At 43.4% G+C, this 121896-nt stretch overlaps 1 protein-coding gene across 3 annotated transcripts; it reads left to right on the forward strand.

Annotated features, from left to right (window-relative positions):
• Window positions 1-34689: 34689 nt before the first annotated feature.
• Window positions 34690-109697, forward strand: A1CF (APOBEC1 complementation factor). Of its 3 annotated transcripts, none has more exons than XM_086679496.1 (12): window positions 34690-34797; window positions 60991-61134; window positions 76798-76932; window positions 78825-78955; window positions 84459-84697; window positions 89790-89954; window positions 96981-97078; window positions 100198-100471; window positions 102408-102613; window positions 105035-105171; window positions 106132-106274; window positions 109467-109697. In XM_086679496.1, the coding sequence occupies exons 2-12, from the start codon at window positions 61036-61038 to the stop codon at window positions 109616-109618; spliced, it is 1779 nt and encodes a 592-aa protein (XP_086535622.1). In that variant the 5' UTR covers window positions 34690-34797; window positions 60991-61035; the 3' UTR covers window positions 109619-109697. The 3 variants fall into 3 exon arrangements, with proteins under 3 accessions (XP_086535622.1, XP_086535623.1, XP_086535624.1); XM_086679497.1 differs by having other exon boundaries at window positions 102432-102613; XM_086679498.1 differs by lacking the exon at window positions 60991-61134 and having other exon boundaries at window positions 34704-34797.
• The last annotated feature ends 12199 nt before the right edge of the window (window positions 109698-121896 follow it).

Below are 121896 nucleotides of genomic sequence, written 5' to 3' on the forward strand. Positions count from 1 at the left end.
AATCTATTGATTTTTGAAGGAACAAAGGTGAGGGAAATACATTCTAGAAATGGTTCTGGGGCCTGTCTGATGCCAGTTCAACAGCTTCCATTACAACCAGCGACGGCCTGATCTGAATTAATTTGAAAGTGCTTTGTAAACCACGCAAGTGCTTAGCAACCCCGGCTGAGGCGTTGGGGCTAAAAGCCTACAGGCAGCAGGCTAGGAGAGAGGAACACGCTCTCTCTGCTATCTGAGCTGTCCTGCGTCCTGGCTGGCTGCCAGACTACCTGATGAAATCAGGACCTAAATTTGTCACTGACCTGTTTTCCCATCTCTGGTGTCGTCCACCAATGTGAGCCCAGGGCTCTGGAGTTATTTTGGGGTGAAACTCAGGTTTAACCTCTTCTGCTTTTCCTATCTGAATTTTGCACACAGCAGCCGGTACGGCTATGTATCATGAAAAGTGGGGAGGGACCCCCAAAGGTGGGGGGCACACGAAAAGCCCAGGAGAGATCCAAGCGAAGAAGACAAGCTGTCCCTCCATGAATGAGCTCATCCACGTGCTATTTCCAGATCCCTGCTGAGGACACAAAAGGCTAAGGAGAAATCAGGAAATCGCTGAGCTGACCCGATTCCATTCAACGTTTTTGGAAGCCATAGCTCTTCACTGATGGAGAGCAGATCTCACCGCAGCACTGTCCCAGCCCCCGTGATCGAGAGCTCTTTGGTGAGGTGTTCAATGCCGAGAATTCTAGAACAGGGCATGGAAAAACAAAATACACAGCTCCTGGCCCCCAAGAATGCACCAGCCAGCAGAGGAAAGACAAGTACACATTTAAGAGGGAGCGCGGAAAGTCCCATGATAGAGGGGGCGGAGAAGAAGGGCAGACAACCCGGAACGACGGCCACTGGCTCAAGAGCTGACAGGAAGCTCAGGGACAAGACCCTCAGAGGGAGTGAAGAGAGAAAAGAGGAGGAATCCTGAAGCCATAAGTGATGGTTGCCAGGCTCTAGTGAGCAAAAGAATCACCAGAGAGCGCTTGTCAAAATGCAGATCCCCAGGCCTGACCTCCTTCTGGAGTTTGTTGTTCACTGGTGCCTCAGTGGATCCCAGGAATCTGATTCCTCAGCGCATTCCTGAGTGATTCTCTCTCCCGTGGTCCTAGTCCCCGTTTTGAGTAACACTTTACCGAAGCCAACCCTGTAGGAGGATTCTCGCACAGCGAGACGGGACACCGAGGCTTTTCTGTCCAGGAGGCAACTTTATTCATCATGCCGGCCCCGGATTAGTGGGTTCGTACCCCAAAAACTAAGCCCCAAGCGCAGCGGGGGGATAGCCTTTGATGCAATTTGTACTTCTCTGTCTCCCCTTTGTGGTGACACACGGTCTGATGGGACACAGTCCCAGTTACAGAATCATGGAGACACGTTCCCCAGAAAGGACACCCTCGGCCTCCCGATGTGAGTGAGAGTCTTGAGTTACCACAACTGTGATGAATCGCTTTTCATCCCAACCTCCGAAGAACAAAAACCCCGGTCTTTAACGAAAACATTTGGGGCACCTGGGTGGGCACTGTTGGTTGAGCCTCTGACTCTTGATGTCGGCTCAGGTCATGATCTCTGGGCTGTGGGATCACTCAACCCCCATGTTGGGCTCCAGGCTGAGCATGGAGCCCGAGTTGCTCTCTCTCCCTCTAAAAAGTTAAAAGAATTTGAAACCTCCTCAGGAAGGCAGGATCACTTGCCAAGGGGTGAGGGAACTGTTCCTAGGGAGAAGATCCTGCCTTACAGGTGCCATTTATTCAACTTCTGGGAGGAGCTCCCCCAGAGCCCTGAGAGCGGCCTGCTCCCCACACCCCATTCTCACCTCCATTCCTACTTCCCTGGGGTGCACAATGAACTTCACCTCCGTGTGGCCCAATGAGCCCTATGCTTCCCTTCCTATTTCCAGGAGCTAAGGTGTGAGAACCTCTGATGAGGCCCCAGGTTTCTCACCAGAGCCAGAGCTCCTGAGAAGACTTTTCCTTCCCCCAGGGCATCGGGAGAAGAGGGAAGAAGTTGTGACGGGCTGATGGCGACAGGAGCTTCCCCACGTGGGTAAAGCTTTAGTAAGAGGACTCACGCATACCGCCAACCCTCTGACAAAAACCTCTCAGAACGCACCCCGGGGCACTACTCTTCTTTTCTATGTCAGCCTTATTTCCTCAGTCCCTTGGGGTCCTTTTCTGCATCATGCTTCCCTCCAGAGCTAACGTGCCCCCTGACTCCCAGAAGTCCCTCTTTCCGTCTCTTCCACTCTGCCTTTTCTGCCTGTCCTCTTTCTCACAAATCACTGCCGAGATGCTCGCCGTAGGCCTCCTGGGAGTCCACAGTGACCGCGGGCTCAGAACCGGCCTCCTGACTCCAATCCATCCCACCAGCGCTGCCAGAGGAGTATCTGCAAAACACAGTTACTTTCGGGGGGTGGGGGGCGGTGTCCTCCGTGATGTGGCCCCCAGCACCCCCGTGAAAGAGCTTCTTCAACAGTGGGACCCACCTTCACCCCCTACAAGGGCCAAACAGATCTTCATGCTGGTTCCTTTCAAGGCCTGACTAAAATGATGAGGTTTTGGGGGGGTGACAGTGGGGTCTGTGGGGTCCGGAGCCAAAGGCCAAGAAAAAATTCTCGAAGACGTCTTTGGTGCAAAAAGGTGATTTTACTGAAGCACGGGGACAGGACCCGTGGCCAGGAAGATCTGCCCGGGGACCATGAGGAGAGACTGGGGGAGGTAAAGTCCAGGGGAACTTTCCAGTGAGATTTTCATATGCTAAAGAAGATTCCCAGGACAGTGGAGGCCAGAAGCTAGGGTGGTTTTCTTTCCAGCAAAGCATTAGCATTGAGACAGCAGGGGGTTCCCGGAGAAACGTTTGCTCTGCCGGCCTCAAGCGTTAGTCAATGGGCTTCAGGGTATAAGGAAACTTAGCTCTATCTGCCATTTCCTCCTGCCCCTGTCCCCACATCACTACGGAGGGGTGATGGAGACTCAGGTCCTGCAGGACTGTGATCTCTATCAGTTAACCATCTGTTTTCCCCCTTTCCTTTGTTCTTGGGCAGCCAGGAGTGCCCGAGGAGTATCACACTTGTCCCCACCCAGTTGCGGGAGGGGGGCAGGGTGTTTGTGGCCTTTCGGCTTGCCTGATGCTCCCTCATCACAAATACTCTTTTCTCTTTTTAATGTTTATTTATCTTTGAGAGAGACAGAGCGCAAGTGGGGGAGGGGCAGAGAGAGGGGGACACAGAATCCAAAGCAGGTTCCAGGCTCCACGCTGTAGGCACAGAGCCTGAGGTGGGGCTCCAACTCCTGAACCATGAGATCACAACCGGAGCCAAAGTCGGACGCGTGACCGACTGAGCCACCAGGTACCCCAGACTCAAATGATCTTGTTTTAGTTGTTATAGCTGCTTTTAACTTTCATTTTCAAACATGTTACAAGTACCTGTGGTAAATGATGTGGAAAATGTTGGGGTTTGGAGCCACCGGCCAAGAGAGAGAATTTTTGAGACGTCTTCGGGGCAAAAAGCTGGTTTTATTAAAGCCCAGGGACAGGACCCATCCACAGAAAGAGCTGTCCAGGGGTTGTGAGGAGAGGTTGGTTATACACATGGGAGTTAGGGGAGGTGAAGTAAAGGGAGGTTTCTTTCCAAGAGGACTTTCGTGTGCTAGAGAGGACTCCCAGGATCCTGGAGGCCTGACCATTGTCCCACTAAGGTTGTTTCTCCTTCTGGCCAAGTGTTAACATTAAGACAGTGGGAAGTTCCTAGAGGAATGTTCTAGTCTGCCTGCATAGAGTATCGGTCAATGGGCTGCAGGTTGTAAGGAAATTCAATTTTATCTGCCATTTCCTTCTGCCTTTGTTTCCCACACGAGTAAACCTTCAAACGATGCAGAAGGATGTGAGGGAAAAGTACCTCTCCCTGTGCCATCAACTCCCCTCCATGCACCCCTTCCCAGAGGCAACAACACTGCCAGTTCTGGAGCTATTCACTGTGTGTAGATCTCTGCGTGTACATGTCCCCCCTTTTTAAAATAAATAACAGCAGATAGGGAGAGGGAAGATGGCGGTGTAGGAGGGCGCTGGCCTCGCCTCGTTCTGCCGATCGCTTAGATTCCACCCACACCTGCCTAAATCACCCAGAAAACCGCCAGAAGACTAGCAGAATGGACTCTCCAGGGCCAAGCATAGAGGCCACGGAAGAGGGTGGGAAGGGTGGAGAGATGGTGGGCGCTCCACGGACTGGCGGGAGGGAGCTGGGGTAGAGGGGCAGCCCGCCCGGAAAAGCAGAGCCCCCGAGTCTGGCTTGCAAAAGCAGAGGGGCTGGACGGAGTTCTGACAGCCAGCGGGACTTAACATCTGGAACGTTAAAAGTCAGCAGCTCTGCTTGGAGAGTGGGAGGGTGAGAGGACGCTGGGAGGGAGAGGTGTTGAGCCCCGGAAGACAGAGCTCAGCTTGGCGGGGAACAAAGGCACTGGCCAGCGCCGCCTCCCTCGCCCATGCCCCAGCTGGAACGCCAAAGGGAACCAGTCCCCATCACGGAACTTGCTTGCACCACGCACACACCCAACGCTGCGCTTCTGTGGATCCATCCCTCTGACGGGTCTGCCTCCCTCCTGGTCCCACAGGGCCCCTCCTTCAGGGGACCACCAAGGGCAAAGCAAGCTGAGCCTGCCCCTCCCTCCCCGTGCACCTTGCGGATCCACCCTGTCTAATACGCCAGATCCCACCGAAGCAGCACCACAAGCCTGGCAGTGTGCAAGCAGCCCAGACAGGGGCCACACCACTCCACAGTGAGTCCTGCCCCTGGGAGAGGGGAAGATAAGGTACACACCATCCTGACTGTGGCCCCAGCAGTGGGCTGGGGACAGACATCGGGTCTGAATGTGGCCCCGCCCACCAATACAAGTTACTCCGGGCATCACAGGGGAAGTGCCCCAAAGTTCTGCGCCACTCCAGGGACTAACCAAAATGACAAAACAGAAGAACTCTCCTCAAAAGAAACCCCAGGAAGTAGTGACAGCTAACGAATTGATCAAAAACGATTTAAGCAATATAACAGAACAAGAATTTAGAATAATAGTCATAAAATTAATCACTGGGCATAGAGGACAGCAGAGAATCTATTGCTACAGAGATCAATGGACTAAGAAATAGTCATGAGGAGCTAAAAAATGCTATAAATGAGCTGCAAAGTAAAATGGAGGTGACCACAGCTGGGATTGAAGAGGCAGAGGAGAGAATGGGTGAATTAGAAGATAAAATTATGGAAAAAGAGGAAGCTAAGGAAAAGAGAGATAAAAAAAATCCAGGAGTATGAGGGGAGAATTAGAGAACTAAGTGATGCAAACGAACAATATCTGTATCATAGGAATTCCAGAAGAGGAAGAGAGAGAGAAAGGGGTTGAAGGTACACTTGAACAAATCATAGCTGAGAACTTCCCTGATCTGGGGAAGGAAAAAGGCATTGAAATCCAAGAGGCACAGAGAACTCCCTTCAGATGTAACTTGAATTGGTCTTCTGCACAACATGTCATAGTAAAACTGGCAAAATACAGGTATAAAGAGAAAATTCTGAAAGCAGCTATGGATAAACAGGCTCCCTTACAAAGGGAGACCCATAAGACTAGTGGCAGACCTATCTACTGAAACTTGGCAGGCCAGAAAGGAATGGCAGGAAATCTTCAATGTGATGAACAGAAAAAATATGCAGCCGAGAATCCTTTACCCAGCAAGTCTGCCATTCAGAGTAGAAGGAGAGATAAAGGTTTTACCAAACAAACAAAAACTGAAGTAATTCATCATCACTAAACCAGCCCTACAAGAGATCCTAAGGGGGACTCTGTGAGTGAAGTGTTGCAAGGACCACAAAGGACCAGAGATGTCACTACAAGCATGAAACCTACAGACATCATAATGACTCTAAACCCATTTCTTTCAGTAATAACACTGAACGTAAAGGGACTAAATGCTTCAACCAAAAGACATAGGGTATCAGAATGGATTAAAAAAAACACAAAACAAAACAAGACCCATCTATTTTCTGTCTATAAGAGACCTATTTTAGATCTGAGGACACCTTCAGACTGAAAGTGAGGGGATGGAGAACTACCATTCTAATAGAAGTCAAAAGAAAGCTGGAGTAGCCATCTTATATCAGACAAACTAGACTTGAAATGAAAGACTGTAACAAGAGATGAAGAAGGGCATTATGTAATAATTACAGGGTCTATCCATCAGGAAGAGCTATCAATTATAAATGTCTATGCACCTAATACAGGAGCCCCCAAATATATAAAACAATTACTCACAAACATAAGCAACCTTATTGACAAGAATGTGGTAATTGCAGGGGACTTGAATACTCCACTTACAACAATGGATAGATCATCTAGACACAGGATCAACAAAGAAACAAGGGCCCCGAATGATACATTGGATCAGATGGACTTGACAGATCTATTTAGAACTCTGCATCCCAAAGCAACAGAATATACTTTCTTCTTGAGTGCACATGGAACATTCTCCAACATAGATCACATACTGGGTCACAAAACAGCCCTTCAGAAGTATACAAGAATTGAGATCATACCATGCATACTTTCAGAACACAATGCTATGAAGCTTGAAATCAACCACAGGAAAAACTCTGGAAAACCTCCAAAAGCATGGAGGTTAAAGAACACCCTATTAAATAATGAATGGGTCAACCAAGCAATTAGAGAAGAAATTTAAAAATATATGGAAACAAATGAAAATGAAAATACAACAATCCAAACACTTTAGGGTGTATTTCCTGAGAGGAAAATACACTGCAATCCAGGCCTATCTCAGGAAACAAGAAAAATCCCAAATACAAAATCTAACAGCACACCTAAAGGAAATAGAAGCAGAACAGAAAAGAAACCTCAAACCGAGGAGAAGAAGAGATATAATAAAGATCAGAGCAGAAATAAACAGTATAGAATCTAAAAAAATCTGTAGAGCAGATCAATGAAACCAAGAGTTGTTTTTTTGAAAAAATAAACAAAATTGGTAAACCTCTAGCCAGGTTTCTCAAAAAGAAAAGGGAGATGACCCAAATAGATAAAACGATGAATGAAAATGGAATTATTACAACCAATCCCTCAGAAATACAAGCAATTATCAGGGAATACTATGAAAAATTATATGCCAAAAAACTGGACAACCGAGAAGAAATGGACAAATTCCTAAGCACCCACATACTCCCAAAACTCAAACAGGAAGAAAAAGAAACCTTGAACAGACCCATAATCAGCAAAGAAGTTGAATCATTTATCAAAAATCTCCCAACAAATAAGAGTCCAGGACCAGATGGCTTCTCTGGGGAATTCTACCAGATATTTAAAGCAGAGATAATACCTATCCTTCTCAAGCTGTTCCAAAAAATAGAAAGGGAAGGAAAGCTTCCAGACTCATTCTATGAAGCCAGTGTTACTTTGATTCCTAAACCAGACAGAGACCCAGCAAAGAAAGAGAACTACAGGCCAATATCCCTGATGAATATGGATGCAAAAATTCTCACTAAGATACTAGCAAATTGAATTCAACAGCATATAAAAATAATTTTTCACCATGATCAAGTGGTATTCATTCCTGGGATGCAGAGCTGGTTCAACATTTGCAAATCAATCAACGTGATACATCACATTAATAAAAGAAAAGATAAGAACCATATGATCCTGTCAATCGATGCAGAAAAAGCATTTGACAAAATTCAGCATCCTTCCTTAATAAAAACCCTCGAGAAAGTTGGGATAGAAGGAAGATACTTAAACATCATAAAAGCCATTTATGAAAAGCCCACAGCTAATATCATCCTCAATGGGGAAAAACCGAGAGCTTTCTCCCTGAGATCAGGAACACGACAGAGATGTCCACGCTCACCGCTGTTGTTTAACATAGTGTGGGAAGTGCTAGCGTCAGCAATCAGACAACAAAAGGAAATCAAAGGCATTAAAATTGGCAATGATGAAGTCAAGCTTTCACTTTTTGCAGATGACATGATATTATACATGGAAAACTCAACAGACTCCACCAAAAGTCTGCTAGAACTGATCCAAGAATTCAGCAAAGTCGCAGGATACAAAATCAATGTACAGAAATGAATTGCATTCTTATACACCAATAATGAAGCAACAGAAAGACAAATAAAGAAACTGATCCCATTCACAATTGCACCAAGAATCATAAAATACCTAGAAATAAACCTAACCAAAGATGTAAGAGATCTGTATGCTGAAAACTATAGAAAGCTTACGAAGGAAATTGAAGAAGATACAAAGAAGGGGAAAAACATTCCATGCTCATGGGTTAGAAGAATAAATATTGTCAAAATGTCAATACTACCCCAAGCTATCTGCACATTCAATGCAATCCCAATCAAAATTGCACCAGCATTCTTGTCGAAGCTAGAACAAGGAATCCTAAAATTCATATGGAACCACAAAAGACCCCGAACTGCCAAAGTAATACTGAAGAAGACCAAAGTGGGAGGCATCACAATACCAGACTTTAGCCTCTACTACAAAGCTGTAATCATCAAGACAGCATGGTATTGGCACAAAAACAGACACATAGACCAATAGAATAGAATAGAGACTCCAGAATTGGACCCACAAATGTATGGCCAACTAATCTTTGACAAAGCAGGAAAGAATACCCAATGGAAAAAAGACAGTCTCTTTACCAAATGGTGCTGGGAGAACTGGACAGCAACATGCAGAAGGATGAAACTAGACCACTTTCTTACACCATTCACAAAAATAAACTCAAAATGGATAAGGCACCTGAATGTGAGACGGGAAACCATCAAAACCCTAGAGGGGAAAGCAGGAAAAAACCTCTCTGACCTCAGCTGCAACAATTTCTTACTTGACACATCCGCAATGGCAAGGGAATTAAAAGCAAAAAGGAACTATTGGGACTTCATGAAGATAAAAAGCTTCTGCACTGCAAAGGAAACAATCAACAAAACTAAAAGACAACCAACGGAATGGGAAAAGATATTTGCAAATGACATATCGGACAAGGGGCTAGTATCCAAAATCTATAAAGAACTCACCAAACTCCACACCCGAAAAACAAATAATCAGTGAAGAAATGGGCAGAAAACATGAATAGACACTTCTCTACAGAAGACATCCAGATGGCCAACAGGCACATGAACAGATGCCCAACATCCCTCCTCATCAGGGAAATACAAATCAAAACCTCACGCCAGTCAGAGTGGCCAAAATGAACAAATCAGGAGACTACATATTCTGGAGAGGATGTGGAGAAATGGGAACCCTCTTGCACTGTTGGTGGGAATGCAAACTGGTGTAGCTGCTCTGGAAAACAGTGTGGAGGTTCCTCAAAAAATTAAAAATACATCTACCCTATGACCCAGCAGTAGCACTGGTAGGAATTTACCCAAGGGATACAGGAGTGCTGAAGCATAGGGGCACTTGCACCCCAATGTCTATAGCAGTGCTTTCAACAGTAGCCAAATTATGGAAAGAGCCTAAATGCCCATCAACTGATGAATGGATAAAGAAATTGTGGTTTATATACACAATGGAGTACTACATGGCAATGAGAAAGAATGAAATATGGCCCTTTGTAGCAACGTGGATGGAACTGGAAAGTGTTATGCTAAGTGAAGTAAGTCAGTCAGAGAAAGTCAGATACCATATGTTTTCACTCTTATGTGGATCCTGAGAGACTTAACAGAAGACCAAGGGGGAGGGGAAGAGGGCGGAAAAAGTTACAGAGAGGGAAGGAGGCAAACCATAAGAGACTCTTAAATACTGAGAACAAACTGAGGGTGGATGGGGGGTGGGGGAGAAGGGAAAGTGGGTGATGGGCATTGAGGAGGGCACCTCTTGGGATGAGCACTGGGTGCTGTATGGAAACCAATTTGACAATAAATTTCATATTAAAAAATAAATAAATAACAGCACACTATACACACCATTCTGCACTTGGCTTTTGTCACCTAATAGTGTCTTAGAGATTGTGCTCTATCAATACATATAGACAGATCACCTTTGTCCTTTTCAGCAGCTGGAGAATATTGCATTATAAAATTTATCGTCATTTCTTTAGCCAGCACTCCAATAAACAATTTGATTAGTGCAGTCTTTTGCTATGAACAGTTGTGCTAATGAACACACCCAGCTCTAAGCAGAGGCATGTTTACAATGAAGCTAATGAAACTCCAGTGTCTGTGTCCTTCCCCTGCCTGGGTCCTTCTGGTGTGGTTTTTTTTTTTTTTCCCCCATAAAGAGGGAACCACAAAATTACACATGCTTCAAGACCCACAAGGCCCGGAGCAGCACCCGGGTAGTACACACCATCTAGGAGATGCGAGTCTAAGTGCATGTTTTACATTTTGCAGAGTGTTGCTGAATTCCACAATCAAGCCTGTAATTCATGTGCTCTCACCACCTCCCTACAAAGCCCCGGCTTCTGCTGACCCTTTGGGTCGGATACAACCCTTTGTACCTTTCATTAGGTGCCTGACTTTTCTTCTTCCTGGGGCTGCAAGCCCTTGAAGTCAACCCTTAAGTCTTATGTCTACTCTGCCCAGTGCCCAGCACCCACCAGAGTATCTTTACACGGCACTCAGGTATTTGTTCAATCTGCCAGAAGCCCTTTCAGATGTGATGGATATACAATCAGTCGATAAAGTTCTTATTAGGTGAATATTATTATTCCACAGAACCTTAAGTGCAATGTGGTTTTAGATTCTGTCCATGAGATACCAGCTCTGCTGACTTTAGAGATTTAATGACTGTGCTCTCCTCATCATTAAAGTTGTGTAAAAATAGTATGTAGCCATGGCCCACGGCCAAAGACCTACAAAATATTAATTACATGTTCCTTTCTCCTCTTCAATATTAATAGTAAGCCATCGATATTGCAGTCTAAATAGAGCCTTGCAAAGAAATTTAATTTGCAAATATGAAAAAGAAAAGCTCATTGAAGCTAAAGCACAAGCTGGTTATCTCATTCTCATCATCTTCAATAAGGGCCCTATGACTTCGCCACGGATGCAAATTCCATTTGTTAAACAGAGTCGGTCCTTCACAAAACAGTGCCAGGTGTTAGAACACTCTCCCACTTGTTTGCAGAATTTGCCAATAAGTTCAGAGGTGTTCGGATTAAGGTGGCCGGAAATATGCAGGCATTAAATTGGATGGGATAAATAGTTCCTCATTTTAAGCAATCCAAAGTTTAGCCAGGTTGGAATCTGCTGAAGACATCATTTTGTTCTCAGTCTAATAAGAACTTATATGAGAGGATCCCAGAATTCCAGTTAAGCATTATTGTACATTAATCTTGGCCTCTTTGACTTGAGTCCAACCCGGCTGGTCCCTGTGGACTTCCTAAAATCTCTATCTTTCCTCTTTCATTAATCCCAGCATATTCTATAACTTTGATATGGCTCATAAGCATCTGGGAGGCTTACTAAAAATACAGCCCCCTGATTCCATCCCTATAGTGTTTGACTGAATAATTTCTCTAGAGGTTGACATGCAGAGTCTAGTCCCTACAGCGTAGCCTTGACGTCACCAAGAAGTTTGTCAGAAATTCAGACTCTGAGGCCCCACCTCAGCCCCACTGAGTTAGCATCTGCCCTGTTGACAAGATTCCTACAACCCACACTTGTACGCATACTAAATTCACAAAAACAGTGAGATACACCCCTCTTCCTCCCAGTCTTTTCCATTTGTCTCCTTGAGTCCATCCCCTCTCGCCTATTCAGAACATTATACCTGGGCCGCCTGGGGGCTCAGTCAGGTAAGCGTCCAGCTTCTGGTGAAGTCATGATCTCACAGTTCACGAATTCGAGCCCCGCGTCGGGCTCTGTGCTGACAGCTCAGAGCCTGGAGCCTGCTTTGGATTCTGTGTCTCCCTCTCCGCCCCTCCCCCACTAAAGCTTGCTCTCTCTCTCTCTCCAAAATAAATAAAACATTTAAAGAAAAAAATTTTTTTTTAATTTTTTTTCAACGTTTATTTATTTTTTGGGACAGAGAGAGACAGAGCATGAACGGGGGAGGGGCAGAGAGAGAGGGAGACACAGAATCGGAAACAGGCTCCAGGCTCCGAGCCATCAGCCCAGAGCCCGACGCGGGGCTCGAACTCACGGACCGCGAGATCGTGACCTGGCTGAAGTCGGACGCTTAACCGACTGCGCCACCCAGGCGCCCCAAAAGAAAAATTTTAAAAAAGAAGTGAATTGAAACTCAAGTCTAACACCAGAGTCTACGGTCTTGAGGACTCTGTCAGTATGTCTTCCTGGAAAACCAGGTGGGATTCATTCACATCCCCTTTTGGGTCACCAGTGAGATTTTGCTCTTATTTTCCTGGCATTTCTGATACCTCTGCTCCCAACTCTACAGTGGGGAACAAAAACGTCTAACCCATCACCCAGACCCCAGAAGTTCCAACTGTCCCTCCCAGGAATGAATAAGGAAATTGACCATTTTGTCCACAAATTTAAGATTCTATCGTCTCGGGGGCGGAAAAAAACCCCTGCTTCTCTCTACCTACAAATCACCAACAGTGTCTCCTTGAATCATTTTCCAGAAGTAAAACAGATAATAAGTGAAAACACACACCTCAGGTATAGAAGAGATCCCATCTCTTTTCTCCAATACAGAAAATGGCAACTCTTCTCTCTCCCAGGTTAGAAAAACACTTGTCTGAGACCAGTCAACTTTAAGCAAACACCTTCCTAAAGAGCAGTGTTTCATTTTCCCAGGTACTGAGCTAAAATATCCTCGCCCAACTCTGATTCTCTGAAATGATGGTATCATTCGTGACACTATGGGAACATTCACATACTGGAATATTTTAAGAAACAAATCACAAATACCCTACGTGTTTGCTCCAAGAAAGCATTTTACAACTTTGCCGCTATTTAAACATGGTGACTACAAACAGACTTCATTGTGTACAGATACTTACCAGAACATTTGATGCTTGTTGAATCAGGTAATGGGAAGAGATTTTGGTTTCCACAATAGTATTTAACTTTAAAAGTGCACCTTGACAAAAGAAAAAAAAAAAGTGCGTCAGTGCTGTTGGTTTAACACAACTTGAAAGAAAAGCCTTGCGGTGGACGCCATAGCTGCCTTTGTACATTTTTCCACCTTTCCCCCATTGTGAGTGGTCCCATGTGGTTTTCAGATTGGACCCTGATTGCTCTTAATTGTGAGAATGTAATTCTCCTTTGCCAATAATTGGCTTATGAAGCCAGACTTAAGCCAAGCATGGCTTTTCCCTACAGACAATGGTTGACTGAAGAATAGACCTATGAAGATCTTTCTCTTCCTCTGGATTTTGCTCTGTAGGGATGTGAGGCCTGAGTCAACCTTACAATACTGAGGCTGACGTAATATACCGGGGGTGTGGGCTGAAAAATGGAGCCAGAAGTTCTAAAACAAACCAAAAGCCTATGCTACCTGAGGACATCCAGCTGCCATATTTTATCAAACCTAATACACCAGCCATTGTAAGATATACCACTATTTTATGCACTGTTAAGAAAAACCTCTATCCCCATGATATAATGCTTTCTTACATTTGGATTTAAGTTTCTTTACTTGAGAGAGAAAGAGAGAGAGAGAGAGAGCATAGGCAGGGGAGTGGCAGAGAAAGAGAGGGAGAGAATGAGAATTTCAAACAGGCTCCACACTGTCAGTGTAGAGCCCAATGCGGGGCTCAATCTGATAACCCCAATGGTGAGATCATGATCTGAACTGAGATCAAGAGTCAGATGCTTAACCGACTGAGCAACTCAGGGGCCTCACGTTTAGATTTTTTTGAAAGTATGTTATTGAAATAGGTCTTTTAGACTTATTTGGGCATAGATTTTTATTAGATATCTTTTTTATACATAATAAAAGGGTGCAGGGAAGACAATTCAAGGTCATCTCAAAACTTCACCCTTAGTCTGGCTTTCCTTGGATCTAGTTTTTTCCATATATTATCTTCTACTGTACCATTAAGGCCACTGGTGATGGTGTTTTGTTTTTTTTTTTTTTTAAAGGAATGGTCCACGACTACCTTCAGGACTTTCCTCCAGCCCCGTGACACCATTCTTCAAATACTGATACGCATATACAGGCAATGACCACATCACCCTTACTGCCTGGCCAACAATGATAGTTTAAGGCATGTTGAAGTATTAAAATGTAGAAAATAGGTGTCTTAGAATCGCTGCAATACAGTGTATGGGCCGACACATGTCCCTATTGTTACAGTGCACCGCCCCAGCATCAACGTGTGAACATGACCGTGGGGAGGCCACCCTCCCTCCTGCTGTCACAGAATCATGTCAAACAACTGGAGAGGTAGGGCCAAGAACAGGATTCTGTAAGGCAACTGTGATTTACTGCTTGGATGATGGATCGTTGGTGACACTTTACACGGTACCAGAAAGCAATTCTTGAAGGACACAGAAACTGGTGGCAACAGGCATTATAGTCACATTATAATTCCCTCTCCAACACACCCAACCTGACTGAAGAGCGCTTTCATTATCTGCCACCATACAAAGAGGAGTTTGATATCACTGGTTTAAAATACCATGTTCTTCTTCCCCCCGAAAAAACACTTATTTTCTTATATTTTTTTCCTTTCAAATTTTTATTTAAACTGTAGTTAGTTAACATACAGCACCATATTGGTTTCAGGAGTTCAGTGGTTCACCACTAACACACAACGCCCAATGCTCATCCCAACAGGTGTCCTCCTTAATACCGATCACCCATCTAGTCCATCCCCCATCACATCCTTCCATCAACCCTCCGTTTGCTCTCTGTCCCTTAGAAGGATTTTTATGGTTTACTTCCCTCTTTTTCCCCCCTTCCTTGTGTTCATCTGTTTTTTTTTTCCTTGAATTCCTTGCTGGTTCAGTTGGTAGAGCATAAGACTCTTGATCTCAGGGTTGTGAGTTCGAGCCCCCCCCCCTTGAGTATAGAATACAATGTTCTTAAGTAAGTGCAGTAAAGGATGGTCTATGTTCAGGGTCACTTAAAAAGGCATGGGACGTGTTTATCAGAGAGTGTGAGGGGTGCCAGTTGAACAGAGCCTAGAAGCAATCTTTATAATTCAGATTACAATTTGAGAATAAATATATTCAAGCTAACAATATGTTTTCAAGAAAAATAGAGGCTTATCTTGAAATTACACATCCTCCAAAATCAGTTGTGTGCAGGTAATGAGTCCTCAGCTTGTCTCTCTATATTCCCTACCAGTCCTCCATTAAAATAAAACACTTAAAAAAAACCACCCAAATATACTCTGATCTCCTGAGAAGAAAGGGAACAATAATAATGACAAAAAAAAACCCAAAAAATAACGATCATGTGCTGAGTTCCCTGTGACAGGCACTGTATTATGCCCTTAATACCCAATGCCCCACTTAATCTTCATTTATGAGGTGACTGCTTTAAATATCATTGGTTTATGAAGGGGAAAACTGAGGCTTGCAAGTGTTAGGGAACTTACGTGAGGTCTCTGGCGGGACAATGGCAGAGCCATGCGTCAAACCTGGTCTTTCCATCCCCTAAGCCTATTTACTTTTCATGATACCTCACTGCCCACTGTCACTAACTTACAAAGTGATAAAATAAAGCCCAGGGTCCCAACTGAGCCTTTCCGTGAAGGTCAGAAGGGTGCTTTATTCAACTCTCACCAGTATATCAGAGTCACTTGCATTGATTTACATATGTCGCTTAGTCAAAATTTGGAATTTCTCATGCAAACTGGGATATGTGAGAAATGGTTGGAGGATGCATCATTTACACACTGAAGCAAGGATTGAAAAAATTTAAATACTTTCTTGAGATTTATACCAATTCTTTGGGTTCCATTGACAACAACAGACAGTACCTGGTTGTATATAAATATAAAGGAAGAGAAAGAGACAAGGAAAGAAATAATGATAATGATAATGATTACAGACACATGAATATAACCTTGTAATTTGACTTTTTGGAGAGCCTTGACATTTTTCTCAGCAGTAATATTCAGGGCTGCCTATGTAAATAAAATGATGAAATCTTAGGTTCAAGCTCTTGCTTATGGGCTGTGCAACCTTGGGCATACTTATAACATAGGGAATAATGCCTACTCTTCAGAATTACTTTGAAGTTTAGGAATGGTGCATGTGATGTGCCTTGCACAGTGTCTGACACATTCTTTGACCCATTCATTGTTGTATCTCTCCACTCCATATCCATTGAGCACGTACTATATTTCAGGAACATAGTATTCCTCTAAGTCCTAGGTATACAGAGGTAAACAATCAAAATTAGACACATACCCTGCCCTCATCAAGTTTCTAGTTTTGTGTGGAAAACTACATTAGATTAAAGAATTAACTGTGAAAACTATACTTCAAAAGAGCAACTGACTCTTTGGAAAGGGTTTCCAACAGCCATACCTGGAACAATTATGAGCAAGAAAATAGTATCAGATGATAACCCAAAATTTAAATAAATATTCACGAGTCCATACAGATATAAATGAATGAATGAGTGAGTGAAGAGGGGAGCAGAGACAAATCTCCCATGCAGGATTCCAAACAAAGTAAGCCTGAAGGAGAGGGAACATAATTCCTGATCCTTGAGTGTGGACTGTGTGTGGAGACCCTTCCGGAGAGTGCAATTTACAAAGGAGAAAATAAAGAGTAATTTACAGGGACCCCTGGGGGGCTCAGTCGGTAAGCGTCTGAACTCTTGATTTCCACTCAGGTCATGATCTCCTGGTTCGTGAGTTTGAGCCCCTCATTAGGTTCTGAGCTGACCTCAGGAGCCTGCCTGGGATTCTCTCTCTCTCAATGCCCCTCGCCCTGCTTGTGCTGTCTGTCTGTCTGTCTCTCTCTTAAATTAAAACAAAAACAGTAACTTTACAGTACAGAAAACCTGTTGAACACACTTCAGCCAGGGGACCAACGTTAACACCCACAGTTGGAAATCATGCCGACAGCATGTATTCCTGAAACAATGCAATTCAAACAGCACGGTACCTCTGAGATCTTCCCCAAATCCATCACCCCAGTCTAATCGCGAGAAAAACTTGAGATAAATTTTAACGAAAGGACATTCTACAAAATTCTTTATCTGTATGCCTCAAGACTACCAAGGTCATCAAAAAACAAGGGAAGTCTGAGAAAACGTCCTAGCCAAGCACTGTAGGAGACATGATGAGTAAATGCAATATAGTATCCCCTGATGGGCTCCTGGGATGGACAGAACATTGGGTAAAATTTAAGGTCCGAATGAAGTACTGATTTTCATTAGAAACAACCTATTAATACTGGTTCACTAATTGTAATACATGTGCTAGATGAATAGAAGATGTTAATAATAAGAAAACTGGGTACCGGATATCTGGGAATATACTGTCTTTACAACCTTTCTGTACCTTTAAAACTGTTCTAAAAATAAAGTTTAAGGACACGTTTGTAAAAAAAAAAAATCTGGAATGCACCCATTCTAACCTTTAATAAGTGTTCTTTTAAAAGCATTTTATTTTCTTTTTTAAATTTTTTTTTAACGTTTATTTATTTTTGAGACACAGAGACAGAGCATGAACAGGGGAGGGGCAGAGAGAGAGGGAGACACAGAATCTGAAACAGGCTCCAGGCTCTGAGCTGTCAGCACAGAGCCTGATGCGGGGCTCAAACTCACGGACCGTGAGATCATGACCTGAGCCGAAGTCGGACGCTTAACCGACCGAGCCACCCAGGCACCCCTTAAAAGCGTTTTAAACAGGGCTCCTAAAGAGAGGTTGTATGGAAGTGGGTAGAGCAGGAAATTGCTCGATTTGACTTCTGACTTCTGTATTTGCACATGTATAAATGGTTCTCCTGAGGCAGCATTGGAAGAGCTGAATCTGGGCTCATTAAAGAGCAGCTAATGCTTTAATTCTAAGATGTACTTTTCTTTTTTTTTTTTTTTTAAAGGATCTCCTTCCTTAGTGAAAAATCTGTACCACTCATTACTGGAGTCACTCATCTGAGTCGGGCTTGCCAAGGGCCGTTGCCTGGGGGAGGGGATCATGTCCCACCCCGAGCATGACTGCTTCCTCCAAAATGCCACCCTTAGCCCATCAGCCTATGAAGGAAACTCACATGTATTAAATGCTAGTGTGTGCAGCGTGGCGGTAAGGTCCTCAGACAAAATCCTTACTCCTTATAGCACTTCTGAAGGTAAGTACGCAAACTCCCATTTTACATACGAAGAAACTAAGGTTCAGAGATTCTGTGGCACACCTGCCAGAGCTGGCTCCCTGCTTTTTCTATCTAACTCAGAATCATTGTTTATTTTCTATGACACAGGATATTTCCTAACGGGTTGGAATCATTTTTAAAGGCCTGTACTGACACCTGCCTAACTAACCCAGAAACCCACCAGAAACTAGCAGAATGGAGTCTCCGGAGCCAAGTGCAGACGAGAGACCCACGGAAGAGGGTAGGAAGGACAGAGAGGCGGTGCGTGCTCCACGGACTGGTGGGAGGGAGCCGGGGTTGAGGGGCAGCCTGCCGGCCAAGCAGAGCCCCCGAGTCTGGCTGGCAAAAGCGGAGGGGCCAGACGGAGTGTGTTCCGACAGCAAGCGGGACTTGACATCTAGAAGGTTATAAGCTAACAGCTCTGCTCGGAGAACAGGAGGGCTGGAGGACAACAGGAGGGAGAGTTGTTGAGCCCCGGACGACAGAGCGCAGCTTGGCGGGGAACACAGGCGCTCACCAGCGCCATCGCCCTCACCCAACCCCCAGCCAAAATCCCAAAGGGAACCGGTTCCTGCCAGGGAACTGGCTTGCACCGTGCAAACACCCAACGCTGTGCTTCTGCGGATCCACCCCTCCCGCAGGTGTGACTCCCTCCCGGTGCCACAGGGCCCCTCCTGAAGTGGATCACCTAAGGAGAAGTGAGCTAAGCCTGCCCCTCCTGCCCCCGTGCACCTTGCCGATCCACCCCAGCTCATACGCCAGATCCCCAGCACCACAAGCCTGGCAGTGTGCAAGTAGCCCAGATGGGCCACGCCACCCCAGAGGAATCCCGCCCCTAGGAGAGGGGAAGAGAAGGCACAGCCAGTCTGACTGCGGCCCCGCCCACCAACTCCAGTTATACACCACAGCACAGGGGAAGTGCCCTGCAGGTCCTCACCACTCCAGGGACTATCCAAAATGACCAAACGGAAGAATTCCCCTCAGAAGAATCTCCAGGAAATAACAACAGCTAATGAACTGATCAAAAACGATTTAAAGAATATAACAGAAAGTGAATTTAGAATGATAGTCATAAAATTAATCACTGGGCTTGAAAACAGTATAAAGGACAGCAGAGAATCTATTGCTACAGAGATCAAGGGACTAAGGAACAGCCAGGAGGAGCTAAAAAATACTATGAACGAGCTGCAAAATAAAATGGAGATGACCATAGCTCGGATTGAAGAGGCAGAGGAGAGAATAGGTGAACTAGAAGATAAAATTATGGAAAAAGAAGAAGCTGAGAAAAAGAGAGATAAAAAAATCCAGGAGTATGAGGGGGAAATTAGAGAACTAAGTGATGCACTAAAGAGAAATAATCTACACATAATTGGTATTCCAGAGGAGGCAGAGAGAGGGAAAGGTGCTGAAGGTGTACTTGAAGAACTAATAGCTGAGAACTTCCCTGATCTGGGGAAGGAAACAGGCATCGAAATCCAAGAGGCACAGAGAACTCCCTTCAGACGTAACTTGAATCGATTTTCTGCACAACATATCATAGTGAAACTGGCAAAATACAAGGATAAAGAGAAAATTCTGAAAGCAGCCAGGGATAAACGTGCTCTAACATATAAAGGGAGACCGATAAGACTCGTGATGGATCTCTCTACTGAAACTTGACAGGCCAGAAAGGAATGGCAGGAAATCTTCAATGTGATGAACAGAAAAAATATGCAGCCGAGAATCCTCTATCCAGTAAATCTGTCATTTAGAATAGAAGGAGAGATAAAAGTCTTCCCAAAAAAACAAAAACTGAAAGAATTCATCACCACTAAACCAGCTGTACAAGAGATTCTAAGGGGGATCCTGTGAGACAAAGTACCAGAGACATCGCTACAAGCCTGAAACCCACAGACATCACAATGACTCTAAACCCATATCTTTCGATAATAACACTGAATGTAAATGGACTAAATGCACCAACCAAAAGACATAGGGTATCAGAATGGATAAAAAAACAAGACCCATCTATTTGCTGTCTACAAGAGACTCATTTTAGACCTGAGGACACTTTCAGATGGAAAGTGAGGGGATGGAGAACTACCTATCATGCTACTGGAAGTCAAAAGAAAGCTGGAGTAGCCATACTTATATCAGACAAACTAGACTTTAAATTAAAGGCTGTAACAAGAGATAAAGAAGGGCATTATATAATAATTACAGGGTCTATCCATCAAGAAGAACTAACAATTATAAATGTCTATGCGCCGAATACGGGAGCCCCCAAATATATAAAACAATTCATTACAAACATAAGCAACCTTATTGATAAGAATGTGGTAATTGCAGGGGACTTGAATACTCCACTTACAACAATGGATAGATCATCTAGACACATGGTCAATAAAGAAACAAGGGCCCCGAATGATACATTGGATCAGATGGACTTGACAGATCTATTTAGAACTCTGCATCCCAAAGCAACAGAATATACTTTCTTCTCGAGTGCACATGGAACATTCTCCAACATAGATCACATACTGGGTCACAAAACAGCCCTTCAGAAGTATACAAGAATTGAGATCATACCATGCATACTTTCAGAACACAATGCTATGAAGCTTGAAATCAACCACAGGAAAAACTCTGGAAAACCTCCAAAAGCATGGAGGTTAAAGAACACCCTACTGAAGAATGAATGGGTCAACTAGGCAATTAGAGAAGAAATTAAAAAATATATGGAAACAAACGAAAATGAAAATACAATAATCCAAATGCTTTGGGATGCAGTGAAGGCACTCCTGAGAGGAAAATACACTGCAATCCAGGCCTATCTCAAGAAACCAGAAAAATCCCAAATACAAAATCTAACAGCACACCTAAAGGAAATAGAAGCAGAGCAGCAAAGACACCCCAAACCCAGCAGAAGAAGAGAAATAATAAAGATCAGAGTGGAAATAAACAATATAGAATCTAAAAAAACTGTAGAGCAGATCAATGAAACCAAGAGTTGGTTTTTGAAAAATAAACAAAACTGATAAACCTCTAGCCAGGCTTCTCAAAAAGAAGAGGGAGATGACCCAAATAGATAAAACCATGAATGAAAATGGAATTATTACAACCAATCCCTCAGAAATACAAGCAATTATCAGGGAATACTATGAAAAATTATATGCCAAAAAACTGGACAACCGGGAAGAAATGGACAAATTCCTAAGCACCCACACACTTCCAAAACTCAAACAGGAGGAAATAGAAAGCTTGAACAGACCCATAACCAGCGAAGAAATTGAATCACTTATCAAAAATCTCCCAACAAATAAGAGTCCAGGACCAGATGGCTTCCCTGGGGAATTCTACCAGACATTTGAAGCAGAGATAATACCTATCCTTCTCAAGCTATTCCAAAAAATAGAAAGGGAAGTAAAACTTCCAGACTCATTCTATGAAGCCAGCATTACTTTGATTCCTAAACCAGACAGAGACCCAGTAAAAAAAGAGAACTACAGGCCAATATCCCTGATGAATATGGATGCAAAAATTCTCAATAAGATACTAGCAAATTGAATTCAACAGCTTATAAAAAGAATTATTCACCATGATCAAGTGGGATTCATTCCTGGGATGCAGGGCTGGTTCAACATTCACAAATCAATCAATGTGATACATCACATTAATAAAAGAAAAGATAAGAACCATATGATCCTGTCAATCGATGCAGAAAAAGCATTTGACAAAATTCAGCATCCTTTCTTAATAAAAACCCTCGAGAAAGTTGCGACAGAAGGAAGATATGTAAGCATCATAAAAGCCATTTATGAAAAGCCCACAGCTAATATCATCCTCAATGGGGAAAAACTGAGAGCTTTCTCCCTGAGATCAGGAACACGACAGAGATGTCCACGCTCACCGCTGTTGTTTAACATAGTGTGGGAAGTGCTAGCGTCAGCAATCAGACAACAAAAGGAAATCAAAGGCATTAAAATTGGCAATGATGAAGTCAAGCTTTCACTTTTTGCAGATGACATGATATTATACATGGAAAACCCGACAGACTCCACCAAAAGTCTGCTAGAACTGATCCATGAATTCAGCAAAGTCGCAGGATACAAAATCAATGTACAGAAATGAATTACATTCTTATACACCAATAATGAAGCAACAGAAAGACAAATAAAGAAACTGATCCCATTCACAATTGCACCAAGAATCATAAAATACCTAGGAATAAACCTAACCAAAGATGTAAGAGACCTGTATGCTGAAAACTATAGAAAGCTTACGAAGGAAATTGAAGAAGATACAAAGAAACGGAAAAACATTCCATGCTCATGGGTTGGAAGAATAAATATTGTCAAAATGTCAATACTGCCCAAAGCTATCTGCACATTCAATGCAATCCCAATCAAAATTGCACCAGCATTCTTGTCGAAGCTAGAACAAGGAATCCTAAAATTCATATGGAACCACAAAAGACCCCGAACTGCCAAAGTAATACTGAAGAAGACCAAAGTGGGAGGCATCACAATACCAGACTTTAGCCTCTACTACAAAGCTGTAATCATCAAGACAGCATGGTATTGGCACAAAAACAGACACATAGACCAATAGAATAGAATAGAGACTCCAGAATTGGACCCACAAATGTATGGCCAACTAATCTTTGACAAAGCAGGAAAGAATACCCAATGGAAAAAAGACAGTCTCTTTACCAAATGGTGCTGGGAGAACTGGACAGCAACATGCAGAAGGATGAAACTAGACCACTTTCTTACACCATTCACAAAAATAAACTCAAAATGGATAAGGCACCTGAATGTGAGACGGGAAACCATCAAAACCCTAGAGGGGAAAGCAGGAAAAAACCTCTCTGACCTCAGCTGCAACAATTTCTTACTTGACACATCCGCAATGGCAAGGGAATTAAAAGCAAAAAGGAACTATTGGGACTTCATGAAGATAAAAAGCTTCTGCACTGCAAAGGAAACAATCAACAAAACTAAAAGACAACCAATGGAATGGGAAAAGATATTTGCAAATGACATATCGGACAAAGGGCTAGTATCCAAAATCTATAAAGAGCTCACCAAACTCCACACCCGAGAAACAAATAATCAGTGAAGAAATGGGCAGAAAACATGAATAGACACTTCTCTAAAGAAGACATCCAGATGGCCAACAGGCACATGAGAAGATGCTCAATGTCACTCCTCATCAGGGAAATTCAAATCAAAACCACACTGAGTTATCACCTCACACCAGTCAGAGTGGCCAAAATGAACAAATCAGAAGACTACAGATGCTGGCGAGGATGTGGAGAAACGGGAACCCTCTTGCACTGTTGGTGGGAATGCAAATTGGTGCAGCTACTCTGGAAAACAGTGTGGAGGTTCCTCAAAAAAATTAAAAATAGACCTACCCTATGACCCAGCAATAGCACTGCTAGGAATTTACCCAAGGGATACAGGAGTGCTGATACATAGGGGCACTTGTACCCCAATGTTTATAGCAGCACTCTCAACAATAGCCAAATTGTGGAAAAAGCCTAAATGCCCATCAACTGATGAATGGATAAAGAAATTGTGGTTTATATACACAATGGAGTACTACATGGCAATGAGAAAGAATGAAATATGGCCCTTTGTAGCAATGTGGATGGAACTGGAGAGTGTTATGCTAAGTGAAATAAGCCATACAGAGAAAGACAGATGCCATGTTTTCACTCTTATGTGGATCCTGAGAAACTTAACAGAAACCCCTGGGGGAGGGGAAGGAAAAAATAAAAGAGGTTAGAGTGGGAGAGAGAGCCAAAGCATAAGAGACTCTTAAAAACTGAGAACAAACTGAGGGTTGACAGGGCGTGGGAGGGAGGGGAGGGTAGGCGATGGGCACTGAAGAGGGCATCTTTTGGGATGAGCACTGGGTGTTGTATGGAAACTAATTTGACAATAAATTTCATATATTAAAAAAAATCTTAATAAAGGCCTGTACTAGCCAGTTATAGGAGAATGTAAAAAGTTCACAGGATGGAAAAAATGTCAGTCTACTTTCCTTCTAAAAATTAAGAAAGAAAGAAAAAAAGAAGGAAGGAAGGAGAAAGGAAGGAGAAAGAAAAGAAAGGAAAAGAAAGGAAAGGAAAGGATGAGAAATAAAAGAAAGAGAGAAAGAAAGGAGGGAAGTAGGGTGGGAAAGAAGGAAGGAAAGGAAAGGGAAGGAAAGGAAGAAAAAATTAAAACAACTCTCAGGCACAGTTAGCAGTCAGATGTTTGAACTCAAAGGAACTCAGCAAAGTAGGTCTTGCCAAATTAAATGTGCCTTTAACTGGTGTTTTGGTTGAATGTCTCTTTTGCAGCAAACAAATCCAAAGTAACTGCCATTAACATGGAGCTCGTTTTCCAACTGAGTGAACAGTATTGGGGGAGGTTGTAAAATTTGGTCGTTCTATTTTCAGTGGTGCGCCGATGTGTGAAGTTAATGGGTTAGAAGTAATTTGTGTGGACAGGCCAAAATTTTTCCAGCAACAAAATCCCAAAATATTCTCGCTGGCCAAAGCAAACACAACCTGTTCTGCATTTTATACCACAAGGCGCCTTCTCTCACGCCAGGGCTCAGGCATAATAGCACCTTCCTGAACACCAGGCACACTCTGTGTTTTGACACAAACTGTATACACCATGAGCCCTGACAGTGTCTCTTTTATATTTCTGTCAAACAACAGTATAAAGGAACCCTTCCCTTCCCGCTTCACTAGTAAACCTTTCTGGATGGTGAATTAAATCACTTGGAGCTCACGTTTTACTTCAATGATCTAAAGCTAACATCCACTGAATACTTCAGAGTATGCCCGACAACGGTTAAACACTTTATATAATTTTTCTCAAAATGCCCCATTTCAGAGAGAAGGAAATTAAGCATCAAGAACTTACGTAATTTCACCAAGATTTCACAGCTAGCGAGTGAGAGAGCTAGATTTTAGGGAGGCAGGACATCTGGCTCAGGAACTAGACCACCCTACCAGACATCAACAGTCCGCCATGTCATTCCCATGAGTCCCACCCAGACCCCCCAGCTGAAACCCAGAACCCGCTAGGTTCCGAAATAGGAATTCAAGTGTGGGAGTCGTTTTTCCTTCTACCAGCCTCCCCAGTCGCCTCTTTCTCAATTTCTTCAGTTGTCAAAGGAGAGGTTCAGATTAAAGACTCTCCAGATTTCATGGCCTCTTTCATCTTCCTGTGGATGATGGGGGCTTCTGACTCTGAGCTCCATCTGGAAGCCTACTCAGAGCTCCCCACTTGCCATGGCTTCAGCCCCACCTGCACACTTGGCCTTCAGAAACTCAGATTACAGAAGAATCACAGAGTTCTGCTGCTGGAAGGGAAGTTACCACTTTAATGGTATGATGACCACCCAGGTGGTAAAGGGGAATACCCTTCTTCCAGGCTCAGTAGAGAGACTGCCATTCCTGGGACCGGAACAAAATTTAAAGTAAGCACGACTGGGTGGTTCAGTCGGTCAAGTGTCTGACTCTTGATTTGGGCCCAGATCATGATCCCAGAGTCGTGGGATGGAGCCTTCCTCAGGCTCTGTACAGAGCGTGGTGCCTCCTTAGGATTCCCTCTCTCCCTCTCCCTCTGCCCCTCCCCTACTCATATTCTGTCTCTCTCACCCTCTTTCTCTCTCTTCCCTCCCCCCTGCTCTCTTTCTCTCTCTCTCTCAAAAATAAATACATAAAGTAAGCACTCCTGTCCTTCTCTTTTCTTGGCCCAATTCCATTCCAACCCAACAAGTTCACTTTTAGTATTTCTTCAGCAATCTATTTAGTGAACACTTTACCCATAGCAGTATGTAGATTTTGCTTTAAAACTAATTACTATTATAAGTAATGCCTAAATACATCCTTATTATCAGAATGCAAGCAGTACTGAAATATTTCTAGCTGCCCATCATTTCTTCTTTTCATGGTAACCTATTTTCTCTGGTGAATGCTAATTTCTATCAAGTACGTCTGAGGGTAATAATTCTTGGAAATTCTATATTCAAAATGTGGCTGCTTCAGCACGGAGTTGTCGTTTTTCAGATGCTTTTGGACCTCAGTTGTTTAATTTTTAACTTTATCGTCTCTGTTTTATTATGATCAGATTTCTAAGGTAAGTTTTATATTAGCCTGCCTCTGGTGTGTGTGTGTATGTGCATGAGTGTGGACATGTGAGCGTGTGGGTGTGCATGCACACTAGTGGGGGCGTTGTGTGAGGACGGGCTGGTGGTGCTTACCTAGCTTGTCCCCTGGATGCTGGGTTTCCTCACTCTCTAGTAATAAGGTGCCTGGCCCATTTCCCTACTTTTCCAGTGCCTGCTCACACTTGGTGAGACTTCAGAGAACAGTGTGCATAGCTTTAACACTTCACCTTCTCTACCTCCGTACAACAGGATCTAGACCTCCTCTCACCTTGTGTATTCCATGATCTATAAAACTGTATCAGTCATGGTTCTGTTTCAGAGCCAATAAGATGGTGTGTGTGTGTGTGTGTGTGTGTGTGTGTGTGTGTGTGTAAACATAATTAGAATTACATGTATATAACATACGTGTATACATGTATGTGTGTGTGCCCAAATATACATATACACAGAGAGAGAGATTTTAAGGAATTGGCTCATGTGATCTTGGAGCCATGGCAAGTCCATAGTCTGCAGGGGAAACCAGCAGGCAGGAGCCCCAGGGAGGAGCCCGAGGGAGGAGCCTGTGGGAGGAGCCCCAGTGGGAGCCCACAAGCAGGCTGCATTATGGAGAGTGATCTGCTTTCCTCAAAGTCTACTGATTCAAATGCTCCTCTCACCTAAAAATATCCTCACAGTGACATCTAGAATAACGTTTGACCAAATACCTGGGGACCATAGCCTAGCCAAGTTGACATACGAAATTAACCATCACAACAGTCCCTAGGCGGATGCAGAGAAGAAAACGGAGACTCAGAGACATGAAACGTCTCCCTAGAGATGAAGTTATTATGTGTATGACAATATATCCCTTGGGATTAAAGTCCCACGAGAGCGGAGACCATGCCCACCAGCCCCAATGACCCCAGTATCAAGTGTGATATAAGTATTCAATGAAAATCGTTCCTAGAGCCACAATCCTGTAGGCTAGACATCTTGAGAAACTTCTCATTATGGAAAAGACTGGTTGTCCACCTCGACTCTGTCCTTGTAAAAGAACCTTGTCTTACTTGGGGCAGCCTTGGAAGAAGAGTCCCCCCACATACAATCTGGGAGACCAGAAGACCAAATTTTGACCAGCGGGACGTGGCCAGAATTGTCGAGTGGGACTTTGAGGAGAGTCTCCCTTAAGAGAGGGACACGACCTCTAACCCCTTTCTTGACCCTACCCTCTGGATTTCATCTGTCCTGATGAGCTCAAGCAGGACCCCAGTGTATGAAAATGAGGGTCACATTGCAGCTGAGGACAGGAAGGAGTCCCTGATAAAATCCCATAGGCCCCCTGCTACCTCTCATTGACTCCTTTAACTTATTTTACATAATGGGGCACCTGGGTGGCTCAGTCTGTTAAGCTTCTGACTCTTGATTTCGGCCCAGGTCATCATCTCATGAGTTCGAGTCCAGCACTGGGGTCTGTGCTGATGGTGTAGAGCCTGCTTGAGATTCTCTGTCTCCCTCTCTCTCTGCCTCTCCCCCATTCTCTCTCTCTCTCTCAAAATAAACATTTTTTAAAAATACATGTATATAGGGGCACCTAGGTGGCTCAGTCGGTTAAGTGTCTGACTTTGGCTCAGGTCATGATCTCACAGCTCAGGAGTTCGAGCCCCTTGTCAGCTCTGTGCTGACAGCTCAGAGGCTGGAACCTGCTTCAGATTCTGTGTCTCCCTCTCTCTCTCTCTGCTCCTCCCCTACCTGCACTCTGTCTCTCCATCTCAAAAATAAACAAACATTTTAGAAAAGAAATAAACTTTTATCCTGTTTATATCACTGCTATTTGGGGCTTCCTATTATAAGAATCAAAACTTAATTCAAATTAATTAATATATTCAAATGAATATAATTTCCACTAAAAGATGTGGAGATGCGGATAGAAAATAGAATGTTCACGTAAATGCCTAGCTGAACTCACAGGAAGGAATGTAAATTTAAGGAGCGTTAAAAAAAAAAAAGTAAGGGAGCCAGGACTCTTAAATGAGCTGCACTACCCAAAATGAAATGCAAACTGGAAAATGTTTGCCCCCTGGCGAAGGGAAATGAAAATGGAATTTGTCTGTCTCAATCTTCCCTCTGAATGAGATCAAATTTCTCCTGTTTTTAACCACTGCCCTTTCCTTATGCCCATCTTAGGATAGCTGTAAGGTGTATCTACATCTTTTTATAAAATATATATACTTACACAGAAACACACACACACATCCACTTGTCTCATCTGTACCCTGCAGTCTCAGAAATCCCGAGGTAAGAAAGTCAAGACAGAAATGTGTCCCAGGGAAAGCCCACGTAGAGCCTCTCTGGAGCGACTCTCCCTCACCACCCAGCTGGCAAACTCAGATCCAGGATTCCCACATATAAAAAGCTTCGATCACACATAACCCCACCACCTAAAGTGGCAAACTATGTGGACATGTGGCATCTTCAGAGAGGGTCCACAGAAACAACAAAGAGAAGAATTCGACTGCTAATCGCTTCCTAGACTGTAATGATCACATACGGGCTATAAAAGAAATATGCTCATCATGTTTATGAAATAAAAGATGGAACTTAAGACGAAGAAAAGTAACAAAACGGAAACAAAACGGAACTTCTATGGAGCGTCTGGGTGGCTCAGTCAGTTGAGCATTCGACTTCGGCTCAGGTCATGATCTCACAGCTCGTGGGTTCGAGCCCCGCGTTGGGCTCTGTGCTGACAGCTCAGAGCCTGGAGCCTGCTTCAGATTCTGTGTCTCCCTCTCTCTCTCCCTCTCCCCTTCTCACTCGTGTGTGAGCCAATCACCAATGATTGGTGTTTTCTGATATTAATAAAGAAAATCAGCAGATTGGTGATCGAATTTTTTCTAAAATTGTTCTTTTACAATAATTAATATTTGCTTTTGCTTTGGGGATGAACTCAACATTGCTTTAAAAAAACACAATGAGACATTTGGAAACTCTAATTTCAAGATCATTCATGAAACCTAAGACTGACTATGAGAAGAAACAGGGACTGACATGAGGAGGATACTCATGTTTATTTATTTTTTTAATGTTTATTTATTTGGGGGGGAGGGGCAGAGAGAGAGAGAGAGAGAAACCCAAGCACTCTCTGCACTGTCAGCACAGAGCCCAACACAGGGCTCAAACCCACGAACCATGAGATCACGACCTGAACTGAAATCAAGAGCCATCGCTTACCCGACTGGGCTGCCCAGGCGCCCCTCCACTCACGTGGAAAAGACAGAGTATGGAGTATCCCACTTGCTTCCATGATTTTCAGAGGGAACCTAGACTTCAGATACTTTCTCGAGTCATCTCACCCTACAACTAGGGCACAGTGAAAATACCATTCAAAGGTGTCAGGAGAACCAAATGCAATTTCCTAGAGCCCAAAACAAAGGAGTATGAGTGTCTGTGTGTGTGTGTGTGTGTGTGTGTGTGTGTGTGTGTGCGCGCGCACCTGCATTCATGTGTGTGTATGTCCGCGAGCATGTGCATGTTTTAATCAATCAACACTAGATGGCTGTAGTTACAAAACCAATACGTTTCACAAGGTCTAAAATCCTGAGATGGGACGCTAGAGAACAGACGGATTCTAACCTTGTGAATTCAGTGCCGCCCTCTTCCCGTCTCGCAGGCAGTAAGAATAAGCAACCGGGCTTTTAGGTTCAAAGTGCCGCGCATCTCTGAAGGAGCAGGCTTACATTCTAGAAGTCCTTATTTCACAGATGACGACGTTCCCCTGACACAGCCTTGAGGATGCAGGTTTAACTTGCTCCGTAATGATCCCACTCTGCTCTGACGGCACCCTGTTACTTTCAAATCAGTTTCACGCATGCCAACTCATCTGACCCTCTCCATAATCCTGAGGGAGATGCTGTCCTCATCAAAGGCGAGGACACGGAGACCCGCACAAGGGGCAGAAGCTTGCTCAAGGTGACAGAGCTCCCGAGGGACAACGTTAGCACTGGTTTCCCCAAGTACCAGCTCCTTGCTCAGAGATCTTCCCACACATTGGATCAGGAAAGAGAATAAGACACTTGCCCTGTGTAGTGTGTCTGGCATGGCCCTTTCATTTTCTAGAACACTCCATTCCAGTTCATTAAATACCCCCTTCCAAAATGTACTTGGAGTTCGTAGGAAGTTGACGACAGTAAAGAAATCTTTCACTGAGGTAGGAGAGGGAGGGGTTGTGGCCAGAAGGGAAACTTCTAGGTCTTGGTAATCTTTGGCTTTGAAGTTTTTGACAATTTTATGTTTTACCTACGCCATCAATAAACAATCAGTGATTTTTACCTAAATATGCCAGCTCTGCTGGGTGGCCAAGACAGTTGGATATTACAGGCAAGATCAGTTAGAATCCACAAGCCAAGAAATTCACATGCATGGGGCGCCTGGGTGGCGCAGTCGGTTAAGCGTCCGACTTCAGCCAGGTCACGATCTCACGGTCCGTGAGTTCGAGCCCCGCGTCAGGCTCTGGGCTGATGGCTCAGAGCCTGGAGCCTGTTTCCGATTCTGTGTCTCCCTCTCTCTCTGCCCCTCCCCCATTCATGCTCTGTCTCTCTCTGTCCCAAAAAATAAATAAACGTTGAAAAAAAAAAAAAATTTAAAAAAAAAGAAATTCACATGCAAATGAGAACTACCGTTTAATGAGCACCTACTACGGACTGATCGCAGACAGCTATGCATGTCTCTTCCTTCATCTGTCCATTCTTGCTCTATTGTCGGCACCCTGATCAACCCCCATCACCTGCCACCTTCTCTCCAAATGGTCTGCCAGATGCTTCTCCTGCCTCGAATCCAAATCTCTCTTATTTGTATATATGAGTATTTATATTTATAATGTATATAATTTATACAAATATATATATATATATGTATGAATAATTCTAAGACAAACATTTTGACTTAAAAAAAGGAGAGAGGGGCGCCTGGGTGGCGCAGTCGGTTAAGCGTCCGACTTCAGCCAGGTCACGATCTCGCAGTCTGTGAGTTCGAGCCCCGCGTCAGGCTCTGGGCTGATGGCTCAGAGCATGGAGCCTGTTTCCGATTCTGTGTCTCCCTCTCTCTCTGCCCCTCCCCCGTTCATGCTCTGTCTCTCTCTGTCCCAAAAATAAATAAACGTTGAAAAAAAAAATTAATAAAAAAAAAAAAAAAAAGGAGAGAGGCACTGTTATCCCCCAACAATTTGCTCTCAACTCTACACCCCAAATACACAAATCTATCACATGGTTCACTTTCTTAAAACCCTTCTAGGGACTCCCCCTTGCCCGGGGGTAGCACTGAAGGTCCCCAGTGCCACTTACTGGGCTCCAGCCTCTTTCTCCCCCTCACACCTGGCCTCTATCAGTTATTTGTGCCAAAGTCATTCAAACTCATGGCATCCACTGTGTTGCTTCCACCTGCTCTAATGCCCACCTTCGTGCCCTCCCCCTTCTGGTCTCAGACATTCTGGAAGACTTTCCTCAGTCCCCCCTCCCCAGTTCCACCTGTGTCTAACGCTGTGTTTAGCATCCTGGACTCCTCCTTTGTAATTCTTATTCCAACTATCCTTTAGCGGAGTGTTGTGGGGAGTATTTGCTTAATGAGTATACTCTAGGGGCGCCCGGGTGGCTCAGTCGGTTGAGCGGCCGACTTCGGCTCAGGTCACGATCTCTCAGTCCGTGAGTTCGAGCCCCGCGTCGGGCTCTGGGCTGATGGCTCAGAGCCTGGAGCCTGTTTCAGATTCTGTGTCTCCCTCTCTCTGACCCTCCCCTGTTCATGCTCTGTCTCTCCCTGTCTCAAAAATAAATAAAACGTTAAAAAAAAATTTTAATGAGTATACTCTACATCTGGTCGGTCAACCACTGAACCCCTGAAAACTAACATATTATTTTGAAGCTTTGAAAATTGTGCCTTAGTGTAAATTTTTCATCATAAGCAATACACACACGCCCACAAACACACGCACCTGAAACCAAAGTTTCATGAACGTACCCCTTCTGCGTACAATTCACCTGACAGTTTCTCTTCTGCTTTAATGTTGGCCACAGCCCAGGTTAATGATCTGACAGCCTGCTAAGAGACTCAACCTGCATTTTAAATAACCACCCATGTAACACGATGCTTAGTAGGTCCTGGGTGACTGTAGAAGAGACAGATGACCAACTATTCACCAGTCACTACTGAAACCGATTTCCTTTTTGTTCACACCGTGTAACGGTTTATTTGCTTACGGCTTTGTCCCTCCTAGGAGAACGAGGGCCCAGAAGGGCTAACCCCTGCCATTCTGGGTACAGTTATTTCCCTTGGTTGGGCTGATGGGATCAGGGTCACAAGTGTGGCTTCCCTTGGTCCCAGGGCCACAGACTGTCCCCTTAAGTACCCTCCAGAAAGAGATTGTCTATGATTTCCCTCTTTGCTACAGACTGCTGTATCCCTATCGCAGCAAGGAGATAGGACTTAGGAAATAAAAAAGGAAAAACCTTCCAGCAACATCCTAATGCCACCCAATTCATTACTGCCTTTGGTCTTCTGGCTAATATGTCAATTGGCCAATCTAATTATCAGATTTTAGGGCTCTTTTAACTGATTTTTCAAACCCTTTGGTCTCACATGAGCACAGCCCTGTCCTGTTGAATGCCAGGACGCCTCACATGAGAAGCCAATTTTTTTTTATAACTAGTTCATCAATGCCATCTTTTTTACCTGCTGTGTTTTTCTGTTTCCACGAAATACCTGAAACCCCAGGGCTCTTCTCTCCACGTCTCCATTTTTCACCCACCTCAGGCACCTGCCACACAAAACAGCGAAGGAAACTGTCCCTGGACTGACATCTCCCCCACAGTTCTCTGCAAACGCATGGTAAGGATCCCCCACTCGCTCAGGAACCGTGCAAACCCGGACTGAGCTTTCCCCGGGAAACTCCAGGGACACAGCTCGGAGGGGGTCCACCCCTAGGGTTGCCCGGGGATGTGTCCCTCGTGCAGCTGTGTGGCTTCCTGGAGCATGAGTGCTTCCCCCAGAGCGCAGTCCCAGGGCACAACTCCAGGGCAAAACTTGTGCTGTCACCCCAGAAAATTAGACTCCTCTTACTTGAACTGGAGCCAAGAGAGGGTAGCCTCTAAATCTGGTTTGGAGGTCTGTGGCTTAGAAGCCAAATTTTACTCAAAATTCGGAGGGCTTTGGTTTTATGGTGTTTTTGCTTTTAATTTTTTTTAAGTTTATTTATTTTGAGAGAGATAAAAAGAGGGGGAGGAGCAGAGAGAGGGAGAGAGAGAGAGAGAGAGAGAATCCCAAGCAGGCTCTGTTCTGTCAGCGCAGAGTCTGATATGGGGCTCGAACTCCTGCACCGTGAGATCATGACCTGAGCCAAAATCAAGAGTTAGATGCTTGGGGCACCCGGGTGGCTCAGTTGATTAAGCATCTGACTTCGGCTTAGGTCACGATGCCACGGTTCATCGGTTCGAGCCCCGCATCCGCCTCCACGCTGGCAGCTGGGAGCCTGGAGCCTGCTTCGGATTCTGTGTCTCCCTCTCTCTCTCTCTCTCTCTCTCTGCCCCTCTCCGCTCATGTTTTGACCTTCTCTCAAAGAGAAAGAAACATTAAACAACTTTTTTTAATAAAAAAATTTCTTCAGAAAAGAAATGCAGTTACCACTGAGATTTCAAGCCATGAATAACAGCTTCAGATCCCAGAGGACCCAGTACACAGCTCATCGCTGTGCGTCCACAGTAACCGTGCCCTCTTAAGGTGGAGATGAGCAGCTATTGTAAAAAGAAGTGTGTTTCCCCAACCCATCGGACCCTACTTGCTTGGTTGTACAAACGCTTTGTGTAGATTCTCCTTGTAAGCCAACATGTATCTACATGCTTGACCCGAAACGCCACACTTTACTTCGTGTACCACAGTGGTATAAAAAATGTAAAAAAAAAAAAAAAAAAAAAAGTTTCTCCCAAATGTACCTTAGACTTAATGTCATTTTGATGCAACAGAAAACAAGGGAGCTAACGTAAATAAAAGCCCCATTATGCACACTGCAGAGATTTCCACTCTTTTCAATACGCAACTCACGAAAACGGCCTCAAAATCATATTCACGCCACTGGTGTTTCGCGCAAAACGTATCTTGATGCTGTGAACAAATGCTCACGGTCGTGTTGTCGACTCTGCTGGGCTGCGGTGACCCAATTATCCGGTCAAAGGGCTGCATGGATGCAAGGGACAGGGCGGGTTAAAGTTTAACTCCCAGCAATTGTAAACCAAACCTAAAGCCACTGAACCTTTGGAGTTTGATATGATGATTAGGGCATAACCAGAGTGACACGTTGAACTCGCCATAATCAAGGAAACCTTTTCCGGGTGGGGATCTCTGAAATCGCTCAGGTACGGTGCATGTGTTTTGCTTTTTCTGCTTCGGCTCTGGGAAACTGTGCAGGGTGGCTCCGTGGGAATGCAGTGAGAACAGCTTCTGCCCTCTTCGACCCTAGAGCCTAATTCAGGGTGCCTTCTGGCTGTTTTCATACAAATGGAGCAACCCGAAAACCAAAGAACAGATTGGGACCATCATATGATCTCAGAATGAAATGGCAGCCATCTTCCACTACTTGGTTTAATCAAATTCTGAAGCTGCAAAGTAGATTTACCGCTTTAGGTTCAAGTGCAGGGCTGATGTGTCGGAGAAGTATATTTAGCAGTAGCCAGACAGCTGGGAGAACTGTGGTTGGCTGTCCTGATCCTAGGAACCCCGGAAACATTAAAAAAAATGTAATTACAGGAGAAATAGCATTAATATCACCAGCAGATTCTGAGTTCTCTGTGTAGGTCACAATTCCTACTATACTTGAGATTTTGTATGTTCAAGTCTCTCCTTCCCTCTCTCTTAACCTTCACAACCACCGAAAACCAAAATCTAAAACGCGAAACCCCACAGAAAAGAAACCCACACAAAATCACCTTGGTCAATTCTCTCTGTGTCTTTTGCCAGGATCCTACCTCTCACCAACAGCCTAAGCTATTTGCTTTTCATTCTAGCAAAACAGAAAAAACAAAAAACAAAACAAAAACAGTCATGGAAAATGATTGGCTTTGAGTGTGTTAAACCTCAGCTTTGGGGATAGCCGATTATTAGAGCTTTTCCTTTGGGGATGGTTTGGGCAAGTGCCGCAGCAGATATATTTTCACATGATCATTCTGTTCACCCCAAAAAGATGATTCATAACCAAAGTATGATGCGATTTTCTCTAAAGAAAGATGGCAGTCAGAGCACTTACCAGGAATATCCATTCCTACCAGAAATCTCTCAAACTCTGATGGAATTACTCTTGTGCCATGATGGTTAAAATAAATGCGAAGGAGAAATGGGGCTCCAAGTTAAACAGGTGTATTTGCAGTAGGACTTGTCAGATGTGCATTGGGTATCTCCCAGGAGGCGAGGAACAGAACATTTTTGTGCATGGTGCCCGATTAGTGTTTCGCAAAACACACATTGACGGACTCAGCTTTCGTTATGATTTCGAAGCTCCAAAGATGTGTTGGTCTGGTCTGAAGCATCCTTGGTAATATGTGCTGAGGTATAAACAGTAGGAATGTAGATCTGGAGATAACGAGAGGGCTTACTTGTTGGGGGAGCTGAGGCCTTCCCCTGCCAAATAGGGGCTAATAGACATGAGTGACTAGATGACTTTTCAGGGCCATCTTTTCCAGAATCATGTTAATACTGCCCATTTGAGACCATTCTCACATTTTACTGATCCAACTTACTATTTATCAGGTGTAAGGGAAGGGGAAAGAGAATTGTCAAAAAGAAAGGAAAAGAAAGAAAAACAGTGGGCAAATATGAACTGACATGTTGGATAGGGAAACACTGAATAGTTGTTGTTGTTGTTGTTTGTTGTTATTATTATTGAATATTTAGTTACTATTTTTCAGTGGGCTAATCCCAAGTTGACTCTGTGTTGTCTCAAATACAACATGTCCTACGCTGTATTCAGTGGATGTTAATAAATGTGCCCCCCCCAGAAGTAACCCCAATGTCAAGTTGAGGAAAGGTGGTTAGGTTAAAGCAGGTGAATGTTATCACATGAATGTTTGCAGTAATAATAATCGCAGACGTTTGTTAAGCACCATATCGCCCAGTCCACTCCTGTTTATCTACATTATTTTCAGAACAGCCATGGAAGGTAAGACACTATTATAACATTTTACTAATGAGAAAATTGAGCACAGATTAGTTACCTACCAGGCTCGACATCACCCAGTTAGTAAACCATTGTAATTGTACTTGCCGGGGGGCTAGGCATTTACTGCGCGTGTCAACGTATCCGTTTCTGGTGAGCATCTAGGGGTGGGTGGTATTTGCTTCCTGAGCTTCATCTATAACAGAACATCACTCGGGAACATCTACTGACATGTCTCAGAAATGGCATTCTTGAGAACACAGATTGAGAAAGAACAAACATTTTTGCAGCCCCTAAACCCGGAACCAGCTGAAACCATCCGAGGGACCTGAGAGCCTAGCAATCTCCCAACAAACGAGACCATGCCTCTCTTCGAGACTTTCCAAATTAGTTACAGAAAGAACACCAGACTCTTCCTCTGACAGAGCTCGCTCGGAAGGCCTGTTCCCAAGCTCCCCTCGCTGTGTGGCCTCGGGCCCACTACTTAACTTCCCTGGGCTCAGAGTCCTCAAGTGTGCAAGGAGAGTAGGACCCACCCCGCAGAATTTCGCGAGGGTTTAACAAGACGACATAGCCAAACGGTTCAGGCGCCATCTGGGGCACACGGTAGGAATTCAGCAAAACGCGGTCCTCTTCCCATGTCTCTGTTTGTAACAACCTCCAGCAAAATTTCCTGAAACTCGCCCCACTTAGCTGCTCTTTGTTTAGACTGTACTGATACGCTTTCGATCGAAAACTGTACACAAACGATAAAGTTCTGATCAGCCACCAATGGTAACCATATTCTATCTATTCGGAAAAAAAGACAAAAACAAAAAACAAAAACCCCTCTGACTTTCTTTTATTCTACACAGACAGCAGCAACGGCAACAGAGCAGAGTATCCTTTTGTTTTAGGGAAGGTTGCTCAAGGAAGCGCTCAGCTAAAAGCCCAGGGCCCTTGGCAGAGAACCCACAGGGCATCCGGTCCCAAGCGGGTGTTCATTTCACCACACGGCCAGTCGATGTGACACGTCGGTTTCGGGAACCGGCTCTTAAAATACTGTCATCCCTCGGCGAGCGGGGTAGGACGCTGGGTACCATTGCACAATCGTTTTCATTACCTTATGTGTCTCTAAGTGACTCAATCCGTTCAAACAAGACGGTATTGATTGACGGAGGGTAAACACCATTTGATCTTACTCATGGAAACAGTAACCAGGCTCCTCTAAAGTGCAGTTCTAACAGTCCCCACCCCCCCGGAAAGCATCCGGAGAAGGAGAAGCGTCACTGTAGGGTCCAGGCGGCTGTAAAATGTCCTGCTGATGGGATCAGGAGAGCTCATTTAATCAGTTTAGCCCATCCACCCCAGTCCAACGAGGACCTCAGCTTTAAGAACTATGTAGAAGTGTTAATTTAACAAATTAAGGTTTTGTGTGGAGTATTTTTGATTCACCCAAACCGAAAATTTAGAGATCTCCCTTTATAAAAATGGTTGCCTTGACGAAAACATGCTGGTATCTTGAGTTTGCTAATTTGATTTTTTTTAAGTTTATCTATCTATTTTGGGGGAGGGGGGCAGGGCAGAGAGGGATTGAGAGAGAGAGAGAGAGAGAGAAAATCTCAACAAGCCTCCCCACCACCAGCGCAGAGCCCGACATGGGGCTTGAACTCACGAACCATGAGATCATGACCTGCGTTAAAATCAAGAGTCATGGGGCGCCTGGGTGGCGCAGTCGGTTGGGCGTCCGACTTCAGCCAGGTCACGATCTCGCGGTCCGTGGGTTCGAGCCCCGCGTCGGGCTCTGGGCTGATGGCTCAGAGCCTGAAGCCTGCTTCCGATTCTGTGTCTCCCTCTCTCTCTGCCCCTCCCCCGTTCATGCTCTGTCTCTCTCTGTCCCAAAAATAAATAAACGTTGAAAAAAAAAAAATTAAAAAAAAAAAAATCAAGAGTCGTATGATCAACCGACTGAGCCACCCTGGCACCCCTTTAATTTGATTTTTTTTAAGATATATAAACTTACCTTTTTTTTTCCTTACACAGATAGGTACCTGGAATTTTATATGTGTAGGTATTACCAATCATATGGAAAGTATTTTCCAGGTTTGTTTATTCCAGTAGGGTTCCATCCCTGGTAATATTAAGAGGAAGGCAAGAATAAGGACTAACTTAACTCCCTCCAGTTTGCAAGGTTAGGTATAGGGCTGCGCCCCCGGCAATAACATGGCTAAGAGAATTAGCACACGACAATTTGGCCGCATGGAACAACAGAGTAGCCAAACTGGTTTGCCATTCACTAACCCCCCCCCCCCCCCTTCAGTGATACAGTGATTCCTCCTCTTCTTCCAGCGGTTAAAAAATGATCATTGTTTTGGGATGCCCAAATGATTCAAAGAACACTTACATGGCAGAATTGCCTACTGTAATACCTTATTTCTATAGAATATTCTAGTTTACAAAACACTTTATTCAGAAGCATTTGGACTTTTTCTAGTGCCACATCTCTTCACTGTCAATTCAGCATGCCTGCTTTCTTCCAGGTCACCGAGTCATTGCTCATTTTTCCAGTTGTACAGAGTGAGGAGGCTGCAACCTGGCCACCAGAGTTTAGCAGCCGAGCTGGGCTCCCGCAGCAGAGGGCAGATTACGTATGGAGGCTTCACCTCCGTACTGGACGTAACTGACCCAGTGCTGAGTTAACTAAGAGCCTAGATGAAACTAGGCAGAAAAGAGAAGAATCCCCGTGGAAAGGTGGCACCTGGGTGGCTCAGTCAGTTAGGCGTCTGACTTCGACTCGGGTCCTATCTCATGGTTGTGGGTTCGAGCCCCACGTTGGGCTCTGTGCTGACAGCTCAGTTCTGGAGCCTGCTTCGGATTCTGTGTCTCCCTCTCTCTCTCTCTGCCCCTCCTCTGCTTGTGCTCTCCCTCTCTCTCAAAAACAAATAAATAGGGCGCCTGGGTGGCTCAGTCAGTTACGCATCTGACTTCGGCTTAGGTCACGATCTCACAGTTCGTGGGTTTGAAACCCGCATCGGGCTCGGTGCCGACAGCTCCATTCTGGAGCCTGTTGTGGATTCTGTGTCTCCCTCTCTCTCTGCCCCTCCCCCACTCGTGCTCTGGTCCTGTCTCAAAGATAAATAAACACAAAAAAAAGTAAAGAGAATCCCCGTGGAAGGTGAGAGGAATAACAGACACTGGCAGGGCACTGGCAGGACATCATGCGTCAAGGTGACCGGTTTTCATCCCCCTCAACTCATCTTCAGCACTCTTCCATCCAGCTTTGATGCTGGGACTGAATTGACTGCTCATCTTTCTAGCTGGGACCTTCTGCCTGAAGCAGATGGGCTTCTTGGATTTATTTAAACCTAATAGTTTTGATTACTTGCCGTGGAAGTCAGAGAACAGACTCTGATACCATGGAGGGGGGACGTCGGCCCATCCAAGTGACTGTGTCGGGAACCCTCTTTCCTGAAGATCCCCAGCAGTGCCTCCCAAGGCGGGCATTCATGGCCAACCAGTCAGGACCGGCACCCTATCATGATGGTAACAATGATATGAATAATAGCTCTTAGCTCCTGCCATGTGGGCTCCTGCCACATGCCGGGCACATACACTAACTCATTCGACCCTGTGGAATTCTGTGCAATAGGTGCTGTTGCTATGCGGTTCGTCCAATAAAGAAGCCAAGGCTTAGGAATGTGGAGAAACGTACCCAAGGCTGCACAAGGCTAAAAAGCAGTGGAGGGGCGCCTGGGGGGCTCAGTCGGTTGAGTGTCTGACTTCGGCTCAGGTCATGATCTCACGGTTCGTGGGTTCCAGCCCCAGGTCGGGCTCCACGCTGACAGCTCAGGGCCTGGAGCCTGCTTCGGATTCTGTGTCTCCTTCTCTCTCTGTCCCAACCCTGCTTGCCCTCTCTCTCTCTCTCTCTCTCTCTCTAAAACAAAATAAAAACATTAAAAAAATTAAGTAAAATAAAATAAAATAAAACAAAAAGCGGTGGAAACAGGAGTGAGCTCCAACGGGCCGGCACGGAGCGCTCTGAAAACAGAGCATGAAGGGAGCACCGAGAAGCGCTGAATCTCGGAACTACAACTAAATTTTGGAGGTCCGTTATTGGACAGAGAAAAGCTAAAGGAGTTTCCCAAGGGTAAAAGACGTTTTTCTGTTAGGGTAAGAACCCAAGTGCAGACCCCCAACCCTCAGGCAGGCCCTGCGCCTCATAGGAGCCCTCGCTGCACCGCCCCTGTATTCAGCCTGAGTCTCTCCACGAATCCCGGGAGGCAGACTAACAGGCCCCCGTGGTTGGGAGGAAAATGGCCTTCTGAGTCCCACCGTCCTCGACAGGCCCAGACTCCCAGACGGACGCAGCCAGAGACTCAGTTGAAGGAGACCCCTTTCGTGACCTAGTGAGAGGGCCAGGCCCAGACCGCAAAAGAGATGCGCAGGCACGGGCACCAGGAGCGCAGCGAGGGGTTTGCAGTACTGCAGGGTAATTGTCCTAATGACATGCCTGCCCGAGGCCCACATTCCGCTAGTGTCTCAAGACGGGCGCCTCCCAGCTGGGGGACACACTCTTCTCCCCAGGGACAGAATAACTGGGCTGCTAGGTCTGTAAATGCTAAGGGAGTCCCATATTTAAACTGACCTAGTTTGGAGCTTTAAATTGAGACCAAATGTTCCCAAATAGCAGGCCCAGCAGCCTCAATAGAATTATTCATTTAGGATAATAAGAGTATGTTTCCATAGTAGAATACAAATTACTCGGGATACAGGGTATGAATGATAGGGACACTTGGAGGTGTTCACATTCAGGAACACGTTAGCCTAAAATCACTTAGCAAATTAACTAGCCCGGTAAAGCCTTGCAGGAACGGCCTTTAGGACAAGTAGGTTGTGACGATAGGAAAGGAGACATGTAGGAGAGAAATGGCCAAGGATGGAAGTGTCCTAGGGAACCAGAGGAGAATGTAAGTATTTGTAGGGCAGCTATTTGATCTTTGAGGAAGCATTTGTTTATTAATGTTGAATTATTATTACAGACATTTGAGCATCACGCTTACCAGATACGAATTTCCCCCATGTCTCTCCCTCACTACAGAACAGATACATAATACAGGGGCATTGACTAGAATTGGAATCTTCCAAGAATTGCTATTATGTGGCCCTTTAGGGTATTTTAAGGTAGGAGAAAAACCTATCCTGTCTAGAAACTCTTATTTTCACTTGCCTTTCAAAACAAGCTGCAAAGCCAACTACTTCCTGTAATAATAATTTAGAACTTCAGTATTTCAAAAGATTCCCCGAAGCACGGTGGTCTAACGGACAGATTCGTGCACAGCATAGAGCAAAGAGAAGACAGTGGCACTGCTAAAGCCGGGGGCTGGAGACCCAGAGTGGCTGGGCTTGAATCCCGGCCCCACCATTTCCCAGCAATGTGACCTGCAGCAAATGATTTAACTTCCCTGTGCCTGTTTCCTCTCCTGTAAAATCACGGTTACCTTGGGGATGAGATCAGAAATTATACGCGAAGTGCTTAGTACGATAGCAAGCAGGTGCACACAAACCTGGGCTGTGGCATCTATAATAATCATCTCATTCCTGGGTTGATGATGCAGCACTTTCCTAGAACAAAATGACTAGAGAGAGAGAGAGAGAGAGATGGGCCCTGGGGTCAACCTGTAGAAAGTTATTTAGACCGGAGGTCAGGCGGCTCAGAAAACACTCTCCTCGCCACTGGCCTGTGGAGCAAATTAGGGACAATTTCTCCCCGACACTGTTGTTGCTTCTCCAAGGCAGAGATGTTCTCCATCACGGGCAGGGGCTCCTAATTAAGTCAGTATAAAATGATTTGAAGGAACCTGGCTCATTATCAAGGAAGCAGAATAGAAATGTGGACTTCACACCAGAGTGCGAACCTCTCAGCCTGTTTTATTTGCATCCTTACAACCAAGAACCCATCAGTGCTCAAAGCCACTCACGACGATGCAGATTGAAGAATAGCGTGGTTATTAATGTGACAAAAATGAAGGCCTGAAAGAAGACAACCTGTTGCCAAATCAGTCACCCCACCCCCCCAGCAAAGGCAGGGCAACAGAGAAAATTATGGGGGCAAGAGCCAAACAGAGCATCGGGACTGGTAAGGAGGGGGTTAGGGATCAGCATCTACTTTAAGAGGAATGGCGGGTTGGGGTGCATGGGTGGCTCAGTCAGTTGAGCGTCCGACTTCAGCTCGGGTCATGATCTCACAGTTCATGAGTTCGATCCCTGCGTCGGGCTCTGTGCTGACAGCACAGAGCCTGGAGCCCACTTTGAGTTCTGTGTCTCTCCCTCTCTCTCTGCCCCTCCCCTGCCCCTGCTCACACACACACACTCTTTCTCTCTCTCTCTCTCCCAAAAATAAATAAACATTAAAAAATTAAAAATAAGTAAAAAATAAAGAGGAATGGTGGGTAGAGGGTCAGGAAGAGGTAATCCCTTGGGATTACTGTGTTACTCTGTCCACTGGAGCTGACTGGTTAACCCCTTGCTTGAGCTCAGCATTCTTCTAGATGCTGTGCTGGACACAAAGAAGTACTATTGTCCCTATCACTTCAAGGAGCCCATGAAAGGTTTCCCTAGAGCTCCCATCCCAGGCCCCAGATTATTAATCTCTCCCTTCCCCAGTCTCTCACTTTGCTGGAAAAATGAATACTATTTACTAGGGGGTCCTGAAAGGCAAGAAAGTTATCCCATTTATTTTTCAGTTCGCAGACCAAACACATTGTATGCACATAACAGATTCATAATATTGTCTGTGGAATAAAAGAGGCACCTGACTGGGGAGAGCAAGACAGTAGAAGAGGTAAAGAAAAACATCATGGAGCGCCATGTACCAAAGTCTGTGCCGTGTACTTGTCCTGGCTTTTTGCCTCACTATAGCTACACGATGAGGTAGGCATCATGATCCCCAATTTCAAAATGAAGAAACTGGGATCTGGTTAAACAACTTGGCCAAAGTTTACAAAGCTCTTAAGGGTAGAGCTCCAACATTGGAAACTGAGTTGGTCCAAACCCATGATCCCTTGGTTTGCCAACTATGCCACCCTCCAACCTGGGAATCGATAATAAACAAGAAAGGGCAAAATACTGTGTATTTTGTCATCATGTGCTGAAACTAGAAAGTTAGGACAGAGAGAACAAAGTCTGGAGTAGTCGGAGAGGCTATAGGAAGTTTCCGTTCAGCTCAGCAGATACGTGTGATGAAGTGTCTACTAAGTGTCAGGCTCGGTGCTCGGGCCTGGAGCTGAAAGATCGCGTCTGTCCCTGGGAAGGCTCCGGTTCTCCATCTCTTCATCCTCACTGCCGGCCATAGCTGGACACTTCTTTTTTCCCCACAGGTCCCCAGACTACTCTTTCTGCCTCTAATACATTGTCCGCAACACTGGCGGAATCATCTTCCTAAAGTACACGGGGACCTGTTGGAATTCTTCCATGCCGAATTCATAAGAAGCCCAGAAAACTCCATCGTGCCAGTATTGGTTTCATTCTTGCCTGCCTCACTGGCCGTACCTGTTGTCACTACCAAACCTGATCCCCTCCACGCCACTTGCATTCAACTTTCCAACTACACTCAACTTTCAACGTTCCAACTACACTCAACTTTCAACATTCTAACTACACTCAACTTTCAACATCCCAGCTACACTCAACTTTCAACATTCCAACTATACTCAACTTCTCCACCATCTGTGCTGTTTTCATGTATACCTCTGTCCCCTAGAGTCTCCGTCTCCATTCTTCTCCTGACTCCTAGGCTTCTGGGCTGGTCTGAGTAGAGAGAAGCTATACACTGGAAATATAAAGTTGGGTGCATTTGACAGGTGATGACATAGGTTGATAGAGTTGTAGAATAGGGACCATGGAAAGTCTTTTAGTAGGAAAATGTCATAACAAAATGGTTGAGAACATTAACGAATGCTATGCAGAGGATGTTAGAGTTAGAAAAAAGGCCAGAGGTCAAGGTAAGACAAAATCTAGGTATGAAATGATGGTTGCATACTTGCTAATTAATGGCCATGGGAATTAATTAATCAATCAATTAATTAATTAAGAGACAGAAAAATGTCAGACTTCAGAGGCTGAATAGAAATAAGGACAAAGAACTTAGTACACACAATTTATACCATGGCATGTAAGTTGCACAAAATCAGAACTTCCATAATCTAATTTTTTGAAAGGAAACATAAGGCTATCTTTCATTACAAGCATCAGATTGCCTCAGGGTTACTGCCATATAGAGCTTTAGATAGTTGGATTTTTGTAAGCTTCACTCAAGGACCAAACATATTTTATTAATCAGTGCTTGGCAGTCATGGTGAGAATTAAGTGTTCGACCTAATTGTTCCAAATCGGTCCGAGGAAACCAGATGCAGCAATTAAGTTCAAAAGGACAATCTCAATTGGAAAGAAGAGACATCATAACACGAGTCCAAGAATGAATGAAATATAGTGTTCACAGCTCGCCAGGCCCCTATAATCTGCCGCACAAATAATTGGTCCCAGAGCTATTGAATAAACATCCGCTTTTAGGCTGAAAAACATCTACATCACATGCTGTGATTACCACTTTCCCAATGTGTACATCAACTTAGAAATTAAACATATGGGCAAAGAAATTCTGTTCTTCTAAGGCCACTCTAGAATTTCTAAAGTCTGCCCGTCGTCTTTCCCAGGGATCTTTAAGAGGGTCAGGAGGCATGGTGGGAAGAGTTGGGTATCATTACTGAGTGAAGAGGACACAATAGCCATCTGCAGCCTAATCTTACGGTTACTAGAAACGTGACAGCACTGAAACCATATGTGTATGTGCGTCAGCCAGTGTTCTCTGGAGAAACAGAGCTGGTATTCCAATTGGAATTTCAGTGCATATACAAAAGCAGTTTTGTTCTTGTCATTATTCTGGTACCTTAAGATACTAGTACTAGTTACTAGCACCTCTAAGATGTATCTATCTTCCACTTACTTGTAAGTGGTTGACTCGCATGATTATGGAGGCGGAGAAGCCCCAAGCCCTGAAGTTGGCAAGCTGGAGACCCAGGACAGATGATGTGTAGTTCCAGTCTGAAAGCCAGCAGGCATGAGACACAAGAGCCAGGGTTTCAGCTCAAGTCTGAGGTCCAGAAAAGATTGATGTCCCGGGAAGGTGGGGTTCCCTCCCACTTAAGCTTTCTGTTCAATTCTGGTCTTCAACTGATTGGATGAGACCCACCACCAAATGGGGAGGGGCTTTACTCAGTCTACCATTTAAACTTAATCTCAGCCAGAAAGACCTTTACAGACACACCTGGAATAATATTTGGCCAAATGTCAGGGCGCCCTATGGCCCCGTCCAGTTGGCGCGTAAAATCAGCCAATACAGTAGAAACTTAATGGCATCAAGAGTTCCTATGTTGTCTGATTGCAAAGCTCTCCATTTCTTCCCCCATCACCCCCTCCCTCCTCTTGCACATGCGATTCCCACCTACTATTCAAGTTTTCTCAGATCATTTTTGGATTGAAAGACTTGTTCATCTCTCAGTCTTCAGCATTACCAACCAGATTCATGTTGGAAGATCTCTCTCTCAGAGTTTCTGATATTCTCATTCAAGCTGAGCCAAGGCTGAAAGATTTGTAAAGAAGTGGTGGGCCCATGGGGCCCTGGGGGGCTCAGTTGGTTACGCATCTGCCTTCGGCTCAGGTCATGATCTCGCGGTCCGTGGGTTTGAGCCCGGCATCGGGCTCTGTGCTGACAGCTCAGAGCCTGGAGCCTGCTTCGGATTCTGTGTCTCCCTCTCTCTCTCTGCCCCTCCCTCACTCGTTCTCTCTCTCCCTCTCTGTCTCTCTCTCTAAAATAAATAAAAAACAATAAAACAAAATGATGGGGTCAGAGTCAGTTACAAAAGGAAAGGGGCGTACGGAGAAGTCTCCTGTGCGATGCCACACTACTGACACTGGCAGCCAGGAGTTGAGTCACACTTGTGTGTATGTACACACCCATGTCTACACACACACATTTGTGCATTCATACACGTATACCCATATAACGGCACGCACTCAGAGGGAGCTTGGGTTTGTCTCGGCCAGGAAGACTGTGAAAGGAAGTGGGGAACTAGGCGCAAGGCAAATGGCAAAGAGGAACAAAGAACCTAAGAAGCAACGGGCGTGTGTGGGAGAAGCACAGAATAGATACTCTGGACTTGCCCTGGAACACGACCAGGAAAGTAGACTTAGGGCCAGGTTACAGCAGGCACAGAAGTCAGCCTGGGGGAATGGATTCCTCCTCTGTAGTCTGCGACGAGGCCAATGAGTGCTTTTGAGCAGGAGAATATTGCAAGGGATCTTTCAAGAAGACTGAGGCAGCCAGAAAGAGGCGGGGCCTCGTGCATTGTACACCGTGAGCTCAGGTTGAGTCCAGTAGCGGAACAAAGGGTGGGAGATGAGGGGAGGAGTACAAGACGAGCAACAGGTGAGAATATACATGTACTCAAGGCAGGAAAAAAGCCAAGATCAGACTTCCTGTTCCAGAGAAAGAGGCTTTCAGGGTATCAGCAGGAGTGATTCTGGACCTGCAGAGGGGGTTCCCCTGTTACCCTGGCTCAGCGCCTCCCTCCTCTGGTCTCCTCCCAGCCTCTTTCCTCATTGCCCACTCTCCATCCGTTCGGTCTCACTTCTGCTTCCTCTCCACATGCGAGCCACAGTGGGAATATAAGTACCTCATTGGCCAGTCCTCATGGAAACAGTTGAAAGCAAACCACTTGAGCCAGAATCTAGTAAGAACATAGTTTGGGGGAGGGGGGCATTTCAAAGGTTTTATTTCTAAATACTAGCTTAGGAAAAGATTTATTCATCAGAAAGGATGCAAATGTCAATAATTATTAGAGAAAATTTGGAACCATCCCCCTTTTTTCTCCTATGATCTACTCTCTACCTTTCTTTTACAGGCTTTTTCTTCTCTTTAATACAATTGTCTTAATGTGGCGTCTATCCCGTCTATTTGCCAGGTGGGATAAATTCCATTGCTGCCCATGTTTTTGTTTTGACATTTAACATGGATGGACTAGAGCTTAATGCAACAGTTTCAAACTCAGCGGCCAATCAGTGTCACTTTGGAGGCTTACATCATCCCATTTCCGGGGCCCCGCTCCAGACCGGGTGAATCTGGTCCCTCCAGGGTGGGGAGGATGCATCCCAGGTACACGTGATTATAACGTCAAGCCAGAGGCAGGGAGTCCTGTCCCTCCCCCAGCATGCCTTCTCTGTTGTCAGCTCAACCCGGCTAGAGCAATTCTCAAATGACTTTCTCTGGGCCAGTTTGGAGTATGTTGTATCGTGGTACAATATTTTAAGTCTGGGGCCCTCCTTCTCAAGTCACGATGAAGGAATTCATTCAAACCAGACACTTCCTCTGAGAAGATTACAGAGAAGCTGTTTCTCAGAGCATGATAAAAAACTGAGGAGAGCGAGATTTAAGGGAGCAAATAGGACTTGCTAAAATTCAGGAAAGTTGCAGCTCAATCTCAAAGTCCTATTTTGACAAAACATGCATAGTTTAATGCTTCCTCACCTGCATTTCCTTGTGTAATTTACAGTTTCAGGCTAAATCCCAGGGATTTAATGGCTTCTTGTTGGTATTTGAAGGGCATCGTAAGCAAAGAAATGGGTAATGTGTTTTCAAGCAGTTCAAATGTACCTCTGTTATATCTCCTTAAGAATATGCTTTAAAAAAAAAAAAACAAAACAAAACAGGAGGTGTTTCCATTGGAGCACAAATTATGCAATTTCAAATGCACTTTTTAAGTGAAAATATATTGTCTATGTGAAATTACTTTTCCCTCAAACAAAACAAAAAAGAATATCTAGATGTCAGGACCGGTGTTGCAAGAATGATCATCTGTGGACCAGATGGACGCGCTTAACTTTCCCAAGAGTTTGGGGAACTTGTTCTTCTCAACTGAGATTGTGTCTGATTCCTGGTTTTGAATCAGTGCTTAAAAAAATAAAAAGAAGTGGGGCACCTGGGCGGCCCAGTCGGTTAAGCATCTGACTCTTGGTTTTGGCTCTGCTCATGGTCTCGCGGTTACTGAGTTTGAGACCTGCATCAGGTTCCATACGGACAGTGTGGAGCCTGCTTAGGATTCTCTCTCTTGCTCTCTCTCTGCCCCTCCCCTGTTCTCTCTCTCTCAAAAATAAAAAACTTTTAAAAAAAATTGAAATAAAACATACCTTCTCACCCCATGCATATTTATAATGCTGAAATTCAGTCCAGGTGTGTATGTGTATAGATACATATGTATATACATATCTGTATAGACAAGGAACACACATAAATCACAATATAATCATTTGACTATTGTACATCTCCTTATTGATTTTCTCTGATAATTTTAAATCACTCGTTCCAATTGAACTTTTTCTAGTATCGTTTCATTTTCCCCATAAATATTTTTATGACAGTACAATTTCCCCCGTATCTTAGGTTTTGCTGTTTTAAGTTACTCTATCTAGTATTTCAAATGACTCCAAATAAGATGGTGGATAGATTTAAACATCAACAAACAATCATCAAAGTATCAGCTGGCCCAAAGCATCTTTGCAAAAATAACCGTCTCTTGACAAAGTAGCCTCCACCAGCACTGCCTCTCTATAGCTGTTAACACCTTGTCTTAAAAGCAGGATGTACCTGGGGTGCCTGGGGGGCTCAGTCGGTTGAGCACCTGACTCTTGATTTCGGCTCAGGTCTTTATCTCACAGTTTGTGGGATCACAAACCCATGCCGGGTCTGTGCTGACAGTGTGAGCCTGCTTGGGATCCTCTCTCTCTGCCCCTGCCCTGCTTACTTTCTATCCCTTTCTCTCTCAAAATAAATAAATAAAAACATTTTTTTTAAAAAAAAAAGTAGGATGTACCTTCCAGGTGGAATCAGCAGTTTCTTTGGCCAGGGTTGTCACCAAAGAAGGAGAGAGAACAAAATAAAGGGATTAAAGAGAGAGTAAGGGATAGGAAAAGGAAAAGAAGATGCAGGTGGACATTTGAAGATGGAGACAGAGGGACAGAGAGGAGACCCTGCTCCCAAAATAGTTGTACTTGCGTCTGTTAACCATTGCCGGGCTACATCAGACAGTCAGACATGTGGCTCACAGCCGACTCCCTCTGGCGGTCTACAACCCAGAAGCGTAAAGGTCAATGGGAAGAAGGAACCCGCACTTTAAGAAGGGAAATTAACATGGAATTCAAGTCACATCCTGCCAAGTGATACATCACCTGGTCATCTATGAAGGCTCCACGTTCTGCCCAGAAGCGTGAGGGATGAGGTTTCGGGGCAGGTATGTGTGACCAAGTGCATAGCAGAGAGCTGGCAATGACCATGTATCCATTTTGGACCATATCCAAAGGAGATCGGATCCTGCATGTATCCAAGTGAATCATCACACAGTCTACCCACAGCACTACTTAGATGATAAAAGCTCCTTTTCTTTTCAGCAAACAGGCCAAGTTACCCTGGTGCTTTAGGTGACCAAAACCATCTGTCCCTGTGGAAGTGGAAGAAGACACAACCCCACAGTATCTGCCTCATCAGTTGCATTGTGGTGTCACCAGGTTTCTTACAAAGACTCTTAAGGAGAAGCTGGAGAGGTTTTATAATCTCCCTCCTCCTTCTGCACCATTCACCTATTTTTTTTTTTAAGGTGAATATAGTGATAAAGAGCTCAGACTCTGGGCTCAGAATATTCAAATGATGGGTCTGTCCCTTGTCACCTGGGTGACCTCAGATACATTAACCGATCTCTCTAACTTGGTTTATTACCCGTCATAGGAATGATACTACCTACCCCACTGAGTTTTTATGAGCAGTAAATGAATTCGGTTTAAAGTTTTTGAAACATAGAAATGCTCGATACATGTTAGCTCTATTCATTATTTAAAATCTTTTCAAATTTTGCAACATAATAGGCAAAAACAAGGTATCTTGTGTTTTTGTTTTATTTTAACTTTTTCGTTCTAAGGAGTATTTAAATAAGTTTACAAATGATTTTTCTTTTTTCTGTGAATTAACTGCTCCTGCCCTTTGCTCATTTGCCCACTGATGCGGGACTCTCTTTATTATTGAACTAAAAGCACTCTTTGTATATTAAAGATACTGATTCTCGGTCTATTGTGTAAAAATAGCAATCATTTTCTTCCTGTCTATGGCTTTTTAACTTTCTCATACCGTTACAGATATTTGTAATTTTTACATAGCCAAATCTGTTAGTCTTTTCATTTATGGCTGTTGATATGCCTGATTCAGAAGCCCTTCTGCATCACAAGAGTATAAAAATGTTCCATCTTGTTGTCTAGTAGTTATACAGTGCTTTTAAAGGTTTTTTCATTAATCCACTTAAAATTTGGCTATATGCTGTCAGTTGGTAAGCCAACTTTACTTTTTTCTCCAAGTGTCTACGATCTAGCCTTTGAAGTAACACCTAGTAGCAAATTCAAATATAAACAAAACCAAAGGTCTAGACTTTTTTTCTGCCACTCCATTCATCCATTTGTCTATTCATGTGCCGTTTTAATTTTAACCATTAATTAAGGCTGGTTCCCAGGAATACTATACATTTAGTACATGTTGTGGTACCTCCTGGATGGTTTTCCTGCCTGATCAACGCTAGACTCAATGTGGCATATTTAAAAATAATTTTATTGGGTCTTAAATTGGTATTGCACTACATTAATAATTTGGGGAGAATGGATATCTTTCGAGAATAACACTTTCGTGTGTCCAGGCGTTAGAGCCTTCAATGTAATTTTGTCATTTTCTTCATAACGATTGTGGATAGTCCACATTATATTTTTACAAATTTTGTTTATACGGTACAGATTCTCTCATTTCACTTGCCATCTCTGCTTCATTGAGGAACTTGTTTTTGTAACTGTTCTTGTAGTATGCCTTTGTTCTAACCGCCCTGCATAGTCAATTCACTTACTTTTGAGGAGGGTGAGTGATTGCGGTGTTTCGCTATTCTGTATGTTTCTCATGCTCTCCATCAACTTAAGTATGTTTTATTCTACCGCTAACTTGAAGAGTTGGGTCATTTTTCTAAACCAATAGTGGGTGTTGAATTTAAGGGAGTGCTAGTTTTACATTTACTGGGATGATCATGTTTTTTTCTTCATCACTGATGTGGATCAAACTAATAAGAATCCCTGAAGTTGAACAGTCTTTGTGTTTTTGTAAGAAATCCATTGTGTCTATGGTATATTAGTATTTTGATGCTCTGCTGTTTGTAGTCCGTGTTTAGATTTATACGTGATGTTGGGGTCTAGAGCTTTCTATTTTGTGATATCTCCGTCTGGCTTTGTATCAGAGATATGAAATTATTGATGGATTTAGTATCAGTTTTGCATTATTTTCTGTTTTATAAGGCTTTATATAGTCCAAGAATTACTTGTTTCTTAAATGAGTTCTAAAACTTGCCCAAGAAAACCACCTGGATCTTGTGTTATTTAGGAGGAAGACAGTGAATTTTTTCATTACAGCATGTGGTTATCAGCCTATTCAAATTTTTATTTTACCCTTGAGTTTACTAGGTAATTGGCTACTTTACCATATTTGTCAGTGTATTGATAAAAACATTTTCTTCTTTAAAATCTCTCTGCCTGTGATTCTATCCATTTTTCCCTCCTGTTTTTATTTTTTAAATTTTTTTTTCAACGTTTTTTATTTATTTTTGGGACAGAGAGAGACAGAGCATGAATGGGGGAGGGGCAGAGAGAGAGGGAGACACAGAATCGGAAACAGGCTCCAGGCTCCAAGCCATCAGCCCAGAGCCCGACGCGGGGCTCGAACTCATGGACCGCGAGATCGTGACCTGGCTGAAGTTGGACGCTTAACCGACTGCGCCACCCAGGCGCCCCTCCCTCCTGTTTTTAAAACATCTCCCTTTCACTTCATCAAGGTTGGCCAGAGGTGCTAATTTACCAACTTTTTCGATGAGCTGTTACATTTATCAAGTCTACAGATTTTTCTGTCTCACTGATTTCCTTTTACTTGGATTCCTTCTGATTTCATAAAGTCTACTTTGTTCTTTCTCTGGTCTCTTTAGTTGGACGCTTGTAGTAATTTCCAGTATTTTTTTTCTAAATAATGATCACCAGTTTCCTCAGAATAGAATCTTGACTGCATCTTTATTTTTGATGATTTGTTTCCATTGACCTTCATTTATTAGTGTCATTTATTTTTTAATTATTAGAGTAAGAGCTATATATTGTAGAAAGTTAAAAATAGTCAAATGAGAACGTTAAACCAATCTGTTAACCTACCACCCAAGCATAACCAGTTAGCCTTTTATAATTCCTTGTGAATATGAAAGTTAGCACAAATGAAATCAGACTACACCTGCTGTTTTGTAGACTACTCAATTCTATTTCACAAATATCTGTCTAAAGTAAATATTGTACTAGAATATCAGTTTTATTAGCTGCACTGCACTATTTATTCAAATATTTCTTAATCACTGATATTTAAGTTGTGTCAAATTTTCATTATAACACTAACAAGCTGTATGACCACACACACACACACACACACACACACACACACACACACTGAATACCTTAAGGATTTTTCCTACTGAGAAGTGACGATAAACACATGAAATAAGTAGATCAATTATTGGGACACCTGAGTGGCTCATCAGTTAAGCATCCGACTTCAGCTCAGGTCATGATCTTGTGGTCCATGAGTTCAAGCCCCATGTCGGGCTCCATGCTGACAGCTCAGAGCCTGGAGCTTGCTTCGGATTCTGTGTCTCCCTCTCTCTGTGCCCCTCCACAGCTTGTGCTCTCTCTCTCTCTCTCTCACTGTCTCAAGTAAACATTAAAAAAAAAAAAAGATCAACTACGAAAGCAACATGAAAGAGGTCAAGATAACACATTCAATACTGCATTCTCTTTACCTTGGACAATTTCTAGAGGGAGACTAGCCATGCAGAGGACCACAGATGATGCTGAGATAAGTCACCCAGAGCAGCAGAGAAGGAACGAGAAGGAAATATTCAGTGAGCATTTCCTGTATCCCCAGCACTCTACTAGGTGCTCCATATCTGATCTCTGAGATGTTTAAGCCTTTGCTAAAACACAACTTTTAACTTCAAGTTAGGTATCCGTGCTCCTGCTCTTAGAACAGGAACCAGGGCCTTAGAAAAGTTAAAATCATTGGTGGCAGGACAGTAATTGCCATGCAAGCTTGTCTTTCTCTGAAGACGTGTAACCTAATACATGAGGAGGACTTTTTTGATAATTCTAAGCTAATGTATCTATTATGAACAACTTTTCTTTTTCTCTACTTTAAGCCTTGCCTTGGCCCAAATTGTCCAGGCCCAAATTAATGCATGATTCATTACTAATGCCTTAATAACCTAGAAGGGGCTCTGGTTTAATTTTTCAGCTGGTTTTTATTTTTATTCATTCTTAAAAATAAGACGCCACATCTTGGGACTTGGCGGGATGTTTTTATGGCTACATTTTGGAATTTGACATATGCGCGTTCTCTATTAATTTTGCTCTGGTTTGGGATGCGTGGCCGACTAACGAGCTCTCACCTGAATCCACTTCCCAGTAAACCTAAGACCGATTGTAAGTATTTCCAAGGAGAATATGAGAACTAGTTTCTGTTTCGTTATCAAGTAATGCACGGTAACCTTAACGTAGCGTCATTAAACAAATACATCAACTTTGGTCATCCGTCTGGCACAAACCATTTCGATACAGTCTGGGACTCCTTCTGTGTAAAATTCCCAGGAGATACTGAATGGCTGAAACTCACGATAAAACCGCGTGTCCAACTTGCATGCTGCGTAAGGGTCACGTCCAGCCTATGTCATGCGACCCGGGTGCACAACCAAACGCTGGGGAGGCCTGGCGTGGGTCTGGAGAAGTCCCAGGGGAACCCACTGGCAGGAAATGCACACGGGGCACGTTGCTCGCCCAGATCCCAAAGAACACCTCTGACTCTGCTTACCAGGTCAGAAAGCGTCTGTCCTTCCACACAGTGTCCTTCTTCCTCCTCTTTGGAAAAAGTCCATGACATGCGTCCAGAAACTAGACCATTACCCAAACTACTCCGTTTCCTGAGTAAACCGTCTAGCGTAGGGCCTGGAGTGAGGTGGATATGACGTTCATGCCTGTTGCCCTTTTGGTTGAAATGGAGGATAATGACTTCATTTAGTTTGCAAACCAAGAAACCCACTCACTTTAACCCCTGTCTTTATCCTTGCTCTCCATTTTGTTCTTCTCGGCCTCTTACTACCCCTACCGCGGCTGCTTTTGCCTTTCCAAGCTACTCTTCCCGCGCGCTCAGTGCACTCTCCACCATGCACTTCTTACCTTTGTCTTGCCTAACTCACTATTTCAAAAAACAAATTTGTTTTCCCCCTTTCTCTGTTGCCATAGCTGCCAACTCATGTTCCAAGAGGGTGCTTACCTCCAACACTGCGGGACCTTTGGGCGAATCGGACAACTGTCACCTCAAATCCCTTCATGCTTTTTCCTTCCACAATTTGGTTCTCTATGTGAGTCTGATTGACATGTTCAATCTTTACAGAGGCTTTTCTTCTTGAGAGATGAGGGTTATATAGAAAGGGCAGCCTGCTGTGTATGCCCCTCACAGCTGTAGATGCAGAAAAGTCAGATTTTGCTTCCCAACCTGCTTCTCTCATGCCTCTTTCTCCTTATCTTTGTCTCCTTGCCACCTTCCCTGAGCCAGGACCCACTGGCACCTGAGGCCACCAGGGTCAAGAGCCAGGGACAGCAAGCTCTGACTTTGCCCAATGGTGCACTCTGGAAATTTCTATTGAAAAATCTCAACCAAGTGAGGAGGGGAGGTGTTCATTCCAATCAACCTGTGACTTTCAGGAAGGCAGAAATCTTGAACCCTCGATAACTTCTAGGCCCTTCTTGTCTGGATCATATCGTCACCAATATTGAAAATATAAAACCAGAAAGGCATTGAAAAGAAGAAAAGTGAATTGAAATGTCAACTCTGTTTTTCAATCCCTTTGTACTCTTCTTCGGTTTTACTCTTCTGGTCTCTCTCCCAAAGATGATAACATGTTCATAAATGCAGTGAAAACACTGACATCAATTTCTCACAAAAAGCAAATTTAGCCCAGGGTAGAACTTTCTGGAAGTGATGGGAACCAGAAGAATAATAAGTGGTAGGAGATTTGAGGCAGATTCATTTTACTTCAGATCAAGTGTAGGTTATTGTCATTTACAAAATGCTCACCCAAGGTCTTCCGTTGGTTCTACAAGTTATTTATGGAGCACTTAGCAAATTGCCAGGCTGAGCCTTCTGGGCACAGAAAGGTGAATACAGCACAGTCCTTACGCTCAGGGCACTCACAGTGTGGTGAGCAAGACAGCCATGTAAGCAGATAATTGCCAGATTATGTGCAACAGTACAGGGATATAGAGACTTTCTTGAGAGCATTAAGGGGGTGGTACTGAATGTTACCCAAGAGAGGGTATCAAAGGAAGGATCACATCAGACATTTCAATCCAGTCTGGAAGGATAACAGGGCCAATGCAGTGAAGCTTAGATGTGGGAAGGCAAGGGAAAGGAATGTCATTCCAAGCAGGGAGCCAACAAGTGTGAGAAAACATGGCAGCCCCCGTGGCAGGTACATTAGGATGCCAGAAGGGAATCTAGTCCTGGAGGGACCACTAATCATGCTGAAGACCCAGGACTATATCTTCCCAGAAAGCGATTTTGAAATGTTACCCCATAGAATTAGAGATTAATGATAATAACAATTAAAATAACACAATAGATAACTTACTGGGCGCTCTGCTGCTCTCCACCAGCAGGAGTCATGGGTGGTAACTGCAAGTCGTGTCGGAGCACTTGCCCCAGGCCAGGTGTAAACCAAGCCCTGGGCTGGCGTGTTCTCCCCTCGTGCTCCCTACCACACTGAGGCAGTGATGGGGACCCCCCCATTCTTGCCTGTAATGGTGATGGTGACCTCTCTCCATCTGACTTCCATCCATTGCCCCGTTCTTCTCTCAGCTGTTAACATCTAGGTAACAATGCTTTTCCAAGAAACTGTGGAATGTCTTACTGCAGATCCTGAGAAGTTGAAGTGCCTGGTGACTATGCCATCTCTCACTTTCTCATTTTTTAAAATCATAGATATCTGTGCCTGACGCTAATCTCATTCTCACTATGTGCCAGGAACTCTTCCAAAGCTCTTTCAACTTAATTACTCATGTAATACAACAACCCTGAGAGAAATACTATTGCTTTCTGAGTTGAGAACACATGGACACCAAGAGGTTAAAGAACTTTCCAGTTCTTTTCTTCCTCTCATAGTGAGAGGCAGAATGAGGATTTGACTCCAGATGTCTAGCTCCAGGGTCTACATCCCTATTTGGGCTTCACCCTACTTGACTTGGTAGGACGCAGACACCTCGTCACTCATCCGTTCTCAAATCCTTTCTTTTTTTGGCTTTCCATTTACCTCCTTCATCTGGTTCCCCTTCTGCCATTCTCTGTTCCAGGTCATTCTCCTTTGCAGGTTACACCTGGTCTTCCTGACTTCCAAAAGTTGGAGTCCTCTAGAGATCAGTCCTTGGACCTACTTTCTACACTTAGCTTGCACATGATCTCACTCAACTTCACAGCTTCAGTATCACCTCCAGGGAGACAGCTTCCCAGCTGACGTCTCCTGCCTGGAACTCTCCCAGAAAATTCCGGCTCATGTATCTATCTGACTGTCCACTTAGCCTCTCCATGGGGCTGTCTAACGGGCATCTCCAGATGGGCATGCCTATGATGGAGCTCCTGCCCTTCTGCAGATCTGTTCTTCCCCATCTGAGCTGAGAACAGTTTTATTCTTCCAGTTGCCCAAGCCAGAACACTGGATGGCATCCTTGACTCATCTTGTTTTTCTCCCATGATGCGTCCAATGTACCTGTAAAATATATCCAAGATCTGGCCCCTCCTCACCACTCTTGGCTGAAGCCACGACTCCCTCTTGCCCTGAAGGTACAATGGTTTCTGAATGGTCTCCCTCCTCCTCCCCATGAGCCTTCTGCTGACAAGCGCGAGGTGATTCAGGCACTACCTCACATGCAACATCAGAAAAACTCACGTGTCAGGCCAAGTCATGGTTTAATGCAAGATCTTTTAAAATCAGAATCCGTGCCAAAAGCATCACAATGAACAAAATCACAAACACGTTCATAAAAACAGGACTAACATGTTTGCATTACCCAGCTCAGTCCCAGCCCTGCCCAACTCCCTTCCATGTTGGAACGACCCTGTTAAACATCTTGTTGATCCTCTGGCTTCACATCTTAGAGCAAAAGCCAAAGTCCTCCCTGTGACCTACAAAATCCTTTGTGGCCTGGGCCACCATCGTCTCTCTCATAACTCCCATTTCTGCTCTCATTCACTCAGCCCCAGCCTCTCCTCTTCTCCGCCAACAAGCTCCCACCTCAGCGTCCTTACGCTCACAGGCCTTCCACCTAGAATGGTCTCCCCCAAACACATCCCTCACGTCACCAGGTCTCTCCCCAAATTCCCCCCGTCAGGATCACGCTAACATTTCACCTTCTCCACCAACACACACACACACTTTGTATCCCTTTTCCATTTATATTTTTTTTCTCCTCAGAAATTAGCACCAGCACACTGTGTGTGTTACTTGTTTATGACCTCTCTCACCCTCTAGAAAACTCCGTGAAGTTTTGAAGGGAGATGGGTTTGTTTTGTTCTCTGCTATTTTCCTAGTGTCTCAAAAAAATTCTTGCATGATAGTAGGTACTCAGTAAACATTTTAATAAATAAGCAATTCTTACTTATTGAGAAGTATATTCATATACTTAGTACTCATGAGTGCTCTCCTTTACTGCAATGTTCCTCATGCCTGCCATGTGTAGGTTTTAATCCTCTCGCATCCGTAAATTACTTGGGGAACTACTCTTTCAAAATTCAGTGGTCTCAGATCGGAACAGTTACAAGATGTTAATTAGAAAATGCACTGTGCCATCTTTCTTCCAAACTGACCAGATTTAACAGAAGTTTGACTTGCTTAAAGAAATATTTGTCTGGGCTCCAAGTTCAGCCTTCAGGTTAGGTCAGTGTTGGGAAAGGGGATTGTTTTTGGGAAATAAACATGGAAGACTGGATGTCTCTTGTAGCAAATTCTGAATTCTATTTCCGCGCCCTGACCTGACTTCCAAAGTCGTGACACTATATTGCGATGTTCTACAGATTTTCTCAATCATGTCAGAGTGAGTTCACGTGACCAAAAGACCTTTGTGACAGAAAAGCATCTTCAATTATCTTGACTAATAATTAACCAAACTAAAGGTAGGCTTTGCAAATAAAACTTGTCATTTCACCACAAACTGTTATTTTTTGCTGGAAAACATGAAGGTCGGCAAAGAGCAAATCTACAAATCCACAAGACTGTAGGCTTGGCCTTCAGACATCCGTAAGATATGATGACAAATGTGGCTGACATCACCGGACCCCAGTCCACCCGTGGGCCTCTCTGCTTTTGTGGGTTCAATCCAGCACAGGGGGACAGTTGTGGGGGGGGGGTTGTTGAGAGTATCCTGAAGAAAAGACAGTTAACATAACTGTAGTCAGCATTCAGGTAGAATTATAAAGCTAATACGGGTCTCCTTTATCCCCACCGTGTAGCATCCCTAGAACGGTTATTTATATGATAAAAGTATCAGGAAAGCTACATGTCCCAAATCACCACTATTAGAAAACTAGTTTCTAATTTGTCTTTGCCATGATACAAAGTTAGGACTGCAGGGGTCGGCGGGGGCAGGGGGAACACTGCCTTTCACAAAGGATCACGACGGAAACTGGTACGTTAACTTAACACACTTCACTAACACAAGGGGCCTTAAAGCTGGGCAGGGGGTGAAGCTGGTGTGCAGACAGCACTGACTAAATACTGCTTGAGAGAATGAAAAAGTAAAATTGGGGTTGACCCGGGTTAGACGCAAGCAAGAATTACTAGAAGAGTCCAGGGCAGCAATGGCCGTGCTTTTATGCCAAGCATGAAATTGCTCTGTCCCTGTAATAGCTGACGAAGAGTCGCTCTGGGATCTCATTTTTCCTTTGGCTTTCTACATTTTCTTGCAAGTATTGCTTTCTAGAAGCTGCTAGATGATGCTTGTCTATTAGTTATTACCTTAGGAGAATTCTGTGAATCTGTAGTTTATCGACATGATGCCTGCAGCTTCCCTTTCACCCAATTTTGTACTCGATCCATATATTATCAACGGCACCTTCATTCTGAACCCTTAAATGACCACCCAAAGTAGTGTAGGCAATCTCAGTGCATACCACGGAAAAGTTTTCGAAGGGCCCATAGCGAAATGCGTTCAGTCTGCATGTGATTCAAATCACTGTAAAGCACACTTCTTCTGTCCCTGTTGGCAAAGCCCAGTAAGCAGAGGGAAAGCCCAGCGTGGAACCTTCACTGAGCCCTCACGCCAAGCCAGCAGATCAGCGTATGGCCCTCAGCACACGGGAGCCTCCAGGGCCTCCTGCTACCACAGCCTGGACCATTCGAGATGGCCACACCCTTACCCTGTGAACCTCTAACGATGAGCAATTATCACATTTGGAATGGAGTTCAAACTTGGTTCCCAAATAAAAAGTATAGACAATAAAAGTCTGAAATTCCACCTTCACACCTACATAAGCATGCACATACGTAGGCTTTCATAATCTCTTAGATTTTTCGCAAAGGGCTTCGTGTCCTCTCCCGGGTGGTCTAAGCGATAGATGATCTGCAAGGACCATTCTGCATATTTAATTTTTTAAAATTTATTCATTCTTAAGAGACAGAGAGAGAGAGAGAGAGCGCGCGCGAGAGAGAGAGAGAGAGCATGAGGGGGGAAGGGGTAGAGAAAGAGGAGGAGACACAGAATCCAAAGCAGGCTCCAGGCTCCGAGCTGTCAGCACAGAGCCCGACGCGGAGCTTGAACCCACGAACTGTGATATCATTACCTGAGCTGAAGTCAGACGTTTAACCCACTGAGTCACCCAGGCACCCCCATTCTGCGTATTTTTAATTGACATAATAATTTGGTTTTGAGCATATGGTGACATTCTAAAATAATTGCATTGAGATCTACCGATCAGTGTTCTCATTGGAGAAGGGGTATTACTCGTTTGTGACTTCTAAATTCCAACTAAAATTGAATATTTAAAAAAAAAAAACAAAACTCTTAAGGAGGACATCTAACCAGCCGTGTTCGTGTGTGGCTGTTTGTGGCTCTAACCTTAATGGCTTATTTATAGAGAATGTTTCCTGAAGATGTCCTTCATGAGAAGGACAAGTTTGGACTTGGTAACAGTAATTTACTTAATTTATCTTAAATTTGGTTTCAGTGAGCAACCCTAATTAACCTGATTTTTTGCCGATAATCACTCTCAATGGAATCAAATCACAAATCCGGGGATGGATTGAGCGGAACCCAGAAGGAAGCAGCCCTTCGCGCATTGGTCCAGCGCACAGGATATAGCTTGGTCCAGGTAGGAGCTTCTCGTGATATCTGCTGAGACCTACCACTGAATCCACTGAATGGTGGGAATATTCATGGTCCTAAGGTGCAAAATGTGAACGGTCGGTCGTGTAACTGTTGACGGATGTTCCTTCCTGGGGGGGAAGAAGCCACGTCATTTCAGGGTTGTAGGTGACCCTGGATGGTGATGGTCTTTTCTACTCTGGGTTATCAGCTTAAACTTCACGGGTCATTTGAAGGCAGAATCCGGGTTCACAGTCAGAGAGACTATCGCAGCTTTGAAAGATCGCTTTGGTCTCTGAAAAGGCCGTTGGTGTCTACCACCCAATGCTTTCTGTGAAGCAGACCCACACCAGTGATTCACGAATCAGCAGAGAGCAAACTCTCCCAGGACCAGCCTGTTTCCAGAGAAGCTCCCTACTGGGGATGCGGGAAGATGTAGATGTGGGGTCCCAGGACTGACCGTTGGGTCATCCTAGCTGTTCCATGATGTTTTCTCATAACAGCTACCCAACCAAGTTCATGGTATGTAATAATTTCTCCCCATCTCCAGCAGAAGGAAAAACAAAAAAGTCCTAGAACTGGTTGTTTACAGACAGTGATCATTAAGAATTATCTATAGATCACGGTTTCTATGAAAGCCTCCTTCAGAGAGGTTATGACAGATTGAAAACTAGTGTTAGGGATATTAATTATCTTATTTGAAGAAAAAATGTTGCCATTTTTACCGTCAGACAACGCATTTTCATTCCCAGCTGTACTCTATCACCCACATGCTTTTCTAACTTGACCAAACCACGTGCTTTCATGGAATACAAATTTCATATGGATAACAATTAAATATGCTGCGTCCTTTTATTACATATTCCTTTGTCAGATTGTTGCCAAGTGTACTACGTGTAGTTATGTTGAAATGTTACCAAAAATATTTAAGTTTTTCTTTTTACTTTCCTTGTATCTGGAACACTCATGCAAAGAGAGTGGTGGTACCCTTTTGAAAGCAAATTCTTTTTTTGTAATGTTTATTTTTATTTTTCAGAGAGAGAGAGAGAGAGACAGTGTGAGCAGGGGAGGGGCAGAGAGAGAGAGAGGGAGACACAGAATCCGAAGCAGGCACCAGGCTCCGAGTTGTCAGCACAGAGCCCTATGCAGGGCTCAAACTCATAAACCGCAGAATCATGACCCGAGCCAAAGTCTGACGCTTAACCAACTGAGCCCCCCAAGCACCCCAATTTCTTAATATTTATGTATAAAGATGTTCCTCTTCTGGAAGTGAATCTGTACAGGTCCAAATATAATGCTACGAATGTCTATAAACCTGTCGAGGGTGGCATTATTTACAACACCTCAACATCGTAAACCTAAACGCGTTGAAGAAAATTATTAAATAAAACGATGAATATATAATCATTACATTCAACAAGCAGAACTTGGTGAGAACTGATCACAAAACAATGTACATCGTCTGTTCAATGTTATTCTAAGCCCTGGTCCGTCCTTTTCCCCCAAGTGAAATTCAGGGCAAGCCTCATGACTTTTCTGGTAACTTGCAGGTAATAAAAAAAGTTCCACTCAATAATAATAGGTCTGGTGCAGTATGAGAGAAACTTCCAAGTTATAGCTACTTCCCTTCGCAGGCATGTCAGGGTACAGGGTGCTTCCTGCTTTCTTCCTCTGTGCATTCCGAAGCCTAACTTCCCATGCCAGTCTGCGAACTACACCTGCTGACTCCGAGCTGGAGCAGGAGGAAGGGATCGAAGCAGAGGGGAGGGGGCAGGTGGGTGCTTACAACGACACTGTGATCATCTCCAGTGTCCAGATAAGGAAAACAAGGCACGATTGATTCGGTAGCTTGCCCACGATTTACAGGCTATAATTCTATGGCTATTAGCCAGAATTTCTGGCAAGATTATACAGAACTAAGAGCTGTTATAATATTATCTTTATGATTGAGATTTTAGTGATTAGCATGCCAAGGCATGCAAACAATATTTGGTTGAGCCTAAACTTGGTAACATGATTCACTCTAGGTAATGCTATTTCTGTGTTAGCAGAATGACTCGGGTCAGAAATTCTTCCGTAATGCAAAACCTAGAATTGCCAAGTCGAGCTCTCCCAATCAAAAGCCTCTGATCAGGGTGTAAATACGTACATGACAACCGTGTTGAGTGAATTGGAAGAGCTCTCCTGATTTTGGCTGCAAAGTGCAGGAAGCCACTCAAGACCTCAAGTTGGAAACCTGTGGTTTAACCTATTCTTGGCCACATAGCAGGTGTACGATCTTCCACACGTCCCTTAATTACTCTCGGCCTTAATTTCCAGAATACTGGCTAGGTCTTACCCCAAAGCTGCTGGTCACGATGCTGCAATGCTGGTATCTGTTCAATCCAGTCACTGGTCAGCAGACTGGAGTAAGTGACTGGAAGAGGAGAACAGCACGTTGGAGGCACAGCCTCGGCGCTTTGGGACTTAGGGGAGACCCTCCAACCTTCTCCGTACTTCCGCCTTCAAAAACAGAGGGCAACATCAGGTTTCTTTTTTTATTTTTTTAAGATGAAATTTATTGTCAATCTGGTTTCCATACAACGCCCAGTGCTCATCCCAACAGGTGCCCTCCTCAATGCCCGTCACCCACCCATCTCTCCCTCCCACCCCCCATCAACCCTCAGTTTATTCTGTTTTTCAGAGTTTCTTATGGTTTGGCTCCCTCCCTAACTATTTTTTTCCCTTCCCCTCCCCCATGGTCTTCTGTTAAGTTTCTCAGGATCCACACAAGAGTGAACAGGTTTCCTTTTTTAAGTCTCTGCACGGGGTGCCGTCTCTGGGTGGCTCAGTTGGTTAAGCATCTGACTTCGGCTCAGGCCATGATCTTGCAGTTTGCGGGTTTGAGCCCCCACGTCAGCTTCTTTGCTGTTAGCATGGAGCCTGCTTTGGATGCTCTGCCCCCCTCTCTCACTCTGCCCCTCCCCCGCTTATACTCTCTCACACACTCTCTCTCTCAAAAATAAATGTTTTAGAAAATAATAAAAAATGACAATAAAAATCCCTGCACAAGAACTTAAGATAAAGAAACATCTGACTACAATTCAGGGAGCATACCCACAAAAGGGCCATTTAAAATGTTATGGTGCCTGCCAGTTAGATTTTTGGAGGATTTCTTTTTGTTGGATCTTTGCAGCCTGTGGGATGGAACGTTGAATACTTGCAAAACAAGAACTCAAAAGCCAGGGGGTGACTAATTGGTGCTCTCTTATCACCAGCAGGACAAATACTGCTGTCAAAAATAGAATTTTGCAGGTTACTTAATAACACGAGCCAGTCTTTTCTATCCCAACTGATACAACACCTTGCGCCTTTGAGGGTTTGAAAACACCCGCTTGTTTAAAACAAAAAAAGATATCGTAAAGCACATCTTTGGATATCGATAGCTGAAAATTTTATCAAAGTATCTCGGGGAATACAAGGAAGTTCACGCGGTCCCCTGCATTTAGTAGACGTTCAATAAGTGTGGCTAAAGTCTGTGTGATGGTGACGAGTTAAACTCTCAACTTCACACTTACGTTAGGGCCGAGTGGAAATATTTTGGAAGAAAGTATGCTGGCTGTTTCCTTGCAGGCACCCTGTGTCTCCAGACAATGTAATTACATGAGGTGCTTTCTACCCCCCTACTTTTTCATTCTTAACTGAACTTGCCAAATTTCCCAAAACAAATATGTTTTTGAGAGTCAAAGAAAAGAAATCAGATTATGATGACCCTTTCTTCAAGAATGCATTAATAATGTCGGTCATAAACTCTGGCATGTGATGGTCCTCCCACCTGGAATTTTCTCTATAACACCAGAAAGATATTATGTTTTCATAGATGAGCGTTTGCAGAAAACTTCCTGCCCAAGGTGCAATCAGTTTACATCAATTTTAATTCTATTAAAACTAAAATAGATTTAATAAAGATTGCCCTCGAGTAGTCTGAATATTTTTTAATTTTTTTACGTGTTTATTATTTTTGAGAGAAAGAGAGAGACAGAGTGTGAGCGGGGGAGGGCAGAGAGAGAGGGGGTACACAGACTCCAAAGCAGGCTCCAGGCTCTGAGCCATCAGCACAGAGCCCCACGCAGGGCTCGAACTCACAAACCACAAGATTATGACCTGAGCTAAAGCCTGACGCTTAACCCACTGAGACACCCAGGCACCCCTGAATATTTTTTAAAGTAGGATACTTGATATGATATTACTTATAAATACTTACATTTATCATGTATTCCCATACTTTTATATTATTTTTAAATAGTTCAAAATATGGTGTGGATTAGCACTGTTTGTTCAACTACCCTATTGATAATCTATTTTCTTTTTTTAATGTTTACTTATATTTGAGACAAAGAGTGTGCAGGAGGGGCAGAGAGAGAAAGAGAAAGAGAGAGAGAGAGAGAGAGGAAGAGAGAGAATCTCAAGCAGGCTCTGCACCAGCAGTGCTGAACCTAACGTGGGGCTTGAACCCCCAAACTGTGAGGTCATGACCTGAGCTGAAACCACGAGTTGGATGCCTCACTGAGCCACTGGGCGTCCCCCCATCACATTCCTAATCTAATGGCTGTTTTTAGCACACATAAAGCATTTTATTTGTTGTTAGTTTTTGTTTCCTTAGTCCCTACTATTGAATACAATGTGCAAGTGGAAGGCCTTGGGGTTACAGAAGTATAAGATGTAGTGTCTGACCTAAAATGCGTAGAATGTTGTTGCAATGAAAGTTTATCCAAAATTAAAAATGCACTGAGTGAGGAATACAGCTGTGGGCATTACCTTTCTGTACAGAGTGATAAAACAGACCATCCCCTGACCTAATGAGTGAGGACCAATATTTACACATAGGGATGTTCCTCATAGTGAAATTTATAATGTTGAAAGTTAGATATATCCTAAATGTCCAATAAAATATTACCGCTCACAGAAAATATGATCACCCTTCCATTTACCAGTTATATAGTCATGTAAAACTATGCTTTCAAAGAAAGTCTTGGAGAAATGTCCAAACACGAATGTTTACCTAAAAATCAGAATGCAAATCTGTATACAGCTTCCAAATAATATTCTGAGAGATTATTTACACATGGTAAAAACCCTGAAAAGTAATAAAATGTAATCTCTGATTAGGGTAAATTTTTCTTGCCTGATATTCTTCCCCACCCCCCCCTCAAACTTTCTATAGTGGGTATGGACAATTTTTATTATAAGGGGAAAAAGTCTCATGAAGTGGGGAAATGTTCTAAGCAGCATTCCATTAGCAGTAGAAAAATTGGGGAAATTTCATGGAGAAAACCTCATTATTAAAGGTGCAGGATAGTAGTACCTGGGTTCATCAGGCTGGTCTTTCAAATCTTTGTATGTTTGAAATTGGCTTAATATTGATATAGTCCAACCCTTTCATTTTGCAGTCAGAAAACAAGCCCCAGGGTTATACAATTCAGTAGAGACATGACCCAGAGGTCAGCAAACTGGACCCATGACTCAAATTTGGCTCCTGCCTGTTTTTGCCATAATCTCAGCCTACGAATGATTTTTCACATTTTTAAAGGGTTGTCTTTTAAAAAGCCCAAAATAGCAACTATCTGGCCCTTGACAGAAAAAGTTTGCTGCCCCCGACTCTAATGCTTACTCTAGTACTTTGTTTTAGAGGCAAATCCGCTGTTTTTTAAGAAAATTCCCCGTAACACAGATGAGTGTCTAAACGTCCTGAAAAGAAGCAGGTGGCCCCTATTTCTCCTACCCAACCCTGCCAGCTCCAGCTTGAGCCCTCATTCGCTCATTGACTCCACAAAGAGGGACATGGGTCCTGCCTTCATAAAGGTTATTCTCAAGGGACAGGCAGAAAATAACTGAGAAACCAAATAATCACAGATCACGTTAAGAGCCACAGGTATCATAAACCGGTCGTGTGCCAGAGAATGGCAGGTGACCCTCTTCAAGCAAGAGGACACTGATGCCGGGATTTGGAAGACGTGTGCCAACAAAAACAAACCTTGCAAGGAGCCAGAGAAAATAGCATCCTTGGCAGAGGGGACCACTTGGGCAGGACGACTGAACCAAAACATTTATAAAATGCACAGCAGTTTTGAACAGCCAAGACATCAGTGCATCTTACTTTCGAAGACCCAGTAAGATTACACCAGATAAATTAGAGAAATGAGTGGACTCCGTCCTTCCCCTCTGTTAATCAGCCATGAGCCTGGGTTCCTGGGAACAGGTCCCTCACACTAGGGACAAAACACAGCTTAATTCCCACCCCTCGAACTTTGCTCGTGGTGCATATTCTCTTACATGGACTTTCAATACAGCCGTATATCTTAACTATAATTTGTTCACCTCCTCAACAAAACTCACGTAAAGGTACAAGTCCTAAGTTGGAAAGGATAGTGTTAGATCAAATATAAATAGGATTGGGATACCATCCCTCTCTAAGGGTGCCCCCAAAATAACTCCCTTCATCTCTCTGGTTTTGTATGACGTACTTTAGTCCTTTTACTTGGGTAGTTCTTAAGTTGCAATTTTTTTCTTATGAATAATGCAATGGAAATAAGCAACTCGGGATCCCAGTGTTTACAATTGGCTTCATCCAGATTAGCACCGAGAGGGGCAGCTGGGAAAACACTGTGGCATTGGCATTCCTTCCCAGCCACCACACAAAGTCCTGGGGACAGGAATAGGAATTTGACTTCATGGTAAAATATAGCTCCCAGGTCCTACTTTTTCCTTCCAGTGCCTGTGACCACCTGCTCATGTCCCGGCTATCCAAGGACATAAGTCATTCACCAAGTGTGTTAATACTAATTCTTGAAATAGGGAGACTAAGCCTGAGAACAGGATGGGGCCAGTTTATCATCACAGACACACATTTCCCTAAGCTTCTCACCCCAGCCACCCACAGACCAACTTTGAAACTCCTAAGAAGCTTTGCTTCTACGAGCCACAAGTGCCACAGCATGGTATGGCAGACTCCAAATGACACAATAGTCCCATGAATCTTTCTGAGGAAAACGTATGCCTGACAGGTGACGGGAACCTCAGGATCCTGAGAAATAGAAATGCATTCCCGAAGTTATTTGCAGACATCAATGAAATTCTCCTCAAATAGCTTCCAAGAGGATTGGTTATTTATGAGCTCTTCAATATAAGGTTCAAAATCTTTGGAAACTATGTCTGATGGTGTTTTTCCTTAAACTACAAGCACATGGGGTTTTCCATGTAAAAATAGGTGTGAACTTCATGACTCCAATATATAGAAGCATGGACAGCTCTTTGGGACTATGGACTTCGCTTATAGGCAACTTCAGGACTTCTCAAATTATTGTTTCCTTAATACTGATCAAAACAAGTATTAAGGGTTATCAAAATAAATATTTTAAAATTATTTTTAATGTTTATTTATTTTTGAGAGAGAGAAAGAGACAGAGTGCAAGTAGGGAAGGGTAGAGAGAGAGGGAAACACAGGATCCGAAGGAAGCTCCAGGCTCCGAGGCATCACACAGAGCCTGATGCAGGGCTTGATCTCACACACCGTGAGATCGTGACCTGAGCCAAAGTCAGACACTTAGCCAACTGAGGCACCCAGGTGCTCCTCAAAATAAGTATAATAGTGAACCAAAAATAAGTGACTCTTCACTTAAAGAAACTGAGAGTTTGTCATGAGATTCAAAGATAGCTTTCCAACATAGGCAAGGACTAAAAAAGGCAGCTCACACAACATGCAGTCATGAATCTGTGTAGGATTTCATACTTGCGATTCTTTTTCAACATTGTTTCAGAGGTGCAGGGGAGAGAGCGGAGATGATGTTAAATGGAGCCTTGACACAGCATTACGTGACTGAATCTCAGAGTAGGAATTATTCTACAGCTTGAACAGTGTGGGGGTTGGGTGCTGACCCCCAACACACAGTCAAAACTCTGCCTATAACTTTTAACTCCCCAAAACTTAATCACTAACAGCCTACTGCTGACCATAAAAGGTCAATTAACACCAATTAATATGATATATTATATATATATACACAGTACTCTTACAATAAAGCTAGACAGAAGATGTCAAGAAAATCATAAGGAAGAGAACATATATTTACAGAACCGTAAAAAATCTGCACCTAAGTGGACTGGCGCAGTTCAAACCCCCAGTGGTCCAAGGTCAACTGTAGTTTCCGTCCTCCTTCAGGCTTTCTGATAGGAAGAGTTAGTTGTTGGAGGTACATCTTAAACCCCTCCCCAGCCCCTGCTGATCTTTTCTTAAACACCGAGGACAGGACTCGGGCTCAGAGGTTTTAGACAACAAGCCGAGCGACACTGTGATCATGATTTCCCTCGTGTACGGTTGTTTTCATAATTATCTTCCAGTTGTGCGAAAGGATCTTGCTATTTCACTTACAAGAATGATTTAGGTTTTCTTTTTTGCCTAGAAAGACATTGGTTCTTTAAATTTCCACAGCATTCCCTTTAAGGGTCCTTTTGACTAACTCACAAAACATCCTCTGAACATTGTCCCACATTGAACTGTGGGGTCAGGGTAGCCTCCCTTTCAGGAGCATTCTATCACCCTCACAAGACTTTTGCCATCACCCAGTCAGCCCTGTTCTTTTATAAACAAAGACTTTAAAGTCAGGAAAGGCTACGTGTCTTCTCAAATCCCTCAGCTTGCCAGAAATTAAAATTCACGGGGAATTTGGTAAGGAGAATAATTACTGTATAAAATTCCTCTTGTGCCAAAAAACAAATGCATTAGGTGACATTCTTGGCATACGTTGAACCAGGTAGGACAGGATAAGAGGTCGGTCACTCAAACCAATGTTCTTCACCTGCATGTGGACCAATGTCTTTATCTGTAATGTGGACAGCTTTGTATAATGTAACCAGATCTCCGTCTACTGGAATATTACTCAATTCAAAAAGGCGAACTGAATCTATAATTGGGCCTATTGAATAAATCACACGTTCTGAAAGGTAAAAGCCCAAAAAGAATAAAGCAATCACCAAAGCTGTCACCCAGTTATTTCTTGGGTGGGATCAAGAGGTTCTTATAGATTTCAGCAGTGTGTTCCACGCATGTGCCTGGAGCCAGAAGGAGGCGTGAGCACAGTGAATCTGGTCTCACACAAACAAGTGCTGTGGGGTCCATCATTAGGTGGATTTTGTTGCAAAATGTGAACGCAGGGTCTTAGAAGTGAGTTGGCATTTTACTTTTCCTCTTAGTAAAGGCAGACACACTCCAAAAAGTTTTTCTGATTTCGAAATTTCCATAAGGATGTTCTTGAATTGACTATTCCCATGAAATTGGCCAGAAACGTGTATTATAAAAAGCTTTACAAGATACAAGGTATGTTTAAAGGGCTGTTGGCTTTTGAATGCTTCAAATAGCGAGTTGCTGAATTCCAAAAGAATGGTTTGCCACATGTAATCCTTCAAGGGAAAAGGAAATTATTACAGGTTATTAAATGCAGCACTTGATAATGTCAATTAGTTCTGCCTCCGTAAGACGACAAGCAACGTGAGGTGACATTAGGAGTGTTTTGCTAGGCAACAGGCCTTCAAAAGTCAGCTTTCCAAAGTGAAACAAGAACATGATTCCTAATTTGCTAAAAAAGTCATTTTCATGGGAGAACTGTAGCATATATTTTTTTGTGTACGATCAAACATAAGGACTCTGCAGAGAGTGAAGTAAGTTTCCAAGAGCCAAAATCGATTTGTGATTCTTTTTGTGATCTTTGCCATGAATGCACGCCACCAAGAATATTATTCAGAATTTATTGAATCAGCCATTTCTATTCAAGTTAAGTTTAGAAGTAAACTTTCTCTCACTTACGTAAACAGAAAAGCCACAGGTTTCATATAATTACATGTTTTCTCATGTACAATAAAGTGCCTCCTGAGATAAAACTACGTAATATCCCACACACCACGTTTTCAGAAACACAAAGCTGTGTGAGGAGAAAGTTCAATTTGTACTTGCTTATTATATCCCTGCTTTAGCTTTTCCTCTCGGTTTCCAGATGTGGTTTCGCTTTCTGTCAATTGCCACATCCCATTTATTCAGCCCTTACATCACAATTATTATTGCTCTATTTGTAGAAAAGTAATACCTGACATTCATATTGAGCATGCTTTTAAAGGGCTATAAAAAATATAGCTAATAATTGGTGGGGGGCGGGGGGACACCTGGATAGCTCAGTCGGTGAAGCATCAACTCTTGATTTCTGCTCAGGTCATGATCTCACGGTCATGAGATAGAGCCCCAAATCGGGCTCTGTACTAACAGCATGGAGCCTGCTTGGGATTCTCTCTCCCACTCTCTGCCCCTCCCCCACTCACACTCTTTCTCTCAAAAAAAAGTATTAAAAAATTAAGAACCAATATGTAACTAATAAGGGTCATGTCAAATTCAACGGTATATAAATTTAAAAAACTCTGCTCCCTAAAATTTCTCAGCCTAAAATAGATTTTACCAACCTGAAGTCACTGATGTTAAGTTGTGAGAGTGAATAATTAAAACACAAACAGATGATTATCTTTATATAGAATCAAAAAAATGAGTGCTCCCCACATCACCATCTGCTGTCCTCAGACAACAGAAAGGTCATAAGCAGACCAAAAGTGAAATCACATCTAAGAGGATCCTTTGGGTGCAACTCATTTAAGTACTCTTACATTTGCCTTGAACCCTATGACATAGGAGATATATAGGTGGTATATAGGTGGGAATAGAAATAATGCCTAATAACTTTATTCAATCTTACAAATAACTGGGAACACACGGTATTAAGTCATAAACTTCAAAAGACGCAGTCCCGAAAGATGTTCTTGATACACTGACATTGACTGTTGAGAACAGTCTACAAGAGTCTGGCCTCTGAACCAGTGCTCTGGCCATGGCCCCGGTGACTGGCATGCTTGCAAAGGCTACAAATGCCACCAAGCCTGAGTGGACCGTTCAGCACCTGAGCTAACAGGAACAGAAATAAATATAAACATCAGCAATTGGAAAATGGGCAAGAGAACATCTGAAAATAGTTTAGTAAGGGACCGTACACAATTTCTTCCCCTTGGCAAGAAAAAACAAAGGACTAAAGGCAACCACAATGAGGATTACAGATCATTTCCAAAGAATCATTCAAGGAATTAAAATTACTGTTCAGGAAATTAAAAAAAAGAAGAAGACTGTAAGAGGGTTTATTAATTAATCTCCTTCCAGTTTATAAATGGGCTCACTAAGAGGAGACAACAAACCATCTGGTCTCTAGGTCTGGTGAAGCTGAATGAAAAAAGTAGGCATAGTGCAACATGAAGAATTATGAGAGAAATGCTTTCGTGACTGTTAACAGTATATGTCCCATGAAATTCACCAGATTGAGAATTATTGGACCCTCAGACTAGTGTTTTCTGCAAGAAATTAAACCAGTGTGACTTTAGGTGAGCCCTGTAATATCTCTGGTCTCAATTTCCTCATCTGCAAAATGAGCATATTGGGTTAATATAAAAACCAAAGAAAAATATCATCACAGGCATAGGGCTTAGGATTCAAATTTTGTCTTTGTAACTTACAGCTTGAGTGACTTGGGACATAGTCTGTGCCTTGGATTTTTCATCTCTAAGATGAATGCTATCATCCTGTTGGGTTTGTTGAGATTAAGCGAGTTAATACATGGAAAGCCCATACTTAGCACAGTAACTCAATTACGGTTAAGTGTTGTGGGATTTTTTTTTTCCTGCTACTATTGTGTGTAAATAACAGAAGTCAACTCCTGCCGATTATGCAGGAAAGAAGTTTACTAAAAGAGTGTTTGTTTATAAATTTGGAGAACTAGATTTAAGAGTAAGCTTTCAGGGGGGGTTTTAAGGTTTTTAGGAAGTATGGTTTTAGGAAACCACAACACAAATCTGGAATAATAAGAAAATATATCATGGGTGCTCGACATTATAAGTTTGCACCAGTATGATTCTTACGCCTACAAGAAAGTTCACTTTATTGTAACCATGACTGTCCCAGCTGCAAAAGAATTTGGAATGACAAGTATCTGGCCTTTCTTAACTCTTGTAGGAAAATGCAATTTTGCTCAGATCCCCCAGATGTACGAAAAGAGCAGATGCCAGGTGGTCAAAATGAACTCAGCCCATTTGACCTCATGCTAAGATTCATTGCCTACAATCATTTATGAAAGTGTGAGTGGTTTCACTCAACATGGTGTACATTATTTCTTAAAGACTCTACAGTTCCATAATGAAAGATTTAAAATCTGTGACAGAGGAACTTTCAAATACTCTTGATATATAAACTGAATGACTAGGTAGGCTCAGCATCCAATATGTGAATTCAACCCCCTGGATTTATAGTTAGAATTAGGTCTTCAATTTGTCATTTACCTAGGTGAAGGTTTCTATGTGTGTATGCGTTATAACAGACAGTAAGTGGTTTCCAGATCTTCCATTAGAAACGTACAGGTTCCCAGAGTTTAATGAACATCCTCTCAAGAAAAACAAAAACCTATATTCTCTCTCTCGGAACTATTAATACTTTTGTGCTGAGGGAATGTGTCCCCTGAGAAGGACATCAGCCAGTCGGGGAAAGAGCCATTATAAGTGGGCTTTATCTATTTTAAACTCCTTAACTATAAAAACAGTGCCAAAAATACCGACAATACAGCTCCCAACTGTCCTTTCTGAGTAATGGACAGCTATTCTAATACCATGACTAACACCCAGTGTGGTCTTAAATTGGTCTAGACTTCCAGCCTGGTGTATTCCAAGTCCAGTGGGTGGTGGGTAGAACAGATCTCCCCCAGGCATGAACTTTGAGGTGTCTCTGAACCAGTCAGTCTCTGTGATCCCCAAAAATATCCTTGGGGAATTTTTTTCAAGTGTTCATAGAAACCATAGAAAGACAATAAGCTCTCCTGTGCAGTCATCTTGGCTCATAAGCAGATGAAGCCTCCCATGCACGTGATGTCCACAAAATAGTTCAGTGATATTTTTAGCAATTATAGCAAGAAAGAAAGTTGAAGGGAAATTTTTAAAGGTCAATCTGTTGGTTGCCTATTTATTTTCCAACTGTCAGACAAAGCCTGCCAGATCAGAAATTCTGGAATCGCTACTTTAGTATTATGGGATAAAAGTTGGGTTTCTTCAACCTGAAGAATAAAAATACTACCAAATTTATGCTGTGTATTCCAATAATCCATCGACTAGACCTCCAGGCATTTAACATACACAGAAATCGCCCCCAAGGGATCATCATCAACCAAATGGTGAGGGTCAAACCAAGAAGGTGGATTTTACTTTGGTGAAAGAAATATGCCTCCTTATAGGCAACAGATATTAGATATGTCCTTCCAAAATTCGTGTAATAAAATGATTGGAAATTGGAAAGGATTTCAAATGCGGCAGAGAGCTTGCAATTTAACAGCATGCTGATTTTTTTTTCTTAAATGAGTGTTTAAAGGTATGGATCTGTTATAAATGATCAAGCTTCCATATAACAAGGCAAAATGTGGGGATAAGGCTGATGGTCTCTGAAACCAGACTGCCTGGGTTCAGATCCCAGCTTTGCCTCTTCCCAACCATGTGACCTCAGCAAATTACTTAATGTGCCTAGGCTTCAGTGTTTTGGGCAAAACGAGGAGAGCCACTGTCCTGAACCTGTGACGTTCTTTAAGGGTTACGACAGTGTCTGGTATATAGCAAGCGCCGTATGGGTTTCTGTTAGACAAGAAATAAATAGAAGTTTTTAAGATATCTCTGAAAATATCAACTTCGTATTTTTCAATAAATTCTTCGTTAAGATACAGCTCACTGAATTCTTAAGGAGTTTTTTTCCCCCTTTAAGTATAAAACATTTCATTTCTCAGTGATGTAAATGTTTTGCTGCTAGATGATTCTGCAAAAATATAGGGGAAGGAAAAAAGGATAAGAACTCTTGAGGCAAATGTTTAAATACTTAGTAAAAGAAACACCCAGTTGTCGGAAGCATAAAATAATCAAGGCAAAGGTAGAACACCCATCCGATGCCCTTTTTTTTAATTGAAAGCAACATGATATAAATTAGGAATAAAAAAGTGATCACAATCAGAGACATAATTTACGTTGTGATCCAAAAGCCTTTGTGCTAATACTTATAAAATAATTGAGGAAGTCTCAAGTTGGGATACAGAAAGATTTAACGGTGAAACTAGCGGCCGCTTTACTTTTGATTTTAAACAATCCTGTAAAACAAGGTCTTTAAACAACTAACATCTGACTTTTAAGAATCTACATGGAAAAATATTTGGAAACGCAAAAAACTTAACACTAACTGCTTCTATAGATGGGTAGGGTGACGCACTGGGAAATGTTTCTTTTTACCTTACATATTTACCATGTTTTTCCTCTTCTACGTTACTGTTTTCTCCAACAACGTATGTCATTTTATAGTTTAAAACTTCTTATAGTTTAAAACTTCTTAAAGTATCACTTGTAGAAGTTAGCAATGAATACTGTCATTCCGTCCCCTATATTCACCTTTCTCCAAAAATCATAATAAGGGTGTAAAGACAAAGACCTCTGGCTTTGCCTAAGTGGGAATAAGAAGACCCTCCCCAGCAAATACACTATCCCAGGTCAGCAGTGGTGGACCAGGCCCACACTTCACATGGGGCCCCTGAAGTTGCTTTCCAGTCTTTAACTTCTGGAAAAATAAAGACAGTAATGCTGTCTTTAATATCTAGTGTCTAGTAAAGAAAAGAACCAGAACTACTCCTTCCCAAAGAAGGCCAAGGGTTGGTTGGTTTCACCAAGGGTTAGTTAAGACAAAGCCAAAAGAAGGAGGAAGAGAAGGGGGAGGAGGGGGAGGAGGAGGGGGAGGAGGAGGAAGAGGAGGAGGAAGAGGAGGGAGGAGGAGGAGGAGGAAATTCTATTTGGACTGAGAACAGCTCTGTTCCCCACAAAGAGATCCAACATTAGTAAACCCCTCTCACCATCCTGTCAGCTTTGAAAACAGATTTAGGTTTCTCACTAGCTACCCCCAAAATTAGCCAATCCACACCTTCAAACGTTAATCCACAATGTTTCTATGTAGGGGCTCCCATGGCCTCCCTCCCTTGGCCAACGAGAGGGCCCGAATTCAGGGAGACGAGAAGAGAATTCATCACTATTGGCTATGAGATGCCGAGAACGGTGCCACGCATATTTGATGTATTATCTCCCTTAATCAAAAAGCCAATATTATCCCCACTTTGTATATGAGAAAACTGAGGTTCCAAGAAGTTAAGCCATTTGCCCAAAGCCCTATAGCTAGTGAGTCATAGAGCCAGGCAGCCCAACTCCAGAACCCTTACCGCCACCCCACAGACTCCAGGTTACAGCAGAGCCTCAGATTGAAATTATTGTCCAATCCTTCGATGGTCAGGCATTGGTGAGTGTGAACAACAATAATAATATCTGTCCAGCGCTTGACACATTTTCATGACACTTATTGCAAGCAAGTTGCTGAAGCACAGAGCATAGTATTAAAATCCACGTAAAGGACCTTGATTTTATCCTCTGACCAGCTATTACTTGTCAATGATAAATCTGTTCCTTATCATGACTTTGAAAATAACTGAGGCACTCAAACTAAAGGTCTTACTGTTTTCTTCTCTCCCTCGTACAATCCACCCTGGATTTGCAGGAAAACGGGCAAAGAAAATATGGTGGACCTCCACCTGGCTGGGATGCTGCACCCCCAGAAAGGGGCTGTGAGATTTTTATTGGGAAACTTCCACGAGACCTTTTTGAGGATGAACTTATACCATTATGTGAAAAAGTGAGTCCAAATTTAATTTTTTTTTTTATCTTTCAAGGGGAAAATACTCCACACTTTGTTTCACACTTGTTCTTGGTCAGTGATGGTGTCTCTTCCAACTGCTGTTCCTCAACATGGACAAAGTTAAAACCTTCCTGTGAGTGGTTGTCCCCTTATTGCCACTGACTTGATGTAGCTCTTCCTTGACTGACAGCTTGAACTGCTGCTGATAACTTTCAAATTCTGATCTTTGATCTGAAATGGCACAGACATATGGAGTTCGCAGCAAGATAGCTATCAGTCTATAATAATACTACAACAACCTTCCAGAATAAGATACTTCTCCAACTTGACATTTTAATCCGGTTTTAAAAAGTAAACCCTTTGCGTTTAAAGAATGCGTGCACTTGTCGTGGCTCAAAGGTGTATCCATACATAGTGATTCAGAATGAAATTTCCTTCTACAGGTTTGAATTTGTCTGCCCTAAGGCATCAACAAGATTAATAATGTAGTTTCTCAAAGTCATTATACAGTTAAGGAATACATTTCCTCAGTTTTAATTCCAAGCGATACGCTGTTACTAAACCCAAACTTACAGGGAGGACACAAAATTAAATTTTATTTTTATTATTTTACCAAGTGGTGTTTCAACAGCCCCATTCCTAGAAAAGTTAAAATTTTTTTAATGTTTGTTTATTTTTGAGAGGGAGAAGACAAAGTGCAAGTTGAGGAGGGGCAGAGAGAGGGGGAGACACAGAATCCAAAGCAGGCTCCAGGCTCTGAGCCGTCAGCACAGAGCCCGGCGTGGGGCTCAAACTCATGCTATGAGATCATGACCCGAGCCAAAGTCGGACATTTAACCGACTGAGCCACCCAGGTGCCCCATAGAAAATTTAGAAAAAATTTCTTTCTCTAAATGCCAAAATCGCTTGGATGTATAAGTCAGCCTCAGTTTCGGAACCATTCCTAATTTTGTACAAACAATCTCATTTGGCATGTGCACAAACTATGGGGATTTAATCTGGTAAGAATCTTAGATACTGAACCTGAAAATGGGGAGGACGCAGTTCCAAGGGGTAACCAACCACCAGGGTAGTCGCACACATTTAATGACACCTCTTCTCCCTGTATATGCCTGGCCTGTTAGGGTCACTCATCGTACAGCAGCCAGCAATAATAAATTACTGAGCCTGGCTTGCCAGACAAGATTTGTGGTAGCAAGAAGGAATAGTTTATAGGCAAAGCAAAAGATCTGAGGCCAGAGGGATATGGTGAGTGTCCTCCTACTGTGGAGGTCCTGACGTTGGGCCAGTCACGTAAGACTAGCACCAACCTTCAGCCTACAGATGAAAAAAACAACAGGAATCCCCAGATCGTCCTCTAAATCACATCTTCCCTGTACATCTTGAGATCATGGTGGCAGAAAGACAAAAGAAATCAGCTCAGCAAGGTTTCAAATGAGGGTCTGGGTTTTTGTTTTAAACATCAGTGGTGGAGTATGACCAAGGAAAGAGGAAACTATTGAAACTTCAGAGGCAATGTAGAGGGCAAGGACAAATCTGTCAAGACATTGTCCTTCTGAGGACAAACGCGTTTTCAGGTCCCTGGGATGGGGGATAGATCCACAGATAACTGAATGATGAAAGGCCATTTACTCCGTTGAAAACATACTCTGTTAAGTCAGGCTGAAATGCCACGTGTACACGTTTTCTTTATGTAACTTGACTTTGCCCATGAGTCAGATAGCAGATCCGAACCCAGCATGAAACTATGCAAAGCGTTCCACACGGGATGCAAATGTCAAACATAGCAGAGGTAAGACTTCAGAAAACGTTGTGTGGGTGTGTGTTTTCACTTGGAAGGACAAATAGACAAACTGGACTCTCTCTCTCTCTCTCTCTTTTCCCTGCAGATGGGTAAAATTTATGAAATGCGGATGATGATGGATTTTAATGGCAACAATCGAGGGTATGCATTTGTAACTTTCTCAAATAGACAAGAAGCCAAGGACGCCATCAAACAACTTAACAACTATGAAATTAGGTAAGACCCGCCTCTCCTGATGGAAAATGAAGCAGACAACGGATCTGCATAAATATGTGCTGGGCACTGTTCAACACGTTGGAAATATCAGGATACCTTTCCCTGTAAGCAAATGGATACAGATTGTTTAAGAGTAGGACAGTCATAAGTGGACTCGAAGAAAGCAAACGCAACAAACAAAAAGCAGAACCAGACCTACAAACACAGAGAGCAAAGTGATGGTTGCCGGGGTTGGGAGAGCTGAACAAAATGGGTGATAGGCGGGGGGAGACACAGGCTTCCAGTCACGGAGTGAATAAGTCACAGGGATGAAGGTCACAGCATAGGGTACGATGGTACTGTAACGGCATCTTACGGTGACAGACGGTAGCTATGCTTGTGGTGAGCACGGCACTCTGGGCTTTCATAGCACTTGAATGCCATGTCACATTGTGTGTCAACTACACTCAAAAGATAAATCAAGAGTGAAAAAATAAAACCACCTGCGAGGAAATGGCTACTCTAACTTGGTGTCCTTAAGAACCTGCCCTCCGGGAAAAGTAAAACTGTCCGCGCAACTTGAATGGAAAGAGTCAGCCGTCACAGCCAGACCTGGAGGAAGACGATTCCAGAGAATAAGAACACCAAGGGCAACGTTTCCCAAGTGGGAACAAGCTCAGTGTGTTAGAGAACAGCACCGAGGAGGTGGAAACAGACGGGAGAGTTGAAGCCGATGCAGTTGGAGAGCCTTATACACCGCGATTCAAAATTTAGCTTTTATTCTAATAAAAAGGGGAAAACATTTCACTAGGTCCGTGCTTTTTAAACCAGAACTCTGGCTGTTGGGTGAAGTAACAGGTAGGCAAAGATGGAAAGGGGGAAGCTGCAGAGGGAGACTCATTTAGGTCTGGACGACAGATGATGGCAGGTGTACAGGGGCCGGCAGTGCAGGTGCTCAGAGAAGCCGAATCTGGGATGCCTTCTGGAGGTTGCACAGACAAGACAGGCTCCATATTGGATTGAGAGTACAAGCGATGTTCGAATTCAGGGAAGAAAGCTAGGATGTGGGTCCCAGTATCTGTGGATGAGATAGAGTCACTGAGATGGGAAAGAATGAGAGAATAGCCTGCTGGACACATGAAGAGCTGAGTTGGGGTGGATTTACATTCGAGATTCACGCGAGACATCTCAGGGGAGCGGTTGAAGAAGTGATCGTCTGCATGATATCAGAGTCAGGACAGAGGTCACAGAGCCAGCCAAACATAGGTGATGTTGCAAATCATGGGACCAGTGGAAGGTTCCAGGGCACAATCGGCCCTGTGCGATCAATAATTGGCTTTTATCAGCTGGAAATATGACTAGCATCACGAAACGGAGTTCTAACACCTTTACATAGAGAGGGAACTGTCCTGAATCCTCTCATAAAGGAAGTCCTGGGCCACCTGGAAGAAAGATTAGTGGAACCGTTGAAAAGTAATAGCTTTGGGGTCAGACAGGCTTCGCCTGAGTGCCAGCAAGTGACATAACCTCTCCGAGCCTCAATGTCCTCCTCCCTAAAGTGGTGATATGAGTCCTCATTTCACAGGTGTTATTGTGGGGATGCTCTAAAGATTTTTCAATGTTTACTCCAGTGTGTGGAACTTGGTAATAGGTCAATAAATGACAGAACTCTTACATATTAGCACATTCATCAATTCCAAGATGCAGTTTTCATTGATTTCCTCTCTGCCTCTGAAAATTATTGTCATCCTAGACGTGAATAGAGAGTAGATTTCCTACAATTATCTTTTCCCTCACTTCCTTCCTCTACGCCCCAAATAAGTCACGTATTATGCTCATAATTCTGTAAAATCAATTACCGGGTCATTTTTCTTAAAACTCTCCAGCCGCCAAGAGATTGACTGGATTGGAACTGTAACAGCCCAGCCACCCCATCTCAAGGTCAGAGCCTGGAACCGGGGTTTGGAGGAAGGTATCCAGGAAGTTCCGCACATGCCTCCACAGATCCCAAAGAGTTCTGTCTGGAATGTGGAGGGTTGTCTGGCGTGGGAACCAGGCGATCAGAGCACAGGTGCCTTCGGAGAAATCCTGGAACCTCGTGCAGCAAGTTTTACCATCGGCACATAATTACTCACGTGTTCTCGGCATCTGTCGCGGAAAATAATGCACCCCTGAACTGTTTTGGACAGGGCCACAGCAAGCTCTATTTTAATGTAACTTTTAAATATTCCAGCCACAGGGATCCAGGGATCGGAAGAGTCCCCACTCCTTGGTCTTTCATGGAGCCTAGACATCTTAAGAGCAAGAGTTACCCCCAAAATAGCTTTGAAGTTGAGGCGGATGTCGACTCAGCTATGTAGGGAATCAGCACGGGTCTCAACACGTTGTTACACCCTGGGGCCTGTCCGTGCTTTGGGAAGAGAGAGAGGCTATGAATAATGAACACAATCGATCCATTACAGTCCCTGACCCGTAACAGAATTCTCTGTGACTTTCAGGGTCTTCAACTATAAAAGAGGTAAAACGATACTTACCCCGTGGGGGCATCGTGAAACATAAATAGACCATGCAGTGAAGCTCAGTGCCTGGCACAGATCACATGCTCTATGAGTGTTTGCTGATGATTACAGCAGACAGGAGGAGGAGGGAGAGGAGAGGGAGGAGGAGGGGGAGGAGGAGGGGGAGGAGGAGGGGGAGGAGGAGGGGGAGGAGGAGGGGGAGGAGGAAGAGGAATATTGTAAAGCATCGGGAAAGAGAAAGCTGGTGAAAGTCAAAGTTCAGGTTGGATGCCAGAAGCAAGGGGAAGGCACAGAGGTACTTTAAAAATCACGGTGTGGGATAAATAGAATATGAAGCCGAAGAATAGATACCCTAGAGCCGTCCTCACCTGCTCCCGCTCTGCCTTGGATCAGTCCTGCCAGAGAGAGAACCTTTCTCGCAGAGAAGGATAAACTTCAACTGGCTCTTAGCCACCCTTTCTCAGGGGATCGATAAGGTTCTTTATGCGGAAAAGACCCACAATTGTCGTATCATCCTCCTCCTCAGCAAATATTCACGGAGATTTGTCTCATGCCTGGCTTCTAGAGACATGAAAGCCGTGCCCTCAGCTTGTGAGAGGTGGCTTTTCATCTCCAAGCAGCGCTGGGAAAGTGCAGGACAAACCACACAGATTTAAAACTAGGACACGGAGGCTCCAGGCTCCACCTGCTGGCCACTGACACCTGACTGGCCCTCCCTCAAAAAGAAGAGACTTTCTAAAGAAATAGTATCTTGGAATAGAGGGGGGTTGAAGGTAAGCAAGCGAAACAAAAACAAAAATCCTGAAGATTACTTTATCCACCCTTCCCTCCCCCCCCCACCCCCGGGAAAAACCACATTCCTGGGGCAATGTCCACCAGACTGTAATGGACCTGTCACACCTCTGATACTGGGTCCCCAGCTCTTCAGCAAAGCATGGAGGACAGCGGGGCAGGGCCCCCGTCCTGGTGACAGCACCTGCACAGGACTCGACACCACCAGCTCCCAGAAAGCAGAGCAACCCCCCACTCACCCAGCTGAGCGCCTCTGCTCATGACGCATGAGTCATTTCTGTTAATGGAACTTTACCCATTTTTAATAACTTCCTGTTATTAGAAAAGTCACACAGCCTGATATACAACAAATAGCAAAAGCCAAAATGAAAAAAAAAAAACATTAACGTGCAAACCATTCCTCCATAACCCCGTTGCCCCGAGATTATCACTATGTTGGCTCTTTATTGCCTTCCTAGGTTTTCAGCACCGTGTCCATCAAAATGGTCTCCTCACATATGTGTTTTGCTATCTATTTTGAAGCCAGCAGCATATTGTGAGCCGTTTTTTTAACCAATAAATACCCTTCTACATTACTATCCATAATGACTTTCGAGCATTCTACGGTAGAAATGCCCGTCTCTTGTTCAGCAGTGATTCTCAGCCAGGAGCAGTAGCATTCACCCAAAGGGACATTTAGAAAGATGAAGAGGCATTTTCAGACGACCTAACGGTGGCCATTAGGATTTAGTGAGGAAGAACCCAGGGTGACGAGCCTGTTACGGTGCACAAGGAGGAAACGTCCAACCTCAGAGTCGATATCGTCTCAGCCAAGAGGCCTTACGCCGGTCCTGGATGCTGGCATATTTTGATTATTTCCAATCTGGGGACTATTTTTTTTTTCAATATATGAAATTTATTGTCAAATTGGTTTCCATACAACACCCAGTGCTCATCCCAAAAGGTGCCCTCCTCAATGCCCATCACCCACCCTCCCCTCCCTCCCACCCCCCATCAACCCTCAGTCTGGGGACTATTTTATTTTATTTTTTATTTATTTTTTTTTTAATTTTTTTTTCAACGTTTTTATTTATTTTTGGGACAGAGAGAGACAGAGCATGAACGGGGGAGGGGCAGAGAGAGAGGGAGACACAGAATCGGAAACAGGCTCCAGGCTCCGAGCCATCAGCCCAGAGCCTGACGCGGGGCTCGAACTCACGGACCGCGAGATCATGACCTGGCTGAAGTCGGACGCTTAACCGACTGCGCCACCCAGGCGCCCCTAAGGACTATTTTAAGTAATAGCAGTGAATATCCTTACACAAAAATGTTGGTGTTCAACTCTTCCCTAAAGACAGTCCCAGAAGGGGCACTATGTGCCCCCAAATCATATACAAAAGATTTCTGACACATTTCCCCAAATGTCCCCCCAGAAAAGCTTAATCTGCACTCTGCCGGTGGAGATGAACATTAACTTGCTAGTCAGCAACACCATAGAGAAGAAACGGGAACTGAACGGAGAGTCCGGAGGCCAATTTCCTCCCTTAAGATCTCTACCATCTGAAGCAAGCCACTTAATCTCTCGGAGCCTCGAGTTTTTCATCTAGAAAATGGAAACAGCACCTGTTCTGCCCATATCACAGGTTTAGCGTAGGCCAAGTAAGATGCTACATGAAAATTTCTAAGGCGTGTCAGAATAGCTTCCCCGTTGGGCTGGCGAGGACAGGGAGCAGCCAGGTTTGCAAGTTCATGACCGTCCCCACCCAGGCAGGCAGAGTGAGCAACGTGGGCCAAGGTGCAGCAGCCCCAGTATCGGGAATTATCCTGGGTGGTGAGAAAACACTATGAAGACCAAACATGTCACATCTGCAGGACTTATCAGGTCCATGCTCACATGTCTTCAACTTCTTCTTTTTTTTTTTTTTTTTTGGAACAAATTTTAATGATTATTTATTTTTGAGAGAGGGAGAGAGCGAGCACAAATGGGGGAGGGGCAGAGAGAGAGGGAGACACAGAATCGGAAGCAGGCTCCAGGCTCTGAGCTGTCAGCACAGAGCCCAACATGGGGCTTAAACCCACAAATTGTGAGATCGTGACCTGAGCTGAAGTCAGATGCTTAACCGACTGAGCCACCCAGGGGCCCCTCGTGTCTTCAACTTCTTAAACCTCAATCACACAGGATTCTCGCCAAGCAGAATGCCATTCATTCATTCGTTCATTCATTATTTTTGCAGAAATGGGCGTCTCTTAGGGGTGTGCGCCAGTGTGGACAACTGCCGGTTGTTTGTCGGGGGGATCCCCAAGACCAAAAAGCGAGAAGAGATCTTAGCGGAGATGAAAAAGGTCACCGAGGGAGTCGTCGACGTCATTGTCTACCCGAGCGCCGCAGATAAAACCAGAAACCGGGGCTTTGCCTTCGTGGAGTACGAGAGTCATCGGACAGCTGCCATGGCCCGAAGGAAGCTACTGCCAGGTTGGCATCCCCTCCCCAAAGAGAAGGTTCCTCTGCTCTGCCTCAGGCTGCTGTGTGCCCTGCAGAGGAGGTATCTGCTGGGTGTGGTTGGCTTGCTCTGGAGCTTTGCTTCTGCGCTTTCCTAACTCCCTTCCCCTTCTTATCTATGTTACCGTAGACTAAGCTCCCTGAAGTTTTCACCGAATGGGTTCTGGAAAACATGCCCTTAGTCTAATGCACTTGCCCTGGGGACTTCCAGAACTAGGAGCTGCAGCAGCCCTGTAACAAGGTGTTAAAGTGAGGAATCTTCTCAAAAGTGAATATATACATTATTTTTCTACACAGATGCTGTTGTCAGGCTTACTAGAAATGGAGGAGGTTGTCCATTACAATGTAGAATAAGCCTGCAAGCGACACATTAGCCTGATGGCAATTAAGTGACATAAACTCATACCGTGACTCTTCCGTGTCTAATGTGGGGCTGGGGGCAGGGTAGAAATAACAGCCCTCCACAGAAAGGCACCTAGTAGGTGCTACAACCACAGGGTGGGTCCTGTTTGGGCAACAGCCACCAATTCCAGAGATTAAAAGACTCCAACAAGGCCCTCCCTCAGTCAGATCAGCTTAGGGTAAATTGTTGAAAGTCCTCTGCTCATTCTAAAATAGTCACCAAAATTTACACAAAGTAAGGTATTAAGAGGCATCGATACTAAAATGAGAGGATTTCAAGAATGCCAGAGTGGACACATTGGAATCAACTCTTCTCTTGAACACCATGGAAAAGCCATGAGAATTAAAGACAAAACAACCACCACCTAGATTTACATTGTCCACATACACATCCTTACAAACAAGCCATGATGAAGTCACAGGGATGGAAGGTACAGAGTCGGAATGTAGTCAATGGTACTGTAACAACGTTGTAGTCAATGGCGTTGTATGGGGCCATGGTAGCGACACTTGTGGTGAGCATAGAGTTGTCCGGTCACTGTGTTTTGCCCCTGGCACTAGGGTAACATGGGTATCAACTATACTTCAGAACATAAACAAGTGTTAACTCAATGAGAGCATTCACCCTCTAGAAGTTTGCAAAATTAGAAGACGGCTTCTGATCTTGGGGAAGACTTTTTATCCATATTTTCATGGAGGCAGCTTATAAGGGAAAAGATAGGAAACAGCCCCCAAATTTGCTGAGTCCTTTAGAGAGATGGGCATTTTTAATGTCGATGCTTCCTTTCACTACTCCGTCACCACCCAATGGTCAGACCTGTGCCGCCCAGGCACAGAGAATCGCGGGCCCTCCTCATGAGGCACCCTTAGCTTTTTGGTGACCTGAACTTCATCTCTGGTGTCTTCTTCAACTCTTCTCTGTTCAACAGTTCTGCCATGAAAAAGTTCCTTGTATCCATACTGACCTCAGACTACCCATAGAGTCTCAAAACATTTATTCCCAAACATAGACTGTTTTCAAACACTCAAGATTATTCTTCCCGCTCTGTTCTTCTGGACGTACCCCACCATCTGCCTACTCCATTCTGAACACTACCCTCAGGTCACTGTTTCCAAATATCAGGTCATCTTTTCTACAATTCTTGCCAATAGTAGGAATTTGATCTCTATGTGTGGAGAGACTGAATGGTGCCACTCTGTCCCAAGGGGGTTGGGGAGCACAGCAGTGAAAGACGGTCCAAAATGGGAGAAAGATAGTTTTCAGGAGCCAGTGTTCCTAAAGAACTAGAATATCCCCTCAACTTCCTGTCTTCAAAGAAAAGAGCATATCGACCCATGAAAGTGCTTCTCTCTACCTGCGCAGTCTACTGCCCCTTTGGACACTCTACCTATTACCTCACCATACAGTCAACAACAGAGGATTTCGGTCACTGACTGTCCTCTGGAGGGCCTAGTCTGAAAGGAGATTTTTACTAAACGTGATAAGCAAGGACCACAAGAAGCTTTTCCTTCTTCGTTGATTCAGACTTAGAGACAGAAAATTGCTGTCGAACACGATGTATTGCCTCCCAGCCACCTACCTTCCCAGGTGACAGCAGGAGCCCTCTCTGGACATTGCAAGTTTGCAGAGGCGTGTGTCAAACAAAGTCATTGCATCCAACTGAGAGGCCAGCAGAACATTCAAAGGATACTCTGAGGAAAGCCCTAGCGTCAGCCTGCACAGGGACCACCTGGAGGGTTTGTCAAAGTGCAGCTAACCAGGCCCCACCTCCAGGGTTCCGGAGTCAGAAGGTCAGGTATGGCGTCTGCCAATTTGCCTTCGTAACAAGTTCCCAAGATGCTATGCTTCTGAGACCATGAGTCTGAGAACCTGCAATCTAAGTCAATGACTGTCCCTCGTGGGCCGCAGATCTGAATAACCTGAGGATGCTTTTAAACAGTACCAGAAACCAAATCAATCTCTCCTCAGCTGAATCTGCTTCTCTGGGGCACTGGTGTTTTCAGTTTTCCAGATGACCTTGTAGTGGAGCTAGTTTTGCGATCCAGTGCTAAATCCTCCAACGAAGGGTTCTGGCCATCACCTGCATGGGAAGTCAACAAGTACACGTGGAAACCACTCAGCACGGGAGCATTTACTAAGACTCTACAATGTGCTTTGCTCTCTTCTGAAGGAAATTCTTAAAAAAAAAAATCAAACCTAACTATTTCACTCAAAGAGTGCACACTCTGAGGAAACTAGACACACAAGAAAAGAGACCAAACAAAAAAGTCCCTTATGTGTATCATCTTTTATTTTCACAACAGCACTGGGTAGTGACTTTGATTATCCCAATTTTATAAATGAAGAGATTGATGGTTAGGAAGGTGGTGTCCTAGCCAGGATGGCGATCTGATGTTTGAACTTGTCTGGCTTCAGAGGCCATGTTTCCAAATCCCTCTGCAACACTGACTTTCAGGGGATGTTTGAGATCACTGCTTACCGTACCTCCTCTCATTTCTGTCCACTTCAGCCTTCTGCAGATTTTCAGGCCAGCTGAAGGCAGACTGTAGTTCCAGGCCAGGAAGGCTAGAGCAGTGTTCTCAACTTTGGCTGAATTAACTGAGGTGATTTTAAGAATCCTGAAACCCGGACCACTCATATCAAATTTGGGAAGGAGAGTCCTGGGGTCAGTGATGAGCTGGTCAATCTTTTTTTTTACTTAGGTTTATTTATTTTGAGAGAGAGAGAAAGAGTGCAAGCAGAGGAGGGGCAGAGAGGGGGGGGTGCAGAGGGAGAGAGTCCCAAGCTAATAGCACTAACAGGGTGGAAGCCAATGCAGGGCTTGATCTCACGAATTGTGAAATCATAACCCAAGCTGAAATCAAGAGTCAGATGCTCAACCAACTGAGCCACCCAGGCGCCCCTGAGCTGGTCAATCTTTAACAGGCAACTCCCAGAGAAAATCCAAAGTCCTGCCTTGTAGTATGTGTAGATTCCCATGGTATTAACAGTCCCACTGTGGCTGATTTCAAACTACCAAGATGGCATCCACTGGCTCACACAATTCTGAAAACTTAACAGTCCAGTGTTGCAAGTGGAAAGGAACTGGGTCCAGCTCAACAATGAGTGGGACTCAGGTTGGGTATTTCTCAAAGCCCTTACAGTCTGAGGACAACTCTGAGAAGCCCTCAGCTACAGAAACCAGGGGGATCTTGGGCTAGGACAGTCAGCAAAGACTATGTAAAACACAGGAAAGAAAGGGAAGGAAAACAAAGCAAAAGGAGTGAAAGGAAAAGGAAGGGGAAGGAATAGAAGGGAGCAGAGGGAAGAAGAGGGAAGAGAGGGATGAAAAAAACTATCCCCTGGGATGCAGGGCAGGTAGCTAGCCACTGGGGTCCCACAAGAACCAGCCCCTCTGGGATTAGCTAACTCATGTAAACGTGTCTCTTTTTTGTTCGGGTTTCAGGGAGTCAGTGCCACAGATGGTTTCACTAACTGCTTTCCAAAGAATAAAAAGATGCCTTTTGATTGAAAATAATTGCCTCCCATGTGGAATAATAATTGAACAACTGAACCCTTACCAACACTGAAAATTTCTGATTGTGTTCTCTCAAGCTTTTTATTGCTTCCAGGCTGTAGCTTGTTCCAAAACAACTAATAAAAAACACACAAGACTTCCAATCAAATTTAGAAGTTGAGTTGACCCCCCATCACTTCAACTGGGCTCTGCCCTGTGTAGGGGTCCAGGGCTGGGTAACCCCAAAACACAAAGGAGCCATGAAGAAGTGAAGTGGGTCTGGGCAAGTTAGTCATCCCTCTAAAGCTCATTTCCTCTTCTGTAAAATCGAGACAGTCACTCCCCTCCCCCAGAGAGTTACTGTGAGCGGGAACCAAGGTAGCATATGGAAAACACAGTATATAGTGCAAGACACTCAATAAATTGCAACTGTAGAAATACAAAAATATACGTAGTCATGGGGAACAACTACCCCTTTAAAAAGAGTTCGGTTTCTCATCATAGACCCTTCCATTACTCTTTGTCTTCTCAATTGGGATCAAGAATGTTTCTTCCAATTCCCAAGTTGCCCATGTGCAGCCAGAGAACTAGGCATGAACACAGATGATTGGAGCCCTGACCAAGCATAAGGGACAGAGAACAAACCAGGGTTGCCTGAGCCCTGCTCACTCCTGCCCACACACCACGGGTTTTTAGACTGCTCGGTGGTGGCACCTGGTCACGCAGATTCTAGAAGCAGCAGACATACTCCCTAATGACCTTAATGCTTCATGAAGTCAGACTCTATGTCCAAGCCCTAAATCCATTGTTTCTCTTCTCTTCTTCTGCCATCTCACTTTCAAAGACTTACTTTCCCCGTGAGAGCTGTTCAAAGACCCAAACCTGCCCATCGTGGCCTCATTTCTGCCCCATTTCAAACCACATCCCAGTTCCCTTTGTATTCAATTATCACTGTAAACCATCTGTCACACAGAAGTCCCTTCTAGTCAGCTCTTCCATTTATTTGGAATGTTTCTTGAAATCAGTATCCACCTCTTTTAATATTTGTCTTCGTGCTCAGTCAAGACCATAAGCATCTGCTGAAGTTAAAAGGCCATCTCAGTGAACCGAGATGGCATTGTCCTGGTTTCTATATAACTAATCATACCTGTGATCCTTTTGAACAGGAAGAATTCAGTTATGGGGACATCCTATCGCAGTAGACTGGGCAGAACCAGAAGTAGAAGTTGACGAAGACACAATGTCTTCGGTGAAAATCCTGTATGTGAGAAACCTGATGCTGTCTACTTCTGAAGAGATGATTGAGAAAGAATTCAACAATATTAAACCAGGTGGGAAATACCATACAAGATGACTGTTTTGAAATGTGCTCTGAAAACACTTAGGCTTGAGATGACTTCCCATAACTTTAAACAGGGCAGGCTTCGTGTGGCACTCTCATAACTGCATGAGGACTACAAACACCATATTTCAACCTTGGATCAGAAAATAGGGACATGTGGTCCATAACATTGATCAACATTATAATTTTACAATTATCTGTGTGATGCCTTAATTAACACACATTGCCTTCACTAAACTATAAATTCCAAGAGAGTTTTTTAGCTTCTATTGTCTCCTCAGCCCTTATCTCTGTGCCAGGTCATAGTAGACACTCACTAAATATTGACTGTGTTGATGAATGCATGGCCATAACTCTGGTTCTGAGGCAGGGCTTCTCGGCCTCAGTACTCTTGATGGTTTAGGCCATATAATTCTTGGTCATGGGACTCTGTCCTGCACATTATAGGAATTTTAACAGCATCCCACACCTCTATCCACTAGATGCCAGTCGCAAGCTGTAATAATAAAAAATGTCTCCAGACATTTACCCTGGAGGGAAAAATTGCCCCAAGTGGAGGACCACTGGTCTAATGCAACATGATTGTGACTTTAGGTACATAAGGAGGGAGGCAAGAATTAATTCTAGGAGACTCATTTGGGTGAAGAGGAGGAGGAAGGAACTGAACCATGAGATTCAGTCCTTATCACTTTTTTCTCATATGGGAACTATAACAGTGAGACAGTAAAACATCTCACCAAACAATGTCCAAATAATCATTTCCCAAAGCCAGCTCTGTGGAACATTAATTCTATGGACTGTTAGTAGATGCTTCTGATAAAAGAGACCCATGGTCAAATAAATTTGTAAACAACAACTTCACCAACATCAGACAGATTTTTTTTTCATTGTGGGACTTATCAGAGTCCTTAACCTTCTAATATGCTTTGAAAGTATCCAAAAGAAGAGATATAGGATGCCTCATTTCCCAAATTTTTGGAGTACAGATCTCGTTTTTTTGGCTAATCATCTTGTGGAATTAGCATGTTTTGGGACACGCTCTGGCTAAGTTTATCACTGTGGGAACACCTTTCCATAAATTAAAATGTTTCTGTCTCCAGGTGGTAATTCTCTGCTTTGTTGATAAGCATGAGCCATGGTGCCATCATGTTAAGTCGGCTGGAGAACGTTCCCCTCGTGTGTTCCTGTTGCCAACTCTGGGTGCCATGTCAGGTGTAATAGAATAAGCTGATGATTTGTTCTGAAGATAATTAGTAAGGATGCCACTTCTCGCTTTTGAAAGATTCACCAGATTCTTTGTTTGCCAGCCTTTGGGAATTCTGCCAACTTCCTGCCATTCTAGTATAATGGTGTGGCCCCATGCCCCCAGCTGTGAGTCCATTACTAACATAGAGACTGCAAGTGGTTGGCTGCTGACTGCTCACTTATGCTCCAGGCATTGCCATGGGCACTTTCCCAGCACGTGTCATTTATTCAGCACCATGACTCCAGGATATAGGTTACTCTGTCACTCCCATCGTAAAAATGAGAAAACCAGAACCCAGAGCTGTTAAGTAGCATGCTCAGGGTCATACAGCTTGCAAGGGGCAAATCCCAGATTAGAGTCCAGGTCTGGCCAAGACCATGTTCTTCACAACTCTGTGACCTCCATGCCCCATCCTTACTGCATTCATTCACTCATTCATTCAACTGTCATTACTTCAGTAGCTCCTATGTGCCAGGCACTGTGGGAGGAGTGAACAGGCGTGAGGTGTGTGTGGGAGGAGTTCAAGATACTCCAGAAGAATAACAGCAATGACAGCCCGCCCTTGTGGTGCAGAGAGACTCGTGTTTAAGAGGAGTAAAGCGTGAGCTGAGGTACGAAAGTTGACGCATTTGTGGGCAGAGGAATGAGACATGCGTGTGTAGATGCTGCTCCCGCTTTGTGTTGACTTCCGACCTTCTTATTTTTATTCAATACTTTTTTTCCCAATCTTTTCAATAAATTGTATTGAGAGAATGGCACGTCCACACAGTTGGACTGGATTGATGTGAGATATAAAGTTAAATCAAAAGGGATCAGAGACTGATCAAAACAAAGCTAGTATTATAAAAACACTAGAGGAACATACAGGGCAAAGCTTCATGGACATTGGATTTGGCAATAAATTCTTGGATGGTATTAAAAGTAGAGGCGACAAAGAAAAATAGATTAAATGAACTATATACAAATGAAAAAGCGCATCAAGGGACACTTTCAACACTGCAAAAGCAACCCACAGAATAAGAGAAGACACCCGCAAACAATATAGCCGGTAAAGGATCAACATCCCAAGTATATCAAGTGCGCCAATAAGTCAACGGCTAAAAATTAAGACAAGTAAAACTTCAACTATATACTTGTCCACAAAACGCTATTGTCCAATTACCACATACACATAGCCCATAAGCCCATTAAAAGATGCTCAACATCCCTCGCTATGCACCAGGAAAATGTAATCCAAAGCCATTTCCTGCCTCCCAAGATAGCAAGAGTAGCAGTAGTAATCGAACAAGAAGAAGAAGACACAGAAACATCGGGGAGTTTGTGGGGCAATTAGAACCATGTGCCCTGTAGCTGGAAATACAAGGCTGGTGCCACCTCTGTGGAAAACTACACGCTGGGTACTAACGAACGTACGATTACCAGCAGCGGAACAACACTCAGACCTAAACCATACGGGAGTGTTGAAACGCGCAACTTGAATGAACCTCGGAGACCTTATCCCAGTGAAACAAGACAGTCAAAAGGACGTACGCCATCTGATGCCAGTTATATGAGGTACCTAAAGTCGTCACATTCGTAGAGACAGAGTGCAGAATGGTGGTTACCCAGGGACAGGGGACAAAGGATTCAGAAATAATTATTTCATAGACACAGCGTTTCAGTCGGGGTTCATAAGACGGTTCTAGAAATGGACGGTGATGATAGCTGTACATGGTATTTTTTGATCTAATTAAAACACGACCTTTTTTTGTTTGCTTTTTTGTCCTACTAGTTATAATGAAGATAATAAATGCTAGCGCTCTCTCCCTCTCCACCTCTCTCCCTCTGATGGCACAACTCAGGGCTCTATAATGATGTGTGGCGGCTTCTTGGCACTCCACAAGAGAATATGAATTATACGGGATGGATAACTAGCAGACATCTGCTGTATTAGGAATAAAAAGTCAGAGCTGAACTGGTTTATTTTCCAGTGGAAAGGGTGTGTTTATACTTCTCTCGGAAAATATATGGGGAGAAACAGGAAAATAACACTTTAAAAATCCTATTTAAAGTTCGGGTCCCTCGGAAAAGCCCGAATATTCCTGGCAAATATTCGACCGCCTTGTTTTAACCCCGATTAGCCTGGAAATATTGTACTGCCACTCAGAGAGATCAATGACAATCAGAACAGGAACTGGGGCTGAAAATGTACGTTTTTCCCCAGCGTAGCCTAAGGGTATGCGCGGAAATTCCAATTATAGTCATTCTACAAAATCTGATTTCTCTAAAACAGTTTAGCGTCAGAATCCGCAGGAGGAGCTTGTGAAAACAGACTGCTGGCCACCTCGCCCCATCCCCACTCCCCCGCCCCATGGTTTCTGAGTCATGGGTCCGGGGTGGACCTAGGCTGATACTTGCTGGTCAGAAGACCACACTTGGAGAACCACACCCCTCTGATAATCCTCCTTGGGATCCCAGGTGTGTTTCTCTTCAGGTACTCGATGTGCTGCTCTTCAGAGTGCTATTTTTCTAATTCCCCATATTAGGACTTCAGAGTCTTTTCACCATTGCTGACGATGACCACGGGCATTTTGTTTTCCTCCACCCTCTGCCAAATGACGATCAATCAGTAAACAAACTCCTCTACACTAAAGAAGGGGCATACGATAATAAGCCAGATGGTCAATACCATTGTAGAGAAAACCAAGCTCACACGCTCAAATTTGTTTCACGGGGCTACCTTTTTATACAGTAACATTTCCAAGATCAGGTGTAGCTGAACAGTATTGCTCAAAAATGCCAGTCTGTTTCCTTGTCTACGAACAGAATTTGAGGACATTTAGATCCATTGTCATCTGAAATGCCACCTAACTAATAGGAACGACAGAAGTTGGCGTGCGAATTGACTAGTAATATTCATTCGTCCCATGTCTGTTTATAGAGCATCCTCTGTACACAAGGGAGGAGGTAGGACCTAGGTGAAGACAGTACCGAGATGGCCCCAAAGGAGATCTCGTTCTCAGGGGGCTACCAGTCTAGTGGAGCCTAGATGAGGGACAGGACTGGAGAACGCACAGAGCAAAGACTGGACAGACAGAGGTCCTTATCGGCCCACCTTTGACTTCTCAGTCACCAGGACAAGCCATGGGGTTACGTCATGAAAATTACCCTACCCGACCCTGGAGGAATGAAGACAGTGTGCTGGAAATTCAGGGAATTACGTGTCCCATGCTTCATGGTCTCAATTGCCTTTACGTACGTTCTCCGCCGAGCCGGACAATTCTGCTCTCTACACCCTTTGCCAGAAGAAGTCAAGTGCCGGATGCAGAGGGAAGAGAGAGGGCCACAATGGTTTTACATCATCCTGACAATACAGCTCTACCATTGTTCCAAAAGAAGATAACATACAGCCGTTGAACCACGTGGCAGAGTAAAACGTCTAACTGTCTTTGTGACCTTGAATCTGACAGGATAGATGACTGAGCTTTGATAGGGAGGCGACAAAAGGAGAACCCTCATGTCCTCTTCTGGGCCCCCCTGGGAAAGTGTCCCATCCTATGTGATGTCTGGGAACTTAGGAGAGGAGAAGAAACCGCATCTCTCAAGACACACCCACGTGAGTGTCACTAAAAGAGGACAGTCGTCACACTAAACTACTAACAAGTTAATGTCAAAGAAGTTTCCATTTTACCTTCACTCTAGGTGAAACTTCTATTTAAAATTTTTTTTAATGTTTATTTATTTTTGAGAGACAGAGTGCAAGTGGGGAAGGGGCAGAGAGAGGGAGACACAGACTCTGAAGCGGGCTCCAGACTCCGAGCTGTCAGCACAGAGCCCGACGTGGGGCTCGAACTCACGAACCGCAAGATCATGGCCTGAGCCAAAGTCACACACTTAACTGACTGAGCCACCCAGGCGCCCCGAAACTTCTATTTTTAAAACTGAGTAGGCAACAATATTCTCTAACAACATTTTCATAATCAAGGTAAAATATAAAGTTCAACCGTGTTGGTAAAACGTTTCTTTCTTTTTTATTTTCATGTTGCCATTAGCACCTGCAGCAGTCTCTCTACATTAAAATAGGTCAGGTCAATTTGTTATTTTTTTATTACACAAACAATAGAAATAAACATTGCACATGTTTGTAAAATGCCAAAGAATATAAATTAACATGTGAAAGTCCCCTTTATTCTCTGCAAATTTTCTCCCCATTCCTTACATAACCTGTATTAACAGTTTGGTTTCCAGCTCTCTTTCTCTGTGTGTGTGTGTGTGTGTGTGTGTGTGTATCCATATTTCTCTGTACTTATACATGGGTTGGGATTTTGAAAACATAAATGTTACAAAATTATACTTACTATTTTACAAATTTTTGAATTTCACAATAGGTCTTAAATCTTTCCATGTAAGCATACATAGGTCTATCTTTTCTCTTTAAAGACTCATTTCTTTTTTTTTTATTTGTTTGAGAGAGAGGGTTGGGGGAGGGGCAGAGAGAAAGGGAGAGACAGAGAATCCCAAGCAGCCTCCACACCGTCAGCACAGACAGTGGGATGCGGGCTCCATCCTGCAAACTGCGGGATCACAACCTGAGCCGAAACCAAGAGCTGGACGCTTAACCAACTGAGCCGCCCAGGCGCCCCTAAACACTTATTTCATTTGATATGAATGTACCAGATTTAATCACTCTCAGGAGAATGGACTTTAAGTTGTTTTATTTTTGCTACCACAACAGTGAGAGCTAATGTCCTCATATATGATCCTTTTGCATATAGGAGTGCTTCTGTAAAAGATGTTCCTCAAGGGAGAATTCTTGGATATCTACATTGTTTCCAACATGTAGATATTATGAACAGCAGGGAAAGAACTATCTTGGTTTTCAAATGTTCTTTCAGAAACTACCTTTTTTTTTTTTTTTTTAATCAAAAGACTATCAGAGAAGCAGTTAAGAGATCAGAGTTCCAGTTCCTAGCTGTGCGAACCCTTACAAGTTCACCTTCCTTGTTAGAACCTTAGATTCCTAATCTTTAAGTTAAAAATAAATTAAGGTCAAGTGAATTTTTTTTTTTAATATTTTTAAGTTTATTTATTTTGAGAGACAGAGAGCAAGGGGGGAAGGGAAGAGAGAGACAGAGAGAGAGAATCCCAAGCAGGCTCAACACTGTCAGCACAAAGCCTGATGCGGGGCTCGAACCCACAAACTGCAAGATCGTGATCTGAGCCAAAACTAAGAGTTGGACACTTAACCGACTGAGCCACCCAGGCACCCAAGGTCAAGTGAATCTCTAAAAGCTTAAAGTAAAGCATTGCTAAAGTCTCTCCTAATTCTAAAGTTGTACTACATAAATCAAAAGAAATAAAATATTTGTCTGGGGGAAAAGCCATAAAATTTTATAAGGTAATTGCCTAAATATATATTTATAGGATGACCAATAGTTCAAAACAATTGAAAAAATATTTTACCAAGTATAAGTTACTATTGTTTACATTATATAGAGACAAAATAAGATAATGCTTCTACTCTTAAAGATCTTATAATCTAGGAAGTGGAAAACACAAATCTATAATAATATGGAAGAATATAGGTGATATAAAAAAATTACAAACAAAAGCTTCTACTGAATGTGTACAATTGTAAACCTGGACATAGCAAACATTCTCAAGGAGAACTTAACCTAAATAATAAGTCTCAAAAAAAAATCAAATACTCTTGGAAGCCAAATGCTAAAATGTACCATTCTCGGTGTTGTCTCAAGGTTGCTAATGGGGCTACTTTCTCTCTGTTTACAGGTGCTGTGGAGAGGGTAAAGAAAATCCGCGACTATGCTTTTGTGCACTTCAGCAGTCGAGAGGATGCAGTTGAGGCAATGAAAGCTTTAAATGGAAAGGTAATATAGGACAATGTGCGTGCACACACACACACACACACACACACACACACACACACAAGTTCCACCCAAGTTTGGTGTGGCAATTTTGTTCAAAAGAACGATCCCACAAGTCTGTGTCACTCAGGCTTTCTCTACCTCTAACATGACTGCCTCGATCCATTGAAGATGAACAGAAGAGTCAGCGACAGAAAACACCATGGAGATGTGACTCCTGTGTCCAGCCCTGTCTCTAATTTGGGCTGATTTGAACAAGTCACTGCCCCTCAACTTCCTTCCCAAGTGGGGGATTGGAGTATTGGCGTAGGTTATTTCAAGGTGTTTTTCTCAGGTGCAACTTTCTGTCATTACTTTGAGAGATTATCACCTCAGTAGTGCAGTATTTTGGAGGCTGATGACCAGAAAAGATGTCAAGTTCACTGCTGTCAGTCCGCCCTCAGAGTTTTGATCTCCCTACTCTGGAAGGCTTTGGGTCTCTTCACCTGGCCAAGAATGAGGTCCAGGAAAAAGCTAGTTTCTAAGTCCTTTCTCCTGACTTGTAAATAGAAACCAATATAATATTTACTTATCAATGCAAAAAACATTAAAACCCTTTGGGGCACCTGGGTGGCTCAGCCAGTTGAGCGTCCAACTCCAGCTCAGGTCATGATCTCGCAGTTTGTGAGTTCAAGCCCCGCGTCGGGCTCTGTGCTGACAGCTCAGTGCCTGGAGCCTGCTTTGGATTCTGTGTCTCCCCCTCTCTTTCCCTTCCCTGCTCACACACTCTCTCTCTCTCTCTCTCTCCTTTCACTGCCCTTCCCTCCCCCATTCTCTCTCTCTCATTTTGAATAAGGGCTTGAAGGAGGGCGGGAAATGAAAGTAGGAGAAATCTCCACGTAGGGCTATGGGGCATGAATTGAAAACATCCAGGAACTGATTGGATGTTGGAGTGAGCAGGAGCCATTGGCTGGTTTTCAATATGGGGGATCAGGATGATACTGTGGGGGAAGCCAGGAAAGGAAACCTATTTAGAGAGAAAGGGGATGAACTGAGCTTTGCATGTGGTTCTCTATTCTAGAAATCTTGTGGATGTCTCTGATGTGTAAGGAATTTTTCAGGGCTTGGGAATATACCAATGAATAATATATCACCCTAGCTCTTGAAACATCTAGAGCAAATCACTAAAAGACAATACTGAGTTTAAAACACTCAAGGGGCGCCTGGGTGGCTCAGTCGGTTAAGCATCTGACTTTGGCTCAGGCCATGATCTCACAGTGCAGGAGTTCAAGCCCCACATCAGTCTCTGTGCTGACAGCTCAGAGCCTGGAGCCTGCTTCAGATAATCTGTCCTCCTCTCTCTGTTCCCCTCCCCCACCCATGCTCTCTCTCTTTCTCTCTCAAAAATAAATAAATGTTAAAAAAATTTTTTAAAACCACTCCTACGGGGACAATGAAGCACAAATTCTATTACAATATGGAACCTGACTTTGCAGTAAAGAATCATTCCATTAAAAATGTCTCTTGATAGGAAGGTCTATAAGCAGAGACCTATTTGGGTCTCTCTCACCTTCCTCAAGACAGGACTGAAGATAAAGAATCTTATTACCAAGACCACCCCCTTCCTTTGATACTCTGATCTGTTGCTTCTAATTATAGCAACACCATTGTAAAGATAGGTAAATATCATCAGGATTCTCTCTCAGTATATTCCAACTAACATATTCAAGACTGGCTCTTGCTGTTAAAAAGTAGGGCAGATATAGGAAACTAAGAACAAGTTGCCCCAAGGCTGACCAAAATGGTCACAACAACCAAGAAGCACAACTTTGTCCGGCCAACCTCAATGACCCCAGAATGGACTGAGGCTCTCACCAAATGGCGAGCTGCTATGACAGAGAATCCTTGCAGGAACACTTCGTATCATTCCTTTTCTTTATAAAAAATAGAGGCTCACAACATTCTTATTCAGAGGAAGCTACAAATGCTTCCACGCAACACCTTGTCCCATTGATAAGAAATACGTCAATCCGTCAAGCATTTGTTGAGAGCCATCTTTGTCTCGTGTTGGCAAGCAAGAGAGAAAAGTGAGTGGCGCACATAGATCTACACACATCCATTATCTTCCACGTCGGGATCTGTTTGCAAAATGTTAGAAACTTGCGGCAGAAGCAAACACCACCCCAATAATTCTTGAGGACACATTTTAAGAAGTGCGTGACTTGAGAAATCACGGTGCTTCCCCTGGCTTCTCTGCCAATTCCCAGCTGTGCAACAGATCAAAAGGTTGCTTCACGGGTACCTGGGGGGAAAGTACAGTGGCCTCCTTGATCCCTCTTCCCTGAGTTAGGCCCCATTTTTAAGTCTCTTTTCTTTTCTAGTAAAAACTTACCTATTGTGTAGCCACTCTACGAAGTAAGCCATTTAGGGGCACCTGGGTGGCTCAGTCATTTGAGCATCCGACTTCGGCTCAGGTCATGATCTCATGTTTCGTGAGTTCAAGCCCCACATCAGGCTCACTATGATCAGCGTGTCAGTGCAGAGCCTGCTTTGGATCCTCTGTCCTCCTTTCTCTGCCCCTCCCCCGGTCAGGCTCTCACTGTCTCTCTCTCTCTCAAAAATAAACAAAACGTTAAAAAAAGAAGAAGTAAGCTATTTAACTGGCTGGCAGCTGGAACGACCTGACTAGGCTACCCGTGCCAACGTGCTAACAACCAATAAGATTTCTTTATTGGTTTCCTTTCACCTTCTTTGTGCTGTGCTAAGTAGTAAAGATTACGTTCCACCCATTATTAACCTAAAATTTCTTAGAATTGCATAACATGTAATTTAAAACATATATATCTCATAAAAATATCACATAACTCTCTGTTGCAATGACTGTATTCGCATAATTTATAACCTGTATGTCAGGAGACAGTGGTCAGTTTGTCACTGTGAAACCTGGTGCATATTATGTGCAACGTACCAACTCAGGAAAACTCAACTGACCCACAAACGTGAACCGATAAAGAGACAAGATATGTGTAAGTGAAACAGCGAACAGAGCAGCAAATTGACTAACGCTCAGGAGACTAGGGCTCAGCCGCACTGGGTTGCCTTTATATCTTCTGATGTTGTTTCTTCTTTGCTCTCTACAACAGGTGCTAGATGGTTCCCCCATTGAAGTGACCCTAGCCAAACCAGTGGACAAGGACAGTTACGTTAGGTACACCCGAGGCACGGGCGGAAGGGGCGCCATGCTGCAAGGAGATTACACCTACTCTTTGGGCCATGTTTACGATCCCACCACAACCTACCTTGGAGCTCCTGTCTTCTATGCCCCTCAGGCCTATACAGCAATTCCCAGCCTTCATTTCCCAGCCACTAAAGGACATCTTGGCAACAGGGCCATTATCCGAGCCCCTTCTGTTAGAGGTAATGCTCATCAGCTCTTGCCCTGGAATAACTCTACAATTTCAAATGATTTGTATTGCAATAGCCTTAGACAAATTGGATGGGTCCACTGGGAGAAAAGGACTGGAAAATTGTTCATGAAAAATCAAATATTATTATATCAATAGTTGTCCTTTCATAAAAATCTTTTTTCACATTACAACTGGTTATTGGAAAAACTTGGTCAGGACATAGCACAAAGGAATCTAATGCATACATTTGGTCTTCGCATGGGTGCATAAAGTTTGTACAGACTAAATAGTTAGCTTCTCCCTTATCATTGGACCACCACCATATTGCAGTCATTTGTGACTCATTAGAAAACTTACAAATGAAAGCAAGGATGGGCCAATGAAAACCAGTTATGTCAAATAGCAAAAACACGTCAAGGCACATGTGCCTTTGAGGGCGACTCAGGGGCCTATTCGTATATAAATCAAATTATCATAAACATGTTCTAAGAGACACATGACATGCTTTCATTTGACCTCCTCCCAGGATTATGCACTATGCCTTCTAAAAAGCCACACTAGTGAGGAAATCAACTTATTTCTCCAGGATATGGGGAACTAAATGGTAAGGTCCAAATAGAAAAAAGACTGACTACTAAACGATAAATCTTTCCTATGTAATCCTATAAGAGTTCCAAATGTTCAAGCAGTGTTCTGGGCTCAGTTCAAGCAAGATAGATGAAAAGGAAAGCATTTTTTTTAATTTCTAGTAAACTAGTTTGTCTCTGCCTAATGGGATCCATCAGAATGGTCTTGTTAGGATGTAGTTAATGCCAAAAGAATCCCAGTTCTGTCTTCCAAATATAAAACCATTCTGGGCAACTTGACAACAAACTGTGTATTTAAATCCCATCCTTGGGTTTTAGTTAGAAGTAAAGGGGCATGTCAGATTACTGTGGAAACTATCCTCTTACTGTCTTTTACTATTTTTCAGGAAAACTGAGTTGGCCATCCTAAGATCTCTAGTCTTCAACAGCCTTAAAATTTCCATAATCATCATAAAATCACTCTATCCAAGATTATAATGCTAAAGAAATCATCAGGTTTTCCTCCGGTATAATCTATGTGGTGACAAATTATGTCATTAAAATATTATACATTTGTAATCTGAAATCATATTATTAAATAATGCATACGTTAAATATAAATTGGCAACCAGTTGTAATGTAGGAAAAAAACAAACTCCACTCCAAGGGAAAAAAAATACCTTATAACAAGAAAGGAAATCAATGAATGAGATTCATGGATGAAGGGTAATCAATTTAATTTTTTTATCAACTTTATGCCATCAGTAGGAAATCAAAGTGGCAACACAGCAAAACAAAAAATCAAAAGGAATCTATTAATGAAACTCAATGGGAATTTAAGCCTCACATTGACAGGCCATGAAACAGAAAATAGTGAACTTAAAAACCGTTTTCTCAATGTTCCATTTCCCGACCGATCACTGGGGACGGAACTATTGGGGAAGCTAGAATTCATTTCTGATTTCCTGATCGAAGATAAAAATGCAACTCTTATTTTAATACATGTGGTCATAACACGCTGGGATCTTGAAATAAATGCCTTCCCAACATTTATTAGCCTATAGAAAAATATCAACAAAAGGTTAACTGCAGACAGAAGTTGCAAAATTTTTCTCTGTACCAAAGTTTTAAAGTTGCTCGTGTACTTAGTGATGATAGCTTTGATAGGATTGCTTTCTTCCCCAGTCAAAAAGAAAACACAAAAACACACCTGTGGCGACTCCTACCTTTTGTTGAGTTTCATTACATCAGAATCCTAGAGTTTTCTGTGCATCGTCAGGGCGGTAATCAATGGGACTTGGGCTAACTTTTCCATTTCAGTAAGATTCAGGGTGATTTTCTGGTGGTTTGATTCAGTTTAATGCCTTCTTACATTCCTAGAAATTTACATGAATGTACCTGTAGGGGCTGCGGGAGTAAGAAGACTAGGTGGCCGTGGCTATTTGACCTACACAGGCCTGGGTCGTGGATACCAGGTCAAGGGAGACAAGACAGAAGACAAACTCTACGACCTTTTACCTGGGATGGAGCTCACCCCAATGAATCCTGTCACTTTAAAACCCCAGGGAATTAAACTTGCTCCCCAGGTAGGTAATGTTATTCCGGAGATAGTTTCCTTAAGTTAGGCCAAAGACCTTCGTACACCTTTTGTCAAATGATTTGACTTGATCCCTACTTGGGCCACTGCTCGTTTTGTTTTGTTTACATAGATAAAGTGGCCAATCGACACAATGAGAGAATGCCCCGCCATTGAGTGTCACTGTCCCATTTCACTCTTCTTCTTAAAAATGAAGTTTGACACCCTAAATAATCTGAACAACTGGAAAACGAAGATCCTACTAAGAATTATTAACCAATACCTTAAATGCAAATAAAGTGCAGCAAAGACCCTGACTCAAAATAAATGCCTACTGTGTGGGAGTAGGCTAATGGAGAGTATTTGTGACAGGGAATGAATAGACCACTCTTATGTGCCAATAAAGGACATCCTTTATTGGAAACACTGTGGGGTTCTTTAATGTTTATTTATTTTTGAGACAGAGAATGAGAGAGAGAGAGAGAGAGAGAGAGAGAGAGAGAGAGAGAGAGAGAGACAGAGGTGAGTGGAAGAGGGGCAGGGAGAGAAGGAGACACAGAATCCAAAGCAGGCTCCAAGCTCTGAGCTATCAGCACAGAGCCCGATGCGGGTTTGAACCCACAAACCGTGAGATCGTGACCTGAGCCAAAGTTGGACACCTAACCTACTGAGCCACCCAGACGCCCCAGAAACACTATGTTTAAGAGATAAAAACCATGCTGCCGATGGTGATATCATTACCCATATTAACTATGAGATGCCATCACTCCTATCCAATTAAGTCTGCTACAATAATTATAGTTGGGCAGTGATTATGGGGAATTTTTAATGCTCTCATTCCACAGCTCCATGTTTCTGCTTGAGGCTGTGGTTTTTATTATTGGAAAATTAAAAGTTATAAAAGCTGTTCCAGTATGGAAAATGGATTAACAGGGGTAAAAATAAAACAAAACAGGATGTGTTAACCCTTAGCCCGTGGGTGTGCAGTACCTCTGATGGTCTCCCTGTAGAGACACTGGCTAAGGAACCAGTAACCGGTTGTTCAGAGGTACAGTCTGTGGACCCTAAAGGAAACATTCCTACTCCAGGCCCAAAGGTATAAGCCCCCAAGTTAATGGAAGTAGGCCTTATGATTGCAAGCAAATGGAAAACTTGGTTTTCTAACAGCTCATCCTGAGTACTATTTTTGCAGGATTGATGGTTGTCTTACACATCCACATTAGTTCATCTAAGGTTGCTGCTATCCTTACCCAGGCATTAAAAATAAAGATGCCTATCAGAGTGGTAAACAGCAACCATTTATTTATTCAAAAGCCATTTATTGGCCATGTATCATGCACCACGTATTGCGTTAGGTGCTGGGGATGGGAAAGAGAATATAATACGGTCTTTGCCATCAAAACTCATATGGCAATCCAGTAAGAGACAGCTGACACATAAGCCAATTAATTGTAATAAAATTAATTGTAATAAAATCATGATGAAGCCTTGCTCAGAAAACACTAAAGCTTGTCATCCAATCTATCTTGGGTTAAAATTTAAAATAAGGCACCTTATTAAAGAACTAAGATACTTGGAAATCTTTTAAGAAAATAAAAAATAGTAATTGTTATAAATTCCATGTCATAGTTCTATGAGCTGTCATAGCGTGAGGGACAATCTCTCCTTCTTGTATTCAACCCAGATCAGAAGTTGGTCGTGGTTTATAGTAATATGTGAGGAACCATCTCTAGCAACTAACGAAAGTTCTTTAATTTGTCTCTGAATCTCTACAACTACAGCTTAGACACTGAAGGCTGTGCCAACCCAAACCAACAGAGTTGGAACCTTAACAGTTCCACGGTGGAGTCACGAACGCCCACCAGGAGCAGAGAGACAAGGACTGTCCCGTACAGTCAGCAGTTGTAATCCCAGTAACTAGTAACCCATTAAACTTTTTACCTTGATTTTTACGAAAATGTAAAGTTAAAACCCTATGACAAACGACATGAAGTAGGAATATATTCTTAGGTTATTTTCTCTAAACCGCTGTAGACAGAAGGATTGAGGGTAATGAGGAAATCCAGCCACACAGTGCTGAAATGTCAGTTTTTCTTTAATGGAATAAATACATCCAACAAATCATAGAATTAAGCTATGGGTAAAAAAAAAAAGAAGAAGAAAAAGTTACGGCTAATGGACTGAACTAAAAACATATGAGAATAAATGGCGTGAAACGATTTTTGTGAATTAATAGATGTAACATTTTAAATGGAGTTCAAGTTGAGTTCGTCTTAAAATTGTATGAGTCATTAAACCATGTGGCATTTTATATTTTCTTACATTAGCTTCAACACTGAAGATTAGAGTTTAAAACCCTGAAAGCTGATGAAATAGTGCAAATACGACAATTGGAAGGAAAATCACTTTTTTTTTGTTTTAACTCTCATAGATATTAGAAGAAATTTGTCAGAAAAATAACTGGGGACAACCGGTATATCAGCTGCACTCGGCCATTGGACAAGATCAACGGCAACTATTCTTATACAAAATAACCATTCCTGCCCTGGCCAGCCAGAATCCTGCCATGTGCGTAACATCTCCAAATTCCTAATTTTCTAAGATTTTTAGAGTAAGAGTCTCCAGTAAATTGAGTGTATTTTGTCACTATCTTTTTTTGAAAATGTTTATTTATTTTGAGAGAGACAGAAGGTGTGTGTGAGCAGGAGAGGGGCAGAAAGAGAGAGAGAGAGAGAGAGAGAATCCCAAGCAGGCTCCATGTGGTCAGCACAGAGCCTGACATGGGGCTTGATCCCACGAACTGTGAGATCACGACCTGAGCCGACGTCAAGATTTGGACGCTGAACCCACTAGGCAACTCAGGTGCCCCTACGTTGTCACTATCTATATAAGCTAAATATTTCAGTCTACTGCCTACTCAATTTTCATTAAATGCAAACGTCCAGTCGTATAGGGGGACGGAGGTGCCAGCCTCTCAAAGGCCCCACGTTTCAAACAGACGATGAAGACTGCATAGCATCATCCACCAATGAGAAAGTGCAGATGTAAAATGTAACGGAAATGAATACTGTCGCCCGTCTTTTACCTGTGCAGCGTTCAGGCTGAGCCATGGGAAATCACCGCGTTGTACATCATGACACCGTGCGCAGTCACTTAAATTTTGGATTAAAGATCCTCTCTGGGAGTGGGTATCCCCGCCTCAAGCCCGTGTGTCTGCACGTTTTAGGAACTTTCCTGGTTCACATGCGCAGTAGAGCAGCCATGCGGTGTGTTAGGCGTGTGCCCCAGGAATGTCGTATCCACCGCTGAGGTCCTGGGTCAGGTCACAAATCTCCCTGCACACACACACACACACACACACACACACACACACACGTAAAGTCTTAAATGCAAGGAGAATGAAAACCACGCACACAAAACCCCACTACCCGCTCATCTGCAAACACTAACAGCGACAGAGCTTTGCTCCCATCTCAGCCCTCAGCACCCCAAATTTAAATGCCTACCCCGACTGGATATGTCTTGCAGCCACCCCTTCACGCCTCCGAAGCTAAGTGCCTACGTGGACGAAGCCAAGACCTACGCGGCAGAGCACACCCTCCACACCCTGGGCATCCCCACCGACGGGGCCGAGGCCCCCACCGCCCCCACAGCCGCCGCTGCTTTCCCAGGTACGGAAAATTGTGCCGGACACGGCAGCCCACCCAGCGTGTTTGGGAAACCCTCCCTTGGGGCCATGGACCCTTAGAGCTCTTTATGACCCCCACCCCCCCCACCCACAAGAAATCTGACTTACACCATCTGTGACCAAAGACACTCTCCAGGTGAGTGAACCATCCAGGTAGGACAGAGAGGAGTGAGGGGGAAGGGGGGGGAGGAGCGGGAGCGAGGCTCCGCTCAGCTTGAGTAGCAGCGTGATCTCGAAAGAGCCAGCCTCTGCATCTGGTCGGCTTGGGTTTTCACTTTTAGTGAGAGAGGTTGGAACTGCCTATTAAGAGTTGATGTTCACTCGAACGCTCAGGGCACGCCAAGTGCTCACCTAAATGCTCCACATGCTTTATGTTATATCAGTGACGCTCAGGCCCCCGCAAGAGGTAGGTTGTGGCATAATGCCCATTGTGAGCTGAAGGAACCAAGGACAGGGATGATGAAGTAATTTGGCCACGGTCAACTGGCTTTTAAGGAGCCCTTGGAGTATCTGCACTTTTCTCATCTTCAACTCAACTTGACTTTCATTGCTTTGCTTTCTGGAAGAATCGTGTAGACCACGCATTTCTTAAGTTATTTTAGGTCAAAAACTCTGTGTGCAAGAGAGAGTCAGAGACAGATCGAGATCCTTTCAATATGTGGATAATCAGCCCTCATTTTATCTGCTCCATAATTTTGGTCTGGAGCACACTGTTTGCTCAGAATAAAGCCTGTCTGTACATCGACACGCCTCCAGGGTCACATTTAAAAGACTTTTCCCCATTCATTATGTACCTACAACCAATGCTAACAATTAAAAAGTGAACCCTCTAGAGATTCAAAGACACCAGACGACAAATTTGTCCTGGAAATTTTTCCTTAACAGTTAGGTTGAGTAACTCCATTCAGTTTTAGCAAATAAAAGTTCATTTCTTTTGAAGAAATTGGTCATGAGTCACTGCATTGGCATACCTCCCTTAAAACAAATTAAGAGATCTGACTGGACCCAGAAATAGGGCATTTCTGTCAACCCATGCATTCATTCGTATATTGGGCACGTACAGGCGTGAGAACTGTCTGTTGCTCACGAACATAACACCTGGGCCCATTCTGATTTTCTTTTGTTTCTCAAAAGTTGCGAATGTGTTTTCCATTCTGGCAAGCAAGGTTGCAACTGGTGAATGTGACCTCAATGCCAGCTTTGTTCTGTAGAACGTGGAGAAGACGTGTGGCGTGCCCCCACGAGGTTGCCAAGACCACAGCTGCCAATGCACAGGGCAGGTCCCCTGGGCTGCGCTGGGGCCATCAGGCCTGTGCTCGCTTCCCACACAACAGGGTGTTGACATGTCAGTCTCCTGGGGGTCCTGTGCCATGGCTTCTCGGTTCTGGGAGAAGGTTCAGCCCCTGTCTTGTGGACAGCTGCACCCCAAAGCCACTTAAATAATGTACTGTAAAAACAAATGAGCCACTGTCAGAATTTTCTAGTTGCACATGGCAAAAGATTTGCTTTTACCTAAGAACGTTTGCTCTTGTCCTCACTTTTGTTTGCTCCCACAAGAAGTAAAAAATATTTAGGGCATGAGAGTTGTCTTGGGGACGCCTGAGAATCTGAGAGCCTCTCTTATAACTTTGCTGTGGAGTCAAGCAAAGAATAATGGGTCACAAGGGAAGAATCTGTTTAAATTCCAAATACTCTTGCACTTGGGAAATTAGCCAAGTTGAAGAAGACAATTCAAAATCCCTAAAATAGAATCTACACCACACACACGCATGCACACATGCACACGCTCTCTTCACACATGTGTATTTCTTACTCACTTATTTAGAAATACTATTTCCAAAGTCAGGGAAGTAATCGGTAACACATTTCTCATCTCGTTGGAAAACAGACCGAACTTCAGTCGTGCCTTAGTCAGCATTACTGGCCAAAGTGTTCAAGCCAAGGAGTGGATTTAATTTTTAAAAAAACAGTCCAGCCAGTTTCCTGCCATCACTTCCTGAGAAGCCACCAGAAAGAAATCAATGTGTCTGGGGTTGGGATGACGGCCACGGCACATAAACCAAATGGGTTTTTTCTTTTTCTTTTCTTTTTCTTTTTTTTCAGGTCCCCGTTTGTTGCTTAAGTATATTTTTCCCTTTTTCTTGTCACCTGCACACTTTTTGGGTCGTCTCAGAAACGGTTTAATTTTGATCTAAAACGTTAACAGGGAAACATTGCTTTTAGGTAATAGCTGTTAGGCCCTTTTCTCTAAACGTGGATGTCAATCAGCCAGACGTGATATTAATGTGACTGCCCGTGATGGCCTCCTCACCACTCAAACCCCTTAGTTGTCTGAGGGTGAGGACAAGCATCGTGGCCTCTAGACAGCTTGCTGGTGAGGCAAGATGATCTTTGCCCTTCACGGTCGGGTCTAAATGTAAACGGTCCATGTATTTGCTTTTACGGTGCTACGTAGAAATACACGAAAACGCTCAGTATTTTTTCTACCGGTCTACCTACTCCCTATACGTCCTTCTTGGGCAAAAGCAATGAGTTTTTAACATTTCACTCAGATGGGGGTGGGGGCCCAAAATCAGACCCACAGAGCCCCCACTCCTCCGGCCTGCCAACCTCTCAATCACCTCTCCTCCTTTGTAAATTCTGCGCCCCTCTGATAAAGACCCAAGTCTCAAGTGTAATTAACTCAGCATCCTGTTAAGTTTCTGTCTCTCGGACTCCATCTCTGGTGTTTCCGATTCTGCAAGCATGAAGTGGATCGGGCACACATAGTTGACCTCACTTCGAGGAACACTGTCCCCTAAGTCACTGAGTCTAGATATTGTGTCTCCTGAGTTCCCTTTTTAATTTTTTTTAATGTGGATTTGTGAGAGAGAGAGAGAGTGGGGGAGGGGCAGAGGGAAGGGGGACAGAGGATCCAAAGCAGGCTCTGGGCTGACAGCAGACAGCCTGGCGCGGGACTTGAGCTCACACACCGCGAGGTCAAGAGCGGAGCCCAAGTCGGACGCGTAACCGACTGAGCCACCCGGGTGCCCCAGGAGTTCACTTTTTTAGAGGGACGTATTAAACTTTTGGCTTTAAGTGACATCAGACTTTCATATCCCAAAAAGAAGACAGTTAACCAAAAGGGAGGACACCCGGATGCCTTCGCTGAAGCTCTCTCTGCCTCCTTCTCCAGGATACGCTGTCCCTAACGCAAGTGCACCTGTGTCCGCGGCCCAGCTCAAGCAAGCGGTGACCCTTGGACAAGACTTAGCAGCATATACGACGTATGAGGTCTACCCCACTTTTGCAGTGACTGCCCGAGGGGATGGATATGGAGCCTTCTGAAGATATCTTTCTTTTAACTTAAGAATAAGACACACACAACTCTATCTGGAAGAAATAAACCTCTCACTCAGTTTCCTTACGATCACAAGTAATACTTTTCCTAAAGCGATGCCTTGCCCGAGACTGGTTAGTGTATACTAATTGTAGAATCATGATAGGAGGCTGTATTCCCAGTGAAATCAAATGTCAAGCGGGCCTTTGTCTAACAGAAAGCTAAAGAACCATTGCCCCAACAGTCGTTTCTCCCAGGCTCCTGAGGGACCTGGTGACGGGTTTCTGAACCCTGACAGTGTAAAGAGAGACCTATTAACCAGCAAGCGTTCAGGGGTCAGCAGACCTGGGCCAGAAACAACAAAGAGAGCCATGTGAATTCCAGAGTCTTCACCTGGGCTCACAGCTGCTTCTGTGACACAGAGAGTCACAAACAGGCAGGGTGGGGGCAGGGGAGGACGCTCTTTGAAAGGCGTTCGCATTGCCTACCGCGTGGGGTATGCTACCTCTGAGGTATGCTACCTCAGGCTGGGGTCCGTGAAAGACTGCCCAAGGTCTGATGGGGTCAGCATCACTTCCGTCCAAAAAGTGCCCCGGGTCAGTCTGTCCTAGGTCAGCATCTTCGTGGCCCCCTCGACCCCTGGGGACCTCGTGGAAGTCAGCGTGATGTGCTGCAGGTAACGATAAAATGAATCCGGGCCCACTGTTTACTAAACTCATCGGCCCGCACCTCTCCTTCCCTGGAACCCCCATCCTTGCCAATGGTCCCCCAACACAGTAATCACCCCAGCGTAAAAGGACTTCTCCTTGTAAACTTTTCGCTTGTTCACATTGATTTGTTTTCATATCTGTCTCACGTGGCTCGTGCCTAATACCATAAAAAGGCACATCAGATCTACCGATCATCACTTGTGATGCTTTTTCCTACTCAGCAAAGGGGCTGTGAAGTCTTTTCAAACAGAGGAGTGAAGATCCACTCTCATTTCTTTGGACTTTTTGCAGCATCCAGTCCACCGTCCGGCATTCAGAGACTGTTATATTGACGTGGGGTCAGCCTTGGACTGTCTCACCCACTCGCATGAAATCTGCCCAGAAATCCTCTACCTTTCCTCCCTTCTGTTTTCAACAAGTATCGGACAGCTTTACCGTGTCTGAGCCCTTTGGTCTTGAACTCAGCACAGAAACCTTACGCCCACCACTGCCGATTGATCAGAAGCTGATTCTTAGACACCCAGCCAGGGTGCTGTTTACCAAAATCCTCGAGGGCTTCAGGCCTCTCTCCAGGAACATCTTCTAGGGATACGGGTGCTACAAAAAACCAGGATGGAGGGAGCAGAAAGCTCTACTTTCTTGCCATACATGTAAATGACTGCGTCTGTATCAAAATAGAAATAACCCAGGTCTGAACTCCAAACACCTATCACTACTGTTTCAGTCTCATTAGTGGTTTAAGACCTACAGTACCAGAATTTCCATTTAAAAAAATCCTTTGGCCCTGGTAAAAATTCTACAGGACTCAAAGGAAGACATACACATGAAAACATAGAACCATTGGTCAACTCTTGAATGGGATCCTGGGATCCAAAATCAGCCCAGATTCCAATCAAAATCAGCTAAATTCCAATAAGAGTTAAAAGTCCTCATAACCTTTCAGTTCTGTTAATTCTAATCAGGTATCAAAGGCCTCAAGGCTAAGCTCACTCTGAAAGACCCAGTGCTTTCAACTTTACATTTGGATCCTCATATTCCCTAGGATAGTGGCTCCCAAACTTAACTGCACATCAGAAACACCCGGAAGGCTTTTCAGAATGCCTTTACCAAGATGGCGCCTCATATGGATTACATTAGAATACCACGGGGTGATATTCTCGGTACTTTTTAAAAATCTCAGGTGATTTCAATGTGCAACTAACTTTGGGAATGGCCATAATCTTTCCATTTCAACCCTGTCTTCAACCCTTAATGTCTTCCTTTTTTATTTCTTTTTCATTAAATAGAAAAATGCAAGAAAAATTTCTCTAAATAGCCAAATCATATTTTTACACATATTCGTCTCATAAAAAGTACAAATTTGAATATAATTCATACTGGCTTCAAACTAACTTTTGGACCAAACTACTTTTTAAAATGAGGAAGTGAAAAATTCCTCCATAAGCAATTTTGAGGTCCAAATCTACATTCCCGGACAGACCTGCTTTTATACTCAAAAAGAATAATTACATTGAGGCAGGCAAATTCCCACTGAGTCCAAAAAAGCATTCCAAACTCCAAGAGCAAAAGTTTTAATGTTCTTTAAAATCTCTGGAAATAGAAAAGATTCCTTCTACATGTCTCATCAATGCAAAATAGAAGGTTTCATCCAGAGGAGTTTTAAATTTAATCAAAATGAACAGTTAGTTAACCACAGGAATCTTTTTATGAGAAAAATCATTATTCTGGGTGAAATCATAGTGAGTTTTTTAACGGCTAAGAAGAGAAGCCTAAACATACAAAAATAGCAAAGTATCGAGAATTGCCACTTGAACACCAAGGAAACACAGGTATTCGTACATTTACCTCGTAAGGATGGATTGTATTCAAGCGAGTAACTATGGTTTTACTTTTTGCTGAAATTTTACTTCATTCTAGTAAAATCGAGAGAATACTTTGAATTCCATTAGAACCCATTCGTAGAAAGTATCAATGTGTCTGTAGTGCCATATGTATTGACTTTGCCCAAATTGAGTCGTGTAGAACAGCTCCAGCTATAATGAGTTTGGAACTTTAAAAAAATGAGATGTTTAAAAATCAAGTGTGGGACCACAGGTTTACTTCACATGATGTTGATGTTTTTGGACGTCAGAAATTAGCACCTGTTTAATACCTATTGTACCTTGTGCATCAAATCTATTTTTTGTTACTTCTTGCTTTCTTATTTCCTACAAAAGACTCTTCACAGAAGAAACTAATATGAGTAAACCAACCAAATGATAACAGAGTACCAAACCAATCATATAGGAGCATCTAGTAAATTAGAATCGAGTTTCTAAATTTTAGTACTTAATAGCTTAGTGAAAATTAAAATTAACCACCGTTACTCACGAGAAATGGTACAGTAGTGAGATTAGATATCTATTCTCTTACCCGTAAGAGTGCTGCTTACGGCACTCCAATTGCTATATTTCTCTCCCACCCCATTACTGTAACTAGAAGACCATCTTTACCTGTAGCAAGATACAGTTTTCCTACATAGCCAGTTCTTGCCTCCCACCTGTGCCCAAACCTGGTATCATGCCAGACCACACTGTGTTGGCGTAAAAGCACCCAAAATGCTGCTAGAAAGCTACCTCATGTTAAAAAAAACATTGACTTCAAAAAATATCTAACAAACCACAGGTCCTGGACTTTTTAATGGTGAATGGAGATCAAATTATAGCTATGTATTAATAGCTATGTAATTTAATAGCTATTATGGCTATGTAATCATTATGCAGGAAATTAGGTTTAGTTTTACCTAAAAGTTTTTGTAAACACAACCTCCCATTCACCTGGATTAGCTTTTCAGGCGCCCCCACAATATGTTTTAAATGACTGTTTTCTAGTTCTGCCTTGGACAACTGGGTCACAGTTTGAATCCATGGGGACAGGGAGATTCTCCAGGGTGGCTTTTCAAGAAGAAGAGTCAGTAAAGACAGTATTTGGAGTAAATTGTTTTTGTATCCAAAGCTACAAAGTTTGATAAAATATAGTAATGTTGCGTAGCTCCAGGACCAGCCAAGATTTCCCCCAAATAACTTACAACTAACAGTGAGCAGTGTGCCCCAGGGTTCACACAAGGCCATGGTCATTCATCGCCTCCTTGACTTCATTCGTACAGTAATACCCAGGAGACGAAACAACTTATATCTTTTACATCTTGGGGACACATTTTTACCTATATATAAATACCTCTGTCCAAGACAAAACCGAGCTTCAAGTATGACACTTACAGTAAACTTTGTGGTAAATACTTTTACAAGAAAACATTAACGGCAAAATTTGAGAATTTCAATGGACTTCTTGGAAGACAGAGAAACTAGGGACCCAATATTCCTACCTGACATGGAATAGTTACCTACTGCTTTTTGTTGAACTGATCACCAAATATGATGTTGAAATTCTACTTCATTCTAGTGACATCTTGAAAATGCTTCAAGCTTTATAAGAACATAGTTATAGAAAATGTCATGTATCCACCAGGATCGATGTTTGTCTTTGCCAATGTTAGGACAAAGCCAAGCATGTCCTGCTCAAATGAGTAAAACCATCAGAGAAATGAGACTTTCTGACCTCCATGCCAGATCGCTTTGCTTATGGGGTAGAATATACAAAAACTTTTCTCAACAGAAAATTCATACAGAATATTCTACCAAATTCTACAGAAAATTCTACAGAGAATGTCCATTTTACAAGCCAGGTTTTTCTTACAGTATTTCTACAGGAAGTAGAGTGTGTGAGTTTAATAGGGAGAACAGTGCGTATCTTGAACACATACACTCACTGATGGGAGAATGTGAACTTTAGGCATTCCCAGGTCACCTCAGTTTTGTAGAAAAGAGAAAAAGAAAGCCTTATACTTCAGCTAATAGTGAAAAGAAACTGGTAAACAATCTGGAAGTGAAAAATAATTCACTCATTTGCCTGGAAACCAGAAGCCCCCATTCATTCGAACATGCCTGGAATGAGATCTAGAACCCTTCTACACCTCCTTCCTCCCACTGTTCTCCCATTTGGGGAGAGAAATCAAGAAGAATATTCCTTGCATTCTCCTTACTTTGTCTAAGGGAAGGGGAGGTGCCAAGAAACAGCACTTTAAAGAAAATAAGCTGCCTTCAGAGACTTCTTGGAGACTGAAGAACATCAACCCCACTCGGAGTTAACTATGTCCCTCTGGGATGACAGTATGTTCTGTTTGCCAGGACAGCCCTGTTTATCAATATTAACAATAACCCTTCAGACTCACAAATGTGTCCCAGTTTAGACAACAAATTATACAGTGACCTCATCTTGTTGGTTCCTTTTCTTTTCTTGTCGTTCCTTTTTTTTTTTTTTTTTAATCTTATAGAATTGGCTTTATCCTCTCCAGAATAGGTGCACGTTAAAGGAAAATGCCCAACTGACTTCTTTCTGACCGAGGTAGAAGCAGAGAGAAAGCGAGAGAAACGTGTCATCCTCTCATTTATGATTACCCTCAATCCACTCCCCACCCAGTGACCCCACCACCAACCCCTTTCTGGTCCTGGTCGTCCTCCCCAAGCCCCTGGGCTCTGGGTCCTGAGCTCTGCCACTGGGGCCAGATGGGACAGGGAACAAGATGACAGGTAGGGCATTGGGAGGGTTTTGGAGGATTTGGCAGTTCCTTTCTTCCTTAAACCAAGCTCCTTATGCTGCACACCAGGAAGGGCTTCCAACGTCAGCCTTCCTCATAAAAGGCACGCTGCTTTTTCCCTTCCATGTTTTACAGATTTGCTCAAATATCTGCCTCTCACGTCGACATTACTGTTGCTCATGAACTATCCTCATATAATCTCATATAAAGTGTTGAATATTTCTTAATGGAGAAGAATATTGACAGATACTTTCCTTTTTATAGAACTTCCTTTTACTCTCTCATTATTTTCTTCGCTGATAGTAAGAATTAAACAAATTATAATCTCTATTGCTATAAACCAGAGGCCTCTATTTCATAGAATGGATGATTCGTCTGTATTTATTATGCACCTTCTCCTCTGCCGGAAACTATGAACGGGTGTGTGTGTATTTCCACAGCACAGTACACGGTCCCGTGACGCATCCTGTGCATTTTCACAAACTGAGTGTAATTGCACTGAAGTTCACCAGTTGGTAGCTTTTTTCACTTAGTCGGAATCCCCCAAATTAAATCAACCCTGTTCTCAATTTTAAGTTTCAGCCATTAGCGTCAAATACAAGGTGGGTGCTGTAAGCCTTGGCAAAGATGACTTTCACCCTCGACCTGTTATTATTGCGATTTAAGTAAAATGAGTTTTCAAAGCTCTTTCCCGGGAGAAATAGCAAAGATAGTGCAAAAAACAAGAGGAAACAATCTTCGTTAGCAGGGCAGATTTAAAACAGACGTCAGCAAGGGCATCTGGCTATCTTAGTCAGTGAAACACATGATTCTTGATCTCAGGGTTGTGAGTTCAAGCCCCACTTTGGGTGCAGAAATTACTTAAAAAATAGAATCTTAAAAAAAAAAAAACAGGGGCGCCTGGGTGGCGCAGTCGGTTAAGCGTCCGACTTCAGCCAGGTCACGATCTCGCGGTCCGGGAGTTCGAGCCCCGCGTCGGGCTCTGGGCTGATGGCTCGGAGCCTGGAGCCTGTTTCCGATTCTGTGTCTCCCTCTCTCTCTGCCCCTCCCCCGTTCATGCTCTGTCTCTCTCTGTCCCAAAAATAAATAAACGTTGAAAAAAAAATTAAAAAAAAAGAAGAGTTCTAGTTGCTGCACATCCTCACCAGCACATGACACGGGCAGTTTTATAAAACACAAAACAAAACAAAAACACATGTTTTGAAACGTGGAATTGCCAAGTTCACCCACTGATTTATGATGTTAAAGAACAGGTAGCCAGACTTTGTTATTCACTTGAAAACAGTTTGTTATTAAGTATTTCTGGATTCTAAACATACTCGTGTTTAGACAATTCAAAAACCTTTTGAACAAGCCTGAGCTACACCTATATGGTTTGCAAGAAATGATTTGCAATGCAGGATACATGCTCTTTTCAAACGGCAATTTTATTTTGAAATTTGGGACTTTTTCCTGTAATTCCTAAGAGATTTGGGGGATCTTGGGACAAGAGCCGCAGATGAGTCTCTTTACATCAATCCATCATTATCACTGGTTTAAATATTTAGTGTAATTATTGGTGTTTTTGTTTCTATTCCTTCCCGAGTTCTTGCTTTCTCATTTCTCTGACTGCATTACAGCCAGACATCGTTACCTCCTCCCAACAAAGAGAACGCCGTCAGCAAGCTGTGTTTCTAGTTTCCAGGTGTTACACAACCTCTTGCTTCTTTTCCTTTTTGGTACTATCGACCTGATTTATGTGACGTTAGTTAGCTGAGGTACCAAAGAAAAGGAGAAACAGAAACAGTATTAAAGAATGTGCATAGAGCGCTTGTTTTTGTACTTTGAGTACCATATCCTATAGGACCCGGGTCTATCTGAATATACTAAGTAAAATGACAACATCCATTCATCAGGACAGTGATCATTGGCTTCGAAGATGTAAATGCAACGGAGCCGGTGCCTTACAATCGTGAATGACAGGAACTAAGAAGTAATGCAGTATTGTGACGACTAGTGTACCTTCAAGATGACAAGATGATTTCGATTGAATTTTCATGTAACCTCATAAAGTTTTAATAAGTACCAGCCTGAGTCGCCGATTTATTTTCTCTTTCCTGAAAACTACAGCTTTACTCTTCTTGAGTCAATACCTAAACAGTAATGACCTATAAAAGCAGGTGTCCTTTTGGTGATTTCCTTACATTTGCATCTCTGATACAAGTTCCCTCTGCTGCATCTTCTGAGGGTAAAGGGAACTTTCAACAATTAAGTGCATTATTTTCCGATCAATAAAGAAAACAAGAGAAATACCCAGAAACTACAAATGATAAGAAAACGTGACTCCAGAAAGGTCAGTGGGCTCTGAGGTCGACATTTGCCCTGGGGGCAGGTGCTGATCCCTAATGGAAAAGAACAGAGGTCACAAACTATCCTTCAAAGGCCAGATCCAGCTACCTGCTTTTTTTTTTTGTTGGTCCTTGAGCTAAGAACGGTTGTTATCTTTTTAAAGGACTGAGCCAAGACATTTTTTACACTTTAAAAGTTTGCTTAAATATAAAGGGAAAATCTGTGACAAGACCCTAGGTGGCCCACTGAGCCTAAAATAGTTACCATCTGTCCCTTTACGACAAGTTTGCCAACCCTGCCCTAAGCCAACACCGCGTATTTTGACTTTTGTTACAGGTAGCACCCCACTTCTAAGTACTAAATTCCAAATTAGCTGGGACTGGGTTTGCCTGCCAGTGACAGTATCCAAAATGGCAGCGGTTTAAATAAGGCAACAACTTGTTGTCACTGGCCCCAAAAGTCCCAAAAGTAGTACAAAGCTGGCAGAAGGCTTCACAGGGTTACGAACAAAAAGTCTTTCTTCTTGTCTCCTTACTTGTAGGATCTCCATCTCATGGTCTAAGATGATGGCACATACATCCCGGTAGAAGGAAAGAAGAAGATAGAAACAAGGAGAGGAAAGGACAGCTAAGCAGCTTTCCCTTAAGGAGATGCACTGGAAGTTGCCACGCTTCACGCTGGCTTACATCCCATTGGGCAGAGCTTAGGCACATGAGAGGATGTGAAATGTAGTCCTTATCTGGGCCACCATAAAGAGGTATTTTGCTATGAAAGAATGGAATGATGAACACTGAGGAGAACCAACAGAGCTTGCCACAAGTATTTACAACACAGGAAAGGTGTGAGGGTGAAACGAAGTATGGCACATGAGATCATCTGGCACTGGGCTTGGAACCCCTCCCTTCCCAAACGAAAGGGGAACTGTTCATTTAGCTCAGAATTTCTCGAAGTCTCGTAACCCGTTGAAGGTACATCTGTGGTGGGGATGGTTCCACGGGTCCCATCTTCACACCATTGTATAATCTTCTTCTGTAAAGACAGGCCGGAGCTGGCCATGACTGCCTCTAATGACTAGAATGTGGGACATCTCTTCTAAGATCAGGTTGTAACAGATGATGCTCCCCATCTCACTGGCCTCTCTCTTGGTCTCGCTCACTCACTCTGGTCAAGCCAGCTGCCACACCAGGAGCCGTGCTATGGAAAGGGCCGTGGGGCAGGGAACTGGAGGCAGCCTGCAGCCAACAGGCTGTGAACCAAGAGCTGCCCACAACTGCATGACTGGGCTTTGGAAGCAGGTCCTGCCTCAGTGGAGCCTTGACGGACCACAGCCGGGCCTAGCATAGCGATCACGGACGAGGAGAGAGTCTTGAAGCCCAGCACCGAGCTACGTTACACCAAGATGTCCACCCCACAGGAGTCATGAGATAATAAATGTATTTTAAATTTGCTAAGCTTCAGGATAATCTGCTGTGAACAGCAGATAATGGCTACAACAGCAAAAAAGCTATAAAGTTACAGCAAATGCCAATGTGTTTATCAGCAGAGTCACCGAGGCTCTTATGCAAAGTCAGAGGAACCAACCCAATTTTTTTAAGTTTTTATTTTAATTCCAGTTAGTTAAGATACAGTGTTAGACTAGTTTCAGGTGTATAATAGAGTCGTTCAACGTTGGCATGCATCACCCTGCGAAACCAACCCAATTTTTGAGCTTATGAATAACTTGCTGTTGTCAGTATGCAGGAGCATATGCTCGATGCTGAGGAGAATAAAAGCTAAGGAAGTTGTACATGCCTTGCAGGAGGTGCTCACAAATGCTGATGGGGTGGGAAGAAGAAAGGAAGGGAGGGAGGGATGAAGCGAGAGAGTAAAGGACCCAGGGAAGCAGAAGAGGAGGGAGGGACGGGAGGAGGGAGAGAAGGGAGGGAGGGAAGGAGGGAGAGAGGAAATGAAGAAGGGGAAGGGAAGGTATGGAAAGAGAAGGAAAGATATCAACTTACTTCTATTCTCACTGTATTTTCCTCTTTCCTCAGCAAGCCCATCTATCACTGCTTCAATGAAAGTATCTGGCCAAACATCAAACAGAGTCCACACAAGCCTTTCTGGCTCTGGTCTTCCAAATGCCTTAGCAATTCAAAGAATTTACAGGGTTTGGGGAGGAAGCGAAAGACCGGGAGAAAGTGATTTATGGTAGAGACAGAGTACCATGGAAAAGCGAGGGGAAGAAGGCACGCCCTCATCCCCCAAATAGAATGCGGACAGGGAGAGAGAGAAGAAAGAGATCTGAAAAACTAAGAATGCAGGGAATCTGGATTCATCCCCACTACTCTGTAGGACACCAGTGATTGTTGCACAATCTCAACAATGGAAGGACGAATGTGGGCGAGTTTTTGCTTGTACCTGTCCCCCCGGAGATGGGAGCTCAGGAAAAAATCAAGTTAGGTTACAGAAAAATAATTTTTTTCCTTTCATGCTTGCGTTTGTGTACTGATACCTGCTGTTCTGCCGTTCAGAGTCCAGTTCCACATAGTCCCAATTATTCTTTTTAATCCCATGCGAACTTGCAGAATGGCTAAGAGCACGGGCTTTGCAGCCAGTCAGAATGGAGTCTGCTCTACCAACTACCAACTGTTGGGAACATGGGAAAAACTTAATCTACTTGATTCTCTTTCCTCGTCCATTAAAGAGAAGCTACAATATCTCTTTCATAGGGTTATGATACGAATTTTTTGAGATAATGTACATTAGGATACTCATCACAGTGTTTGACATGGTAAGAACCAAATAAATAGAAGTCATTATCATTACAAAACTCTACACACAGGACATAGGACTCTGATGGAAATGTCTGGGTTCCCTTCTCTAAGGAACAAGTAAAAATCAGGCGCACAGACTTCTGGTGCTGTACAAACAAGCAATCCAACTGCGGTCGATTTCTCCCGCTGATGACAATAGAAAATTCTAGCAGGCAGCTTGAGGTGAAAAGTCAAAACTTGAAGATTGATCCATAATGATAGTGAGCTTTCCTGGTGGGTTTTGTTTTCTCCTTTATCTCTTAGGATTTAACCTCAGGGTAATGAAATTTTACAAGTATGAACACTAAAACGTCCAAGAGAAATCTCCTTTTCTGACCAGAGGCCCAAGAAAGGAAGAACCCAGCAGGGCGGGGGAGGGTGGAGGACTGTCTTTATTTTTTCCTTTTTTAGCCTCCTTTTCTCTCTCCCTGTCTTGCCCACCCCTGACCTCCTTGCAAGGGGGCAGCGGCAGTGGCAACAGCAGCACAGAGACCCCAGAGAAGATTCTAGTATCCAAGCAGAGGAGGAAGAGTGTGGAAAGAATCCTCATTTTCACTCTTTTCCCTTGCCACTTCACCCAGAGAGCAGACCCAGCCATGCAGAGCTGCATGAGAACACAGAAAGACAGAACTCTGAGAGAAACACATCCTGTTAGCCAAAGAGACCAGGCAAAGGAGTCCCAGGAGACAGAACATAAGAGAAATTTCAGAAAGTAGAGCGGGGAAGGGAAATTGCTAAATGTGTGTATTAATGGACATAAATTCCACTTTCACCCCAGGCTACACGTACTCAGAAAACAACAACAACAACAACAACAACAACAATAAAACTCAAAAAGACATGTTAAAGATCATGGCCAGGAATAAAGAAGTCTATTTCCTAATGATAAAGGAGCTAATTTGAAGAAGACAGAACAATCTTAAATGTTTGTACACTTAATAATAGAACTTCAAAATACATGAAGCAAAAACTGAGGGAATTAAAAGGAGAATAAAAAAATGCCTGATTATGGTTGGAGATTGGAATACTATTCTCAATAATTTATGAAGCAAATATTCCTTTCAAATGTACAAAGAATATTTACCAAGATAGACCTTATTTGGGGCCGTAAAAGAAATCTCAGAGAACTTCAAAGAATCCTAGCCATACAGAGTATATTCTGATCACAATAGAATCAAACTGAAAACCAGTAACAGAAAGACTATCTGGAAAAGGGTGCCTGGTTGGCTCAGTCAAAGAAAAAATTTAGAACATATGTTGAACTGAACGTAAAGGAAAACTCAGTATATCAAAATATCCGGGATACCACAAAGGAGTACTTATAGCACTAAATATATATATTAGAAAGAAAGTCTCAAATCTTTTTTTAATATAGAAAAAGAGGGCAAATGAAAACATGCAGAAGAAAAGAAATAATAAAGATGAGCATGAAAATCAATGAAATAAAACCCAGGAAAACAACAAAGAAAATCAATGAAACCAAAAGTTATTTCTTTGATAAATCAAAGATTAGTAAGATTAGTAAGCCTCCAGCCAAACTGATCAGAAAAAGAGGAGAAAAGACAACAAGTTACTAATACACCACACATTCTATAGACATTAAAAAGATAACAAAGGAAAATTATGAACAAATATGTTAAAAGAAATTGAGCAGTTTACAAAATGGGTAAGTTCCTTGAAAGACACAAATTGCCAAAGTCTAATCAAGAAGAAATAGATAGCATGAATAGTCCAATGGCTTTTAAACAAATTAAGCTTGTAGATAAAAACATCCCCACAAAGAAAGCATCATGTCTCAATGGCTATACTGATGAATTCTA

The sequence above is a fragment of the Puma concolor genome, chromosome D2 (genome assembly GCF_028749965.1).
Source record: "Puma concolor isolate L17-30 chromosome D2, mPumCon1.1.hap2, whole genome shotgun sequence".
Lineage (NCBI taxonomy): Eukaryota > Metazoa > Chordata > Mammalia > Carnivora > Felidae > Puma > Puma concolor.

What these genes read in the sequence shown, in the direction of transcription:
- A1CF (XM_086679496.1), top strand. Translation starts at nt 61,036, where the DNA reads ATGGAATCAAATCACAAATCCGGGGATGGATTGAGCGGAACCCAGAAG. An exon ending in TTATACCATTATGTGAAAAA is followed by an intron (nt 76,933 to 78,824) that starts GTGAGTCCAAAT and finishes TTTTCCCTGCAG; the next exon opens with ATGGGTAAAATTTATGAAAT. An exon ending in GAATTAAACTTGCTCCCCAG is followed by an intron (nt 102,614 to 105,034) that starts GTAGGTAATGTT and finishes TAACTCTCATAG; the next exon opens with ATATTAGAAGAAATTTGTCA.